Source organism: Psittacula echo, assembly GCF_963264785.1.
Source record: "Psittacula echo genome assembly, chromosome: 21".
NCBI lineage: Eukaryota > Metazoa > Chordata > Aves > Psittaciformes > Psittacidae > Psittacula > Psittacula echo.
The window spans coordinates 1,579,018-1,717,023 of NC_137757.1; the positions used below are offsets into that span (position 1 = coordinate 1,579,018).

Genomic DNA, 138,006 nt, shown 5'->3' on the forward strand with positions numbered 1-138,006 from the left:
AAAGCCGAGGTTCTCCTCTCCCTCCTCACCCAGCACCAATTCTCCCAGCCCATCCCGTCTCCCATGGATGGGAAGCACCTTCAGGGTGGTTTCTCCCCAGGCCAGGACAAAAACCCCGACGTGGAAAATCGCTGGGAGGAAGGAACCGAAGGCGGGGAGTGATAAATATTGAAAGGGTGGGATTTCGATGTAGGCTGCAACAGCTGTGCCGGTTCCAGTGTCACACTATCTCTCCACAGGTTTACTGACCCATTTCCATTCACACGGCTGCCAGTATCTTAGCAACTGCAACAGTCCCCCAAGAACAGGCATATTGCCTGCTATTAGTGACTGCTGCAACTGTGTCAAGGTTAGAGCTCTTCCCTCCGAGCCCCGCCGGGTTTGGGTTTGCGCCCAAAGCCGTGCACAGGCTGCTCGGTGACATCTCCCCACCCCTCAAGCAGTATTGGGTGTTAGGTGCGCATCCCTTCCATAGGACATGTTGATGGGGATGGGGTGGTTGGTGAGGTGATGGGTGGGATGTGGGGTTGGGTGATGGGATGGATGGGATGCAGGGTTTGGTGGTGGGATGGATGGGATGCAGGAGAACATGGGGTTAGGTGCGCCACAGGATGCTGCGGGGTGTTGGTAATGGTTGGGTAGGTGATAGGGATGCTGTCAGCAGGATGGGTGGCACCATCACCCCTCTGCAGCACTGGGGTGTCACAAGCAGGGCCAGACAAAGCTTGTGCCCTTGAGGGAGTGTGGAGCCATGGGCACGGTAAGAGAAGAGACTTGTGCTCCCTCGGTGTCCCTTAAAGCACAGTGATAGTCCTCAGAGCAGGGTGGTGGGATGCAGGAGAACGCGGCGATGGGTGCACCATGGGATGCTGCAGGGCGTTGGTAATGGTTGGGTAGGTGATAGGGATGCTGTCATCCGGATGGCTGTCACCATCACCCCTCTGCAGCACTGGAAAGGCATCTCAAGGTGGATGGGGCTGTGCTGATCCTGCCTGGGGCCAGGCAAAGCTTGTGCCTTGAGGGAGCGTGGAGCCATGGGCGTAGCAAGAGAAGGGACTTGTGCTCCCTTAAAGCACAGTGATACTGGGGGGGGCTGGACTTAGAGCAGGGAGAGGGCAAGCAGCCCATGCAGGGAGGGAAACTGAGGCATGGGCAGGCAGAGCACCCCATCACCTCTGTTGCTGGGCACAGGGCTGAGGAGCAGCCTGGCGGGTGCTGGGGTGGGCAGGATGAGGCCCCCCCGGGCAGTGCTGCAGACAGCAGGCTCCAGAGCAGTGTGACCATGGGGACGCTGCGAGGGAAGCCACAAACATGATTTAAGGGGCTGGAGGGATTGATTTATTAACAGCAATTAAAAGCACTAAATACGCTGAGCTCAGGCAGGGAGAGGGGGGGCAGACCTGGCTGCTGGCTCCGGAGGGCGAGCCTGGCAGCGGGGGGGGTCTGGGCTGGACTGGGGCGGCTGGGGAAGGAGATGGGTGCTAGGGATGAGGGGTGAGGTAATGGGGTGCAGCGCCCTGTGGCGGGGATTGCAGCCAGGGAGGGGGTTGTACCAGGGATGGGTTTGTGTCAGGGATGGGTTTGGATTCAGGAATGGGTTTGTACCAGGGATGGGTTTGCATCTGGGGATAGCTTTGCTACCAGGGATGCATTTGGATTCAGGGATGGGTTTGTGTCAGGGATGGGTTTGGATTCAGGGATGAGTTTGTACCAGGGTTGGGTTTGCATCCAGGGATGGCTTTGCATCCAGGAATGGCTTTGCTAGCAGGGATGGGTTTTGATTCAGGGATGGGTTTTGATTCAGGGATGGGTTTTCATCAGGGATGAGTTTGTACCAGGAATGGGTTTGCATCCAGAAATGGCTTTGCATCCGGGAATGGCTTTGCTAGCAGGGATGGGTTTTGATTCAGGGATGGGTTTGCACCCAGGGATGGGTTTGCATCAGAGATGGGTTTCTACCAGGGATGGGTTTGCATCAGGGATGGGTTTGGATTCAGGGAAGGGTTTGCATCCAGGGGTGGGTTTGTATCACAATGGTTTGAATCCAGGGATGGGTTTGGATTCAGGGAAGGGTTTGCATCCAGGGGTGGGTTTGTATCACAATGGTTTGAATCCAGGGATGGGTTTGGATTCAGGGAAGGGTTTGCATCCAGGGGTGGGTTTGTATCACAATGGTTTGGATTCAGGGATGGGTTTGCATCCCCAGACGGGTTTGCACCTGGGATGGGTTTTTGCATCCCTGGAGGGTGGATGGTGGGATGCTGGGGAACTGGAGGCCGCTCCCCATACCCTGGATGCTCTTCCAGGCCCCAGCATGTTGCTGGTGCTCACTGAGCGCTCAGCACAGGAAGGAGGCTGGTGGCTGATGGGCACCCTCAAGGCCAATGCGTGCATGGGCCTCAGGAGCTGCTGGAGCAGCAGGGATGGAGCCTTGCAACATCCAACACGGCTCCCGCTCGGCAAATCCCAGCTGAGAGCCCTTGGAGGCTGGGAGAGTCCCTGGCCTTGTACAGACCTGCCCAGCCCCAGCTCCCCCATGGGGACCTGCTGGGGTCTTCAGTGCTGTCACCCTGTGGGTGGCAGGTCTGTGTCCCCACCAGGGTGCTGGATGCTGGAATGGGGGCAGCGGGTTGTGCCCTGTATCCTCCCAGTCCCTGTGGCTCTCAGCACTGGGAGCACTGGTTCTGTTCCCATTCCCCAGTGCCGTGCAGCATCCATCCCCTCCCCTGGGCTGTGTGCTGGAGCTGGGGACCCACTGATGCTCAGAGACATGTGGGTGCTGCCTTTCTCCCCTCACCCTCTCCCTCCGCAGCATCCCAATGCTATCGGGGGGGTTCAGGTTGCAGTTCAGATCCCCCCATACAGAGCAGCAACCACACTGGGGAAGGATGCACCCACATCCCCATCCCTGCACGTTTCCCCTGTGCTGTGAGCTATGTTGGGCATCTCCTGCCTCATCTCACTCTACCTGGGGGGACTCCCCCCCCCATAGAGGAGCCCCTGGAGGCTGTGGGAGCTGAATGGGAACAAAAGGTCTGTGAGGGGCTGGCAGGGGCGAGTGGAGCCGAAGGCTTTGTGCTGACCCCGCTCCTGCTGCCCTGGCCCCGGCCTCCAGCTCCTGCAATGTCAGCGCTTCCCGGCAGCAATCCCAGGTACCGGAGCCGGCTGGGAGATGGGAAAGCCTCCAGCAGCCATGGCAAAGCCTCCTAGGGCAGGGTGGGTGCTTGTGTCTTGTCTCCAGCATTCAGCATGGGGCCACATGCTCTTGTCCTGTGGGGATGGAGCCGTGGGGAGGTGCAGAGCATGGCATGGGTTGGGTGGTGGCCATGGTGTGGGTGCTGGATCACCCTCTGCCTGCTGGTGGGGACAGTGGCTGGGGATGGAGGTGGCCGGGGATGGAGGTGACCAGGGATGGAGGTGGCCGGGGATGGAGGTGGCCGGGGATGGAGGTGGCCGGGGATGGAGGTGGCCGGGGATGGAGGTGGCCGGGGATGGAGGTGGCCAGGGATGGAGGTGGCCGGGGATGGAGGTGGCCGGGGATGGAGGTGGCCGGGGATGGAGGTGGCCAGGGATGGAGGTGACCAGGGATGGAGGTGACCAGGGATGGAGGTGGCCGGGGATGGAGGTGGCCGGGGATGGAGGTGACCGGGGATGGAGGTGGCCGGGGCCGGGGATGGAGGTGACCAGGGATGGAGGTGGCCAGAGATGGAGGTGACCAGAGATGGAGGTGGCCAGGGATGGAGGTGGCCAGGGATGGAGGTGGCCAGGGATGGAGGTGGCCGGGGATGGAGGTGACCGGGGATGGAGGTGACCGGGGATGGAGGTGGCCGGGGATGGAGGTGACCAGGGATGGAGGTGGCCGGGGATGGAGGTGACCGGGGATGGAGGTGGCCAGGGATGTAGGTGGCCAGGGATGGAGGTGGCCAGGGATGGAGGTGGCCAGGGATGGAGGTGGCCGGGGATGGAGGTGGCCAGGGATGGAGGTGGCAGAGATGGTCCCTGTGTCCCCAGCATCCTCATCCCCTTGCCCGCCGCCAGCTGCCCAAGGGTTAAGGAGAGTTTGCTGCTCCCGCAGACATCAGTGACATCTCTGCTGACAACACCACACTGAGCTGCTCTCCCCTCCCTGGCAGCACCAGCCTGGCCTCCCCCAGCCCTACGCAGCCCCCGCGCCACTGCGGCCCCGGCACCTCGCCCCGGCAGCTTTGGCACAATCGCAATCCCGAGCGGAGCAGCCGGCTCCCCTCCTGCCCTCTGACCCGCTGTTGCTGTGGAAACTGCATCCCACACGTAGGATTATGGAGCTGGAAGCCGCAGGCTCCAAACTCCCCTTGCAAATCCAGGCGGCTCCTGGGGTCTCGCAGTGGTGCTGGCCCTGGGGTGCCTGCCCCTGCTGGGTGCTCGGGGGGGTGGCAGCAGCACCGCTGGGCCCCCTGGTTTGCACCCACCGGCTGGTGGCACTGCCAAAAGTGCCCTGGTGTCACCACGAGGCCACCAGTGCCGCCCGGCACGTCTGCTCCACTGAGCATCTTTTCCCACTGTGCCTGCATCCCTGCATCCTGAAGGGCTTGGTTACCACCAGCACCCCCCCTTCACCAACCAGCACCCCAGGGAGGTGGGTCCATCCCAAGGACCCGTTCCCAATCGCATCCATGGGCACCCCCTACCAGCACCCCTGGCATCCCTAGGGACACGCAGCGTGGGTCCCCAGGCCCGGGTGGGTGCGGGGGAGAGCGGAGCCGGTTTGGGGAGCTCTGTGGGCTGGATCTGTGTCTCGGCATCTCCTCTCCCTGCCACCCGGGGAGGCAGGAGCTGAATTAATCACGATCAATTAATGCTGCTGCAATCCTCATCTTCCTCCCTGCACCAGCTTTGTGCCATCGCACCCGGCGAGGGGGGCCTGGTGTCCCCAGCTGCATCCCTCCAGAACCACACAGCTCCCCAGGATGGGGATCGGGGACAAGCAGGGTGCCCCCCAGCCCACGTGGGCACCCGTGCCCATGGTGAGCAGCCATGCCAGGCAATCAGATGAGTGGGGATAGGGAGGGGACATAGGAGCCCCTCGAAGTCCCTGTGTGCCAGGGCTGGAGTGGGATGGTGGGGGGTCTGGATCCTGCAGTATACTGCAGCAAATGCCCTGCAATCAGCATCCGAACGAATCCCACCTTCCTTCCTTCCCCCACAACGTGCTGCCCTGGGCTACAGCTAATCTATTGTGCGCTGGGCTGCAGCCAGCACAAGCTGCAATACAGTAAATCCTTCTGCAGTATCCTGCAAGGGGACCGAGCCCAGCCGCAGCCGCTCGCCGCCTGCCACACAAAGCTGGGGGGCTGCAGTGGGGATGGGGCGTAGGGGTTGGGGGCATGGGAGGGCAACAGACACCCAGGCTCTGTGCATGGAGCTCTGGACCAAGGTGGGAAGTTCCCCAGGGAGTTTCGGTGCCCTGTGGATCCCCCTTGCCCCCCAAATCCCCACCATGGGGCAAGGGGATGCTCCATCCTCTGTCCCACTGAGCTTGGGGTCGTCCTTAAGCACTGCCACCACCATGGTCCCCACAAAGGTCCTGGTGCAGGGGTCTGCATCCCCTCCTCTCCCTCCTCATGGTGCAACCTCCCTCGTGCCTCAGCTTCCCCACTGGTACCAGTCCCACCGATGCCTCCTCCCTGCTCCTGCAAGGCAACTCCAGCACATGTGAGCCCTGCTGCCCTTCGCTGAGGGATCCCGCTCAGATCTTGTTATTATCCCTATTATTACTATTATTACTCTTATTATTGGGATGCTTTGGGGGGGGGCTCTATGGCTCTGCCGGACCCGTCTTTGGAGAGCGAGGCATCCTTCAAAGGGAAGGCTCTCTGTCACCGCCCCACAGCAGCTGCGTTCTCCTCAATTAGAAGAGGTAATGAAGCAATTTATGGGCATCTCCAAAGTGATGTGTGAGTGACAGGCTGTGTATGAGCCGCGCCGGGCCTCTGCTGCCAACTTGTGTTCTTCCAATCTTAATGGGAAGGTCCCCGGTGAGGATGGATGGGGGGGAAAGGTGTGTCTATAGGTGTGTGTGCTCTGAGGTTCCTGCGTGGATCAGTGATGCTGGGAGAACTGCATGCCCTCATCCCCCCATTCCTGGAGCCTGGCCCCCCGGGATGTGCTGTGTCACATGGATGTAACCAGAGCCTGGAAGGCAGCTGGGTGGGAGCAGAGAGGGGGGCTGGATGCCTGCATCCATGGGGAGAGTTGGCTGCAGCTCCCTGTTTCCATCCACACCACAGGCACTGCCTGCCCTGCTCCCTGCCTCAGTTTCCCCACTCATCCCCACATCCACAGTGCTCCAACCTTTCAGCTCCTTGGGGGCCACCACAGCCCCAAAACAGAGAAAAGGGTGTTTTGGAGCCATCTCTTCTGAATGGGGCAGAATCCAATGAGCTGCCAATGGCCTTCTGTGTGTACCCATAGGATGGGGGTCCCCTGGCTGTTTTGGGGGCCTGTGAGTCCCTGGGTGCATGGCAGGGAGGGTGCAGGAGCATGGTGGTGTATTGTACCGTGTTGGTGTGATCCTGCTTGTGCACGTTGCACACTCGTGTGCGTGTACTTGTGCACATACGTGTGCACCCATCTGTGTGCACACCAGTGCCTGTGCATGTTCCTGTGGGGACACCCATGTAGGTATGCATGTACCTGTACCATGCACACACATGTGCACCCTCTGTGTGCATGCTGCATGTTCCAGTGGGTACCCCTGCACTCAGTAGGTGTGCGTGCACCTGTGCACACACGTGTATGCACCCATCTGTGTGCACGCTGCATGCTCCTATACCCATGGGTGCCTCTGCACCCAGGTAGATGCGCATGTACCTGTGTGCACACACATGTGCATCCTTTATGTGCATGCTGCATGCTCCTATACCCACGGGTGCCCCTGCACCCAGGTAGGTGCACACGTGCACATGTACCTGTGCTTGTCTGCACCCGTGTGTGCGCCATCCTTCCTCCATGCATGTACCTGTGCACACAACCCACACCAGTGGATGCATCCCCTCCATGCCCACCCCTACACGCAGGGTGCCAAGATGCTGCCCCTCCCCTTCTTCCCCACACCCCTACCCTGGCGCACCAGCGCTGGCACCATCCCCAGTGGCTCCCACACCTCAGCTCGGCCCCAGCCGGCCCTGCACCACGCTGCATCTCCCAGGAAACAGGATCTGCAGCCAGGAGTTTCCGCTCAACTCGTGTGTGCCTCCCACAAACGAAAAAAACAGGGAAAAAAGAGAGGAAAAAAGAAAAGGGAATAGAAAAAAACCCCATCCACCCAACCCCCCCGACACCAGTGAATCCTGCCCGGCCCCTTCTGCTCTTCTTGTCTAGCCAGTTGCTAAAATTGGCCAAGGGAGGCAACCGGCTGCTCTCCCCCCGCCCAGACCCCCCAGTCCCACCTCGCCACCAACGGGGTGCAGTGGGGATGCCGGCCCCCGCTGTGGTGGGGCTGCAAGCAAAGGGGTGCTGATGGGTGCAGGGTGGTCCGGGACCCCCGCTGGGCTCATGGTCGGCATTCCCGTATCCCGCCGGGAGCCCCTTTGCCGGCCCGGGCAGCCCCCCAGCCCCAGCGCCGGGGGAGCGTGGCTGTGCCTTCGGCATGGGCACGGATCCATCTGGCGCCTTCCAAATGTTACTGGCCTCGCAGGATCCCGGCCCCGCTTGGCGTTAACCCGCACCTCACCGCGGCCCTGCAGCGCCCGCAGGCAGCGGGACCCCAGCACCGCCTCCCGGGGGTCCCCACAGGGTGCCGGGGGGCTGCGGAGCCGCCCTGGGTGCCACAGGGCGCATAGCGGGTGGCGTTGGCAGCGGACGGAGCCCCATCCGCGGTGTTCCATGACCCGGCATGGGCAGGGACACACCGGGGCTGTGACTCATGCTGTGGCTATAACAGGGAGCGCGGAGAGGGGGGCCGCGGCCATCTGCGCAGCCTCAGGCCTGCGGCGCGTTGAGGGGGGGGCCTGGGGCGTGCTGGGACCCAGCCACCCTGTGGCAACAGCAGGGAGATGTGGGTGCAGGAGTACCGGGTACCCCGAAGAGCGCCTGGTACCCCAAAAGGGGGGTGCTGGGTGTCCCCCCACCCCTGGCAGGCACAGGGCAGGGGAGGGGGCCAGGCCGGCTGCTCGCCGGGGCGGGGGAACAAAGCTGGCACCGAGGGAAGCAGCTAAATTTAGCCCTGAACCGCGGCTCCGGGCTCCAGCCGGACGAGGTGCCACCATCTCTGCAGTCCATCTGTCATCCATTCCCCTCCCACAGGCACCCCCCGGGCCCCACAACCACCCCCAGCCACGGAGCGGGGTCACACCCCTGTGGGGTGAAGGGCAATGGGGTGGAGAGGGGCTGTGTGCGCGCTGGGTGGTGATGCTGGGGGGCATGGAGGGAAGCGCGGTCCCATTTACCCTGGTAGCTGCAGCCAGGCGGGTCTGTGAGGAGAAGGAGAGGGTCCTGGCACAGGGAGATGGCTTCTTGCAGAGGGAGGTGATTGCAGGGGAGAATTATCACTGCAGGGGAGATGCTTGTGGCAGGGGACGTGGATCTTGCAGGGGAGAGGCTTGTGGCAGGGGACATGGGCACTGCAGGGCAGATGTCTTCTTTGCAAGGGAGATGGTCCTTGCCCCAGGGATGATTCGTGCAGGGGATATGGTTCCACTGCATCCCTGCCCACCTCGAGGGCATCGTGACACATTAGAGGGCTGAGGGTTGGACCCATCCAGGGTCCCACCAGCTCCAGGACCACCAGGTCTGGAGGATGTCACCAGCATCCTGGTGACAGCAGCATCGTCCCCAGCAGCACGGGGGCATCAGCATTCCCAGGGATTTCGGAGCTGGTTTGGCACTGAGGTGACATCCCCCCCTTGTGGGATGCCAAAACCCACAGGTACCCCCGGCTTTATAACCCAGCAGTCCCAGGGCCCCGTCCTCAGTGCCAGGGTGGGTGCCTGAGCCTGACCCTGGGACATGGCACCCAGGGGTGATGTGGGAGGATGGATCCCAGCCCCAGCTCTCCCTTGGGGCCATGTTTCCAGATGTGTTCACCTTGAACCAGCTGAGCCCTTCCCAGCATCTCCATCTCCTCCCACAGCAGCGCCGCGTCCCGGCACTGCGCTGGGGGGTGGACGTGTTCCCACATCAGCTCCTTGCTGGGGATGAGGAACCCCAAAAAGCCGCTGCTCCGGTGACTGGTAGCCCCATGAAAGGAGCTGGCGGCCAAGCAGCAAGGCTGGACCTGTTACCTAAGATGAAACCCAGGCACCATCTGCTCTGTCTTCTAATGACAAGCACAGCACAGGAGGCAGCGGGGGGACATGGTGACACTTGGGGCGACAACCAAAGCAGGGGTCTGTGCCCACCCCTCTGTGCAAGGCAGTGGGTCCCCAAGGCAGGTGGGTGCCTTAGGTGGGATCCCAAATCACCCTGTTGCTGATGGGAGCCAGAGGAGGGCAGGGGATGCCCAGTGCATGGGGAGGAAGAGGAGGGAGCAGGACACGCATGCACTGATGCTGAGGGCAGGGTGGTGGGGATGAAGGCAGGAGGGGTCCTCCTGCTGCCCGACCCCCCGCACTGGCCCGGGGGGGTTGGGGGGCGGGCTGGCTGGGGAACACGGAAACCCTTGGAAACCTTGGGAAGCGGCTGCCAGGAAGCTGTCACTGGAGGGGATTTTCCATTGGTGTCAGCAGGACGGGGCCGGGAGGACTCGTGGGGGTGCGGGTGAGCAGGCGAGGGCACCGCGGGGACAGCGGCGGGCGGTGGGGACAAGGAACCTGCCCCACGGTGCACCCCTTGATATGCGTGTGCAAGGGGGGCAACCTCCACCGTGCCCCCGCTGTGTGCAAGGGAGAGGCACTGCCCAGCAGCAAGGGCACGCACAAGGCTGGGACACCCCCTGATGTGTGTGCGGGGGGGCACCTCCGCACCACCCCAGATGTGCTGTGCACACACAAGGGACCAGAACAGGGGTGATGGGGTGTCCAGAGCCCCACACACACCTACATGGGGGTGTTTAGGGCCACCCCAACCCCTCCAGCGAGCGCTGGGTGGGAGTGGGACCCCATCCCCGGTGCTGCGGGCGGGGTGGGAGGCAGCAAGCCAGCGTGTCCCCATCTGTGCGGCGTGTCCCCGCCGCCGGCCTGTCTCCCGATGGCATCTCCGGCTCCACCCCGACGTCTGGGTGGCCTCAGAGCCGGGCACCAAACCACGTCCGTGTCTTGCAGGGCTGTCCCTGCGCTGCGAGCTGCCGCCGCGCCGGTGCCAAGCCAGCCCGTCCATGTCCCCCCTCCTCCATCACCAGCCCTGAGGGGCGCGGGTGGGTGCGGGCAGCCTCGGGGGATACAGGGGGAGGGTTTTGGTGCCCCAAACCATCACGATGCCACCCAAGCAGGAGCCCTGTTGTGGATGGAAGGGGGGGGGGGGTTTGACCACGCTGCTCACCGCCATCAAGCCTGAAACCGTTCAACTAATTAAAGCTTTGCAGCAGTAGGATTAAGCCCGGGCAGGGGAGGGGGTGAGCCCAGGTAGTCGATTAGTTCACCAGGCGAGGATATTGGATTTCTGCGAGGCGAGTCAGCACTCTTTGGGGGCTGTTATCTTTGCAGGGCTGCGGGGTCAGGAGCTGGGAAGTGGAGGTGACTGCAATCTCACCAGCTTCCCCCCCGCTTATTCACCCCCCCAAAGCCCCGTTGCAGCGCCCATCTATCTCTCTCCTCCATCCCTCCTCGCTTGTGTGGTCTCGGCTGGTGTTTTGTAACCACGGAGGAGAGGGAGAAAAAAAGGGAAAAAAGAAAAAAAAAAAAAGGGAAAAAAAGAGAAGGGAAAAGGCCCTTCCCCTGGTGAACAAGCCAGGAATGGCGAGGGCCGGAGAGCCTAATGCGAAACATGTGGTGCCTGCCTGGGGCTGAGCAGGGAGGTGAAAGTGAGTGCCGTGGCATGGCCACCATCCTGCCCCCCCCTGCAGCCCCTATCCTGCATCCCATGGCTTGGGGCTGGGTGCTGGGGAGCATGGGGATGGTGGGTGCTGCCCATCCCCACGGTGAGGTGCAAGGTGGTCCACAGTGGTGGTGGTTTATGGGGAGGGAGGAGTGCCTTGGCACTGCACACGTGGTGGGGATGGCAGCAGAGATGGGGCAGGAGCTACTGTAGGGTAAGAGGTGGCTGGAGGGGCAGGGCAGGGGGGACTCGCCCACCGCCTCCAGCACCCGTGGGTGCATGCTGATGGGTGCCCACTGGAAACGCCATGGGCATCCCATAGGGTTTGCCAGTGCATCCACATGGGCACATGGGAGGACATCAGCGCAGGGATGCGCCCTACAACACCCCAGTCCTCCCCATGGAGCTGTGTGCAGCGTGTGCGGCAGGGACCAGCTCCCAACGGCTGTGCTGGAAAAGCTCCCGTTTGCTTCCTTCCTGCCTTGCCTCCCCTCCAACAGCTCTCCGGGCACATTGAGCAGCTCCATCAGAGACCAGACTGGTCTTTCGAGCACATATTTTCCTGCTCCACGTTGCCCTCGGTGTAACTCTACCCTGGCGGAGAGGTGCCCGCATCTCCTCGGTGCCAACGCTGTACCCAAGGGCTGGCGGGGAGGCGGGAAGGGGGGGGATGCGGATGGACTGACAGGTTTGAATTCTCTTTCCCTGCCTTGTTGATAAGTTGTCACGCTAATCCAGACACCGGGAAGAGCCTGGATCACGCCGAGCGGCTGCGTGTGTGTGTCTGCGGGTGTGTGCTGGGGGAGGGAGCCAACAGGCAGGCATTCACATGGCTCTGGGAGGGGGGAACAGACGGCTGTGCTGGCATGGGGAGAGCTGCGATGGGTTGGGGGGGCTCCACTGTGCGCCCCGGTTTTGGATGTGTGTGCCTGCGTGCCCAGAGCAGGCAGAGGTGCATGCACATGTATGCGTGCATGTGTATGGGGAGAAGCCCTGTCTTGGATGGGCAGGGAGGAAAGGGGTGTCCTGCCCCAAAACGCCACTCTGTGACTGGGCATCTCATGGTGGTCCCCAAACCATGGGGCTGAGGGGACAATATAGTCTTCAGGTCCTTTCCAAGCCTGGTTCTGTGTGGATCCCCATGGAGAGCCTTGCGGGCACCCACAGCAGCACGGGGCAGCGGGTGCCGGGCTGACCCCCGGGGCTCTCTGTGCTTTGCTCAGCAGATGGGAGCTCGGTCGCACTGGAGAACGGTGCCAGCCCGGCAGCAGAGTGGTTCTCGTGCACCCAGGGCTCGGGTCCCTGCCAGCCTGGCAGCGACGGCGACAGCAGGAGCTTCAGAGTGAACCTGCACTGCAAGCACCCGCGCACCAGGTACCCCGCAGGGATCCTGCCCCTGGGATCAGGGGCTATACTGGGGATGGAGGGGATTGGCACCAAACCCTGCTGCCCATCCCTGCCTTGATGGGAGTGGGGGGCTGCAGAGCATCCCTAGCGATGGGGGGGGGGGGGTGCGAATGCAAAGCCCGTGGCCCGCAGGGTGGGGCAGCCCGCTATAGTATGATGGGCCCTGTATTAGGTGCCAGGCATTGCTACCTACCCATAGGACCTCACTTGTCCTCCCATTGCCAGCAAGGGGAAACTGAGGCAGGGTATACTCGGGGGCTGCAGGCGCTGGGTTGGGTCCCCTCGGGGTTCGGAGGGTGTCCATGGGTGGGAGGGAAGGAGGGAACGGGGGGGAGGAACGTGTTGAGCCACCTCCATAGGCAAGGACCCGACCCCCCATCTCCCCATGTCCCTTGGCCGGGCAGGAGCGCGGCTCACCGGGGACATCTAGCGGCTGCGCGGCCGTAGGGCCCCCGCCTGTCCCCGCCTCCCGGGCCCCCGGAGGGGATCGTTGTGGTGGTGGTGGGGTGGGAAAGGGGATAAGGGGCTGGGTAAACCCGTCCTCTCTGTGTCCCACGTCGGAGGCAGCATTTCTCTCCCCCCCCCGGCCTCAACTCCCGTTTCCCCCGGCCCCGCCCCGACGCCACGGTGATGGGCGGGCACTGCCCTCTGGGCTGTGGGAATGTGGGAGGATCGGCCCCTTGCTATGTCCCTGTAGGAATGGGTGCTGAGAAGCCGTGGGCACCCAGAGGTGTTGTGCGTGTGTCCCCACCCCTGACACTCAGGGCTAACCCTCAGCACCCCTTCCTTTGCAGAGAGCTCAAGTGCAATAGGAGGAGCAGCAGCAAAGCTGAGGGTAAGTCCCAGCCCTGGACCCACAGTGATGCCCTTGGACCTCACAGCCCTGCCCCATAGGGCAGGATGGGGCAGCCCAGACCCCCACAGGCACTCCCACACCTTGGAGGTGGCTGAAGCTGGGGCTGGCAGGGGCGGTCCTGCTGCTGGGGATGGTCCAGACCCCATTTCCCAGTGTGGAAGGAGCCTGACAGGAGGATGGAGCCAGGAGGGGCTGGGCTCTGCTCCCAAGGAACAAGGGATGGGACAAGAGGAACTGGCCTCAAGCTGCACCAGGGCAGGTTTAGATGGAGCTGAGGAACAATTCCTGCCCCAGAGGGTGCTCAGGCATTGGAACAGGCTGCCCAGGGCAGGGCTGGAGGCACCGGCCCTGCAAGGGTTCACAGCCCGTGGAGACGAGGCCTCAGTGCCATGGGTTAGTGATGAGGAATGGTTGGACTGGATGATCTTAAAGGTCTTTTCCTCCCTATGATGAGCAGGGGGTGAATGAGGGTGGTGGGGACGGACCCTCACTGTCCCCCCTCTCTCTGCCCCACAACAGGTCCCAGTGCCACCATCCCTGACCCCCATGTCAGCAACTGCTCGGCCAAGCGTCCCGCGGGGGAGGAGGAGGTCAGGATGCGTGTGAAGCCCCCGGGCCCAGTGGTAACGACCAGCGTTGTCCGTGGCTCCCCAGACTACGTCCGAGAGCCCAAGTTCTACCCGCCCGGACACCCTGCGCAGCGGCCCCCGGCGTGCCCGGCGGAAAAGGCCTTATCCTGCAGCGTGCTGAGCTTCCCCGAGGGATCGTGCCGGGAGCACCAGACGGGCTCGCTGCTGCACGGCGACCCGGCCGACCGCTGCCAGGGCGTGCACGGAGGCACCAAGGCGGCAGAGGACTTGCTGGGCTGTGCCGGCGAGCCCCGGATCCTGGGCGGGAGCACGGAGGAAGCAGCTGCCCGGGACCAGGCGCCTAAAACCTTCCCCAACGTGACACTGGCCTCGGGCCGCTGCAACATTGACAGCATCCTCGCCTTGCTGCGGAGCAAGTGCGGCAACGGGCACATCAACCTCCACCCCGTGGTGCAGCTCATCGACATCATGAAGGACCTCAACCGCCTCTCCGAGGACCTCAAGAGCAGCGGGGTGCACCTCGCCTGCAGCAGCATCCGCGGTGGTGGTGGCAGTGGTGGTGGTGGCCATGAGGACAATCGCTTGCTGCCCACCGACCGTGATCTCCAGTACAGCTTCTTCTCCTCGCCCTCCCTGGCCAACAGCATCCGCAGCCCTGAGGAGCGGGGGGTGCTCTGCAAAGCGGAGCCGCCGCGGCACCCCCGGCCCCCGGCCCATGATGGAGACGCTGATGGTGGGGGGGGAAGCAGCTCGCAGCCCCCTGGTCACAGCGGAGCATCCAAAGCATCCACAGAGGAAGCCAGCTGCTCCCAGACTGATGCTGGCGATTACTCGGACCTGGCCGAGGCAGACATCCTCAATGAACTGGCTTCCCTGGCATGCCCGGGGACGCAGCTGCTGGAGGCGCAAGCGATGGAGCCACAGCCCCAGTTGCTGCCAGCCCAAGAGCTGGATTCCCAATCCCGGCTGCTGGATTCCCAGTCCCTGGAGTCGCAGCCGCAGCTGCTCGATTCGCAGAGCCTGGAGCCGCTGCCGGAGTCGCTGGAGCTGCAGAACCTGGAGCCGTTGGGGTTGCAGTCGCTAGAGCCGCTCTCCGAGTCACTGGAGCTGCAGTCACTGGAGCCTTTATCCGAGTCCCTGGAGCTGCAGTCACTGGAGCCGCTGGCGGAGCCGCTGGGGCTGCAGACGCTGGAGCCGCTGCCTGGGGCGCTGGAGCCGCCGCTGCTGGATGCTCGCGCGCCGCTGCTGCCCACGGAGCCCGCGCTGATGGAGACGCAGCCGCTGGGCTCCATGTCGGAGCTGCTGGAGGCGCAGCCGAGCGCCGGGGACCCGCTGCGGCTGCAGCCCCAGCTCGGGGGGTGCCCCCTGGGCAGCGTGGTGAAGCGGGGTCCCTGCGGGGGCCGGGGGGCCGGGCGCTGCGGTGAGGACCACCGCAAGTACGCCCTGCGCCGGACAGACAAGCCAAAGATGCTGTGCCGCCGGAGGAGGGCAGGGCGAGGGCGACGCGTGGACGTCACCCCTGAGAGCCGCGGCTTGTCCCCGCTCACCCTGCCCGCCGAGGTGCCTCCCGGTGCCGAGGAGCCCAGCGCCCCATTGCTGCCACCGCCACCGCCCCCCACCGCTCTGGACCCCGATGAGGTGCCCAAAGCCCCTGGGATGGGGAAGAAAACCAAATGCCGGGGGGTGAGGAAGATGGTGGTGAAGATGGCCAAGATCCCCGTGTCCTTGGGGAGGAGGAACAAGACTACCTACAAGGTGTCATCGCTCAGCAGCAACTTGAACCTGGAGGGCAAGGAGCTGGCGGCCAGCAGCTCCATGGAGCCCACGCCGCTGCTCAAGATGAAGAACAACGGGCGCAACGTGGTGGTGGTCTTCCCGCCGGGCGAAATGCCCATCATCTTGAAGCGCAAGCGGGGCAGGCCTCCGAAGAACCTGCTGCTGGGTCAAGCCAAGCCTAAGGAGCCCACCCCAGAGGTGAAGAAGAGGAGGAGGAGGAAGCAGAAGCTCGCCTCCCCCCAGCCCTCCTACATCGCCGACACCAACGACAGCAAAGCCGACTACTCGGATGTGCTGGCCAAGCTGGCATTCCTCAACCGGCAGAGCCAGTGCTCAGGGCGCTGCTCGCCGCCGCGCTGCTGGACCCCAAGCGAGCCCGAGTCCATCCACCAGGCCCCCGACACCCAGAGCATCTCCCACTTCTTGCACCGCGTGCAGGGCTTCCGCCGGCGCGGCGGCAAAGCGGGGGGCTTCGGCGGGCGCGGGGGGGGCCACGCTGCCCGTGCCGCCCGCTGCTCCTTCAGTGATTTCTTTGAGGGCATCGGGAAGAAGAAGAAAGCCCCCAGCGCCCTCCACGCCGACGCCGTGCACCCGCGCAAGCGGGGCCGCCCGGAGCCCGACCCTGTGGGCAAACCCAAGCGGAAGCGACGGGCTCGCAAGAACGGGGCTTTGTTCCCCGAGCCCAACCCTGGGCAGAGCTTTGGTGACGGCCCCGCCGAGTGGGGAGCCGGGGGGGACAAGGGCAGCCCATGGGCACCCCACCATGGGCACCCCAGCAGCCAGCCCGGCCGCAACGGTGGCTACCACGGGACTGAGGCGAGACCGTTCCACGGTGCCGGGCTGGAGTCAGGCTCCTCCGGCCGGGCTGGCTTCTATGGTGGGAGCGCGGTGTCCTCGCAGGCGGAGGCTGGTCCGGAGCGGCACAGCCTCTTCACCGGGTACTTCCGCTCCCTGCTGGACTCCGATGACTCCTCCGACCTCCTGGACTTTGCCCTCTCGGCTTCGCGCTCCGAGTCCCGCAAGTCAGCAGCTGCCTACACGTCTCCACCGGCGGCTCTGCCGGGGCAGCGGGCCCTGGCTGCGTACCCAGCGCGTGGTGGCAAAGTGGCCGCGGCGACCTCTGGTGCCGAGGCTGCCTTCCATGCGGCCATGCAGGGCCGGCCGGCATTCCCACCCGGCCGTGCCGCTGCCAGTGCCGGCTATGGCGTAGCCCAAGGGTCATCGGAATGCCGGGGAGCCGAGGCATTCCCAAAGCTGGCACCACCCTCAGCTGTATCCCGATCACCCACTACGCACCCAGCGGCCAGTGGCGCTCCAGGTTATTCCCCATACAGCAGCTATGGCACTGGGCAGAGCGTGGCACCGGCCAGCGTGTTCCCACCGGGGAAGCAGTACCCATCAGCGCAGGATTGCCCCAACAGCAAGGACTGCAGCTTCGCCTACGGCAGCGGCAGCAGCCTCCCGTCCTCGCCCAGCAGCGCCCATAGCGCCGGTTACGCGCCGCAGACAGCGGGTCCCAGCCTGCCGCTGGGCAAAGCCGCCTTCTTCAACAGCGCGGAGCAAGGGGGGCAGTTCTCGAGCGCGGCGCACACCCCACTGCGCTGTGACAGCCGCGCCAGCACCGTGTCCCCCGGCGGCTACATGGTGCCCAAGGGTTCTGCTTCCTTCCAGCCTTCCCCCGAGAACTGCCGGCAGTTCCCCAGCGCCGCGCCGTGGGCTTTCCGGCAGGGCTATGGCGGGTTGGATTGGAGCTCGGAGGCCTTCAGCCAGCTCTACAACCCGGGCTTTGAGTGTCACCTCAATGAGCCCAACGTCATCCTGGACATCTCCAACTACACCCCGCAGAAAGCCAAGCAGCAAACGGTCTCGGAGACCTTCTCCGAGTCCTCCTCTGACAGCACGCAGTTCAACCAACCGGCCAGCTACCGGCGCGCCAACAGCGAGGCGTCCTCCAGCGAGGGCCAGTCCAGCCTCTCCAGCCTGGAGAAGCTGATGATGGACTGGAATGAGGCATCTTCCGCCCCAGGCTACAACTGGAACCAGAGCGTCCTCTTCCAGAGCAACTCCAAGCCCGGGCGAGGCCGGCGGAAGAAGGTGGACATGTTCGACACTTCCCATCTCAGCTTCTCCTCCTCTTCCTCCTCCTCCTCCGTGTACCCCTCCAAGAGGAGCACAGGACCCCGGCAGCCCCGGGGCTCCCGGGGGGCTTGTGCCTCCAAGAAGGAGAGGGGAACGGGCAAAGCCAAGTTCCACACCAAGTCGCAAGCAGTGAACCCCCTCTTCCAGGAGAGCACGGACCTGGGCTTGGACTACTACAGCGGGGACAGCAGCATGTCCCCCCTGCCTTCCCAGTCCCGGGGCTTCGGGGTGGGAGAGCGGGACCCCTGCGACTACGCCGGCCCCTATTCCATGAACCCCTCCACTCCCTCGGATGGGACCTTTGTGCAGGGGTTCCAGAGCGACTCCCCCGGGCTGGGGCAGCCGGATTTGGAGAGCAAGCACTTCCCTGCCCTCCCGCCCCAGCTGGCGGCCCCGGGCCAGCAGACGGTGTTCGAGGCCGGCTTGCAGAAAGCCTTCTCGCCCAACTGCTCGCCAACGCTGGCCTTCAAGGAGGACCTGCGGGCGGGCGCCCTGCGCAAGCTGCCCGCCTGCGACTCGCTCAAGCACAGCATGCAGGGGGGGGCCCTGCCGCAGGCCCCGCACTTGGCTTGCCGCGATCTCCCCATGCCTCAAGCGCACTACGAGTCCCCCAGTTGTAAAAACCCCCCGTACTGGTATTCGCCCAACGCCAGCACCCGCAGCCCCTCGTACGACGGCAAAGCAGGGGCCGGGATGCTGGTAGACTTCATGGGCAGGACGGACCCCCCGTGCCTGAACCCCCACTTGAGCAGCCCCAGCAGCACCCACCCCTCCAAGGGCGAGAAGGAGCCCTTGGAGATGTCGCGGGCTCATCACCGGGGTCCCTACGCTTGTCCCTTGATCAATGACTTGAACATCTCCCCCGTACCGAGAGACTCAATGCTGCAGCTGCAGGACAACTACAGGTACCCCAGTTTTGCACCCCAAGGGCACCCCGTCATGGCCCCCACCCAGAAGAGCGGGTTTTTGGGACCCATGGTAGAGCAACAGCACCCCGAGGACACTTTTACAGTCACCTCATTGTAGTGTCTGCAGACGTGCCAACCGGACAACGAGGTTTTGTTACAGGGTAGGTGGGGGACAGCCTGGAGGTGAGGGTGGGAGGTGGTGCTGGGGGACACAGGGTCTCCTCATCGTGTGTCCCCCCCCTCCTCTCTCTGTGTTGTGTTTCTTTTGCAGAGGTAATTTAGCCAGCACTTTTTTTCTGGAACACTTTTCAAGTTCTGTATTTAACTGGGATTGGAACCGTTTGTTTGTTTTCTATAAAAAAACACCCCAAAAAACACCCAAAAAAATCTAAAAAAAGGAAAAAAAAAGAAAAAAAAAAAGAAAAATATTTAAAAATATCAAAAATAAGTGAAATGAAAGGATAAAAACACATTAATAACGGACGAAGAGCGAAACCCCCCCCATGTTCTCCCTGCTCTGCACTTAATCCCGCTCCGCCTGCCAACTGCCTGGCTCTGCTTCCCGGCCATGCCGCCCTCCTCCCGCCCCGCAGCAGGACAATCGCATGGATGGACGGACGGACGGACGGACGGATGGATGGACGGATGGCGCAGCCCCACTGAGCCCAGGGGCGCAGGCAGGGCGCAGGCAGGAGGTGGCCATGGGGGTCAGCAGTGGGTGCCCCCTGCCCGCAGCCTGGCCAGGGGACAAGGGCAGCCCCTTGGCTGCCCCCGGGAGGGCCGCTTTGGGGATCTTTTGCTTCTTGTTTTCCCTCCCCGTCCGCTCCCTCGCCGGGTGCTTTCCATGCCGGATGGATGCCAATGGGTGTTTGGGAGCGCTGACCCCCACCAGGCTCTGGCAGCTTCGCCAGCGGGGCTCAGAGGTGCCACCGTCACCCGGTAAGTGCCAACACATCTCTGTGCCCCCCCGGTGCTCAGCACCCACGGAAGGTGGGGTGGGGATGGGTGCTGGGTGCTCTGTGCTTTCCAATGGGGTTCCCAGTGAGGTTCACCCACTGGGTGCCCCCAGCCCCTTTAGGGCTGCAAGCACTTGATCCGGGTGTTGCCCCATGGCCAAACATCAGACTGGGGACCCTGAATACCCCAGTGTCTGTGGGTGGATGGAGCTGGGATACAGGCTGGTGGACCATGGGTTGTGGGGTGCCGGGTGCTAGAGCTGGGATGTGGGGTGCCCCAGAGCCCTGGATATATGGGTGCCAGACAGGGGTGGGCAGGACCCCAAAACTCTGCATATGTGGGTGCCCAATGAGGGGTGGGCAAGACCCCAAATCCCTGGGTACCGGATGGAGGGTGGGCAGAACCCCAGACCCTTCGGTACGTGGGTGCCAGACCCCTGGGTGCATGGATGCCAACCCCTGGGTATGTGGGTACTAAACCTTTGGGTATGTGGGTGCTGGATGGAGGGTGGGCAGAACCCCATGGGTACCTGGGTGCTAAACCCCTGGGTGCATGAATGGGCTCCCTTAACCCCCATTGTCCCCCATCCTCACTGAGCGGGTGCCCCATCACTGTGCCATCCCCCTGGCACCCAGGGGGGCACTGACCCATCTCTCTCCTCTCCCCCCCAGCCACAGCACCCATCCTGGCTGCCGGAGCAGAGAGGAGAGGAGGGCACTGCTGGGGGGGGTACCCCGGCCCCGTCGCCCCCCGCTTGGCCCCCGCCTCGGCCGTGGCGCCGGCGCCGCGTTCTCTCTCGGAGGGGACTCTTTTAACCGTTTCCTTTTGGGGTTTTTATCGGAGGGAATTTTCATTTTCTGCACAAAACCAGCAATTGTAAATACTTTTGAAGAAAAGCTTAAAAAAACCCACAAAAAAATAATGTTTAAGGAGAAAAAAAAATCCTAAAAAGCTGAAAATTCACATTAAATACTAAAAGACAGAGCCACGCACCGGAGGGAGAAGCAATGGAGCGGCCGAGAGGTGAATATGCAGGAGAGAAGAGCAAAAACCCACCCGTATGCACTGAGTAAAGATTTATTTACAGCTCAAATCGACCTAAAAAATGAGAAAGACAAAAAAAAAGAAGGAACAATAACCTATTTATTGTATATAATGTTTTATTATAAATCGTGTCTTGTATATTGCATTCTGTACCTCTGCTGTGGTTTTGTGGTGTGCAGCTCCCGCATGGGTCCCGTGGCTTTCCGTTGCCTTTTTTTAATGCCCAGGACTTGAGGTCTTATTTTTATGATGCTGATGCTGAAGAAGAAGGGGTTTGGGAGTGGGAGGGGGGGTTTTGGGGAGGGTTTTTTGGCAGGATGCACCCAAAGACCCAAATTTGTATGAAAAAAAGAGAAAAAAAAAAAAAAAAAAAAAGGAGTTTAACAAAAAAAAAAATCATCAGAAAATTAAAAAAAAAAAAAAAAAAAAAGGAGGAAAAATATCAGGAGAGAACTGGATTCCAGAGCCTTTGGTGGGGAGGTTGGGATGGGGCAATAGGGGGGGCACCGTGGTCCCCAATGCAGTGATGAGCTCAGGGTGTGGGGGTGTGTGGGTGCCAGTGGGGGCCTTTGGGCTCCTCTTTCCCCCCTATGTGTGATGCATGTGTGTCCCCACCAAGGGTTTGGCTCTATAGAGCTTTGTGGACTGTGCAAAACCAACCCAACATGGAAAACAGAGGGGCTAAAAATGGACAACAAACAGGGGGAAAGCACCCTAAATCTGGTCAAAAGAGCCCCTAAAACCCAAACCCAACCAAGAAGAGAGGAAAATGCCCTGAAATGGCTAAAAATTAACAAAAAACAGGGGTAAAACACCCTATATTTGGTCAAAACAGCCCCATGCTGCCCACCTCTAGCCAGAGAGAACCGCCCCGGTGCCCCCCCCCCCATTCCCCTCGCCTGGTTTTTGTGTTCTTTAGGAAGGAATTTTTAATAGGCACTTTTTTTATATTAAAAAGAATCCTCTATATTGAGCCATGGCCGCTGCCTTCTTGCTTTGGGGGAGGGAGGGGAGATGGCAGGAGGGGGCTGTTCCCACCTGGAATTGGGGGGGGAATGCCGGAATCCAGCCCAATTGCAGTGGAAGGGGGAGTCCCACTGTGGTTGACATCAATGGGGTGGCTCAGGGCTGTGTGTGAATCAGTTACTGCTTGGTTGGGTGGGATGGGTGCCCACCCCCTTTGGCACCCATAGGGCACCCAAGGTGGGGGGAAACAGTCTCCACCGTATGGAGGTGACGGATGGGAACTGTAAAGGTGCAAAAATGAGGAAAATAAGCCCCCCAAAAGAACACTCACAAATAAATCCAACTTCCAGGGCTGAGAAGATGAAGGCTGCAGCATCCTTTGGCAGAGGAGAGGGGGAGTTTGGAGGGAGGGACCAGCTACCTGTGGGTGGGAGAGGTTGGTGATCCCGGCGGGGTCAGGGCTGCTGCAGTGAAGTGCTTGTGCAGCAATGGGGGGGCCGGGGGGAGGCAGGAGGTTGCTATGGAGAGGAACACACAGTGCATACTGATGGCGGGGGGGGGGGGGGGAGCTGCCAGCGCTGCCGCAGCCCAGGGAGATGTCAATGTTGTGCAAGGAGAGCACTGGGGGGGGGACCCAATGTCACTGGTGGCCTTAGGGACCAGCAAAGAGAGCCTGGTCCTATGCATCCCCCCTAAGACCCACTCTCAATGCAGGATGGGGGGTGCGGTGCGTGTGCCGGTCCCTGTATCCCAGGTTAAGGTGGCTGGGAATGTGATGGAGGCTCTATTTCCACCCCACACACACACTCCCTCTAAGAGCTCTATAAGTGCATGATGACACAGAGGCTTGCAGGGGGGTACTTGCACCCCTAATGCCCCATGCTGGAGCTTCACCCAGTGAGCCCCATTGTTCCCATGGGCCATTCCCAGCATCCAGGCTGGGATGCTGCCCATGGGAGCAGATGCTGGAGCTGTCCCTGGGGATGCTGCTTATGTCTGGCACAAGTGCTGCCTCCCATCCTTTCCATCCTTTGAGGGGATCACCCCAATGTTGTGCTCTCATCCGGGTGGGCATCAAATACCAACCCCACCTTGACATTGCTTAGTGGGGAAACTGAGGCAGGAGATTATGGTCCCCATGCCATGGCTCTGCCCATCTTGCACCCATCCTAAAGGATAATGCTACTCCTGGGGGGGTCTTTAGGGGTTCATGCCCGTTCCCTCCTTGTCTCCAAAGCGATGCTTCCCACAACCATCAAATTTAGTCTTTTCCCCCCATTTAAGGTCACAAAAAGCAGCGCTAAAGGAGGACAAAACCCACTGCAGCTGCATTAACGCCCAGGTAAGGCGGGCACAAACAAGTACTGCACTGGGGTGAGCAGGGAAAGGAATCTCTCTGGGAGATAGGCAAATCCCACTGGGAGGCATGGCCTGGCATGGCCACAGCCTCACAGGGATGTCCAGTGTTTGGAGCACAGCTTGATTTCATTGACTTCATTTAGTTCTTATTCTTTAAGCTTCAATTCTCCCTCTCGAGCAGTGAGCGCTGCTTCAGAAGCTGAAAAGCCTCGTGATGGGGCTGATTGCTGGGTTTGACCAGCAAAAGTTGCTTGGGATAGCAGGAGAAAAGGAGAAAAGATGTCAAAATAAAGGGGGGAAATGGTTATTTGGCTATTTCTCTAGCAAAGTCCTCTAAGAGATGCTTATGGGGGCACCCAGGCATGGTGCCACACAGTGCCCAGGGGATATGGGATGAGCAGGACAAGGGAAGCCTGGTCCCCCACATGTGGCTGTACCTGTACGTCATGGAAATTATGATGTTAATGAAGCAGGGAGGAGGTTTCTGGACTCTCATGGTGGTAATGATGCTGGAGCAAGCGATGGTGCTGCTCGGAGCCCAGGAATGCTGCAAGGACAGTGAGAGGAGGGATGCTCCACATCCCAAGCAAGAGGAGTCCAGGGCTGACCCAAGAGCCATAGGGAGTGGAGCTGGAAGGAAGCTCATTGTGCTGCTGCCATGAGCAGGAAGGGCTGTGCCACCATTCCAGCTTTTTCCATCCCCTTGGAAACAAGGCAGGAATTTGCCTGCCCATGGCATGGAGACGGATCCAAGGGCACAAAGCTGGGAAAATGCCCCCTATCCCATGAGGAATGTGCCAGGGCAGGGGATGGTGCACATGAATGCACATTCAGACCTGGCTCCACCATCCCTTTGGCACATAGGATGTCAATGCCCATGCCAGGCTCACCCCCTTACCAGCACACAGCACCCAGCTCTGCTGCCACCCGCTGGTACCTGGAGCAGGATGAGGGCTGTGCCACCCACCCCAGCCCTGCAGTGGGAGCCGGGGTGGGGGGCAGCAGCAGGACCCTGCCTTCATCCCTCTGCTTGGATCTGACCAGAAGACTTGGCCACCCCCTTCCTCTTCAAATTAATGGCTGTGCCGTGAAGGAAATTGAAGCCATTATTCTTAGCTTGCATCCTTTATACCCACCAACTTCAACCACTTGACATGCTAATCACAAGCTAACAAGGAAGGGAGGCGATTTCCCACGTCAGACCTGCAATCCAGTGCATCTGGCAGCAGGAGTGGGGAGCACCCTGAGCCGAGGCCACCAGCACCTCAACACCAGCATCTCCAGCCCCTTCCACCCTGCTGTAGTCCCCCAAAGCTGCTGCCACCCCACGCTGTCCGCACCCAGGACCCTTGTGGAGGGATGTGGGGTGATGCCGTTGCTCCCCGGGGCCATCCCGCACATCCCTGCTGCACGAACAGCCTCAGCGCCAGCAGCGCGGATCCCGGTTGGAGGAACCAGACCACCCCTGCTGCTCCCAGAGGAAGGGCAAGGCCCTTGGAAGAGATTTCCACGTCCCCTCCGCTCGCAGCAGCTCCCCCTGAGCCCCGGCGCGCTCATCGCACCCGCCGCAGGGCTGCGTCTGCCCGGCCCCATCCATCCCAGCCTGGCCTGAGCCCAGCCGCCAGCCGTTCAGAGAGCTCTGGAGTCCATTAACATTCCCCCCCGAGCGATTTAATCCCCCCTCTCTGTGCCCTGGCTCTGGCTTTTAACTCGGGTTTAATCAAGCCCAGCCTGGCGCCTTCTAAATCACCGGGGCGGATGGCACCCAGCTCGCCGCATGGCACATGGGTGCTGTGGGTGCGCGCTGCAGCGGGAGGCGGGGGCAGCCCAGGGCAAAGCCATTCCAAGAGGTCTCCACTCTCCAGTGATTGGAAAAGGTGTTTTGGAGCCGGAGGAGCTGAGATCAGCAGAGCCGGGGCCAGCAAAGGCAGGGAATCAAAGCAAAGGCTATTGCAGGGGTTGCTGTTAATACTGGCTGGATGAGGATGGCCTCGGGGGGAGCTGGCATCAAGGGGGTGGGCTGTGTCCACAGGGCAGGCTGGGGTCCAAGGGAAGGAGGAGGGTTTGGCTGCTGGATGCTTGGATTCCTTCCCAGCACCCATTGATGGGGTGGGGGGCACAGGATCTGGGTCCCCACTAGAGTGGGAGGCAATGCTGCCTGCACCCATGTTCCTAAACCAAAGCACTAAAGTGTGTGGGGAGGACCAGAAGGATGCAGGGGGATACCCGCCCCCCCTCCGCCCCCGGGGCGCCACCACATCCCTGCTGTAGGGGGAGCAGAGCCCCTCTGGGGGGTGATGGTGGCTTTTTCCAGCCGTGTCCTGCGGGATGGAGACGGGGGCGATGCTGGCTGTGGGGCTGGGTGAGGGGTCTGGAGGTGATGTGGGGAAGCCAAGGGGCCGGACATGGCATTTTGGGGAGCAAAGCATGAGCCCAAATGGTTTTTGGGAGTCCCAGCTGTGTGGGTTATCAGCAGTGGCAGAAGTGCAGAGCTTTCCTGCTCTTGGGGGAGGGATTAAGGGGATTATATCATTATTTGTTATCACTGAGGGGGGAAGAAATAAGGAAGAAGCCTCCATCGTTGGGAACTGTGCCTAATCAGAGCTCTCTGCTTCCGCACAGACAGCCTGGGATGGATCCTTATGGACAGATGGATGCTGAGCATGTGCTGGGGCTGTGGGTGCCTGGGTGAGGGTCTTGCATCATGATGAAGGGGAGTGTCCCTATTGACACCCCAGCATCTCTGCAGGATGGGGACAAACGGGGCTGTGGTCCCCCCTGCTTGCTGGGGCTATGTGCCATGCGGTGACACGCTAAGGGACATCCCCAGAGGTGCAGGGGTTAAAGGCGTACTGGCATGTGGGGACATAAATGAGATCAACATGGGCTCTGGTAAGGGGAGCAGGAGGATGAGGAGGGTCCAGCTGAGCCAGGTACCCATGAACCCAGGTCTAGGGATGGAGATACCCAAGGACACCCATCACAGCTCTTCCTGCAGGGCCTGGGGAACCCAAGGACAACCTCACTCATTGCAGTGCCCCTTCCAAGCGCACACATTGAGTTTTGCCTTCAAAACCCCCTATTTCCAGCCAAGCCCTTTTCAAACATGGGGTGCAAGCGCAGGGCAGCTCCTCTCCAATCCCACCTAGTCCATAGCCAGGCTGAAGCCAGCAGCACCAGCACCAAAAGCTCATCATTAGAGCTGCTTCCCCACACCCTTCCTTTAGTCTTTTATTTAGGCTTTCTGGCTCTTGTTTTTGCACCGGCGAGCGCTGCTGGAGCGCACAGAAATCCTTCAGATCTCGGCTGGCAGCAGAGCTTTGCCTAATCATAGTCATTATCTGGAAGCAGGTAATGGGCATCTTTCCCATGTTAATGTGAAAACAGAAGCAGTGAGAGCAGGACACTGGGGAGGATGGAGCTCGCTCCCGCTCGCTGCTCCTGAGCATGAGCGTTGGGTGCTGGCGGCTTTCGGGTGGGTGCAGTGAGGGGTCCAATGGCTCGTGCTCAATGTATCAGGCAGGAAGGGGCTGTATCCTGCATGGGCAGAGCCCGTCCTTGCTGACACCGCAATACAAGCACCGGGCCTGTGTTTTGGGCAGCGATGGTGGCGTCTCCCTCCTCCCCGCGCCACCGTCAGAGCTTGCCCCCGTCTCTGCCCAGCGTGGCCGGGTCCTCCGCTAACAAGGACTCGTCCCTTTCATCGCCAGGGGCGGGAGGGGCCAGAGCTGGAGGTGAGAGGCGCGGGTGCCTGTCGGGGCCGGGAGGGGAAGGTTCCGTGGCGCTGGAGTTTCGTTTGCTGCGATACCATTAACGAGTGAGCAAAGGTTGCGGAGTCTCCATGGAGACAAGACAGCAAAGCGAGCCCGAGCGGCTCTGCGCCGGGGTTACAGCTGATTAGGAAATGTCAGCGCAACAGCAACTGCCCGGCGCCACGCTGGCCCGGGGACCTGTGCATCCCATCATCCCGGGGTCCCAGTGCATCCCATCATCCTGGGGGTCCAAGTGCATCCCATCATCGCAGGGGTCCCAGTGCATCCCGTCCATCCCGGGGATTCGAGTGTATCTCATCATCCTAGGGGTCCAAGTGCATGCCATCCATCCCGGGTGTCCCAGTGCATCCCATCCATCCCAGTGTGCCACTGCACCACTGCATCTTGTGTGCATCCCACCCATCCTGGGGGTCCCAGTGCATCCCAGGTACCTCATGTGCGTCCCACCCATCCCAGTGTCCCACTGCATCCCATCCATCCCAGTGTGCCACTGCATCCCAGGCACCTCATGCATCCTGTGCATCTCTTGTGTCCTGTGCTCCCTGCCCATCCCTGATGCCTTATGGCGTCCCAGCTACCTTGTGCATCCCATGCATGTATCCGGCATCCTGTACACCCTGTTCATCCCATGTGCCCTATTGCATCCCTTGTGTAAGGCTGGCACATGGGCTCTGATAAGGTACCATGGAGGATGACCCCTCTTCCCATCCCCAAAGGAGACTGAACAAGCTGGATCCCACCTCATTTCCCCAGGAGCAAAGCCCAGGCTGAGGGAAAGGAATTGGGATGAACCTGGAGGGGGGGGAAACAATTTGTGCCAGGGGGTTCTCAGGGGCTTGGATGTGGCTGGAGCCCACTTAGGAGGGAGGCAGGAGCAGCCCAACTGCCCTTCCCCATCCCCTAGAGCATCCTTTACCTCCAGCACGATGCAGAGAGGCACCAGGCAGGCGAGAGCGTCCCTCTTGTACAGACACAAGTGTCAAGGGGTACAGGGAGGGGGCTGGCTCCTGCAATTTACCAGGTATTATTTGGCAGCTATAAACAGAGCCTCTCGCACAGCCGGGGAGAGATAAAGGTTGCAGTGCAGATACAGATTAGGTGGTTCCCTTGAGGCTGTGACACCTTGAGATAGAAGCAGCTCTTCTTCAAGGGAACAGCTTGCTGGCAGCCTGGAAAACCTGGAGCTGAGCAGCCTCCAGCAGCACCTCACTCTTTGCTTTGCACCCATAGGATTGGGATGTGGAGTGTTGGGACAGGATGGGGAGCCCAGGGGTGCTGGGAGCAGCACGAGGTGCTGAGCATTGCACTGAAGGGGGATAATGCAAAATGGGCAAGAAATGGGTGTTTGCAGCACATGTGTGTGCCCAGGAGGGAACAAAGGGGATGGGAGCAGTGACAGAGAGACCCAGGATGACTGTGCCCATCGGTGATGCCTGTGGCAGTGATGACATGGATCTGTTGGCTTCTCAATGGGAGCAGCAGTGATTTAATCCCCATGGTTTGGTTTAATGCACTGTGAGCATCCAGAGCTTGGTGTCCTCGTACCCCTCACCCTGCTCTGCAGCCATGAGCATCACCCTGGCTCTGCTGAGGACCAGGCTGAGCTGCAGGATGCTGCCAAGGACCTGTCAGTGGCGCAGTGATGGGGGGACCAGGATGCATGGCCATGTGCAATGAGTGGGACCCATCCCCATGTCCCACTGCCAGCCTCAGTCTTTAAACCAGGCTCACTTTAGCCATGCCCCCCCCCCCCCCCCCCCGAACCCTGGTTTGGGGGCTGGAATCAGATGGGGTCTCGGGACCCCCTGCCCTGGTTTGAGGGCTGGAGGTGAATGGGGGCCTCCCATCCCTTCACCTTCCCTCCTCCTGCCCCCCATCCCCGTCCCTTAACCCCCACTCCACATTCCTGCCCCACAGCTCCCAGCCCTGACCCCCAACCTGCCACCCCCCCGCACCAGCTCCACTTGCCCCCTCCCGCTCTGGAGTGACTCCCCCGCTCCCCCAGGTGGAACTTTCCTCTCAGGACGTGAGACCATAGAGGCGAAAGGCAATACCAAACGCGAGCTCTCCCGGGGAGGGCAGAAGAGACAAACTCGTTTCCTCCAAAGCCACCTGGAAGGTTATTGAGCTGTGTCCCTCACAGAATTAGATGCATGTTTTAAAGATGTTGTGAGTTTGAGTGGTGAAAGTCCCCCTGGGATTTATCCCAAACCCGCCCGAGGCTCCCCCCGCCTACCTCTCCTAATGGTACGTTCCTCCCTGTTTACTCTCTTTGCGCCGCCGCCTTGGGTGGGGTTTTCCGCTGCTCCAGTTCCGTACGCAAGTAGCGTAGGGCGGTTTTGATGGACAGCCAGTGTAGCCAATAGTGTGGCAGCGTCCTTGGCGCGCTGGCCAATGGCGCGGCGATCCTGCGGCCGGGAGGAGGCGGAGCCAGGTGCAGGCAGGGCAGGGAGGGGGAGCTGTGGAATGGCGGACGGCCGGGCTGGCCCGCCCTGGTGGTAACGAGCCGAGCGGGCCGAAGGGGACAAGCCGCGGCGAGGGGTGAGTGCGAGCGGGGCGAGCGGGGACTTCCCGTGCCTTGCAGCCCGCCTCTTATTGCTGGGAGGTAGATAGAGGCGCTGGGGTGGGTTGATAGGCCTTTGCCAAATAGTGAGCCCTGGGCTGAGCCGGGCGGTGTTTCCTGCCACATAGTGAGCCCTGGAGGTGCGGGCCGCGGTGCTCCTGTGTGGGGCGGGCCGGGCCCCGGCATGGGGCCGGGAGCAAGAGCACGGCCTCAGCCGCGGGCTGACACCGGCCCGGCCTCTTCCGGAGCCATGGCTCAGGGCAGGGGGTGCTGCCTGCTCCTGAGGGGAGCAGAGCCTGGTGCTGGGGTAATGGCTTGTGTGAGCTGGGGAGAAAGGGGGGTGCTGCGGGGTACCGCTCTGCTGGGGAACGGGGGTCCCTCCCTGCCTTTGCTGTGTGATGGGTTTGACATCAATGTGTGAGCACAGGCTCGTGGAAGCACCTTCTCCCTCCTGTCTTTCTGCCCTACGCCCTTCAGGGTGCCTGGGTGCTCTAAAGAGTTGTGGAAGCCCCTTGGTTATCAACTAAAGCTCACAACTACTTGGGGTAAGGCTGTGTGGGATGCTCTGGAAAGTGTTTTCCTCATTAAATCCCTAGGCACTCTGAAAAGAAGCTTTGGAAGGCGTAATGGGTTAGGGTTGGGTGGTTTAGTCAAATTCACTGAGCTCCTGGTGTGCTCAAACCATAGTCATGGAGTGATTTGGGTTGGAAGGGACCTTAAAGATCATCTAGCGCCAACCCCCTGTCACAGCATATATAATAAGAAATAAGTTGTGAAGGAATATCCCTGGGATTGCACCTCATCAGTGATTAGGTTTATGTTGGGGTTACTCCTTTGAGATACAAATAGCTGATGTCCTATGAAGAAAGGTAAGGGATTACAGCTTCTCTGCGTTAGCTATTATTTGACCTTAAAGACCTTCCTGTTGGAGATGTATTCTTTGCCTGGCACAGTTTTCCCATTTGGCATCACTGGTTTACTTCCATGAGTAGCAACAACAGAATTGGGCACTTCTGCCTAGATCAGACCAGATGTGGTGGCCATGAGATGATGTTAATGATGAAGTACACCGTGGCACACAGTGGTCCCATAACTGATGGAACACTCCAGCCCTCACTTGTGTGTCCTTCCCCATGGCTTATGAGCTGGAAAAGTTGAAAGTGGAAGATGTGAGAAGCCAGCATCATGTGGGTGTGCTTCCCTGTGACAGAGGTGATGTTGCTTTATGGGAAGTACCCGAGTCTCCAAGCTTGGTCACGTGCGGAAGGGGAATAGTTCTGTTTCCCACCCATCTGCAAGATTGCAGCACTTTGCATTCTGATGTGCCCCTTAGTGACCTTGAGTGGGGTTTTGTCATGGGAACCCATACAGAGTTGAACCCAAAATTCAGTTATAACCAACCCAAACCTAAATTCTCCCCACTGATACCACCAGCAGCGTGCTGATAGAGTGCCCTTGGAAACCCACTGCATTCAGAGCCAAGGACAAGCTTTTTCCAGGAGGCTGGGGAGGAGCAGGCCTCTGCTTGCTTCTTCGTTTAAGGATTATGCTTGAAAACACCAAGTTTGAATGAGAGAACTTGACCCAAGCTTTAAAGCTCCACTTAATGCTGAGCTTTGCTCAAGCTACGGTTGTCACTATTGTCCCTAGGCGGGTTGGGGATCAAACCATGGGCCTCTACCTTCCAAAGCATGTCTTTCTGTTTGGTTAAAAGCCTTGTTCTGTGTGGGGTGAGGAGCAGTTTTACCAGCTCTTGGTAGCCCAGCTGAAGGTGAAGCTGGGAAGATCCACCCTTTCCAAGCTGGCTGCTCAGGCTTTTCCAAGCCTCACAAAGTAGCAGTGATGCCACTGCCTGAGCTTGGGCTCTGGGCTCACTCCCAGTTCCTCACTTGAGCTTCTCTCTGGTCTGCACTAGGAGTGCTCTGGTTTTACAAAGCTTTGTAACTAGGAAGATGCTGGTTCAGAGAATCCTAGAATGGTTTGGGTTGAAAGGGACCTTAAAGCTCACCCAGCTCCACAGACAGGGACACCTTCCACTAGAGCAGGTTGCTCCAAGCTCCATCCAACCTGGCCTTGAAGACTGCCATGGATGGAGCATCCAGACCTTCTCTGGGCACCCTGTGCCAGCACCTCAGCACCCTCTTCTGCCTAAGAGCTCATCTCAGTCTCTGGCAGGTTAAAACCATTCCCCCTTGTCCTGTCCCTACATCCTTTCTCCAAAGTCTCTCTCCAGGTTTCTTGTAGCCTCTTTAGGCACTGGAAGACTGTTATAAGCTCTCCCCTTGTTGTACAAAGTACTGTTTGAGTTGTGGAGTGGCTTAGTGAAGAAGAGTAGAGACTGGAACTGTAGCCCTAATGTCTTTAGAGTTATCACTCTGGGGTTTGGAGTAATGAGTTAATAGTAGAGTCCTCCTAAGCAGAGGATAAAACTGGTTTCCCGATGAATAATGTGACACGCTGAACAGAAACGAGTATTTTTAAGTTCCAGCTCAGAAGGTATCTGTGAGCAGTGATTCATTAAAAAGAATACTATGTTTCTGGGAACGACCAACCCAGTTTCTCAGCATACTTTGAATATATCTCATTCTTCAGGGCTGGTCTAGGAAAAGTTGATTTCATTCACAAAGGTTAGATAATCACGCAGTGTGGGTGGAGGGGTTAAAACTTCAGCGATTGCCTCATCTGCAATAGAGTTACAGCAGCAAATCCACCTCCTGGCTTGTGTATTTCAGTCTTTTCTGGTGCTGGAAGAACAAAGAAGGTTCTGAGGATTAATGTTTCCCCCAAATCAGGTTTGTTTCCTTTGACAGACTCTAATAAGGAAGATTTCAACAAATGGAAGGCTCAGGTTTAATCCTTCTAGGTAGTTTCTCTCTGTGGTCTCAGATCTTTCATGTAAGGTTTCTAGTTTGCCTCTGTAAGGTTTGATGATCATACTTAGCCTTTGGTCATTCAGCTGAGCAAAATACATTGCTGTGTGCCCTGCATGAGGCGATCCCAAAGCAGGCAAAGGATTGTGTTTGCATGCGTTGGGGCTAAAGTTCCTGCTGTCCCTGCCCACAATGGAACAGCAGCAGAGACACACACTGCCAAAAGCTGCTTCTGAGGGTGAAAGCAGCTCCTTTCTACAGTAACACTGTGCTGAATGTGCAGGAAGCAAAGCAAAAGGGACACTTTCACCTTGTAGAAAGTAAAACGTAACTCTTTTCCCAGCCTGTCTTATAGGGCATTACTGTTTGCAGCAGCGCTTTGGCTTCTAATGGGACCTGTAGTAAGAAATGGTGTGTTTTGAGTGTTTATTCTCAGAGTCAATATTAGTGAGATTGGTCCCTTACTTACCACAGATGAACGTGTATTGAAATCTGGGAGGTATTTATAAAGAGTGGTTGTAAAACAAGGCATGTGGAAGTGGCTTCTGGGTAATAAGCAAATGAGTGTGCAGAGCAGAACCACCCCGGTGACGTTCACTTCCTTTGGCTTTTTGCAACTCTGTGTAACAAAATGCCCTCTTTTTGAGGAGGGGAGGGACCAGCGCTGCCCATTGCCCTCAGAGGGAGTGTTTGCTAAGGGGAGCTTATACAGGAAGTGATCACATTCAGCCCAGTGCAGTGCTTTAATCACATTCTCCAGCCCGAGCTCACCCTCGCTGCAGTAATGGGCTGGGAAATAGTTCCTCTAGATCCTCCCTTAATTCCTGGGATCACAGGAAAGCTTTCCTGGTATTAGGTTGCTACTGGAGAAGTGGTAGAGTGAAGCCTTATCTCAAGTATGCATCTGGCAGAGACTTTGAGGAGAGAAAATTTAAAGGAGCAGCAATCTCAATTAGTCTCTCCCAACTGGGCTCAGTGGTGACATGCTCCATTCTCCCAATGCCTTCTGCGTCATCTCCTCTTCTAGAGCAGTATCCCAGACCCTTTTTGGGGTGAAGTGGTGCTTTAAAGGATGCTGTGATGCCGAGAGAAGAAGGGGTGGGAGATGCTTCTGATGCAGCAGCATTGAGCACTGCTTCTCAAGGGCTTACAGTTCTGCATGGGAGGCTCTTGCTGTGCCACCACTGCAGAGGAGCTGCTCTGAGCTTGGAAGTTGTGCTTCTGTGTTACTGTTGGAAGCAGTGAGCAGTCTGGGGCAGACAACACACAAAGAGCTGTCTGCTTCAAATGGTTTGTTCTTGCTGCCATCAATCAAACCTAAACCCTGAGTTTCTTAACTTTGGTTTCTGCTGCAAGTGCTCAATAAGAATTGAGAAGATCTCTTGTGTTGTGTGATGCAGCAAATAACCTTCTCAAGAGAGCCTTATTTAATATCAGTGGTGATGCATTTATTTGAACAACTCCTTTATGAAGCAAAGACACACATAGATTTGAAATGAAAATCTCCTAATTGTAAAGTGAGGGGTATAAAAGGTCTTTTCACTTCGTGTATGATAAATGGGGGACTTGCTGCCCTGGGATTTTATGGATGAAACTCCTTTAGGGAAGTGAAATCCAGAAAGGACAATGCTGGAGAGGTACTCTTCATCAGGGACTGTAGCCATAGGACAAGGGATGATGGATTCAAACTGAAACAGGGGAGGTTCAGGTTATATATGAGGAAGTTCTTTACTATGAGGGTGCTGAGGCGCTGGCACAGGGTGCCCAGAGAAGCTGTGGCTGCCCCATCCCTGGCAGTGTTCTAGTGACCCTAGACCATGTCACCCAAGGTTGGACAGAGCCTTGGGTGAGACGATCTAGGGTGAGTTACAGTATCACAGTATCACAGTATGTTAGAGATTGGAAGGGACCTCAAGAGATCATCTAGTCCAATCCCCCTGCCAGAGCAGGAACACCTAGATAAGGTTACACAGGAATGTGTCCAGGCGGGTTTTGAATGTCTCCAAAGAAGGAGACTCCACAACCTCCCTGGGCAGCCTGTTCCAGTGTTCTGTCACCCTCACTGAGAAGAAGTTTCTTCTCAAGTTTAAGTGGAACCTCTTGTGTTCCAGTTTATACCCATTACCCCTTGTCTTATCATAGTTTGCCATTGAGAATAGCCTGGCTCCATCCTCATGACACTCCCCCTTTATATATTTATATACACTAATAAGGTCCCCCCGCAGTCTCCTCTTCTCCAAACTATAGAGACCCAGCTCCCTCAGCCTTTCCTCATAAGGGAGATGCTCCACTCCCTTAATCATCTTTGTCGCCCTGCGCTGGACTCTCTCCAGCAGGTCCCTGTCCTTCTTGAACTGAGGGGCCCAGAACTGGACACAATATTCCAGATGCGGTCTCACCAGGGCAGAGTAGAGGGGAAGGAGGACCTCTCTCGACCTACTGACCACCCCCCTTCTAATACACCCCAGGATGCCATTGGCCTTCTTGGCCACAAGGGCACAGTGCTGGCTCATGGTCATCCTGCTGTCCACTAGGACCCCCAGGTCCCTCTCCCCTACACTACTCTCTAACAGGTCGTTCCCCAACCTATACTGGAACCTGGGGTTGTTCCTGCCCAGATGCAGGACTCTACACTTTCCCTTGTTATATTTCATCAAGTTCTCCCTGCCCAACTCTCCAGCCTGTCCAGGTCCCGCTGGATGGCAGCACAGCCTTCTGGCGTGTCAGCCACTCCTCCCAGCTTAGTGTCATCAGCAAACTTGCTGACAGTACACTCAATTCCCTCATCTAAATCATTGATGAATATATTAAATAATACTGGTCCCAATACTGACCCTTGAGGCACTCCACTAGATACAGGCCTCCAACTGGACTCCGCCCCATAGACTACAACTCTCTGGCTTCTGTCCTTCAGCCAGTTTGCAGTCCATCTCACTACCTGATCATCCAGGCCACACTTCCTCAATTTAGCTATGAGGATGCTGTGGGAGACTGTGTCAAATGCTTTGCTGAAGTCAAGGTAGACCACATCCACCGCTCTGCCATCATCCATCCACAATGTTATTTCCTCATAAAAGGCTAGGAGGTTGGTCAAGCATGACTTCCCCTTGGTAAAGCCATGTTGACTGCCCCTCATAACCCTCTTATCCTTGACATGCCTTAAGATGGCATCAAGGATAAGGTGTTCCATCACTTTCCCAGGGATGGAGGTGAGGCTGACCGGTCTATAGTTACCCGGGTCCTCCTTCTTGCCCTTTTTGAAGACTGGAGTGACATTTGCTTTCCTCCAGTTTTTCCTCCGAGTTGTCCCTGCTCGTGACAAGGGGTTGGAAATGGATGATCTTAAGGTCCTGTCCGACCCTAACTCTTCTATGGTTATGCTTGTTTCCATGTGGTCTTCAGGTGCAGTGGGATGCTGCAATGTGGAAAAGGACAGCAGGAATAACTGTTGCTCTGTGCTTACCTTGTTCTCATGCTCTTTCTGCATTGCTACCTGACTGCTAATGAATGGAAGCTGCTGGTTTATCTGGAGGCTGGATGACCCAGCATGGTTACTCTAAAGTCCTGTGGCATGGGTTTTCTTGTCTGGTTCATGTGCTGATGTTTTTGATGATGTTCCAGAGCATCTTGTGAGTCTCCCTTTCTCCCCACTCATAAAACTGGGCTAATGACTCTGACCTTTTGTTTGTAAAGCAAAAGGAAAAGGATCAGCAAAATACTGCAGCTTATTTACTATGATTACTGGAATGATGAGCAATGCCACTCTGTGGTACTTCAAAGCGCCTTCACTTATAAGATGCTGGAAATCCCTTGAGAGGGAAAATGTTTCAGATAGAAAAGGAGGACGGGGAATATTCCTCTGATTCTCACCTAAGTGTAGAGTCCTGCAAGGCAGAGAGGTGCTACCTCCAGCCATCTCCCCTCCTGGCTGGGGTATTTAAAGCAATCCTTGCTTTTCCCATAACAGCCAAAGGCTGGTGTCACTGATCACACTTGTGCAGAAGCTGTTCCCATGCTTGGGCTTTTGCAAAGTACTTTCTTGACCTATTGTATTACCATTAATAAGCTTGAATGTGGTTTTAATTTCTCATTTCCTCTTTCACTGGATGCCTTTTTCCTCCTTCTTAAGAGTCTGTCTTTGAGTCGCTCTATAGCAAAAGTCTCTTTCTGCTGCTCCAGGATTGAAGGATGCTTTGCTTTCAGGTGGCTCCATGGTGGAGGGCTTGAAATGACGTTTGGAGGAGTCCATCAGCCACAATATCTGGTGGATTTGTGTAGCTGCAGTTCATGCATGGATGGGATTTAACTGGAGGGAGGGGGATCTGCAGCCCTGCCGAATGAATGGGTGAAAGCTCCCCAACCACCCCTGAGCCCTGCAGTGAGCTGGCTCAGTGCTTGCCAGAGTGGAAGTGAGTTCCCTTTCAGGCACCCTGCTTTTGTGCACGTCAGAAAAAGCACAGACTCTCATGGCTTTGGCCTTGCAGCTGCAGAAAGCAACACCCAACCCAACAAAACAGGCAAGAGAGAACTGTGCACACACCCAGATCCTGTTCTTTCAATGCCAGCAGCTGCTCAGCCCGTCCTTTGCTGGAGGAAGGCATGAAGCTATAAACACAGCTTGTGTCAAACCTTTACCTTCTGGCTAGGGCAGCATGGGATAACTGGCTGCTTTCCTTTGGGAGGCTAAATTAAACCCCTGTGTAATTAACTTACACAAAATAGCCTTTTGGTTGCAATATGGTATTACGGAGGTTACATCTAGGGGCTGGCTTCACATGAGAGGGTTTCTGTAAAGCAGTTTATTCTAGACCTTGTGGTGAACTTTAATAGAAAGACCTGTATCTTCAGCATCCCTAATACAGCCTAATCCCTCTTCTCCCCAAAAGTTGGGTTCAATAAAGTGGTTGTTTCAAGCACTTGGACATAGTTTTGGATGGGCCAAACTCCAGAGCCTGGAGTTTGCACCGGGTATGACATAAGGTGAGATCACTGCTGGGCTCGAAACATGCAAAATGGCTTAAAAAGCCTCTTTTCCTGCCTGTCGCAAGGAAATTCCACAGGCATCTGTCACCACGTCCAAGCTGGAATCTGGCTCTGCTCTGGCAGACTGGGGGGGCTTTACTGGAGTCCTTGCCTAGAAGGTTGTTGGGTCCTGCTGGCTGCATGGATGGAGAAAGTGAGGCCAAGAACTGTCATGCTGTTGAGCAAAAGCAGGAAGCTGCTCCTTGCAGCTCCCTGCAGCTCTGCCTGCAAATCCCAGCTGGATCATGCACCATGCTCTGCACAGGTAGCTTGTGTGTGCACTCAAACCAGACTGTGTTGCTGGGGGCACTTTAAGGAAGAGCTGGGTAATCCCAGCCAGGGGCAAGGCCATCCTCTGCTTCCTCTTCCCACCCTTGGCCAGGCCAAGCCATAGGAGTGGGGAATAACTGCCTGGAAAACCCCAACCTGTGGCTTTTGGTGCCTGTTCTCCCAGCTGCATGGTAATACCCATCTCACTTGATTCCTGCGATCCAAAATCCATATTCAGGGTCTTATATATATATGTGTGTGTGTAGATATATATGTATTCAGGATCTTTTTTTTATATATATATATATATGTATGTATATATATGTTCTTTTCCCCCTCCACAATAGAAACCCCATGTTTTATTTTGACTTTATAAAGACCCTGTTCATAAACAGTTTTGATTCATATGTTCAAGGCTGTTCTCTTGGATTATTTTTTTTTTTTTGACAAATCCCAACATATAAAACACTTCTGGAAGATCTCAGGGACTCGGTGTCACTTCTTTTTTTCTACTCCTCATGTCAAAGGTTAACTTAAAATATTAATGCTGCAAAGATTCATTTGAAGATATGAAAGGCATTCGGGCAAGACTACATGTACATATTGTAATTACTTCCTTTTTCTTACAATTAAAGTAATTGGATTATATTTAATGAGCTATTTACATTTAATAATTAAGGCAAGACTTATCTTTCCAGTATTCCCCAAGTGCAGCAGAAGGGTGGGGGCACTCAGAGCTGTGATATAATTATCCAGGCGTGAGCTGAAACTGAAAGAGCAGTTGAGCTGTATAGAAAACACTTGGAACCGGTTTGTTCCTACTCTTTTCATTAATCAAAATAGTTCAATGTGTGTTTAAGGAGGGGAGGCTGAGCCGAGCTGCAAATGAGACAGAGTTTATCTGCTCAAAAGGAAGGTTAAAATCTGTTCAGGCTTCAGGAATAAGTCATTGAGAAAGAAACCTCCCCCCCCCCCCTTCCCTTTCATATTAATTACCCAGCGCTGCCCTAGAATGGCAATGTGCTGATGTATTGTGAGAGTTGGGCTTTGCACCCCTGATTTGTCAGTGCTAACGGCCACAGGCCCTGCCTCTTGCTGGAGGAGGCTGGTGTGAAGGGAGGCAGCAAACAGGCTCGCATTAGCAGGGATTCAGCAGGGTTTGCAGTAGCAGCCCTGCACCATTTGCGGGAGGGGGCCTGCGGTTCCATGCAGGATCCCTGCAGGATCCCTGCAGCGATGGCACGAGGCTTGGCTACCTGCAGTACCTCCAAAGGAAGCTGCTGAGAATAGTGCTGCTCCTCTTGCCTCCTAACACTGCCGCATCAAGACCTTTTGGAGTAGTAAATTCAGTGCTTTGAGGTTGTGCCCAGAGAAGCTGTGGCTGCCACATCCCTGGCAGTGTTCAAGGGGCTTCAGCAACCTGGTCTAGTGGAGGGTGGCCCTGCCCATGGAACTGGATCATCATTGGAACTGGAGGTCCCTTCCAGCCCAAACCAGGCTGGGATTCTATGATTCTCCGGAGCTCATTTTGCCTGGGCTGGAACAGAAACAATGGGATGACTTTGGCAATGAAAGCTCCTCCGCCTTGACCTCTAAGTGCTGTTTTTTGGGGGGCAGGGTGGCAATCCTGGTTTAGTAGGCATCTTTCTCTTGGGTTGCAGTTATTGCTCAGGGGCTTTGGCTCTGGGGACAGGCTGAGAGTGATGCTTTGTATAGTCTCATTCTCTTTAGACAGTGGTTTGGGCTCCAACCAAGTGTTATCAGAGACCTCCTGCTGATGGGCTGAGACCTGCCCAGGCCTCTCCTCTATGGTGGATTTGAGAATCCTGTAGCGATTTAGAGAACCTATAGTGGAATTTCGCTACCTGGGAACGTTTTAGGAACACCAAAGCAACCTGTTGATTGACGCTTATGCTACAAGGTCAGTGTCAACAGAGTAGCATGCATGCCAAAATTATTCATAGGTTGAAGAGAAAGCATTCTGCTCTCTTTGCTGCTCCTGTTTCCTTGGAAGCAACAAAGCCAGAGTGCTGAAGGAGCCCTGCGTCTCTCCTGATGTATATCCTCATGGCAAAGACCTTGAAACCTTTTTGTTCCGGAGCTTTAATTCCAGCGTAATCAATAGTTCTGTATTCTGAGAATCCAATCTCTGTGACAGCTCTCTTTAATTGAGCTAGACTGCCTTTCTCTTGTCACCTCTTCTAGAGTTGTATTGAAATGCATTTGTTCTGCCTGGCTCCTAGTCAGGCATTGATAGGAACACCAGGTGACCCTCTTTGTTTAACTTGTTTTACAGCTAAATGAATGGAAACATTAATTAGGGCAATGGAGTGGGGGGGTTTAGGCATAAAAACCCCTCTAGGTCAAAGTACTGGCTGTATTCGCACTCCAACAAGAGCTGGGAGGATCTGCCTGTTCCCTGTTGGTGACACCCCCATCCTTTCACCCCCAGCCTGGTTTATGCCAGCAGCAAGTCCCTCTCCAGGAGAGCTTGATTCCAGCAAGATCCTCTTCAGGAAAGCTGATAACCAAAGTCGGAAGGGAAGAGCCAAATTTCCAGTCACACCTGTGCAATCCCCTCGAGGGCAGTAAATGATGATGATAATGCAGGAGCCAGACACAAAAAACCAGCAGAAAATGGCTTTCTGAGCCTCTTTTGCATTTCTCAGAGCCAGCAGACTGGAGGGGAGGGGGGGGAACAGGAGGGGAAGGAAATGCAAGAGTACTTCTACTTGGGAACACAGCAGGCTGATGCTTGTTGTCTCAAGGACTCCACACTGTACAATGCGTCGTTATTCTCCTGGATCAGGGCTGGTCCCAGTGTCACAACATCGCTGCGGAAAGGGGCAGTGCTGCTCTTGCCCCATGCTAGTGCTGAAACACCTCTTTTGTAATGCAGATCGTACCTGACAGGTCTTGAGTTGATGATTGAAGCACAGAATGGTTTGGGTTGAAGGGACCTTAAAGCTCCTCCAGCTCCAACCCCTGCCACGGGCAGGTACCCCTTCCACTGGAGCAGCTTGCTCCAAGCCCCTGTGTCCAACCTGGCCTTGAACACTGCCAGGGATGGGGCAGCCACAGCTTCTCTGGGCAAAGAAGTGGGTTATTACTGCACAAAGGGGTTGTGTGTGTGTGTGTTCTCCTATATGGCTTTTAGTGGATTCTGCTTTGGGAAAGCTGCTCTGTGGTGCTGGATGAGAACACAGCGCTCTGTCTTAGCGCCTGGTGAGCAACACAGGGTGGGTTTTGCCCCATGGCTTTGGGGGAGACCCGTGCATTTGCCCCATGGCTTTGGGGCGAATAGAGCACTGTGCAAGGAAGGAGCCCTGCTGCTGCCCTTCACTGCTGACTCCTGCTCAGCTGCTGGCAGGTTGGGCTCTTAATGACAGATGAGCCCGTGACGTGGTTTTGGGAATGAATACTTGTTACAGCTGGCGGGCTGGAGTAGTTTAGGCATCACATGGCAGTTTGCTCTATAATTTCACTCCCTATTGCTCAGATGCAGCACTGATTGCTAGCTCGCTCCCCGAGCATGGAACTGTAGCATTTCTGATTGCTGCATCCCACTTTTCGGTGGCTGCATTGTGAGCTTGGATCGAGCCCTGAGCACTCAGCAGAGCCTTCCCCTCAGTTCTCCATGTGTGTGTGTCTGCTGTTTCCCTTCCTGCTAGTCTTTTGGGGTTACATAAAAGCCAGTCTCTTTCTGGCCGTTACAGCTACATGGGGGAGTAGTTACTGCTGAGAGAAGCTTGGAATTTGAAGCGGAGTTGTCAGACATTAGAAAGAACAGTCGGGCTGCATTGGCAAGCGACGGAGTTCACTCTTATTTCATCCTGATGGGAATTTCAGATCTGATTATCTCCTTTCTTCCTCATTCCCTAACCTGCTGCTGTGTCTTGTCCCCTTATGGGGATTCCAAAAGGCAGCTCTCCAAGCTGAGGGCTTGGTCTCCTTCACTGTGCTGCTTGTTTGTGGCCAGGCAGAGGGGTTGGTAAGCCCTGCTGAAGGCAGGGGGATTGGTCACCCTGATCAAGCTTAATTCCCATCTCCCTCCAAAATGTCCTCCTTAGGTGCTTTGTGCTGCACCAGACACGATGACAGATGATAGCACTGCTGGGGTTCAGCTTGATTTGCAGATGGTCCCTGATCTAAAAGGTTGTGTGTTACATTGAGTGGGGCATTACCCAGGTGACTCCCAGTAATGCTATGCTGGTCAACTACCAGTGAGAAGACCCTTGCCAGGTCTCTCCTCCAACTCACCTCTTATTTACAGCTCTTTGTGTGCGTCACATACACATCTCACCTTGTAGTGCTGCTTGCCTTCTCTGCACCACCGTGGTGACTGTGCTCTCTGCACACGAAATAAAGGCTGGTTCCTCTCTTGCTGTGCACTGCTGTTTGCTGCTCTGCTCCAAACTGCTTGGTAAGGAGTATTTGCTCCGAGTTGCTGCTTGCAGTTGACAGAGCTCGAGTTTGCCTCGTGCTTTGCTCCAAGTGCTGGATTTGAAAAGGCAGCCTAGAGAAGGCTTCTGAAGGGGAGGCCTTAGAGCAGCTCTAGTGCCTAAAGGGGCTACAGGAAACCTGGAGAGGGGCTTTGGACAAGGGCCTGTAGGAACAGGAACTGTATGAGCAACCCAAACCATTCCATGACTCTGCTGATTCCCTTTTCCTTGGAGAAATACAAGGTGTGTGTGATGGGAAAGCCCAGGAGTTGATAGGAGGGGTAATGGGGAGCCAAAGCATGGTGAATCCTGGAAACAAGGTGCTAGTTGTGGCTGGAAGATGGGTAGGAATGTAGGAGTGGTGAGCTTAGCTCCCAGGGATCAGCGTAAGCACTTTGGGAGAGGGGAAATGGTGAGGAATTCCGACAATGCCCAGCTGGAGGTGGGGGGGAAAGAGCTACAGGGCAGAAGCATGGTTTGGCTTTTAGTCACTGCCGCCATAACAGGGCTTGGAGCCTTCTCTGATTCAAGCCATGACTTGGAGACTGCAGAGGAAAAGCTTGCCGGGAGCAGGTAGGAAGGTTCTGCTTCAAGTGGGTGAGAAAAGGCATTTGTTACTTAACAAAAGCCCTTACTACTTGTTGATGAGGAGGTGTGAAGCATGGCAGTTGCACATCCATTGCTGCAGCAGTGCTTGGCTCTCCCAACCAGTGTTATCCTGCAACCAGCAAAGAGCACTCTTCTCTCACATGGTTCAATTCAATGCCTTTGTTTTCCATATTCATTAGGAATCTGTTGCAGGCAGTTTTCTGTTACTTAGAGGCGGTTTCCTTTTACCGTACTTAATCTCCTCTCCCGATGCAGTGGGATCAGGATCCTCTTGTGTCCGTGGTGTGCCACTTTTGCAGCTTTTTAAAACCAGCCTCTGCACCTCAAACCCTGCTATTCAGACAACCCCAATCTTCCCAATTAGTAAGCAAGTGGAAGCACTTCTCTTTGCCTGCAAGATAAGGATTTTGGGCCTGGCAGTTCATTTCACATGTTCCTGAATGGTAGGATTTAGTTCTAATATATGGTCTGCACTGGTTTCCTGACAGAGACTAATGCCTGCTGACCACTGTGGCTAGCTGGGGTGGAAAACTGCTGTGCTGTCATGCCCTGACACAGAAAGTAAAGCGGTTCTGGATGGCCCTTGCTTGGGAGCGTACTGTCAATCGCTTCCTTAATGGCTCTCTCTTAAAGCATAAAAGCAGGAGCCTGGAAAGCTTCTTTAGGTCTGTCCCTTCCTTGTTTCATTTACTGTGCCTCTTCCCTGTCCCCAGCTTTATGCCTTGTGCTGTCTGCACTGTTTTGCTTCCTCCTTCTCCCTCTGCTGCCATTGTCCCTTCCCCACACTCGATTTTCTGCCTCACCTGAGTGCTGCTTTCAAACTCCACCCCTTGGTTCCCAAGCCAGACTGTTAGTCTTTGTCCCACCTTCTCCGAGGCAGGAAGGTTTTACAGGAGCCCATTAGCTGGTATCTCTGTACAACTGAGATCTGACAGAGAAGTGCCTTCTTGGGGGAGCATCAACTGCTGATGTTGGCACCAGGCTCTGGTGTTTCCTATCTTGCCTCCACTCTGTCCAAACATCTGAAACCTTTAAGCTGCTTGTCCTTCTGCTCAGAGCTTCCTTTAAACCGCCTCTTACCCCTGAGGCTGCTGTGAGAGCAAAGGCTTCTTGTCCCCAGCCCATCCTATCCTTGCCCATCACCACGGGGTTAATGAGTTTGCTGCCTGCTGGATCCCGACTGGATTTGGGAGCGAGCTCTCTCTGTCGCCTTGGGAAGAAGCCACTGTCGGAGGCATCACGAGGGCGAAACTCTTGCTGCTGCAGTGGAGTGTGGCAGGGAGGGGGTGGCTGCCAGGATGAGCCAGGCTATAAAGGTTTTTCTTCTATAAAGGTTTTTCTTAGCCTTTAGCTCTGCTGGCTTGCACCGGTGCAGATTCACACTGTCCCTGTGCTGACATTGTTGTTCCTCTGCCCAAAAACAAAGCAAGTTCTCCACTCCTCCTTGGGTTTAGTTTCCAGACATGCTTTGAAGGCAAACACTGCACAGAGAGAACATATTCCAGGTCTTTGTTTCTTCATGGGCATTTGGGGCACTGCTCCATGTTCTGTTCCTCACAGATGAGTGCTACCTATGCCCGTCTCTTCTTCTGGGTGGGTCTCTCTTTCAACATCCATGCTCACATCTCACCCCCTTTCCTGGCTTCTTTCCCCTCATGCTGTTTTCCTTCTGTCTGTCCTGGTCCTTGGAAGGGATCCAGCCAGGCTTTGGTGAATGAGCTGTCTGTCCACTCCGGCTCTGCACATCCCACCGTGGCTGCTCCCTGCAGAAGCAAAGGGGGGAGAAAAGCTGGATGCAGGCAGCCTGCAAATGCCTGCCTTGTTGATGTGAGCTGCCTGGTGGTGCAGACTGCAGTCTGGGGGGAGCTGGGCAACTTTGTCTGGCATAAAGCACTGAAGCTGACAAAGGATTATAGGGCTGGGCTGTGATCGATAAAACACGTATTTGGAAGCGAAGGTCAGAGTCCTGCTTCCCTTCACCCTGTGCTTTAAATATCCCAGCAGTCACTGAGGGCTGCTGCAGTGCTTGGGCATGAAGAACAGCACAGACTTCACTGCTTTGTGTTTAGTTCGATGCAGATCTCACCCCTCTTTTCCACCAGGTGGATGGGTTTGGGACCCCAGATCCCTCCGAATTCCTCCTAGAAAGTCATTCAACCTGCATCTGTTGGTCTGGGAGCCAGCCCAGTGCTGTGGCTCTTGAACTCCTCTGCCTTAATGGGTCAGATTTAGCAATTCAGAATCTGGCTTGTGAGGTAATTAGGAGGGATAATGCCCACTTCTTCCTCTTAACACCCTGATAGAAAAGCAGCCAGGAAGGCCTCCTGGACCTCAAAGATAAGCTGCCAGCTGCCACCGAGCCTATCAAAGGGTGGCTCAAAGTCAAGAGCAACCAGCTGATTTTTCCTGGTCCTTGGGTTTTTGCTGCTGGTGACAGGAAGCCATGTTCCCCGAGCTCTTCGCTTCCTGCTTTATTTATACCCCCAGCCCCAGCATGCCCATCACATGGGCACTGCCTGCTTCGCTGGGGTTCTTCTTCCTCCTCTGACCTAGAAAAGGGATTCTTTCCCCTTCTCAGTTAATGAAGAGCTTGGGATGGAGTTGCTTTCATTTCAGGATTGCAGGAGTGCATCGTGCTCCTTGTTGGAGCTGCTCAGCCAAGTTTCCTCCTCTCTTTCAGAGGTGGATGATCCCAGAAGAAGCATCAATGTTTTGCCCTGTTAGTAGAGGAGATTTTCGTTAGTTCCTGCACATAAAAGCATTTTCTGCCTTCCGGACACTTGGGCTTTCTGCTTTATTTGATATTTGTTTTAAAGAGCTGGAACTTTGTCCTGCCCCTTGTCCAATCCATCTTGACTTCTCTCTGAGCTCCCTTTAGCCCTGCATCCTGATGAGAGCTCCCCCAACTGCTGCAGCAGGAAAACAATGGTCCAGTGTAAACCTCAGCCCCGGGGGATTTCCCAAGGGAAGAGGGGGAGCAGCCTGCAGGATAAGGAAAGTTTCCTGGTCAGCTGCAAGCGCTTCCTGTTGTTTCAGAAGAGCCCTGCCTGTGCTGCTGCAGGAGGGAGGCACCACGCATGCTTTGCTCAGCTAGAAGACACTGGTTGCTGTTCTTTTCCCCCTAACATCTCCCATCTCCTTCCTCTGGGGTTAAACAACTCTCTTGATTGCAGGTTGAAGAGAGTTGTGCTTGTGAGACACTCGTGCAGGAGGCAGGAGATGGCTCAGCGGCTGGGGAGGAAGGGAACAACGGCTGCGATGGTGCCAGCAGCACCCTGCATGGGGGTGAAGATGTGTAGTGATCTGTTCCTGCCTCTCCACCTGAGCTGCTGAGGCTCTGCTCTTGCTGCAACTCATAGAACAGCAGGATGTTTTATTTCTGATCAACCAGTTTTAGAGCGGATTGAGGGGAAAGAAGGCTTATAAATAAAGCCATTTGAGAGCAGGCAAACCGAACACCACGGCTCTGGTGTGCCTGGAATTTGTGGTTGAGTAATCCTTTCCTGTTTCTTTTTTGGGTTGTTTTTCATCTTGCAGAACAGTGCCTGAAGCAGGTCCACCATGCCGTTAGTAACGAGGAACATTGAGCCAAGGCACCTGTGCCGTCAGACGTTGCCTAGCGTTCGGAGCGAGCTGGAATGCATGACCAACATCACCCTGGCAAATGTCATTCGACAGCTGGGCAGCCTGAGTGAGTACCCTGGCGAGCCTGCGCGGTGCCCTCAGGAGTCGCTCGTGCTCTTTATTTAGCTCCCTTTCTACTCCAGCGTTCTTATTTCTCCCCCATCTGCCTTCCCTGGGTAACGCTAAAATGTTTTCCGAAAGGAATCTGATGCTAATTTCATATCCCCGGTCCCACTGCCTTCCTAGCTAAGAGAAAATGGGGAGGGGGGGTGTGGATATATGGGTGTGTGTGAGAGAGGTTGCAGGGAAACTGCAGATGGAAGGCTGGAGCACAACTCAGGCTTGTAAAATGGAAGGCTCTCCTAGCAGCCAGGATCTTGTGTCAGAGAATGTGCCTGTAATTGCACACGCTACTAAATGGAGCTTGACTGTGTTGGATCTACACTGTGTCAGTTGTCTTACTCTTAATGAAGCTGCCTCTTTGCCCCTGCTGGTGCTTGCCTTGCAAGACCCAAAGTCCGCACTCTGAGCCAAGTGTTGCCTCTGGGGTGTTTGGGGCTGCTCACTCAGATGGCAGCAGTGCCTGGCTCAGCTCTGCAGTGGGCTGACCAATGCTTTGTGAAGGCCAGAGGGAAAACAGAGGCTTCCATGCAGTAGGAGAAACTAAGAGTTAATTATGGTCCCTGGGGGATGACTCCTTCCTCTGTGGAATGCTCTGGATTCTGATGAGCCACCTTTGCCCTTGAAGCAAGACTTTTGATAATCAAATGAATGTATTGCTTGGCTTCTCTGTGGTGGTTGCAAATGCTTCTGCTTGCTCTGCAAAGCAAGCTCCTTCTGCCATAGCATGAATGTGACATGGAAAGTGTGGGTACAGGCTCTTTGCAGCAGTGAAAACCATGGCTGTCACTGACCTCTGGGCCTGTGTTTGCTGCCAGTCAGTGTCATGTCCCGTTGGGTTCTAGAAATGTCACTGCACAGGCAAGACCAGTCTCTCTGCTCACATTCAATTGGCCCTTGGTGCTCATTGTTAGGTCTGGTAGCCAAGATGGTTGCAGAGGGCAAGTAAAACCCATCTCATGCCTGTGAAATGCAGAGGAGGAAGGCAGTAAAGCTGTGCAAAGCTCAGCTGCAGAGAAGCTAATCCCAGTCCAAAAGCCTGCAGTGGGTTAAGCGTGACAGAGCTGCGGTGAGATCCTCTAGGTTTACACCTTTGCGCAGTTCAAAGCTTCTCCTCTTCTACCTTGTCAGAGAGTGGGTGAAGTGCTGGGAGCCAAATTCCAGCCTGGTTTATTGTGCAGGTGCTTTCCTGGGTGATGCGGGGAGTGAGGTGCGTGGTGCTGGACGCATCACAGGTACCTGGAGGAGAGCACTGGAGGGGTGGCTCTTGCTGACACTGTGTAAGGTGGGAAAGAAGTGCTGAGCACCATCTCTTAGCTGCTTCCCTGAGGTCAGCAGGATTGTAAATGAAGCATTATTTAGACTTAACTGCTCCAGAAAATTCACATCCAAATGGCCAAACTCCTGCCCCCTCCTCCTTTTCTCTCTCTTCAAAACCTAAAGCCACTCCTTCCCTATATGTTGAATATTGCAGGAACGGAGCACAGGTTCAGTAGGCTGTGACAGGCCTGTCAAGTGAATAATCAGCCATGCCTAGTGCAGCAAAGTCTCTTTACAAAGATGCAAACATAAATCTTGTCAAACTTTCATATTCCAGTGAGTTTACCCTTCGTTACTATCACAGCTGGTAGCACTTTGTCGAAGTCGGCTGTGCACCTCGGTGTGATGTTATAGAATCCACAAGCTAAAGATGGAGAGCCCTATTAAATCATGCCGTCTGTCTTCCTGCCAGTGCATGACAGAGAGAATTCGGATTGTAAGCTGCACTTCTGCAGTCAAAGGAATTAAACCAAAGAATTAATCCCTGCCTTACAACATTCACAGGTGTCCATGTTTGGGGTGCTGAGTGATAACCATACAGGTGAACTTATGCAGGGCAGGATTACAGACCAATCCCTTCTCCCTCCAGGGTTAAGACCAGTACATACAATGCTCTTTATGTATTATTTCCTGCTTGAAACAGACCACTTGACATTGCAAACCAAAGACTCTTTTTTCCCCTTGTGCTTGTTGCAGTTCCTTGTGAGACTCAACACTGAGTTTCAGTTCTCATTAAAGTAGAAACCAAATTACAACTGTTCTTTTGCTGTGCTGTTGCTGGGAGGTAGCAAATTAGACCATAGCTGAACATTGGCTCTCTTTGGTTAGAGAGATGTACACGGCGTCTGTATTGTCCAAAGCTTCCCACTGTATTATTGTCCAGTGAACCTCCAGCCTTTGCTTTCTACAAACACTTCAAGCATTGCCACCAAAAGGTGTGGAGGAGGTTGATTTTTAACCTGGCTGCTTCCCCATGCTTGGCAGTGTAAGGAGAACTGCATGGGAGTATGAACAAGTAGCTGATATGTCACTTTAGAGAGCTGAAAGTATTTGTGCAGCTGGGCTTTGGGGAATGTCCTCACGTTGCTTTGGGGAACGGGCTCTTGTCTCTCTGAAGTGACTCATTGCAGACAACCAGCTTTTCCCAAATTGCTGTTCAAGTCAGGCTTCCAACTGGTTATCCTTTCCTGAATGTCGGAGAGGATCTTTTGGAGTAACAGATTCCAGAACAAACTGTTGACCATATGATGATGCACTTCAAAACCAGACTGCTTATTGAGAGCAGCCTTGTACTCACCAGCCGTGGTTGGGAATGTTTCCCATCAGTGGGAACTCCATGGGCCTATGTCTGCTCTCAGTGCCAAGTCTCTACTGATCAACATTGTCCTCTCTGTGGTTTGGGCTCCCTGGCTTGGATTGTGCCTGAGAGCAGAACAAAGACACTACTCATTGGAAGCTCTTGGTTTCTTCCACTTCTCCGTTTCTGTCTACCTGTGATCACCTCTTGATGCACACGTAGCTTTGAAGCTCTTAAGGACAGGGCATAGCTTTTTGTTGTGCTTCTAAGTGATTCAGCAAGCTCCTGCTCCAAGCCCCTAGGCACTCTCACAGCCCAAGCGATGGATGATGTTTGTCAGAGCAGCCCACTGAGCAAGCCAAGCTGTTACAGAGAGAATATCCCTCTTTGAGAAGTTCCCCTTTGGGTTTGATGGAGAAGGAACGTGAATGCATCAATTTCTCAGACACTGCCACCTGAAGGAACAAAAGGGTCAATGCTGTCGGCTGTGGTTAGAGCTCAGGCTTGAAGGCTCAAGGTCTGGAGCTGCTCTCTCGTTGAGCTTGTAAATAGTGGCAGTTACCCTGGAGGCAGGCCTGCTGGAGACAGGGAGCCTTTGAGCTTCTCCAGAGCAATACAAATCCAACTGCATTGGCTTGTCTAATAAACAGAAGAACAGAGAATCTTAAAGGAGCTACAAGACTCATCCAGTTTCAGCCCTCTTTATTCAATTACTTTAATAATGACTTGGAAGTATGTCTTGGATTGTTTCTTTATTGCTTAAAGGTCCCTTGGAAATGTCAGGTTTTGGTGGAACAGGGAGTTTTCTGCCTGGATGTTATGGATTCAAACTGAAACAGGGGAAGTTTAGGTTAGATATAAGGAAGTTCTTTACTGTAAGGGTGGTGAGGCGCTGGAATGGATTGCCCAAGGAAGCTGTGAATGCTCCATCCCTGGCAATGTTCAAGGCCAGGTTGGATGGAGTTTTGGGTGACCTGGTTTAGTGTGAGGTTTCCCTGCCCATGGCAGGGGGGTTGGAACTGTATGATCTTAAGGTCCTTTCCAACCCAGGCCAGTCTATGATTCTGTGTTGAGCTCAACTCATGACAAACTTGAACAGAAGCATGGTTGGTTTGTTCTTGCTTCAAGAAAACAAGCTGGGAGACTGAATATGGTCTGATGTGGCTCCTGAGGGTAATGTGGACACTTTGCTCTTCCAGGTAAATTTGCAGAAGACATATTTGGAGAGTTGTTTACTCAAGCCAACACCTTTGCCTCTCGGATGAGCATTCTAGTCGAGAGAGTTGACCGCTTGCAAGTCAAAGTCACTCAGCTGGATCCCAAAGAGGAGGAAGGTAATAGAGTAGAGCACGGTCCTTGCAGGCCAAGCATGGTAAAGGTTCTTCTTGAATCAGCATGGTTGTTTCACAGCCATAAAATGATGCTGTGATGGCTGGTGGGATGTCTTCTCTTGGACTCAAGAAGGACTGTTCCCTCCCTTCCTGAACAACCACAGTGCTGCTGGTGTGGACAGCCTTTGTGGCCAAGCCTAGATTTGCTCTTTAGCAAGTGTCCATGTGGAAACTCGCTTTTCAGCAACATGATAGCAGTGTGGTGCTTGAGTCTTGATTGTGGGGGTTCAAAACCGCAGCAGCAGCTCTCAAGAGAGCCGTGTCGATACAGCTCAAGTAGCGGATCTTGGCACAGCATCATCTGAGGTTTGCTGGGTTTCCCAAGGGATCTTACACCTGGGTCGGAGCAATCCCAGGCACAGCTGCAGGTTGGGCAGAGAAGAGATTCAGAGCAGCCCTGCAGAGAAGGACTTGGGGGTGTTGGTAGATGAGAAAATGAACATGAGCCGGCTGCAGTGTGAGCTCGCAGCCCAGAAAGCAACCGTATCCTGGGCTGCATCAAAAGGAGCGTGACCAGCAGGTCGAAGGAGGTGATCCTGTCCCTCTACTCTGCTCTCGTGAGACCTCACTTGGAGCATTGTGTGCAGTTCTGGTGTCCTGAACATAAAAAGGACATGGAACTGTTGGAACAAGTCCAGAGGAGGCCACAAGGATGATCAGGGACTGGAGCACCTCCTGTATGAAGATAGGCTGAGAAAGTTGGGGCTGTTCAGCCTGGAGAAGAGAAGCTGCGTGGAGACCTCAGAGCAGCTTCCAGTGTCTGAAGGGGGCCTATAAGGATGCTGGAGAGGGGCTCTTCATCAGAGACTGTAGTGAGAGGACAAGGGGCAACGGGTTAAAACTTAAACGGGAAGTTTAGATTGGATCTAAGGAAGAAATTCTTTACTGTGAGGGTGGTGAGGCACTGGAATGGGTTGCCAGGGAGGTTGTGAATGCTCCATCCTTGGCGGTGTTCAAAGCCGGGTTGGATGAGGCCTTGGGTGGCATGGTTTAGTGTGGGGTGTCCCTGCCCATGGCAGGGGGGTTGGAACTGGATGATCTTAAGGTTCTTTCCAACCCTAACTATTCAATGATTCTATGATCTGTGGGAAAAGGAACCTGACCTTAAGGAGTGCAAAGCATGCCAAGAACTCCAGCTGAAATCACATGTTCACTGCTTGGTCTGCAGTGTCACTGGCCTGGGTCAAGCTGTTCTTCACTTGCTCTCTTCTCTTTCTTACAGTCTCCCTGCAAGGCATTAACACCAGGAAGGCCTTCAAAAGCTCCACTACTCAGGACCAGAAGCTCTTTGATAGGGATTCTCTCCCTGTGCCTGTCCTTGAAACCTATAGGACCTGCAATACTCCTCCACCTCTCAACATCCTCTCACCTTACAGGTATGGTTGCAACACCTGCTTAGCTCTTCGTTCCCTTGCAGAAAAGGAGCTTTTTGACCCAGTCTGTCAAGGAGGCTGTTTCTTATCCTGTCCTGTCCTGTCCTGAAGTAACCATTTCCAATGGGAAATTGAGTTGCTAAAGTGAGATCCACCAGGAAATCCCATTCTCTGGATTATGTGAAACCTTGCTTTTTGGGCTGTACAAATGAGCATAGCTAGAAAATGAGAGATTTGGTTACCTGCTGTCACATTTATGACTGCCTTGGGGCAAGGCTTGGCTGGCACTGCAGAAACATGCTAGGTGTTGTGCAGATGATGCATTTTCCTTGTGCTTCTCCATAGCCCTGTGGCTCCTTTCCAGAAAGTTGCAGTGCAAACTGAAGAGCATACATCTGTAAATGGCTCTCACCCAGGTGGGTGCAGCAGCCTCCTATAGATCTGGAGATGCTTTCTGTGTCTGGTCTGAGACATGGAATGTGACCTACACTGGCTGCGGAACCAGTTCTCTTGAGCACTCTCCCTCTGATTTCATCTTGTAGGTGGTAGAAGGAAAGGGGGTCAGAATGCAGAGGCTTAGCCCACATCCATAAATATCTTTGGAGCAGGTAAAAAGTAATTACAGATAGCTGGAGGCAGCTGTCTTCTGCCAGACATGGCTGCACTGCAAAGGAGGAGGAGAGTGTGTGTGTGTGCTCACTCCTGAGTTTCAAGGACACTGCTGGTCTGATTTAGGGTTCCCGAGCTGGAGAAGGGTTGGTTGATTGTTTTTCCACATCAGAAATACAACACAAACAAGTGGGAGTTGAAGTGAGAGACCTGCTGCTCTCTTGGTGATTGTTGAGAGCAGTTGAGCTCTTCAGGTGCTGCGTAATGGAGGTATGGTGTGAGGGTAAAAGCAAGGGGGAGAGCCAGGACAAGGGAAGCTGTGGGTCTGAGATGGGGGATGGAGGTGAGAGCAGTGTGTTTGACCTTCTAAACTTGCCCTCTGGGCTTGTGCCTTGTGTTTTCTTTGGGCTTCAAACAAATGCGTGACTTGGTCCTTATTTGTGTATGCTGGTTTTTCCCCACCTCCCTGTTCTAGGGACGATGGCAAGGAGGCACTTAAATTCTACACTGATCCTTCCTATTTCTTCGACCTTTGGAAAGAGAAAATGCTTCAGGACACGAAGGATATTATGAAAGAGAAGCGGAAACATAGGGTGAGGAAATGGGAGATCTCTGCCAACAGAGGTGTGTCAGGGAAGAACAGGAGGTGGGAACTGTTACTACAGCTTGGACTTCAAAGTTGCTATCCTGAAGTCAGGTTTGCTTCCTTAAAAACTTCCCTGAATTGAGTTTGTCTGGTTTGCTTTAAAGAACACAAAGATACCCTTCATCTGTTTTTCCAAATGCCCTCTCGTTGTATGGTTATAAGGGCTTAATCTGTAGTCCTCAAACATAGTGCAGGGGAGAAAGTTAGAGTCTTTTCTGCACTTCCCGTGTTGGAGAGGGGGTCTGTCCAGTGGTGAAGCTGTGCAAATCCCACTGCCCCAGCACTGCAGTGTGCTGACTGCTGTGATACATTCTGCTGTGAAAGAATAAAGAAAGGAGAGAATGTCCCTTCAGGAGCAGAAAACCAGGCCCTAATAATAAACGGGGGGTAAGTGGGAGGCTTAACAAAACCACTTCAGCTGCAAATGCCAGGTAGAAGCTTCTGTTTGGCTTGCCTGGGGATTTGAACCCATGTTTTACCAGCATGGAAAGACCATACAAGAACCAGTTTGAGCAACTGGAGTCTTAAGTATCAAAACAGATGATTTTTCAGTGGGAATAACAAAGGAAAGATGGAGGACATGGTAGAACACACAGAGTAAGGCTCACCGAAGCCCACTTCTTTGTGGGCAAGTGTCCGTATTGCATCCCAAAGCACGTAACACCAGCAAGGTGATGGTGAGATTCGGCAGGCTTGACCCAGAGGCCAAAAACTGAATTGCTGTGGGAAACTGAGCTTTCCCTCTGCCCTCAAGGTGGTGGTGCCAGGGAATAACGATGGCATCATGGCCCGGCTGCACTGGGGAAATCTGATGTTGTCTATCTCATTTTATGCTCCAACTTCTGTGTGTGGGAGATCTTTGGAGCTTGCAGCCATGGGGAAAGTAAATTAAAGATCCCATCCCTCTTTGAGCATATTCTCTTCTTGAAACTGCTGCAGGTTTGTCTTACTCTTCCCTCTTTCTAAGCTTCCGTTTGCTTCCTTCTACCTTAGAAGGAGAAAAAGGAGAATCCGAACCGAGGGAATGTGAATCCGCGAAAAATCAAAACCCGGAAGGAAGAGTGGGAAAAGCTGAAAATGGGACAAGAATTTGTTGAGTCAAAGGACAAACCTGGTCCTGCTGGGTAAGCAAGTGCGGGGCTCTCTGGTTCAGCTCCCTGCTGAGGTTGATTGTGATGCAGTTCACCCTGCTCTGCAGCTCCTCCAGATCGGCTGTGCGCTGCGGATCGATACTGCCACTAATCACATTCTCCAAAGTAAATGTGGCTGCTAATTTTAAGATTTGCTAAATAAATCAGGGAGCTGCAGGGTTTGAACAAGGTGGCAGGAACAGCTTTGGTAGCAAGTCTGCTCTCAGCTGCCTGTCTTGTGGGCACAGAAGTGTTGAGAGCTTTGGCTCCCTACCCCATCACCGTGCCCTGGGCCTTACGCTGGGGAGCGCGGTGGCATCATGGTGGCATTGTGTGATTGCTTTGTTACATTTCCCAAATGGCTCTTCACACCCTCAACTTGAAGCGGGGGCTGTCCCCATCCAAGTATTTCAAGCTCCAGATCTCTCTTTAGCACTTCTGGCTTGGGAATTCATTTAACTTTTGACACCAGCAAGGCTGGAAGCAGACCGAATTCCCCACAATGCACTGCTCACTTGCTCGCTCCTTGCAGCTTCCTTTCATAGAAGAGAAAAATCTCTCTTTAAATCACACTCTTCCAGCTAAAAATAAAACTTGCTTTTAGTTTAATAGGAGAACAGGTTTGGTTTCTAGCAGGGGAATGGAGCAGCACAACAGCACCATTTCCTTGCTCCTCTTTTCACATGGAAGCATGTTCATGCCTTTGAATTCACTTGAGGTCCAGAACCCCAGGAAACAGGATGGTTTCACCACCCCACAGTGAAATGAGCTCAGAGAAAGTTGAGCAGGAGAGTCATCTGAAACTGAAGGAAGAGCTTTGGATCCTTGCTTTTAATGGCATTGCTGTTTCTTGGGTTCTTGTTGATATTCTTTTCTGCAGCTTTCTTGTGTGGCATCTTTGAGTATCTCTTTTTGACACTAAGGATGCCCAGTGCCACTGGGAGTCCTTCAAGTCCAGGTTGTTAAGAATGTTAATAGAAATGGCTTTTATTTCAGTGTTCTCTTGCTCTCTGAACTATATCCTCATGCTGTTGCGCTGTGTGGTAGCAACAAACAAACGGGAGAGCATCTGGGCAAGCTCTAGCCAAAGAATTATGCAGAGCAAACCAATGCAGCATCACGTAGGATGCTTTGAGAAACAGAGGCTTTTTTCCCTTATGTTTCTTTAAGGATTTGTTTTGTGTGTCCTGTTGTGGTGGTTGTTAAGGTCCCACCTAAAGGCAGGTCCCACTGTGGTGGGAAAAGCTGTTCCTGCTGGAAAAGCTCATTTCTACATCTTGAAGGTTGAGCCATCCGTGTGGTTAATATCACTGTTGTTTGGTGGTTGAACTGCTGCATGGTTGGTTGTTGTATCCCTTCCAGGAGGCAAACCTCTTGTGAGTGAGGGGGAAAACAAGCTTTAGACATTGCCTTGAACTCTTCCAACACATTTGCTTGTCTTGCTTCCACTCAGGTACCCCTCTAACATGGTGTATCAGAACGGCAGCATCGGTTCCAATGAAAGCATGGACGTGAACTTCTACCCGCCACCGCCGCAGACTGACTCTATTGTGCCACCACCTCCTTCATTCCCAGATGACAGCCTGCCTCCACCCCCGGTGGAATTTAGGTAAGCCTACGGGATCCCTTCTGTCACCGAGGAGTAGTAGGTGGTGTAAAAGGATGACATGAGACAGGCTGAGATAGTTCAGCATAACTTCCTGACGGGTGTTGTATGGGAACCAGAATGCTCCTGTCTGAGGGGATGTGCAATTGCAGGCAGGGACAGAGGCACAGGCAGCACATCCATAAATCCCAACCACTCTCCTTGTTCCCATAGAGAAGGGGAGAATGGGCTTGGGGAGAGCTAGAGCAGACTTACTTCATGTTCTGTAAGACCAGGGTCCCAGTTGATCTGGCTCCATTGTGCTGGTTTTCCAGTGCAGTTGTTCCAGACCCTGTAGTTCCTGATAGAGCTTTGCAAATACGCCTTCTTTCATCTCTGTGTGTTGTTACTGTTTGCCTTGCGATCTTTGACGTGAGCACTGAAGATGTAGATGTAGTTAAATGTAACGAAGTCGAGCACACAGCTGACTTCTTCCCAGAGACTTTGGTGCAAGTTCAGGGCAGCTGCTTTGTGTCAGATGAAATGGTGACTTCCAGTCACCTCCAGAGAGGGGAATCATGGTCCAGCAGTGGCTCAGGACACAAAAGGTGGAACAAGAGTAAATCTAAGGCAGTAAAACAGTCAAGAGTAGCAGGAGGGGCTATATCAGGTAGACAGGACTGTTTTAGCTTGTCTCCATCTTATCCAAAGGCAGCAGTGCTGCAGCAAAGGCTCTTCTGATGTGTCAGAGAGACCAAGCAGTGTGTTCCTCTAGGGCAGAGCAGAAATGAGCTTTCAGATGCTGCCTTATGCAGTTGCTTAGATCTCTGCCTAGCCACAGAGCTCTCCCTTCCCTGGTTTTGTTTTGGTGCTTGTTTATAAAGAACTCCAGGAGTGAGGTTTGATCCCCTGTAGTCAGTCTCAGATCAGCACTGTTACTGTCTTACTGCAGAAGGAGATGTCAGTTTAGGACTTCCTTTACACATCCATGGGATATTATAGTGTCTTATGGGCAGTAGTGTTCTCTGGTACTTCCCTAAATGAGAGATTCAGTCACTCCTGCATCGCTTAAGAGCATGTTGGGTTTCCACGTCTTCACTCCCCACAGCAAGCTCAGAGTCATGGCTGCCGCACTCGAGCTCTGAGCCATGGAATCCGGTGCGGAGATCTGTTCCCAGCAGGTGCTCAGAGCATATGCTTTCCTGGCATTCCCACCAGGATATTTTGTATGATTTATCGTGGTAGACATCCCTGCTTGGGGTGTCAGGAGGCTGACCTCAGCTTTGAGGGGTAGTGTCTTGCACTGCTACAGGAGCTCTTAGGCCAGGAGGCTGCTCTGAGCTCAGCCCTGATGCCTGGCCTTTGGCAGGAAGGTGAGATGGCTCCTGTTCTTGCCTGCATGGGAGGTGGGATGGGTGATAGCATTCCTGCCAGTCCGCAGAAGCCTTCCTTTGTTCTGGTGGTGTAGGCCAAGAGGAACACTGCAAGGGAATTAAAACCAAGGAGTGAGGTCTCCTGGAAACACCACTTAAAGCTGGAACTTGGGATATTTTTGTCTGCACTGCAACAAACACACATGATTTGCATTAGCATTGACATTGTACAGTCTACATAACTAATAGCCTTCTTTCTCTCTGCTCCAACAGCTATCCTGTAGACAACCAAAGAGGTTCTGGTTCTGGAGGGACCAAACGTTCCAGCCTGGTCAGCCCCAGTCACCCACCACCAGCTCCTCCTATTGGATCCCCCTCAACCACCAGGCCGGGCTTTGCTCCCCCTCCGGCGCCACCGCCGCCGCCACCACTGATGGGCAGCGCGCCCCCTCCACCACCTCCCATGGGATTCCCATCACCGGGAACACCACCACCCCCCTCACCCCCTTCTTTCCCTCCTCACCCCGAGTTTGCTGCCCCACCACCACCATCTCCCCCTCCAGCAGTCGAGTATGCCAGTGTGCTCCCACCTCCGCTGCCGCAGGCGGGCAGTGGGAGTGCGCCGCCTCCCCCTCCACCACCACCGCCTCCTGGCCCACCTCCTCTATCTTCTGGTGGCCTGGATGGCCCCCCACCTCCCCCTCCACCCTCAGACACCTCCACCTCCAAGCCCAAGTCATCCTTGCCTGCAGTTAGTGATGCCAGGAGTGATCTGCTTTCGGCTATTCGCCAGGGTAAGGTTTTGTTTCAGTGCTTTCTCCTTTGCCTCTGGAAAACCTCACATACCCAAGTGAAGAGCCCTTGGGAGCCATCTCGTGAGCAGTGGTGTGAGTGCCTCGCTGCTTGAGGCCTGTCCCTTGTCGTCCCTCCTTGTCTGACCACCTCGCTAGGTTTTATAACTCCACCTGCACCTTTGGAGGCAGCAGGGCTGGAATTGGTGTGGTCCAGTTTTGTGTGTGGATTGGGTAGAGTTAGTGGTGATAACCCCTCAGAGAGCATGGAAATAATTCCCACCTGCCCACCCAGCCTGTCTTGCCTGTCGTTCACCATCAGTGTTATCCCACAGCGTGTCCAAGACAGGCTGCCTTGCCCGGAGGATTGTGTCGCAGGAATGGCTGCTTTGCAGATCTCTGTGTGACCAAAGCCTTTGCATGATCCCCTCTGTTGCCTTCTTTCCCAACAGGCTTCCAGCTTCGTAAGGTGGAGGAGCAGCGAGAGCAGGAGAAGCGGGACGTTGTGGGCAATGATGTGGCCACGATCCTGTCGCGCCGCATCGCTGTGGAGTACAGCGACTCTGAGGACGACTCTTCTGAGTTCGATGAGGACGAATGGTCGGATTAACCACAGCCCAGTCCCCTCCTTCCCCTTCTCTCCTGAGTTAACCTCTTCTTAAAGAATCAGGTGGCCAAACCTTCTACCACCTCCCTTTTCAGCCCGTAACCAAAGATGTGCCAAGGGTTTTCAGAGAACCAGCAGCATATCTCCCCTCTCCCTCCCCCTCCGGCTTCGGCAGTGCTTTGTGCTCTGCCTTTTCCAAAGGTCTCCTCACAGACACTGCCAAGGTGGTGTTGGGATTTAGCTGGAGGGGGTGTAACGGTTGCTTATTTAAAAGAGAGCTAAACCTCCAGCTTCTCGATGCCACCAGGCAGAGCACATCTAAACCCTCCATCCGGAGGGATTTTGAAAGTAAAGATGGATGATCCTGGTGTGGCCGGATGGCCTTTCAGATGAAGGACATTTTCAGCTAGTTTTCTCATGGCAACAGCAGACAGTTGATCTGATGGCTTTCCCTTTCCAGTGAACGCTGGTAGTGCTGCAAGAAAATGGGCTTGAAATGTCAGTTCTCTGCTGCATCCCACTGTCAAATCATCAGGTTTTGGCAATAGCGCACAATTTTTTCCCCTCTGATCCCCTAGTATTAATTCCAGACTGCCCTGCTTGGGGTGTGCTTCCTGGCTCCAGGGCTGAGGAACGCTTTGGGTGCAATGTGAGGAGGGACTTCTTTAATGGCAAAAGCTGCCTTTACCTTCCTCCAGCTTCCTGGACTGCTTGGCCAAAGGAGACCTGCCCAAAGGGATGCAAAGCTGGGACAGAATGGTTCCTCAACTTCCCACCTGTGGGAGAGCAGAGCCACTGTCCCTGTGGGACACGTGTGGTGAAACTGCTCTGTTGATGCCTCCAATTCACACTGAGTGTTTAAAAAGGTGCCTCGAGCAGGGTAATGGTGTGGGGAGGAGTTCTCTGAGCACCAGACACTTGGGCCATCTTTGGCAATGCTGCAGGCAGTTTGGAGAGGTGCTTTCTAATGGGGTGACCATGTACACAGGGACTTGAGGAGCTTAAAACGCTGGTATTCCATTGGCTTCCTCTTCCCTTACTCCAAAGGAGGGGGATTTCTGTGCCTAAAAACATCTTGTGTGGGAACTAAGTTGCCCATCAGACCTAACCCACTTCGTTTCCTTTAGTTTTGTGATTCTAATTCCTTAGTTAATTTTAAGAAGACATTTCTCCTCCTCACTAACCCTGTGAGTTCCCAGGCTGCTCACTACAGATCCAGGACTGGCAAGGGGAGAAAATGGTGGACTTGACCTAGGTTTTGTTCCTGGTTTATATTCCCTTCCATAACATATAAGCCTATCCTGGAAATGTAGAAACAAATACCCCTGATGCCACAGATGTGTATTGTAATCTGAACATGACTCTTTTCAGTCGGGTTCATGCCAGAAAGCAATTCCAAAGCCTTTTGAGATCACGGGTCCAGCTGTGGTGAGGTGGGACCAGCTGCATGTCCCTCCAACCTCTTTGCCTTTCCTACTGTCAAGTATCTTGCCAGCCTGTGCCTGTTCCTTCTCTGATTTAATGATGTTGCTCATACCTGGAATGCTAGGCCCAGCCGGAGGCTGCCAGCTTGCTGCAAATCCGTCTTGGGCTTTGATTGATGCCTTCAGTTCGTGCCGTTGTGTTCTTACTGATGCCTTGGGTGCGTGTCTTTGCCAGAGCAGGGGATGGGCTTTTCTGGGGTGTGGATCAAGCCGAGATCCAGTGTGACCCTGGGAGATTTACGGGACTGCTAAAGCAGGAGCTTGTGCCTGTAAAGCCAGGCAGGATGCGAAGGGCGTAGGCTCCGAGGCATCCCCATGGGCTGGGAACATGTGAGCAGCACCAGTTCCAGGTTCTGGAAGAGGGAACAAACCCCTCGGGTGCTGGTGAGAGAGACTTGGCAATGCAAAGTGCTGATTGCTGCAAGCTGGGTGAGGGGGGGTGTGAGGAGAACTGCTGCCTCTTATTTTCCTGCTCTTTCCGTAAGCAGCATCCTCTGGCTTCCCTTGGAGACAGGTTCCTGGGAAAAACAGACCTTTGAGCTAACCCAGGCTGACAGCATTAGCACACAGGGAAGCAAGGAACTTCCCGATGCCAAACCTGGCTTCAGTTTAAATTGCCTTAACTAGAGCCTTGATCCCTGTGGAGAAAGGGGGAGTGAGTATTCCTGTCGTGGGAAATCCAGGCAAGTGCCATACTCTCCATGACCCAGATGGATGGTCTGTGAGGCAGGGCCGTGCCTCGGGGTGGTAGGGACATGGTTCCTGTTGCACAAGGCTGCTGTGTGGGCGATCCAGTGGGGAGTTGGCTTCTCTGCCTGCTTCTCTCGCTTGCAGGGCTCTCCTGGCAGCAGGAGGGACACTGCTTTGTCCGTGCAAGCCTGCTGGTAACCACCCTCTGCTTTTGGACTGGCAGAATCAGACCTGCTGGAGCTTAGCTGGGTTGTGGACAGGTAGGGAAGGCTGGTTGTTGGGTTTTAAATCTCCTTTGATTGCACAAGGAGCCTGATGTGGTGATCCCTGAGAAACAACTGCTTTAAAGCAACTGCCTTTGAGGAGCATTGCAAAATGGGCCACCAAGTAAGCTGAATAGTTCTGAAAGCAGTAGGGGAAGAGGAGAGGTGCCAGAAACAACCTTTGCAAGACACAGCAGCTGTGCTGGAACTGCAGGGCTGCTGCCCCATGTCGACCAAGGGGCTGTGCTGGGCTCCCTTGCAATCGATGTCATTCCATGTGAACTTCCTCCTTCCTTTCCCTGTGGCAGGCAAGCCTCAAGCATTTCACAAAGCCAAAAGTGAGAGCTGGCAGTTGGAATCCTCCCTCCTCTCTGCCTCCTCAGGAAGACCCCCCCCTTTCCCATGTCATCCCGACCTGTATCCACATGGATATGCAGAGCCGGAGCAGCCGTGCCCTCCATCCTGGTTGCTCAGGGTGTGCAGGTTGGGGCAGGCTGCTGCTGCCTTCCTCTTCCCGGCTCCATGCTCCTGGTTAAACATTCTCCCGGTGTCCTCGCCCGCAGTGCTTGGCTGCTGCTCCCAGCAGCCTCTTCCCCCGCCACCCCCCTTCCCAGGGAAAACCTCATCCCTGTTCCGCGGGCTCAGCCTGGAGCCTCCTCCGCAGCCGGTGACCTTCACTGCGTTCTCCTCTCCTTATCAGGCTCCAAGCTCCAGAGCAGAGCCAGGAAAGGGGCTCCTGGAGGTCCCGCATGGCCCAGAAACCGGGGAATGTTGTTTCAGGGAAAGGATGTGGTGTTCACTGTTATTATTCAATCCATGGACTTACTGAAGGTGCCTCTTTGGGAATTACCTGTCCTTGACGGGAGCTGCCTGGCAGGGCTCAGTGGGGGGCAGAGGCCAGCTTTTATTGCTGTTGGATTTCGGGGGGGGGGGGGGGAAGGGTGTGCTTTCTCCTCTTGCTTTTGAAACAAAGCCTTGAAGTGGGAAGTGGATCTGATGTGTTTATTCCTGTATTAACATTCATTTTAATTCATTTCAGAAACTAACCCCTTTTTCCTTCCCGGTTAGAATGCCATAGACTTAGACATAGAGCTGTAACCCTCCTCAAGTGCCTTATTTTCCTACATGATATAAATATATTTATAAGAGTTAATTATTCCACTTGTATCTTAGGGGTTGATCGCTGAGCAGGAGCTAAGGCAGGAGAAGAGCTGGGAAGTGCCCTTGGAGGGCCCAGCCAGGCTGGGGGTTGGATGCGGTGAGGGATGCTCTCAGGGTGCAGGGGGTTCCTCGCATCGCACCAAAGGAGTTTCAACCCTAAGCTCTGCTCGGAGAAAACAATCTCCTGAGCAGAACTGTTGGGTTTTCCTACCCCTGCAGACAAACACTGATGCCTGGGCTCTGCTGCCTCATGTGCACAGATGCAGCTGAAAGCTGCTGCGGGAGCAGAGCCCAGCCTGTGTCCATATCCGTATCCTCACTGCCTCCTGGCTTCCCCTGCGCTGTCTGTGCTTCTCCCTGTCGGTTGCTGGGTAAGCCAGGCTTTTCCTGCTGCTTTGGTGTTTATAATCAGCTCAGAAACCCCTGAATGAAGATTCCTGATTGCAGATTTTTGTAATGTACATGTAAAAAAAAAAATTTTTTTTGATCCTTTTTTAAAAACTATAAAATTGATAAAACCTTTCGATCCAACCAGTGCCTGGTGTGTTACTGCGGGCACATGGTGAGGACCCTGCTGTGGTCTTGGGCATGTGGATAGGGGCAGATCCTTTACTGAGGGGCTGCTGCAATTCCATAGACTCCCAGCCTGGTTTGGGTTGGAAGGGACCTTAAAGCTCATCCAGGGACACCTTCCGTGGGAGCAGGTTGGACAGGCCCTTGTCCCAAGCCCCTCTCCAGGTTTCCTGCAGCCCCTTTAGGCACTGGAGCTGCTCTAAGGTCTCCCCTTCAGGAGCCTTCTCCAGGCTGCCCCAGCCCAGCTCTCTCAGCCTGGCTCCAGAGCAGAGCTGCTCCAGCCCTCGAGCAGCTCCGTGGCATCACCTGGGGAGCCCGGCTGCAATCAGTGTTCCATCAAGCACCCAGCCTGCATCCTGACCGCAGGTGCCTGGGCACAGGGATGAAGGACACCAGCAGGTCCCAGAGCTGTGCTGCAAACACCATCCCCGCTGGAGCCTCTTCCTGCACTGTGCCAAGGTGGATTGAGGATTATGGCTGGGCATACTTAGTGCTGCCTGCGGTGGGCAGCAGTGCCAAGGCAGGAGGTCCCAGTTTCCCGGGGGTGCTCCCTGCCATAGGAATGAGCCTGGGCCTCAGCCACTGCAGCTGGGGTGGGAGGGAGCTGCTGTTGCTGCTTTCCTGCTTCCCTTTCAGCCTCCCAGGGTCCCTTTGCAGTGAAGCTGCCTGGCCCCAGCCGCAGCAGCGATGGCTCCGGGCCCTGTGTTCAGGTGCCACGTCTGGGCTTGGGTTTGCTTTGCCAGTTGGTGCAGAGCAACAAAAGGCTCCATCCCTGCTGCTCCTCATCCCTGCCTGTGCAGAGCTCTGCTCTGCCAAATTCCCTTGGCTTCCAGGAGCCACCCGTGCGCTCGCTCTGCAGCGCTCTGCCTTTCTTGGCTGACAATAGTCCCTGGCTGCAAAACCTCATTAGATTAATTGGCCTTGCCAGCTCCTGAACAAGCAAGCCCTTTAGTCTTGCTGGGGCACCGAGGGCAGGGGAAGGAGGGATCTCTTGGGCTTCTATGCGCCCTAATGCTGCGTATTGCAGCTCTTGGATCCATCTGGAATTGGGGCAGCAGCCGGCACCCCGGCTCCCTTGCCTTCATGGTTGTGGCCAGGGCTAAATCAGTGCTTTTGGGTACCAGCCTTTGAGACTGGGGGGGGATTGGGGGGTGTTGAGCTGGTTTATTCCCCTAAAAGGGAAATCCCAGTCCCAGATCCACCTTCCTTAGTAGCCCATCTGCCCCCAGGTGATGGGGAGAGCTCTCTCCTGCTGCTGCTACTCCCTGGGTTCAGCTTGGCGCAGGGAGGAGAAGCCCAGCAGGGATGCACTGAGATGAATCCTGAGCCCAGCAGATCCCTATGAAGGAGCTGCTGCAGCTGGGGGAGCCTCAGGTCTCTGCTGCACCTTGGTGCCCGGGCCTTGTCCCTGGCACAGGGCTCAGCTCCAGCCCCACAGCAGCCCTGTTTCCCCAGCCCTATTTAATGCTCTCCATCAAGGTGGTGTCAGCCTCGGCCGGGTGGGCTGCGTGTCCTTTCCACTACTGACGTCAGCTCCTCTCCCTTCATCCCCCCTCTGGGACCCGCGTGAGCGCAGCGCTGCCAGCTCGGATCAGCGTTTCCAGCCCGCGCTCCCGGCGTGCCAATGTCACCCTGCTTGCCGCTGCCAGCACAGGCTCCCTGCTCCCCGCGTGTAGGTGTGCGGAGATGGCAGCTCAGCCCCTGGAAGAAATGGCTGACTCCTTCTTTCTCGCTCTTTCTGCCTTTCCCCCCTCCTTTCCTTTCCTTTCCTCTCTTCCCTCCTCCCTGCCTTTGCTGGTGCCTACGCGGCTGTGTGGGGAAGGCAGCCGGCTCCCGTGCTGCGGATGGCTTTATCTAGAACTCTTCCATCTGCTCACAGCAGCTCACAAATAACCACGGGGTGCCAGAGGAATTATGGATTTGAAGCTCGAGCTGCTACAGGCTGGCAGGGCAGCGGCTCCGCAAAGGCTGGGGATTGCATGGAGACGGCTTAAGGCAGCCAGCACGGGAATGGGCCCGCAGCCAGTCAAAGCACGCTCCCCACCAGCATCTCCTGCCCTGCTGCGGTCAGACAGAGCCCCAGCGCTGTGCCTGTGTGGTGCCCATCCTTCCCTGCCCCTGCCGGCAGAGCCAGCCTTGGAGCCCTGCACCCGTAAGCTTGTGGCACCTTCTCCATCACGTGTTGCTGCAGGGTGCTGGAGGGCGACCTGCTTCCCACCCAGGACAGGCTTTCATTCCGGGGAGCGCCGGTGATGCCTCCTGGAGCCCCGGTGGGGGCCGGGAATGATGCTCCACAGCTCGCACCAGGAAATGCCTCCCGCTGCCTTCGGCATTTGGTAAAGCCCTTCAGAGCGGGGCCGCCTTCCCTTCGTTTCCTGCCTGCTCATGCTTCCAAGGAAACCAAATTCCCCAAAGCCAGGGCTGAGGTTGCTCATTTCAATGGAACCCAGAACCAGAGCTCCCGGCCCGGCATTCCCAGCCTGGCCGTGGGGCTTAACTCTGCCCCACATCGCTGCTCCTAACAGGGGGGCAAAGTGCTGTGACCAAGGAGGCAAGGGCTGCCCAGAGCCCCCAGCTTGGAGGCAAGAGGCTCCTATGGCTTACAGCATGTGCTGGGCAGGGCTGCCAGATGTGTCTCACAGCTGGGTGATGGCTTTCAGCATCTTTCTCCACCCAAGAGCAGAGCAGGCTGAGCCCTGCTGTGGGCTGTTATCCCTGCTGCATTCCCCAAAGGCCTGGAGCAGCCGGGAATGGCTCTGGATTCACTGCTGTAACAGGAGAGCATTCAGCACTGTGGTGGGGTCCCGGCTTCATCCAGACTTGGCTTTCTTCATCCATGCTGACAGGAGGGACCTGGACACAGGCAGGAGCTGAAGGATGCATTCTCCAGCCAGGATGTGGCCCACAATGGCTGTTGGCAGCAGGGAGCCAAGTGGATGGGTATGAGGGGCCCTGGCCCTTTGATCTGATGTGACATGGGGCTGGGTTTTGGTGGGGCTTTTGATGCTGGGCTGTCCCCCAAGTGAATTTGGGGACCCCATCCCAACACCGACCCCATCCCATCCCACCAACAGCCCTGCGTGGTGCTGCTTTCACCCCCATACCTGCAGCCAACACTGGTGTCACCAAGTCCTCAGAGGAGGTGACAAGTACCAGCTGCCTATGACTAAAGCAGGGCTGGGAATCAATCACAGCACCTCTCACTGGTGAGAGAGGGATGAGGGATGGATGGGTTCATGGATGGATGGATGAGCCTCATCTCAGCCCCAGGACATGGGGGGCTTCAACCCCTTGAGCTTTTCCTCTTTCTCCTGGACTCAACCTCAGTGGGGACTAAGGAACCCCCAAATTCCCTGTTCCCATCTCCCCATCTTGATGCTTTGCTGCCATAACCCCATCACAGCACTCAGTTCTGCTTCCTGACAGGGTGGGCAGGGGCATGGGGGGCTGTGGGGCACAGAGAGGCTGAGCTGCCCTAATTAGCTTTGCCATCGTTAACCTTGTGGCATGGGCAGCAGTGATGGGCATCTCACATCTCATCTGAGCTCTGTCTCCTGCAGCATAAGCCGTGGGGTCCTGGGTAGAGCCCCTGCACCAGGAGCAGGGCTGGGGTGTGATGGAGGCAGCACTAACAGCCCCAGGCTGGATGCGGCCCCTCTGCCTGCTGGATGCCATGAGGATGAGGATGGTGAAGGCTCCCCAGGGGCCGGCTCCTGCTAACAGGATGTGATGGGAGGGGGAAGTGCTGTCGCTTGGGATTTCTGAACCAGGAGCAAGGAAAACAAGCGGGACGTGGAGCTGTTGGAGCCAGGAGCTGCCGTGAGGGCTGGAGCAGCTCTGCTCTGGAGCCAGGCTGACTGGGCTGGGGCAGCCTGGAGAAGAGAAGGCTCCTGAAGGGGAGACCTTAGAGCAGCTCCAGTGCCTAAAGGGGCTGCAGGAAACCTTTAAGTTCCCTTCATCCCAAACCTATGGCTCTATGTGAAGACTTCCTGGATGAGGGGTGACAACATAGGACATGCCCCCCTCCCCCCAGGAAGCCACCCCCACGCCATCACCACCAGCAGCTCCTCGTATCACAAAGCACTTTTATTCCCGCCGTCACCAATGGCTGTAAACAAGAAGCACCCCCCCCATTGTGAGCACCCACCGCAGGGTCCCCTTCACCCCCCATATGCGAATGCAGCCCCAGTGCAAAAGGCTTTGGCAGGGGAGCGCTACGAGGGGGGGACCCAAAGGCAGCGAGCACTAGAGGGCAGCAGCCCTCAGCGCTGAGCCTGCCGGAGGGAGGTGTTAAAATCACATTGGATGCTAATTAAAGCTAATAAATAAGCGGATGGATGGGAGAAGGGGTGGGTTTGAGACACCCCCCCCGAGTGCGTCCCCCACCTCCCCTAATGTACAAAATAGATTCATTGTCTGATGTAAAGAACGAGGCTGTAAAACAAGAGGTCAATGAACGTCCCCCCTTAGAAAAATAAACCATCATCAATAGATGTAAAGAAAATATGAGGATCCCCCCACCCCATATATATATATCATGGCTAGAAAATATGCTTTTCTCTCTTGTCAACTCAAAAAGTGGAGAAGCCCAAAAGGACAGGGTTGAGAAGAGCTGCCTGATTCCAAGGGGGCTGACAGGGTCAGGCTGTGTCAAACGTCACTGGGGGAGCAGGAGCGGAACGGCGCGGTGGAGGACAAGCGCCCGCAGCACACGGCCCACAGCACTCTCTGGATCTCCTGGTTCCTGAAGGCGTAGATGATGGGGTTGATCATGGAGTTGTAGGTGGCGGGGAGGAGGGTGGCGTAGGTGTAGAGGGCCGGGTAGCTGTGATCCCCCAGCAGGCAGTAGATGGCAAAGGGCAGCCAGCACGAGGCGAAAGTGCCCAGGATGATGGCCAAGGTGGAGATGCCCTTCCTGGTGGTGACATAGTGGGAAGTGGCCAGGAAGTGTGTCTGGACGGCAATCTGGTGGGCATGGTGGTGGATGAGCCTACAGATCTGCACGTAGAGCTGCAGCATCACCGCAAACACCATGAAGAAGGAGACCGAGAGGATGATGAGGTGGTTCTTCGTCAAGGGCTTGACGATGCTGCAGGCAGAGGGCTCCTTCAGGCAGTTCCAGCCCATGATGGGCAGGAGGCCATAGCAAATGGAGGCTCCCCAGGTGAGTATCAACATGAGGTAAGTCCTGGTCACTGTCCTCTCCGAGTAGTAGGTCAGGGCATTGTAGAGTGACAGGTAGCGGTCAATGGTGATGGCCAGCAAGCTGCTGACGCTGGCAATGAAGGAGGTGACCAGGAGCCCCATGGTGAGCAGGCTGATCACCTCCGATGGGATGAAGTAGACAAAGGCAAAGTGCAGGATCAAGCCCAACCCTGCCAGAAGGTCTGCAGTGGCCAAGCTGCCGATGAGGAGGAACATGGGAGCCCGGAAAGCCGGACTGTAGAAGATCACCACCACCACAACGGCATTCTCACAGGAGATGATGGTCCCAGAGACACAGAGAACAACATCCCATGGGTTCAAGGCAAGGGGTTGCACCACGGACTCCAAGTCCAAGGAGCTGCTGCTGCTGTTCCTGGCTGCCAACCAGCCTCGGTGGCCCTCACTGGAGTTGGGGGGCTTTTCCCCCATCATGCTGGTGGAGAACAAGGGCAGCCCCTCAGTGCCCACCACCCACACCAGGACCCACTGGGTCCCCATGTTGTCACCCCACATCCAGGCAGAGTCTTTTCATAGAGCCACCCACTGGTCTGGGTTGGAAGGGAGCTTAAAGCTCATCTGGTTCCAACTTCTGAGGGGACACCAGACCCAGGGTGCCCCCCCCAGGTTGTCCCCAGGAGAGGGGCACAGAGCTGTGTGTTGAGGGGTGTTCACTCCCGGAGGGGGCGTTTGGTTGGTTTTAATTCATTTGCAAGCAAATAAAACCAACGTATGAATAAAGGGGGGGGGGGGGGACACAACACATCCACCTACCCCCTAGCGCTCTGCCTGCGGGGGCTTGTGCACTGCATGGTTTGGGTTGATAAACACAGGACCTACATCCCACCACTGCCCATCCCCGGGGCTTCGGGACCCAGCCGATGGAAACCCAAACAACAGGTGGATGAGATCGGCCCCATCCCAGTCCCACCGTCAGCCCCCCAACAGGAGGAATCCCCCTTTACTCCCTCCCTGGACGCATCCAGGTGCCCCCCACATCCGGGTGCCCCCCACATCCCGGTGCCGGTCACTCACCTGCCGGGATGCTCAGCCCGGCCCGGGGCGCCCCTGCCATGGGCGCTGCCGATTTATAGTGACCAAGCCCCGCCGGGGGGGGCGAATTGGGGGTGACGGGGAGGGGGAGAGGGTTGACTCACCGCCTCCCCCCTCCCCGTTCTCCCTCTGTGACGTCAATGGCGCGCCGGAGCCAATCAGCGCCCTGTGAGGCGCGCCGCATAGTAATCGCATCGGGGCTGGAGCAGCCCATTCATAAAAACAGAGCCCCCCTGCCCCCCCGCCGCCCCCGCGTCCCTCCTACGTCCACCCTTGTCCCCCACCGGCCCAGGCGGAGCCCCCCCGCCAGGTCCGTGCAGAGGAGGGGTCGTCCCTTGTGCCTCCCCCCACGCTGCAGAGGTTTGGGGGTTCCACGGGGTGTGAAGGGGGTGGCCCGGGTAGAAACGGGGGTTCCCCCGCCCCAGCACAAAGGGGGGTTCAGCATCTCCCCCCCCCCCCCCCTTCCCCGACGGCTTTCCCATGCGGGGATGAATAATTCATGGACGGGAGAAGCGGGAAGGGCTGGAGCGGGGGGGGTGGGGGGGGGTGGTGGTGCGGGAAGGCGGCTGGCAGCGAGGAGGAGGAGGAGGAGGAAGAGGCGTCCTCACCCCCGGGACGCTGCCGGGACGCTTCCCCCTTCTTCAGTTCCTCGAAGCCCGGCGCTGTGCATCTCCTGGGGGGGGCGGGTTTAGCTCTGCCCCGCTGCCAAAGCGGGATGGGACCGGTGCGGGACCCTGCTGGGGTCGGGAGCCCTCGGGAGAGGGACGGGGCCCGGCTCGGCCCGGCTCGGCTCGGCCCGGCCCGGCGGGAGCTGTTCGCGGTGCTGAACGCGCCCGGTTCCCACCCGCAGCTCGGCGGCCTAGCCGCGGGTGGGACCTGCGGAGGGACCCTCTGGGAGGGTCGCGGTGTGCGGGTTCACAGGGAGATGGAGCGGCTCTGGGGTACGTGTGCGGTGAGTGCAGTGCTCGGTCACTGCACTGTGAGCGCAGCCTGCAGGCAGTGCGTGCAGTGCGTGCAGGGTGTGCAGTGCACAGGCAGTGTGCAAGGCGTGCAGTGAGTGCAGTGAACACAGTGCAGTGCACAGGCAGTGCGCAGGGCGCGCAGTGAGTGCAGTGAACACAGTGTACAGGCAGTGCGCAGTGTGTGTAGGGCACACACCACGTGCGGTGAGGGCAGCGCACACACAGTGTGCAGTGTGTGCGGAGCATCCAGTGCAGTGCGTGATGAGGGTGCAGCCCTCCCGGGACAGGGGCTTCCCCACAGCCACGGCAGCGCGCACACGATGGGACGATGATGGGAGGATAGCGGGGGATAAGGGGGGGAAGCACCGCCGGAGCCCCTCTCGCCGTGCCCGGGCCTCCCGGGGCGGAGCGGGGCGGGACGAGGCGGGACGGGGCCGCCCCTTCCCGGGCCCCCCCCCTCCTCGGGGCCACCTCCCGCGGGCGCGCATCTGCCCGCGGCTCCGCTTCGCCTTCCCTGCGCTCCGCACCCGACACCTCCCGCTGGGCCCGGGCTGAGCCGCGCCGGGCCATGGCCTCGCCGTTGCGCTGCGCGCTGCTGTGCGCCCTGCTATGGGCGCAGCGCCCGGCGCCCTCCCGCGCAGGTACGGCCGGGGCGGGGGGGGTGAGCGGGAGGAGTTGGCAGCTTTGGGACAGGTGAACTTTTCTGGGGGGGTCTTTTTTGCTCCCCTCGATCCTCAACCCCACGGGACCTCCTCCCATCCGCGATGGGGAGCCCCTTTCTATCGGTTGGTTCCGGGTTTGGGGAGAGGGAACAAGGCTTGGAGGGGTCCCCCCCAATGCTGGACAAGAGGGGTGCGGGGGGCTTCGTGGCTGGGGGGCAGGTTGGGAGCCGGCACCCTCCGGCCGCTGGTGCGGGTAACTCCGGGTGGGAATTGTCTTTGTCCCCTCCTCCTGCTCCGTCCTCCTGCTGCTCGGGGGGAGCATTTCCACCGTGACGTGTGCAGCGCACCCTAGGGCCGGGGCTGCCCTCGGCTGCCCCCTGTTTCGCTCCGCTCCCTCCCCACACCTGAGGGCAGGAGCGGGAGCTGCCAGCGTCGGGCTCCAACGTCTGCTCCTGCGCCTGCCACGATAAAAATAACTTCAATCCCAAACCTGCCTGAAACCCTGGTGAACAAAGTCCCACTTCCCTATTGGCTCCCGGCAATGCTGGGGGGGGGGACACGACACCCGCGCTGTGCCCTCCACCATGCCCTGGGTCCACGGCATCCTGCTCTGTGCCTTATGCCACCAGTGACCCCTTTTGCTTTGGGAGAAGGCAAAGGCTGCTATCAGTGGGCATGGCCCTACCGGCTGGGGGGGGCTGACCTGTGCACCCCAAAGGAGTGGTGTGGTGGGAAACTCACTGCATGGAGGGGATGGGGGGGGAAGCAAGCACAGGGTTCGATGTTCCCAGCGCAGCAAAAGACCTCTTGGGATGGGGTGCAAGGCCTGGGCGGGCGGAACATGTCCAGGGTGGGGATGGATCTCAGCTGACTCCCAGGATGGTGCCAGCGCAGGCGTGGGATGCAGCGAGGTGCAGGCAGGGCCCAGGCACAGCTCCTCACTGCAGCCTCCCTGTGACAGCGCTGTAAATTAATGATGAGCTCAAGGCAGGGCGCCTCAGAGCACCCAAGTTACTCATGGCTGGGGCGATGGGGTGAGCCCTGTGTGGCCGTGGGTGCTGTGGGGTGCATGGTACTCCCTCTATAGAGATGCTCCAAATGCATCTTCATCCTGTTATGAGTTTAATGGGGTTGGTGCTGAGAGAGGTGTCCTCATCCCTCCTGCTGCATCCTAAGGAGTCTTCCTTCATGGAGCAGAGGGTCCAGCCCCATCCTGGCTGAGGGGGGACGGATGCTGGCCCTGCCTCACTCCTCCCCTTGGCCTTGGCAGGAGGGTGCAGCGAGCTGGAGCTCTGTGAGACCTGCACAAGCAGCCCCATCTCACACAATAGCACCGGCTGTGCCTGGGTGCACTGTGGGACCCCCGAGGAGCCAGGTGAGATCTCCTCCTTGGAGATGCTTGTGAAGCAGCAACAAGTGATGGAGATGGGGTAAAAGAGCTGTTTACAGAGCCATTCTATGAGGCTTTTCCCTATGGGAGGTGACCCCCAGATGGGTGCCCACCCCTGGGAATGAGCTCTCCCCATCCCAAACCCTCACTGGAGGGTTCCTTAGGAAAACCCTGCTCCTCTTCCCGCAGAGAAGGGGAGCTGTGTGCGGAGAGGGGTAGCCGCAAGGGAAACCTGTGTGCTCTACAACACCAGCACCCAGTGCCGAGGTAACCCCAGCAGCACCCCCAGACCCAGCAGCACCCTGCTGCTGGGGGGTGCCAGGGCTTTGGGGATGAGATCCCACCCTGGCACAGGGAAATGGGATGTAGCGATATCCCCTGACATCCTTTTCCCTCTGTTCCATCCCCTGGCAGCGCTGAAGTCCCCCACTGAAGAGCCTCCACGGTCCCATGGCAAGGAGCCGACAACGACACATGCACCAAGTGAGTGGGTCTGGGGGGGTGCTGGGATGGGATGGAGGGTCCGGGTGCCCCAGGGGACAGTGGGATGGGACAAGCTGCTTCCCTCCATGTATGAGCAGAGCCACCCTTGGAGCTGCATCCATGGAGCTTCAAGGTACCAGCACTGTCCCCATGTCACAGCACTGTCCCTGTGCTCCCCTCTGCCATAAGCAGTGCTGCAGTGATGGCAGGATGGGGCCAGGGGTGTCGTACCCTGCAGCCCACCAAGAACCAGCCCTGCTGCCATCCCTGCTGGAAAGAGCCATGTCTGGAGCAGGGGCTGGGCATGGAGCAGGAGCCTCTTCCAGGAAGTGGGAACTGGAGAGCGCTGGGCTCATTACAGCCGGTAACCGGAGCCCAGAGCCCTCTGAATTATTGATCCCACCGGGATCCTTTTGCCTCTGGCTCCTCTCCCATGTGCTGCTACAGCATGGGAAGGGGCTGAGCCTGTCCCTGCACCCGTGTGCTGCTGGGGACATCCAACCATCCCTCCCCATGGAGCCACTGGGGTCCATGTGGGCCTCGAATCCCCCCTTCTTGGCAGGAGCATGGCTACCCACGGATGCCAGCAGCACCCGTAACCCCCATCCCTGATGTCCGTTAGGGACCACCAGCACCAGCGCCCCGTTGACGGGCAGCCCTGAGTTCCACCCTCCTGGCTTCGACACGGCCAGCTTCATCGGTGGCATCGTGCTGGTGCTCAGCATCCAGGCTGTGGTCTTCTTCATCATCAAGTTCATCAAGTCCAAGGACAGCACCTACCAAACGCTGTAAGGGCCCCGGGGATGGAGGAGGGGTCCCACATGGCCCAAAGTGGGGGTCAGCTGGGGGGGGCTCTGTGGCCGTGTCCTCAGTGGTGTCTCCTGTGGCTGTTTGTGCCCATCCCCATTGTGCTGGGGGGGGATTTTGGGGGTGGAGGGGCTCCATCCCCCCTTGCCTGTCCCCTCCATGGTGTCCTCAGTTTGTTGCTACCTGGCCACATCCTGCCTCTGAGCCCCATAGGGAGTGTGGGGACCTTGGCTGAGCCAAGGTGAGGGGCTCACCCCTGTGCCATGGGGCTCACTGTGTCTAACAGTGGGGGGGGGGGCCGTGCCCCATCTCTCTTTCCTTGCACGCTGCCAGAGAGGACAACCAGTAGGTCCTGGGTGCTGGTGGCAATGGGGACCTGCACTCTCAGAGCTTCACCCTCACCCCTACCTGGAGGGAAGTAGGGGGGTGTCATGATCCCTCCCCTGGTTTGCATGGGGGGTGTTTCCCAACTTGTTTGCTATTTTCCTGGGAGTTGTTAGTGCAGGAAGGAAAAGGGGGTCCCCCCTTGTCCCCCTCGTATGGAGCCCCTGGATGGAGCCAATGCACAGCCCCTTGGCACATCTGTGTCCCCTCCCCACCCTGGGCATCCCCTGCCCCATTGCCTCCCCTCAGCCATGGGGCTCACCACAGAGGGGTCTTGCTGTGTGCTTTTGCTGTGCTTCTGTCTTGCTGTGAGGTGTTTGGGGGGTCCCCCCGTGTCTCTGTGTTGTCTGGGGGGTGCATGCTGTGTGCTGTGGGGCGACACCTGTAGCTGGGACTGCCCCAATTAAACTCTGTGAGGTGGTGTCTGTCTCATGCCCGGGCGGGTGTAGCTGGGGGGGTTACAGTAAGTGTCCCCATCCCTCCTCTTCGGTGCAGGACCAGCCCTTCCCCATGGCTTTGCCACCGCACTTGGGTACCCTCCCTGCATCCCACTCCCCAGGGGGGCTGCAAAAGGGCCCTTGCCCCGCACCACCCCCCCCCCGGGCAAATCCACCCGGGCCCTTTCTGCTGCCTGCTCTTTGTCCACTGCACCAGGATCTGAGGCCATCGGGCTGGGGAGGTGCTGCCCTCTTCCTCCATGGGGCAGGGAGAGAAGAGACTGGTGCATCCCTGCCTGCATCCCTGCCGGCTGCAGGACTGTCCTCCTCCGTGGGCACAGGGCCCCACAGGGCTCCACATCACAACTATGCAACTGGCTCTGCCCTGGGGGCACCAGGGTGGGACTTGTCACCCAGTGAGTGCTCCAGGCTTGTTGCACCCGATGTGGTAGAGGGGTGCAGCCAGGCACAGGGGGGCCCATCCAGCCCTAAATCCAAGCCTCGGGGGCATCAGAGGGCACGCGGCCGCAGCTGGCAGCAGAGGAACTCTGGCACAGAAAGGACAGAGACCCAATAAAGGATTTTGCTCCTATTCCTGGTGTCTGTGTCCTTGTCACCCACTGTCACCCCCAAGCCTGTACCTGCACCGGGGACATTGGTGGGTGGCTGCTCTGCATGTGCTGTCCCAGCGTGTTCCCTGCATCTCACCACAGACCGAGCCCTTCCCTTCAGAACCATGGGTCACAGCTCCATGTCCAGCTCCCGTGTTCCCCGCTGGTCCCACCGGCCACTTCCATCCCTGTCCCTGTCGCCTGAGACCCTTCCCAGCCACTCACCGTGCCCAGGGGGATGCCAGGGGGGTACGGGGGTGCTGCCTGGCCCTTCACCCCGCCGAGAAGCTGGGACATGCCCCGGGTCCCACCGCTTCCCCTTCCCCTCGCTCCTGTTTCACAATCGGCCCTTTGCAACCGGTGCCTTTGGGGCGCAGGATGCGGTGAGGCCGGACCCAAGCCCGGCCGTGGGGAAATGGAGCCCGCTGAGAGGGACGGATCCTCTTGGTGCGAACCGGCCCCGGTAGGGAGCAATCCGGGAGGGAACGGGGCAGCCCGGTGCGGGGTCTCCCCACAAGGAATGGGGCAGCCCAGTGCAGGGCACCGCCTCTCCCGGACCTCAGCACCATTGCGGGGGGGACACACAGGGGCAGTGATGGAGGGGACAGCCCCACACCGGCAGCAGTGGGGTGAAGAGGGGGGGTGTCTCCAGCCCCATACTGGAGGGAGAAGTCAGGGTCCGGTGCCCATTGCAATAAACAGCCACCACATGAGCCCTCCGGTGCCACTTCATTGCTGCTGCTGAGACACAGAGCCCAGCCCTGCAGTGATGCTCCGGGCTCAGCTCTGCCCCCGCCGTGGGGCTGGAGGCTATGCCCTGGGGACAAGGTTGGTCCGGAGTGGTAGGAGAGCTTCGACCCATTGCCCGGGCTGCTGGAGCAGGCGGCCCCACACCCCCCGCTCCTCTGCTGTGGAGTCCATCCAGCCCACTGGTAGCCCATAGCTGCTCCCTATGGAGAAATCTCCGTGTCACCCTCTGTCACAGCACGGGGGGCACCCAGAGCTATTCCCTGCTCACCAGTGCCCAGGCTGAGCCGGATGCCACCAAGCTGGCGCTTGGAAAAGGCTTCATGGTGCCAAAGGGTGAACTCGGCGCACGCCTCGGCCAGGTCCTTGGCTTGGAAGCCGTCGTATACCATGGTGTGGTTAAAGAGCGGGTTGAGGCTCCGCTTCACCACCCGTGTCTTCTGCCGGCTCGCCTTGGAGTCATCTGGCAGCACGTAGCTGGAGTGACAGCAGGGTGAGGGACACACGCACCCCGCCAGCACCTATGGGTGCCCCCAAGTGCGCCTTCATCCTCTTACCACTGCACAAAGGCATCCACGGTGCCGCTCTGCAGGGGGATGAGGCTCTGAGCGTCCTTCACCCAGATGTGCAGCTCACCTGTGGGTGGCAGCCCCCCGCCTGCGGGCGAGAGCAGTCAGGGATCCCCGGCTGTGCCCGACCGCCCCAAGCGCCCAGGGGCACCTCTCACCTTCCAAGCCGGCAGGGATGAACTTCAGTGCCAAGTTGAGGCTGCCCCGGCTGGCGAGGCCATCCGAGGGGATGGGTGTCTGGGGAGGATGGGGCTGTTACAGGGCGCTGTGGATGGCGGTGCTGGGCTGGGTCTGGGTGCTGGGGGTGCTGGGCTGAGGGTCTGGGGGCTCACCCGTGGCTGGAGGCTGAACCACTCAGGGCCGGTGTTGTCCCAGTCCCAGGTGCCCAAAGCGATTTCCACCTCTCCCAGGAAGAGGTTCCTGCCCAGGCTGTCGTGGTGCCACACCGAGAGGTTCAGGGTCCGGCCCTGCAGCTCCCTCTTCTCCAGCTTGTACTGGTGTGGGGGGACACAGGCAGGATGAGGTCACCCCCCCACAGCCATGCACCCACCCTCAAACCAGGGACACCCCAAACCTTGAGGGTCTCATTGAAGATGGGGTCCAAGCTCCTCTTGCGCACCGTGGTCTTGCGCTTGCTGCGGTTGGACTTGTCCGGCAGCAGGTACGTCTTGATGTACCTGGAGCCAAGGGACGAGATGAGGATGCACCAGGTACCCCCACGGGCATCCCTGCTGGGGGCTGCTGCAGCACTCACGGGTCCGACCGCTGCTTCTTGGCCTCAGCCAGCTCCCGGCACCGCAGCACATGGACCTGCAGCTCCTTCCTGGCAGGGTCGTAGCGGAGGGAGAACTGGACACAGCCTCTCACGGGCACCCTGCCCAGCTCACCCTCACTGTACAGGCTCATCAGGCTGCTGCTGAGCTGCGGGGGGGACAGGGTGAGGGGGGCTGGAGAGGTGACACCCCCCCATACACATACACATGCACATGCATGGACACATACGTACACGTGCTCATACACATACACGTACACATACACGTAAACATACCCATACACGTACACATACCCATACCCATACACCCCCACCTCCAGCCCCGTACCGTGGAGGAGCTGAGGCTGGACACAGAAGAGCTGGTGCTCAGGAGGCTGTTTGGGGGTGCGTGGCCATTCTGTGGGGACACCATCGGGGGGGTCCCCAGCCCCTGGCAATGCAAAGCAAGGAGGGGTGAGGACCCCCCTGCAGCTCATCCTCAGTGTGGGCTCCTGAGGGCACCCAGCACGCACTGCCATGCTGACTTTGCACCCCCAGACAGCCTCCTCAGCCCCATAGAGACCTATATAGCCCCATAGACATCTCCCCCCCGGTCCCACCATCCCACCTCCCCAGCATCAAGGCCATAGCATGCAGAGTAGGGGTCCTCCTCATCTTCCTCTGTGCTGGATGTGCCCAAGGGTCTCCCATTGACTGTGTCACCTGCAAGGGAGGGATGTGGATCGGGGCTCCCCCATGGATAGGAGAAGGGGTCCCCTCTTTTGGCAAGAGGGGAGGGAAGAGATGATGTGGGGCTGGGAGGGGGTAGGGGGCTACTGAGCAGTGCTGAAGGGCTCCAACCCTCCCGGAGCCCAGCACTGGTGCCCCCATCACAGGTACCTGTCTGGGCCGGGATGTGCTGCTCCCTCACGGGGCTGTCACCCTGCTGCAGCAGCACTGGGGTCCCCTCCAGAGCTGGAGCTGTGGGGCTGGGCTGCAGGATGGCACAGACATGGTGACAACGGGCACACCTCTCCCCACCTTGCTCCCCTCTGGGTCCCTGAGGACATCACATGAGGGACACCCCATGGGACACCCAAACAGCAGCACCCTCCTGGGTGATGCTGCAGCCTCAGGGCTATGGCATCAGAGTGACCCGGACACTGATCGAGCCCATCACCAGGGCATCAGGTACCCCCTGCCCCCCAGCCACCAACCTGGGGCGCTGCTGCTGCCTGCACCTCTGTAAGGGGCCTGTGAGGAAAGACCATCATTAGCTTGTCTCATTAAGGCATGAGGCTAAAGAGCTCCCCCCCTCCATCCATTTATAGGGGCCAGCAGGGCCACAGACACCCCCCTCCCACGTGGTGAACAGACAGACACCAGGACAGTGAGCAGACACCAGAGCCACCCCCTTCACTGTGGGCTCTGCTCCCACCTCCAGCCCCCCCAGGCACTCCAGGGTACCCAAAGGAGCTCTCACTCTCACCTCTCCTCCAGCTCCCCCACACCATCGTCGTCCTCCTTATCCTCCACCAGTGGCTCGGCAATGGCCTCCAGGCTGGAGCCAAGCCCCGGCTCCCCTGCTCCTGGTGACATCGGGGACCTCAGAGGGATGGACACGGCCCCAGTGTCCCCCCATCCTGTCCCATCCCATCCCACCCCATTTCATCCCATTCCACCCCATCCCCCTATTTCATCCCATTCTCATTTCTCATTTTCTCATTTCATCCCTCTCATCTCATCCCATCTCAGCCCACCCCATCCCATCCCACCCCATCCCATCCCACCCCATCTCATCCCACCCCATCCCATCTCATCCAACCCCATCTCACCCCATCCCATCCCACCCCATCCCATCTCATTCCATCCCACCCTATCCTATCCCATCCCATCCCCTTCCATTCCATCCCATCCCATGCCACCCCATCCCATCCCATCCATCACTGACCTTGTGGCCGCCTCCTGCGCCGAATGGAGGCACGGACGAGGTCGGAGCCCAGGTGATGGTGCCGGTGGCGCTGGGCACGGGCATCACAGAACCAGTCCCCAGTGAGGGTCCACAACTGTGCCAGGTCTGACACCGACTTGCGGAGTTCACTGGTGGCAGAGGCAGCGCTGGGTCCCCCCGCCTGCTGCCACGGACCCCATCCCTACCATCCCCATCACCTGATGGAGCCCCTAGGACTGGTCCAGGGTTGGGACCTCCATTAGCCTCACCCAGCAGGATGCTTCACCCTGGGCTCAATGGGTGCCTCCATCCCCAGCCTGGCTGCTCCAGGGGGGGTTCATGGTGTCCCCAAGGGTGACACAGCACAGGGAACCCCCCCTCACCTGATGCGCCCCTCCTCGCGCTGGCGCAGCACCCAGTCCCGCCGCAGCACCTCGGCGATGGCGCAGCGCTCCTCCTCCGTTAGGAAGCTCAGGTCCAGCAGCACCTCAGCACCCAGCTCCATGGTGGGGATGGGGGCGCCCCGGGATGCTGGCCTCAGTGGGTGCTGGGATGTGGGGCACTCAGTGCCCTGGGCGTGCACCAGCGATGCCAACATCTGGAGAGAGACCTTGGGGATGCTTTGGGGTGGAAATCATCCTGACCCTCTGCAGAGAGATGGGGAGAGCTTGGCATGAACACACTCACATTGCACCCCAAAACACCCCCAGTGGGGACAAACTGAGGGTGCCAAGAGCAGAAGCAATCCCATGGGAAAGCTCAGGGAGCTCCTCCTACTGCCAGGCCCCGTGCCAGGATCTGCCCATGTTTGCCAAGGGTGTTTGCTCCGGCCCTGCTGCTTTCCCACGGGTCCCCTCAGATGCCGCAACGAGTGGTGAAAGGGTGCTGGGGCCGAACCAGGCTGAGACCGGACTCAGCTCATGACAGCTCTCAGGGTGCCGGGTGCCAGGGGGACTCATGCATCACCCCACTGCTGTCCTTCCTGTCCTCAGCGTTGGGGAAGTGCTGCCCAATGAGGGCAGGATATTGCAGCAGCAGTGGGGCAGGATCAGTCCTGCCTCCCCCCCCCCCCAGCCCCACACCACCCTGGGGACCCTCCAAGCTCCCACTGTCACCATGGGGCTTGGACGCCAGCGGCCCCAGCCCTACAGAGAGTCCTGTCCCAGCCTCACGGGTGCCCTCATTGAGCCTTGTGGGTCCCCAGCCCCATGGGTGCGTCTCTCCCAGCCCTGGGGGGAAGGACTGGAGTGTCTCTACAGGGACAGGTAGAGACCCTCTAGACCCTTACCGTGGTCTTCCCACCCCAACCCATGCCTCCCAAGGAGCACCCCCATGTCCCTGTCCACCAAGAGACACTCCAATCCCACCCCACCACACCTCATTGTGCTGCCAAGGACACCCCAATCCCCCTCCTCACATCCCTGTGTGCCCCCCATGACCTCCTTCCCCATCCCAGTGTGCCCACAGTACCCGTGTCCCCTTCCAGGAGCACCGCGCCGTGAACCTACCCGCATCCTGCACCCTGCACCGGAGCAGGGGGGGGTCGGACACACACGCACGTTACCGGTGTCACCGGAGCGGGGGGGGGTCGGACACACACGCACGTTACCGGTGTCACTGGGACGATGCCGCCGCCGGTCTCCGGTCACCGGCCCCGCTCGGGGGTGTTCCCCCCCCCGGAACTGAGCGGCACCAGCAGTGGGTGCAGGCGGCAGCACCGGCAGAGGGTGCTGCATCCGGCCCCCCCGCACCAGTCAAACCAGTCCAACCTCCCCTGAGCCGCGGGGGGGAGGGGGAGACCGTCCTGCTTTGCAACAGCGAGCCGCGATGGGGGGGATGGACCAGCGCAGCCCCCCCACAGGGAGGGTGAGAGGAGCCAGACCCCCAACTCCCCCCCCCAGCCCCACCACGGTGCACTGGGCTGCACTGGGCTGGAATGGGCTGCACTGGGCTGCCCCATGGCTACCCCCAGCCCCACTCCCTGTGCTGAAGCAGCCCCAGCCCACAGGAGCAGGGGGGTTGATCACGCTGCACCGTCGCATGCGGAGGGCACGAGGCTCCGTCACACTGATCTGCTTCCCTGTGGCACATCGGGATGGATCCCACTTCCCGGCCTCCTCCCCGGCTCCCAGCAGTGTCCTCCCAGTCTGGGCTGTAGGAGAGGGAATGAGGAGCGGGATCTCACGTCCCAGCCTCCGGGCACAACCAGGTGCTGAGTGTGACTACCCCGGCTGCTTCCATGTAACCCGCAGCGTGGTTCGGATGGAGGGAGGGGCTGAGCAGGATTGGATCCAGGTGGTGGTTGTGACATGGCTGCTCCGTTCCATCCCTGAGCCTTCTCCACAACCCCATTCCCGGCTGCTCTTCCCACTCCGCACAGCTTTGTCTTCTGGCTATGGAATGGAACAGACACGCGGCTGCAGCAGCATCAGCAACCAGTGCAGTGCTCCAAGGCCCAGCTCCCACGATCCCAGGCCAGGCAGTGGTACCCTGTTGGGAGCAGGGAACACAGGGCTGGATCCGCACACCCCGCTTGGCTCCGGCTCCTGTGCTGCCAGGGAACAGAACAGGGAGGCCAGTGCAGAGCCCCTGCTCCTCCCAACCCAGCCACAGTGGCACATCCCTAGCTCCAAGAGATGCTCCCTGCACTGTGGCACTTGGGCCCCTCCTGTCCCCAGACTCCATTCCTTGGGGCAGGAGAGGAATGGGAAAGGGGGAACCTCAACGCTGCTACTGGCTGAGTGCTGGGAGGAGAAAGAGTCTTGGAAGCACTTGGAGACATCACAGAAACGAGTTTATTCCCCCCCTCAGGATGCTGAAAGCACAGAAGCAGTTTCAATATTGACAGAGGGACCCAGCGCCCCGCAGGGAGCAGGAGAACAGAGGAGGGAACGACTGGAGAGCAACGCCAGAGCTCTGCCCCACAACTACGGGCAGAGGGAAGGTGAGAGACAGAGTGAAGCTTTAACGTGGCTTGTGCAGGGAGGCACTGTAAGGAGCCAGCGGTGAGATGAGGGGAGCTGCAAGGAGAGGATGCTGCTCATCCACCTCCCGCACCAGAGGAAGCAGCACACTCCCCACACAGTCACAGCGACAGGAAGAACCCAACCAGCCCAAAGCCTTTGTGGTACCGCAGCTCTGGGCTTTGGTGTTCCCTTTGGATGCCATTCCTTCCATCTCCGCTGGTGGAAGCGGGATGGCTGCAGAGCCAGGACATGGGTGAAGCACTGCCCTTCTCCCCAGCAGCCTCCGTCCTGCTCTGAGCCCATCTCCTGCTGCTCGAGCAGTCGCCATTGGAACCCAGTTCTGGTTCAAGCATGAGGAGCAAAGGAGGAGGTGGGGAATGGCACTGAACGTGGCTTTGGGAGTGCCAGGAGCAGGGAATGTGGCTGCAGCCCCGTCTCAGCTTCAGGTCTCAGCTTTGGCAACGCTCGCACTGATATCACACTGATCCCACGTGTGAGACACTGAGACTCGAGGTTATTGCTATGGTGTAAGAGGCTCCAGCCCTGGGGCCAGGGGCTCTGAGCACATCCTTGGCAGGTCACTGAGGAATCAGACTCGCATCAGGAGCAGAGGCAAAGGACCAACCCCTCCTGTTCAACTGGCTCGTCCTGGGGTGCTTTACCAGACAGCGAGGAGGGGAGCTGGGAGACACCTCCAGACACCACCCTTGCATCATAAGGTTCTCTTTGATCAAGAGCTTGGCTTCCTCATCAGTGCCAGGCCCAGTGCCCTCAGGCTTGCTCTCCACACAGGCTTGGAATGACTGCACAGAGCAGGCACCAACCTAGGTCCATGCAGTGAGGTCTGTGCATCTTCACCCACTCCACAACAGCCAGTACCAGGTGACACACAGCAGGATGCTGAGGGGAAGGGGTATGTGAAGTGACTGAGGGAAAGGAGGAAATGCAGGTATGGAGCAGTCAAAGAGGGGTTCCCATCCTTCCCATAGGGCTGGAGGAGTTGGGAAAGCTGTCTCCTTCCCTCTGCAGTCTGGGAGCCCTGCTCAACTGCACATCACCCTTTAGCCACACGTCTGTAACAGGCTGCCTGGCTCAGAGCCCCCAAAAAGCAGCATCTGAGGCCAGAAAGTCCCCATAGGAGATCCGGAGCTAACCCCCTACTACCTGTCCTGTCCCATCCAGGGCTTCAAAGGGCCACCAGCCCCTTGATGCTGCCAGAGCAGCATCTCTCACATCAAAGCCAGTCCTGCAAAGCACTTCAGAGCTCGTGCACCACCCTGGAACCAGCCATAAGGAACCCAGGGGCCAGTTTAATGCTGCAAAACCCAACCAGAATCACATCATCTTCCAGTCCCTTCACCTCTTCTGTTAAGCTCTCATGGCCCCGGGTCTCAGATGCTTTCCAACCCCTACACTGAGCCTCCCAGAGACCTGTACCTGCTGCTCCAGCTGCCTCTGCAGGCTCAGTAACGCTGCAACACACAAAGGGCATGGGAGCAAAGGCAAGGAAAGTGGCTGGTGAGCAGTGTAACGACAACCCGAGCTGCTCCAAGCACAGGCAGAAGCAGGGATGCTCTGCGTTCTCTGGCACAAGCTAAAAGGGACTCAGCAGTAGGCTCCCAGCTCTGCAAGAGGCCATTGGAAGCGTGCGGCCTGCCCTGCACCCTACCAAGCTGGTGGATGGACTTTGGTGCCTTCCTGGGCTCCCCAGCAGGACGGCATGAACTGGCCCTGCCGCAGAGCGCTCCTCAGAGGAGCATCAACACCTTCCTGTCACCAATGGGGTGCTGCGGCACCTGACGTCCCCAGGAGGAACCCCACACCTCCACCTGGAACCGTGCTACAGGAGAGACAACAGCCCCTTGGTGGAGACTGAGGAAGCAGCTGATGACCTCTGCCCAGAGGAAGCAACCAGAGAGAACCTCACAAGGGGCATCTTGTGCTCCTGAACCAGGAGGCAGGGTTTGCCTTGTGGCTGTATGTGGTGACGAAAGGAAGGTGCCCACACCTCCCTCTGCTCTCCTGGCTGCATTCCTATCTACCAGATTGCAGCAAGACAGAGATTAGGCAGCTGTGGAAGCCCTGCCGCTGGGAGATGCCACCAACAACAAAAACAGGAGGGAAAGAAGCTTCAAGAGGAGCTGTTTACAATGGAGTGGAGCTGCCACCTTCCCTGGAAAACTCCTCCCAGAGTGCCAGGCCTCCACCTTGATGCATCAGTCACAGTCTCTTCCTTTGCATGCCCATGGAATGGGGAGTTCAGAGCTGCCATCACCGCAAATGAAGAGTGAGAACCACGGTCACAATCACCCCCAAGAAGAGGACAAAGGGCAGCCAGGTCTTCACAAATCCCCCTATGCTGCAAAACAGGACAGAGGAGAAGTGTTTAAACATGGGAAATTAGTAGAGAAAGCCAAAAGGGAGCTTCCAGCTTCAATTCAGGCAGAGACCAGCACCTTTTGAACCTGCAGAGAGGAGCGGGGATGGAAGAGCACCAAACATGAAGCCCTGTTACAAGGGCTGACTGCTGCTGTATTTAACCAAGACAACAGGGGAGAGAAACCAGTAACCCTTGCAGACAAGCTATGCTGTGACCTTATGTTCTGACCTACCCCAGCCAAGAGACAACACAAGGGGGGGATCTGCTGTAGTGAGCATTTCCCAAATCCCAAGTGCCATAAAGGAGCTGCCAGATACAGTATTTTGGGAGGAGCATCTGGTGCACTCTTGGTTCTCCTCCTAAGTACTGGAAGTGACAGCATCACCTACCAGCAACACCCCCACATGTTGTGGGGGAGAGATGGTTCTCCCTTCTCCCCAGGACAGGCTCAAGCTATAGAAGGCTTGGAAGAAGGAAAGAAATAACTCCTGTGACTGCTGAATTAGGCTGTTCCTCCACTCACCTCACATACTTCCCATAGAGCAGGGAGAAGAAGCAGAGTTTCACCATGTTCCAGGAGGTGCTGTTATCGTATCTCATCAGGTTTAATGCCAGAGCTACGTGAGAATGGCAGTTATCACAACAGAGGTTGTGCTGCAACACAGAAAAGGGCACAGCATTAGAAACCCTGTTCTTGAGGCTTCCCTCCACACACAGCCAGGACATCATCACTAGAACCATACCATTCGGTGCTTGTACTCCTCTGAGGCATCGTGGACAGCCGTGTCCCAGGCATTGGAACCGGTGGAGTATACTTTGCTGGGATCCAGTTTCCAGTACCTGGAAGCATGAGAACAGATCCCTTCGCATCACTGCTGCACCTTCACAACTTCCTGCTCTTCCCAGCAGGAAGATGCTCAATGAACTTAAGAGAAATCCACAGCCTCAAGAGTCATCAAATCCCAGCCTGGTTTGTGTTAAAGGGACCTTAAAGCTCCTCCAGCTCCAACCCCTGCCACAGGCAGGGACCCCTTCCACTGGAGCAGCTTGCTCCAAGCCCCTGTGTCCAACCTGGCCTTGAACACTGCCAGGGATGGGGCAGCCACAGCTTCTCTGGGCACCCTGGGCCAGCGCCTCAGCACCCTCACAGGGAAGAGCTTCTGCCTAAGAGCTCATCTCAGTCTCCCCTCAGGCAGGTTCAAGCCATTCCCCTTGGCCTGTCCCTACAGGCCCTTGTCCAAAGCCCCTCTCCAAGTTTCCTGCAGCCCCTTTAGGCACTGGAGCTGCTCTCAGGTCTCCCCTTAAGGAGCCTTCTCTTCTCCAGGCTGACCCAGCCCAGCTCTCTCTCTCTCTCCAAGCCATTGGAGCATCTTTGTAGCCAAGAGAACATTCAGAGCCCTGGGGCACAGATAAAGCTCTGGACTGCTTTCACATCCCAGCACACGAAACATGGCCATTCAAAGTGTAAAACTGCTGTGACTGGCACACAAAACCCAGGCACCTCTCCTCCTCCCCCCAAACCCCATTAAATTCTGCAGGTTAGTTGGTTAGTTGGATAAGAACTAACAGGATCACTTACTTCACTGGCTTCCCAAATGCCATGTTGTCTTCCTAGAAAAGAGGAAAACCGTCTCAAGAGGACAGAAGGCAGCACAAAATCTATGACATGCCTCTTGCTGGAAGTCCATGTCCCAGCTCACCACCACTTAGTGAGGAAGCTGCCACATTGCCTCAGCAGCCTCTCATTTGTGTGTCTGGGTTTAGGTTTCAATTGCTTTCATACTCCCAGGCACACTCTAGACATGGTGACACCATCTACCTTTGTGGTAGAAATGCTTTGTTCCCTAGCTTTTCCTTGTTTTCAACTGTTAATACTTTGTTAAATGTCCCAAATTATTCAGAGCATTAATTATCCCAAATTAAAACTCCCTCACTTTTAAAAATTCTTTAAAATTTTTAACTTTTAAAATCCACTGAACTATAACCTTACTGTTAAAGTCCACTGGACTATAAAGCAGCTTCGAGGATTAGCACATACCTGGTGCCAAGCAGCACGATTGTTACTATGCTGAGGAATTTGGAAGGCAGCTTCTACTCCTCACCTTACTGTAATTACACCAGTGAAGGTGAGGAGCTGCTCAAGCGCCTGCATCCTTTACCCACTGAGCATCCATCATCTACTCACGGAGACAAAGTACGGCCCCGCGAAGTCCCGAATGACTCCGGTTGATGTGCAGATCCCCATGTGGCCGATGATTGGGAAGAGCCACCTGTGGAGGCAAGAAACAACCATCACCTGAGGTGTGTGCCCCCCGATCACACCGAGGGCATGCAACTGCTGCCAAGAGCACACCCAACCGCACGGCATGGCAGAGACAGGCACAGTTAACACATTATACGTGGCTGAGAGCTTGCACAGCAAACCAGATGTAAGCACCCCAGGCAGAAAGCAGGGATCCTGGCTCCAGGAAGAGCATTCCCTCCCCTAAATGATCCCATTGTTTCAAAGACTTTCTCCTCCCCACCTGTGCAAGGGTTTACCAGCCAGAAGGTATGGCTGGATATAACACTGTTACAGCACTTCAGAGGGGACACTTCTTCCTTCTCCTAATTCTCCTCTCAACACTCTTTCAATTCTCCAAGGATGCCAGGAAGTGTCAGAGGGAGAAAACAGAGCTGTTACTGAGTATAACACTGACATTCCTGCTGCAAAACCATATCAAGAGGAAGATGTCCCTATTCATCAGGGAATGACCCCACAGATACGATGCCATGTGAATGACAGCAGGACAGGTCTCTTCACCAGTCCCAGCAGGAAATAAGGATAAAAGCTTTGGAAAAGAAGACCAAGGTGGGAATCTTAAGCCACTGAAAAGAGGTAAAACCAAAGCTGGTTTGTGGCCGGATGGGAAAAATCAACAGGGAAGCTGCAGCTTCCCCTCACAGGAAGGTTTAACAGTGCCATTCCCAATCTTGGCACCCACACACCCTGTCTTGTACCTGACTTTCCACTCTGGCTCAGCCAACACCATCCCCTCATTGGCACCGGAGGGGAAGAGGAAGGACAAAACCGAGCCTCCTCGTTCCCAAAGCCGCGTTTTACACCTGATTTATCCCACAACCGGAGGGAAACTGGGAAGCTCTCCTGGAGCTCCACAAGGCGCATCGCCTCCTGACCCATCACGAGTGAAGCGCACAGACGCCGCTCAAGCCATAGGGACGGCCCCAGCAGCCAGACCCCGTTCGCCCTCGCTCCCCACCCGCACCCAGGTTACCGGTTACCCCGGTGACGGCCCCACACTCACGTGAGGACGGGGATCGGGGTCCACACCACGCAGTACGGGAAGCGGCCGCGCTCCGCCTCCAGCCCGGCCCCGCCGCCGCCGAACTGCTTCATCTTGGCCTCCGCTTCCGCCATCCCCGGGCGCGGCCCTGCCCGCCGCGGGCCGTCACTTCCTGGAGACCGCGCTCGCTGCCGGGCACGGCCGGTAACCAGGAAGTGCTCGGCCCTGTCCGTGGGGGGCAGCACCGGGAGGGGGGCCGGGAACCCCCCTGCCCCTCGGTGCGGCTCCTCCATAGAGCCAAAGGGGGAGGAAAGGGATGAACCCCCTCAGAGTAGGGACCGCAAAGGGCAGGAAGAGCGTTTACAACGGGAGAAGCGGTTAGGAAAATAACCATTGCTTTATTGGTTGGATTCAAACTGCACGGGGAGCGGAGGGAGAAATGGGTTTGTTGCAGGCTTCACCCACCAGGGATAACGTGCTGCAGGAGGGGGAAGAAGGGGGAGGACGATTCCTGCTCTCATCGTGTCCTTCCGTGCGGTCCTTGGCTCATGCCCTCCGCACACAGAGCCCTGGGGCTGCAGTGCCCATCTCCATCCTGGTCGTGGTGCTCCACCGCACCCAGTCAAGGGGTTCTGCTCATCGGCGCCTTGGCTTGCACATGGCCGGGATCTCCTCCCATGCGGCTCCTTCAGTCAAGAATTCCCTCTGCTTTCCCATACCTGCCCTTGCCCAATGATGAAACCAAGTCCACCCTTCCCCATTCATCAATGCACTTGCTGTTCTGAGGCTGCATTATATACCAGTGAAGCGTCCAGCTTGAAAGCCTCAGAGGGGTGCCAATGCGGGGCTGTGGAATGGCAGTAGGAAGGGCTGGCTAACAGTCCAGAGGTGGCCTGCACACCCTCAATACATACTATGTATGTTGTAGGAGTACTCAGGCTTCAACCCAACTGGCTTAGTAACGCACTGCAGAATACATTTCCTAACATCCCACCTTATTTCCTAGTCTAGCCCACATTTTAGGACAGCCCTTCCAAGAGGGAAGGAGCTGCTGGGTGGAAGCAGAGCCCTGAGTGCCCCAGGTCCAGCTGCAGCACGGGCATCATCGCAGCAGGACCTGTCACTGCATGAAGAATCAATCAGGAGCCTGAGATTGTGCTCCTGGGAATGGGAGCATGAGGGAATGCACAAACCAGTCCAGTTCCAAACTTCCATGCTGGCACTTCGGCTCCTCATGGACACTTCCCATTGTGGCACTTGGGCTGGAAGATGCATACAGAAGTTGTTTGTATTTCAAGTGAACACTTTCTGTTCGATGAGGAAAAATCCTTACATTGATTTGCTTGGGGCTAACATAAATATCAGAGACTGTTAAAAACCCATGTTCACATCAGCTCATGTGGGCCTGGCACGGTCCTTGGATCAGGCAATGGATTTGCTCTTCCTGCTTGTGTTTCGGAGGCTGCTCAGCAGCCTATCACCAGGGAGCAGCTCCCTTGGCAAAGCCATGCAGCAAGGACAATGCCAACAGCCACGGCAGCACACGTCTCCCTGCAGTGCAGCCTCACTGCACGGGCAGGGGCAGTTCAGCTCATTCCCTCCTCACCCAAGGGCCGGAAGGCAAAGGCAGCTGCTGGAGCATGGGGAGAACACTGCCTTAGGCTTGAGTGACAGGAAACCATACTAATAGCAATAACACAAATCACTGCAGCACTCCTGTACTGCACAGCTTTGTGTTTGTCAGGCGAGCAGAAGGGCTCTCCATCCCCAGCACCGCACTGGCACAAAAAAGAGGTGAGCTGTAGCTGCCAGTAGGGTCTTCCTAGTGACAACTGGGAAGCTGCCGCTGCTCTGTGCCTATTGATCGAAGCAGAATACAAAACACCTGAAGTCAGCAGGGAAAAATAGCTGCAGTTGGGAAAGGAACTGCGGGGGGGGGGGGGGGTAGTGGTGGGGGAGTGGACACGACAGGGAGGGGAGAGCAGGTAAGAAGTTCTCCATGCATAAAATGAAAGGTCGGGCTTTTGATTGCAGCTCTCCCGCCCGCCGCCAAGGCTGGATCGATGGAGGGAGCAGGAATGCTGCCATCATTGCCTCTGCAATCTCTCATGTGAGAAATAAAAGGTTTCACTCCCATTTCTGCCAGCAACTTGCCACCGTTGTCTGCCAGGACGCGGCTCTACCTCCTGTCAGGCCAGAGCATCCTCAGGACACAGAAGACGTTTGACTGCTCAGTGCAGGTGCCAGCACACCAGAGTCTTTCTGAAGGGGAGTCCATCCACTGCTGCCCAGACCAAGCACTCATGTGGGTCTGTGGAAGCCCAGCACCACCGTGGCTGGAGCTGAGCTTGCCAGGGGATGCAGTTTCCTCCCTTTCCCACCTCAGCTCATCGTGGAGCCTGCAAGCAGCAGGCACCCAGCCAGCTCCTGTTCAGAGAGCGGCTTCCTTGGGAGCCTTCCCTGTTGTGACAGCTCAAACATTGCAGGACTGCCAGAACCAAACCACTCAAGGAAGAGATCCCCTCCCCCTGCTGACATTGTCAGCAGAGGCAGCAGCACCACAGTACAGGAGCCTAGTGAGGATGTCACCACCGAGGCGTCCTTCCCTGCGCTGGAGGTGATGCTGGGGTGGGCTGCTGTTCTGTTGTTCCCTCCCTGTGGTCTGTGCCTGCTGCAATCTGACAGCTCCAAATTGCTCAGCAGGAACCAGGAAAGTCACTCGCATCTGTGTTGATGGTGCTGCTCCTCACCAGTGCCAGAACAGTCGCAAGCTCAGCCGCCCACCCCAAAAGCATGCCCCTAAGCCATTGCAGCCCCCAGCTCTAACCTGCAGGGCTTTGCTGCTTCCCTGGCACTTGAAAGCTGCATCTCCTCTCCCTCTCCAAGTGACACAGCCCACCCACAGGGCAACTTCTCTGGTTAAAGGAAAAACCACCAGTTTCTCAGGGACAAAGTGGAAGGGCTCAAAGAGCCAAGTGCAGTTCACAAGGATTCCTTAGCTACCACATCCAGCTAAAGGCCCATCTTTTCTCCTTGCTGGCCCCAGAAGGGGTCTTGACCAGCCTCACCTCCTGCAGCAGCAAGGCCTGAATCAGCTCCAAGGAGCAGAACAAGCAGAGGCCTGAATTCCTCAATGCAGCAGCAGCAGGCAGCTTCCCGACATCCTGCTCCCATTTTGCTCAGACAGGAGCCATCTCAAGCCCTTTGCAGATGTGTTCCTGGCACTGGGAAGTGTTACATCAGAGAAAAGTGACCTCATCAGCAGGGCTGGGACTGCTCCTCTCCCCACATCCCAGCACATGTCCCTCCTCAACCCAATTCCTTTACCTAAATCACAACCAAAAGTCATTTGCTGGGTCCTTCTACCCATTTCCACCCACAAATTAACCACTTGGCTTTCCCTTCCCCACTTCCCTTGTCCAACCATTCACTCCACTATCTGACCCAATTAGCTGATTGCCAATTCCAGCTGTGGATGCACATTGCTTTCTTAGAAGCAGAGCTGCCTTTTAAACCCATCATTTCATTCAGACAGGATTGGGAATGAAGAGGCCTCCAAAGACCTACAGCTGAAAGATATCCAATGGGAATCTTTAAAGAGAAGAGTTCCAAGGGATGCTGAAAATAGCAAAGTGGGTTTTGAACTCTTACTTACGTGGTGATTCAGGCCAGTGACCCACAGCCTAAGTCCCCAGGGCTCTGCTTCTCAGGGCACAAGGCTATTTAAGATGAGCTAGCAGGCAAGACTGGACCATTTTCCCTCCTTGGCTCTCTACCTCCCCCTTGCTCACCTCTAACTCTTGGGTTCCGCAGGGACTCCATGAGGATTTGATCAGATGTATCCCCCACCCTGACAAGACATGACTCAGAGAAACCGGCCCCATCTCACACCACTCCTCTCCCTGTCAGACACGTGTGTCACTTCTCTCTCCCCAGCAAGCCCCAGCTTGTTTCTCCTCACCCCAACATCCGCAGCTCTGGCTCTGAACCAAGCCAGAGGTGGGTTCTGTTCCTGAACACAGCCCCAGCCTCGCTGCACTGACAGAGCCAAGCTCCCACACCTGATAAACCAGTATCAGCACTAACCCAGCAACCACCACAGCTTCCAAACCAGCTCTGGGGCTCCCCATGAAACACTGTTGAGTAGACAACACCCAGCCCCACCAGGCCTCCCTCCTCCCTCCCCATCCACTTCCAGAGAGCAGAAAGGTAGAACAAAGGTAGATCAATCCCCGAAACAAAATGACACCAAGAAAAAACTAGAAGAAAGAATTGTTTAATCTCTTTAACCCTTTCTCTTCCAGGACCAGAGAAACAAGTGTTCTGCTCCTTCTAACAAGGGCAGTAAGGCTTGTGTGTTACTTCTACAACTGCAGGGGCAAGGTTTACGAGATGACTGACCACCTTTAGTACTTGGAAAAGCGAGAAGCAATGGTCATTGCACCACTAAAGAGAATCCTGGGCTCTCCTCACAGACAGCCCGCTGCTAGAGTACAAAAATAGAGGAGGCATCCCTGCATATCCCAGCCTAGAAAGAGTTAACCAGATGGAGCAGGAAGAAGCTTTCCCAAAGAGGGGGTTGAAGTAAACAGCAGAGGTCAATAAAGCAACATCTTCTCCCTACTTCCCCAGCATGGGTTTTATTTCTTCACCAATAAATACAAAGCCCTCATTAGCAAGTGACAGAGCAGGTAATCTGCCCAGGACAAGGGGCCAGAGGCAGAAAGGTTGTTCTCTCCCCTTCTCTCCCATTATTATTCCTCATCTTTTAACCAAAGCAGCCATTAACAACAAGCAACCCACTGCAGAGGCAGGGAATCTTCCAGCTCTCCCACAGCACTGTCTCACAAGGGGAAACCCAACAAGAAATAGCTGCCACAGCACAAGGTGAATGGGGAGGGAGAGGCCTGTTCTCTTCAGAGCTTTCCAATCTTGGTGTCTCCGGTTAGAAATCAAAGTGTGCAGACGCTGTCTCCTGAAAGCTGGGAAAACAAAGTTTGAGTGGGAGGAGAAGAGGAGAAAAAAAGAGGCTGCATTGAAGAGGGAAGCCTGAAGCAAGGAAAGAAAAGGCCAGACCACGGCAAAGAGCCACCCAAGTGAGAAGAGATTTTTTGCTGTCTCTGGGTGGGGAAGAGCACCGAGTGTTGGCATACACCTGGGACAGCTTGTGAACCCCACACAGGTACATGGAGCGAGCAGGCACATCTACACCATGGCCTCAGAGCCAAGTGAGGATCTGGATCTGTCCCAGGAGAGCTCTGATCCAGCAAAGGATGGCTGGCTCAGCCTTTCTCACAGCTCAGCAGTGCCCAGGTGGTAAGGAGCATGCTCCCACAAGGCTGGGGGTCACTAGGGCTCAGTGCCACCCGGGACAGAGCAGATGGGCACCTTTGCCTAAGGGGTAGAGACCTGGTCCTGGTTGACTCCACCACGGGATTTCTCTGTGCATGGAGCAGTGTCCTTGGAGAGATGCTGCAGCTACGAGGCTCTGTGGCCTCTTTCCCTCCTGTACAAGGCTCGCTTATGTCCAAGACTGTTCTGGAAGGGAGAGGAAGCAGTTACCTCGATCAGCCAGAACTGTGCAGTCTCTCTCATCAGTGCCTGGCAGCCAGAGGAAGAAAGGGAGGCCTCTCATCCACAGCAGCAACAGGAAGACCAGGGATTGCACCACATGGAAGAACAGCTCTAATGCAGCACACACACATGTGCACACACTCCCAGGCACACATCTCACACCCCTGGGACCAAGGCTAGCATGTTCAGACCTTCAGCAGGAAGAGATACGAGACAGCACAGAGCAGTGAAGATCTCCAGGGGCTCTTTGGTCTTAGTTGATAGTCCTAGAAAAAACAACCTCTTCGGATCTGGTTGTAAGCACAGCTGTGGAAGATCTATTTGATAGTTAGTGCTTGGCAACTGCAGGAGGGAAGACCAGGGCTGCATGTGACACGACAGAGGAAAGGATGGAAGTAGAGCGCTGCATTTCTAGGTGCACTCCTGGCTTTGCAGCCACGTGGGGAGAGAAGGAAGAAGGAGGAGGGTTCCTGAGAGAACCACTAACCCATCAGATATCAGCCCAATGAGGCCCACCTTGGCCAAGATAGAACAGGTGACTGCACACAAATGCTGATGACTAAAAGCTTGACACTTTAGATACATGTACACGGTGGCAAGGTTCTCAGCTCCAGCATGGGCGATGTGGAGAGGAGGTGAAACAGGTACACGTTTTAGGCAATGGAGAGACCAGCCCCTTTCCTCAGTAGCTTCAGTTACATGAGTCCTAAGCCTCTGCTCCAACCTGCTCTCATTGCTGTCACCCTTCTCCATGGCAAGCACCCCCTGCTCTGCTGAGCTGGACATACTCAGTGCCTTCACTGATCCATCAACTAAGACAGATGCCTAGGGACAACACGGGCAACACCCAGTCCTTAACACAACACAGCTACATCTGGTGACAACATGTTAAGAGACAGAAGCCAGAAGAAAGTTGTTATGGGACATAAGAGGTGTTTTATGGCCAACAATCCTAAACCAGGGGCCTCTAGACAGGCTGGTAGCACAAAAGCAGAGTCAAGCTTTCAAGATCAAGCTCACTGCAGTGAGTTCATTCCATAAGCCCTGCCCTAGGTTTGTTTTTTATTCAGGAATTTCACATTCCCTCTGCAAATGCATGAATGCAGCCAACCCTGTACCAGAACATACAGCAACTCTGGAAAACAACATCACCAGCTTACACTGCTTACAGACAACTCAAAGACCCCTGTTGGGACTAAATTCCACTAAAGGCAAACCCTGGACTGCACTGCCATGCTGCTCAGTAGCATGAGGGGAGGAGGAGGAGGTGGTGGTGATGGTTTAGAGACGGCCACTCCTGCCCCTGCCAGCTTGTCCTACTCTGTGCATAGTGCGAAACAGTGCAGTCATTCATCAGAGGAAGTCCAGGACCAAGGAAACTAGGTTCCCTTTCAGCCAGACAGTTAGAGGGAGGAGAGGCAGTTCTGTTTTAGCTGGGCCGGCACTGGACTTGCCCCTCTGAGCTGTCTTCATCATCTGAGCCTCCAGCCCCACCACTGGTCAGTCCTGTAATCCGGTACCCCATGTTCAGCAGCATCACCTCCAGCGGGTCTGCATTCATGCGCCTCTGGTTAGCCTGGGAAGCACCTTCCATGTCCACCACCACACGGCCATTCAGGGTTTCACTCTGTGAGACAAGAAGTGAGAGAACTCAGCAAGGCAATGCCATCACCAAAGAGGGACTAAAGAGGTTACTACTGCTGCAACTCCTAAGAGATCCCAGTGAGAAAACCCAGTATGTGTTACATCTCACACCAAGACAGCCTTACCTTACCAAGCACAGCTCTTACCTCTGGCCTGGGGTTCCACAGTCGCACAACTGGGTCAATGCCGCTGGTAGCCAGGAAGCAGTAACTGGGGTGAGGCTGGAGACAGTTCACGATGGACTCATCTCCCTGCAGCACTCTAACAAGGTTGGTGGTTTCTTTCTCCCAGATGAAGAAGGAGCCGTCATCTGACCCACTGACTATGTACTGTGCATTGCTAGGGTGAGAGGAGCAGAGGCTGGAAATCACAGCTTAGAGCCACAGCTAGTCTCTAGCAGACATGAGAATCTCAGTTGGTTTCTATAATCAGCAGGCTGCCACCCCTCACGCTCACAGATCCACATAAACTTCCTGTGTTGGTTCCCTCCATCCCCAGGATTCATGTTTTCAATCCCAAATGGACTGCCTGAAATGCTAGCCCAACTGGGTCCTCTATGGGTCTGCTACAGAACCTGCTATTCATGCAACCACACAAAGAAGAGGGTTTCTGTCATCTTTCTCAACCCTGCAAACCAGTGTCTGCATCACTTTATGAACAGTCACATGGGGCTACATGATGCTTTATCCGATGGAAGGGAGCATTCTCATTCTGCTGCTGCATCCCTCTTACACTGTGCCACATACCTGCCAAAGAAATTGGCCTCTTTGATGTCTGTAGTAGTGTTACAGTGGCCACAGTATCGGAACTTGTAGTCGTAGCTGCGCTCCCTCAGCACCATCTCATCCTCTGAGATGGAATCCTTGCGGCCTGTGGCTCGCAGCCGGATGGGGCCACCCCCTTTCTTGTCTTCAGCTGGAAGGACAACAGATTTACCTCATCACAACTGGGGGAGGAACATGTTCAAAGCAAACAGCACTCCAGGAGACCCCAAGAGCTTTAGAGGAGAGTTAAGGACAACTCCAGCAGGAAGCAGGGCGTAGAGCACAAGCTTCCTTCCACATTATCTCCTGGGTACATCAGATTCCTTTTATCACAGTCTTGCTCAAGAGCAAACCAGGCCCAGGCACAAGGAAAGAACAGGCTCAGGCCAGTTTTTGAGCACAAGAACAATCAATCACTCTCTCCAATTGGAGTTTTACTTCAGAAGGACAGTTTAAGGAGAACATTCCTTGTCCCATCATTAGATTGCAGTATAACCTTGAAGCACCACAGCAGGCACTGGCACTCACCGTTATCGCTCTTGGAGAAGAGGGCTGCATTGATGTCCCTGTCTAGAGCATCACAGGCACTGCTGTGTGCTTGTTCTGGGAACTTCCCTTTAAAGTCATCCAGACACTCCAGTGCTTCTGCCACATACTTGAGTTCAAAGAGACAACGGGCAAGGCGGAAATGGGCCTTCAGGTGGCACGGATTCAAGGATATGGCCTTCAGGCAGTCTCTTAAAGCATCGTAATGGTCCCCATCCCTGAAAAAAAGGGAGCATGGATTAGACAGCCCAAGCATTCCCAGCACACATTTTCCACCATTGCTCCCAGCCCTCATTTCACTTCAAGGCTTGTTGTTTCCAGCTCTCTCTATGCACTCAAACACCTCCAAGCTCTGATGCTAATACCATTTACTGCTTCTCAGGGGCCCCATCTGACCAAGCCCCGATCCTTGACTGCAGTGTGAGCACACAGGGAAGCCCAGCAAGTCCTGACCTGCCATTTTAGAACCGACTGTGCAGAGCTGACGGATAGAACACATTTCGGGAAGTCCTTTGAAGATGGAGGATGCTCCAGCCCTCTGGCCAAGCAGACACAAGGCCTCTCTGCAAGGAGAGCAGGGCCTCCCTGGAACACGGCAGCTCACGCGTGCCCCTTTGTGGACGCACAGTGTGGTAGCATCTTTTGCTGCCCACACTCCCAATCACTTGTAGGCTTCAAGAAGAGGAGGTACAGAAGCACACTTCAGCACCCTGATGGAGAAATCTCTATTGCAGCAGTTTTTTCTCACCTTTAGAGGAAAAAGCTTTAAGTTTTGGAAGTAAGTGTTACAGCAGACTGGGATCATAATGGATATTTATATCCTGGGTACAGTTCCTGGAGGCTATGCTTGATTCCCCTAAGCTCTAGAGCTGTGGGAATAAGAACGCCTCTGCTTGTGCTCTGGAAGCAGGAGAGACTTGCTGAGTTTTGCATGCTGGCATTCCCTTCAGCTTGACAGAGGCTGAAAAGTCAGGCAGGGCTGCATGCCTGCACCAGCACTGAGCCTCAACTGTCCAGAGGCATCACAAAGAAGACCTTCTCTTAAGAGAATACCAGGTCTCCACAGGATCTGTTATTGCTGACCAGTGATCACCACTGCTGATGGAATGCTGTTATTCTTAGCCGTCATAAGACTGAGATGAGTTCTTAGGCAGAAGAGGGTGCTGAGGCAGTAGCATAGGGTGCCCAGAGAAGCTGTGGCTGCCCCATCCCTGGCAGTGTTCAAGGCCAGGTTGGACGGGGTTTGGAGCAACCTGCTCTAGTGGAAGGTGTCCCTGACTGTAGCAGGGGTTTGGAACTGGATGACACAGATGGGTGTCTCATCAGTCCAGAACAGAATGGGCTATTAGCTACTTTGCCACCCCCAAAACCCTTCCAACCTCGAATCCCAGTGTCAGCCAGCCCAAGAGATTGGTGTTGAAACACTGAGATGTAAAGCAGGACCTGACTTCTCCCACTGTTACAGCTTTGAATCAGTTAAGTACTGTCAACACGGATGGCTAAAAGCAGGGCTGGAGACTGATGGAGCTGGCTCTTAGGAGCAGATTTTAAGAGGACAGCTTTAGAAGTGCTGCAGCTACCAGGAGCATCTTAGGGGAGATTTGCAAGAGGAGAGATCTGTCTCTGTGTTATTCAGAGAATGAGGCCAAAGCAAGACCTGCAGCATCCTGCACAGCTCCTGCTGCGAACACAAAGCACATCTCAGAGACACAGAGGAGTTCAGCATGGGTCACTGTCCAGCTACTCAGTGACATCCCATCACCTTCTGCCATCCAGCAGCAGGAAACTGTCCAGTCTTTCCTGTACCTGAGCAGATTCCAGCTCAGGACTATTTAAATTCTAATCATTGCCCACCACAGAAACCCATCATGCACACATTTTCACATCTTCCTGCTACTGAAAGCTGTAGGAAAGCAGGAGCTGACACACAGAAAGGTTCAGATCTGCCAACATCCTTTGGGAAAAATGATTCCTACAAGGAAGACGTCATTCATGAGCTCAGCACTCAGCTTCTGCCTTCCATTCCTTAATCCCAACCTATTGTTCTTCTCTCTCTAAACACCGAGGTCTTTTTGAGGCAGCTCCCAAATCTCTGCTATTGCAAAACAGCGAGTAGGCCAGTTACCAACAGTCACAACAACTGCTGGCTGCTCTTTATCTTGGCAAGAAGAGAGAATTCATCCTGGGGATTTCAGCAGGGAGAGGAGGATATCCTCACAAAGCAAATGGAGATGAAGGACCACAGCTATTTTAACTATGTTCATAGCAAGTCATTCTGCTCAGTCTTCCTCTGCTCAAGGGGACAGATAGTAAAATAAGTCAGGTGTACCTTGCAGATGCAGCTCTGGCTGTTGGTCAGAGAAGACATTACCTACTGCAGAGGCTAACTGTGTGTTTTGCAACAGTGAAGACAGAATCTCCCCCAGACTCTGAGGCACCAGTTGCCACCTCCCCACATCCCTCAGAGAGGTCTGCTTTCAGTCAAGGGGAAGGTGGGTTAGCTGGGCTAACACAGGAACCACCAGGTCATGCCTGATCATCTGCAGTATTAGTCACCTGGATAAAGCAGCAAGCAAAGCGACTCCAGACAGCTCTACAACAACCTTCTATCATGTGAGATGAAGTCAGAAAACACTGTAACCATTACCTCATCTGTTGCCAGCAGATTTTGAGCCATACTCTAATGCAGATCAGAACTATCCAAAGAAATGCAAACACCCTTGCAGACACATAATGCTGTTACTCAAAAGTGGATTTTGGGTTTCTTTTGAAACAGGAAAGGAACAGAACATTACTCAGCATGCCAGTAGGCAAAATGAGGAGCTACTACCAGCTGTGCTTGCTTGTGCAGTATCTGTGGCTGTGCAATCCTCTTGTTCTACGCCAGAGGTGACCCACTTGATCCAAAAACCCCAACCCTGCTCTGCACAAAGGTTCTGTACAGTGGATAAGGCATCAGTGCCATCCAGATCCCAGTCACCTCTGACACCCTTTGCTTCCTTACCACTTGCGTTTCATGTAGGCAGCAGCTCTGTTTCCATACAGCATGGCGTTGTTGGGGGCTTTCTGGACTGCTTTGCTGTAGAGCTGGATGGCTTGAGTCCACAGCTGGCAAGCGAAGGCCTCGTTGGCTTGCTGCTTGATTCTCTCCAGATATGGAGGTAACTCCACTTGGGGACTGAAGAGAAAGAAGGAAGGACCACAGGTAAGTCTCACATGCTCTGTGAATTCCAGTTAACTGTCTGCAATGCTTTGTTCTAGCTTAGTAAGTCCCAGCAAGCATTAGCTAATACCAGAAATGTCAGACAAAGGCAGAAGATACCCTGTACCTGAATAAACTGGACTTAGGAGGAAGGTTTCTTCTTAACCATCATTTATATGACAGACATATACCCAACAACTGAACAGTGGGTATTATAAGCATCTAATCCCTCAGACTTCACCATGACAGTTTTGCATTGACTGGATAAACAACATCGCCAATCCCAGAACACCAGTTCAGCAGGAAACCAGGCATCCCAAGCTGCACAAGGCCCATGCTCAGCAACCCACCATTCCAGCCACATCTCTGCTGCTGTGCTGGAGGGGCCATCTAGAGGAAACAAGCTGAAAACATCGAACAAAGTGACTTTGTAGAACCCAGACTACCCATATATGGTATCAAGCAACTGTGGCTTGACTTTTAACCGTGGCTCATCAGCCAAAGGAAAAGCAGGCAGCAAGATGTGCTTCCAGTCTGCTGCTGCTTCACCCAGCTGCATTCTGCTCTTAAAAGAGAGCCCTAGGAACAACAGAGGAAGGCTCTCCACCCGTTCCTAGCTCCCATGCAGACTGCAGGAGTAATGACTCCAGTGGCACTGGCGTAAAGCAATTCTGGCTGCTTCAGTTCAGTTTGCAGCAGGCAGATGCCCCTAAACAATGGCAAATAGAAGCAAGGCTCTTTGGACCTGACAGCCTCTCCCATTTACCAAGACAGTTTCTGCATGTCAGAACAACCAAGAACACTCTGCTTCCAGGCCTGAAAAGTCATTTCTTCACTTTGTCCACAGTAATTCATTATAAAGAGGGGAAAAATCCTCATGGATAGCATTTCTCCTAGGCCACTCTTGGCTGACCTGACTCTTGTTCACACCAGAAGCAAATACAGCTCCTAGGACAGAGGCAACTTAACAATCAAGTCAACACACCAAGTGAATCTGCACTTCGCACCTTGTTTAGCAGCACCTAACCATGGCAAGAGGAAGAACCATAGAATCAAATAGCTCCTTCCAGTACAGGGGGACAAGAACAACCAGTAGGGGCTTTCATGCGGGTAGAGCTGTCCCCTTACCTCACATGTGCTCTTCCTTCAGCCAAGCGGAAGCCGTTGCTGTGGAGGTGGATGCCGTTGGACACTCCGTTGGCAGAGGTTTTGCCATTCTGCACTTCTGAAGGTTAGGAAAGACACCAAAAATACACAGCCATGCTAAGCATCAGTGGGGATTATACAAGCTAATGCTTGAAAATAGATGCACATAGAACAAAGTACACGCACAGAGGGCAGCTTGATCTGAACTGCCTTCAGACTGAGTCTCTGGTAAGTAATCACCAAGAGCCTGATATTTAACACTGCAGAAGTGTTTATTAACATCAGTAACTTTCTAGTTTAGATTCACTCAGATAAAGAATCACAGAGCTACGTTTAATAGAACAAGGAGGAGTAGAATGACTGGAGGAATCCAGGAAAGGAATTCTACATGCTTGCTTCCTTCCATTCTTTCCTTACCCCACTGCTCCAGGAGCTGTTACAAGCTGAAGTAACCCTCTGAAGGTCATGCAGCTACATCATCTGTCATTTCTACCAAAAATACTCAGCTTAAATGGCTACAACCTGCACTTCTGTTGCAGCCTGGGAAACTGGGGCCACTCTCCAAGCCACACACTGCACTGCTCAGCTACTGCAGTGTGCACAGACATGCATGCACATGAAGCTCAGCCTTTGTACTCACACTGCCTTTACCTGAACTTTCTGTGCCCAACAGGGAGGAGCATTTGCTGCACCCCTGTGAGCCTGTTCAAACACTGTCCTACCAGTGGAAGCGTGACCTCACCAGATACCACAGTCCAGATCACCCACACACATTCAAGACATAAGAGAAAGGCAGGGCATGTGTTTGCTACCAGGATGTGAGGGTTAGATTAAGGCCTAAAGCACACTGAGTACACAGATCAAACTGTGCCAGAGTGCTCTGAGCACTGCAGTATCTGTGTGTACAAACAGGCCCTGGAAGAAACAGGGCCAAGAATAAGTAGGCTTTTGGATACACTTACTCATCAAATAAATGACTTTTTGATTCAACTATCTCAGCATCAGAACGGATGCTGGTGCCAGGCCTGATTCAGAGAGTCAAAGAATGGTTTGGGTTAGAAGGGACCTTACAGATCACACATTCCAACCCCCAATTCTTAGACTAGGGAAGAAATTGTTCTGTCTCCTTCCTAATGGGTGAAGGAGGAGATAGCAGACATGAGGGGATAACATTTTACTAGTAAGTAAAATAACCTGTCCACAAAGCTTCCCCCTGATCTGAAGGCAGGATACCAGGTCTTCAACCCCTCTATGAAGTCTACTTTATTCTTTGTGCACAGCTTTAAGCATTCTCCTTAGTTCACACATGCAACAGCTCACTTCTCCCCTCAAGACACACATTTTGTCACTCTCTAGAAGGGGTTTAGAACTCAGGGTATGAACTGCACTGCAGAAACAACCACCCAGCAACAGCCAACCCCTGCTTCATTTTCCTTGTTCCTGCTCAGACTGGGCTGCCCCCTGAAGAGAGTTGTATAGTACATGATTTCCCTCTGCCTTCCACTCACTTCCACGCTAGCATCATACTCACCCCCTGAAGTGTGGCACTTCTTTGGGAGGAGAAAAGTGTACGGTCGCTGTTTGTATGTTAAATCAAACAAATAGACCTAAGGAATGAAGAAAGAGAATGAGACGGAAGTGAGTGACACATAGCTGCTGAAGTCACAGAAACACACAGCTGGCTGGGTATTCACTTCCACACCTGCATTCTACTATTTCCAGTTTTCTAACTGGGAATCTTGGTTAAAGATGGGTACACAGAGGCTGACAGCAGCACCAGTGGTGTGTCCCACTCCAGCATTGGCTTCAGAAAGTAGAACATTGAAAAACAGGAGCCTTGTCTTACTGAAGAGGTGAGAAAACCCTAAACCAAGGCAAAAGTCTCTCTAAGACGAAACCAGGATTTCCTGAGAAGCTTGGAAAGCAGCCCTGCAAAGCCCTAATGTAATACTGGGATAGGAATTGAGAGCTCAGCTCAGAGCTGCAAGTCATCTAACCCAGCACCTTCTCTCAAAGAGAATGAGTGCACATGTGAGAAAGATCTGTCGAGGACAAGCGAAGGTCCTGCTTCATCCATGCAGATGAACGCTAGCAGGAGGATTTTCTCATTTCACAGATAGACTTTACAAAGATCCATGAATATCACTTCTAATTAAAGCAATCAAGATTCCAGGTGAAGGCCTTTGCTTCTGTAAGTTCCTTAATTCACTACATCCTATTACAGAAGCAGTCTGTTGTTTCAGGAATGAGTTATGAAATCTTTTCTAGGTCTGCACAGGACAGTTCCAGAACTGGGTTTTTTCTCCTCTTTCAGAAGATGAAATGGGAATTGGGAAACCAGAAGAGAAAGTGGTTCAAGTCTGATCAGTGGCAGCACAACAAATCAATCCCTAACACCAGGCATTTAGGCTGAATGAATCAGAAAGCAGGTAAAACAATCAATCATAGGACCCACAGAGAAGTGGCTGCACCCCTTTTTAAACGCACAACAACATGTGGTGACCCAAAACACACAGCCCCACATGAAGCTTTCTGCTATACTTGAGCTGCCTCCTTACCTGCTCCCCTCCCATGTTGACCAAAAGCTCAGTGCCATCAGGACTGAAGGTGACGTATGTGGCCACCAGAACTCTCAGCCTGTTGTTGTAGTCTGGAAGCTTCACTGGAAGGTGCCCTGGGGAAAGAAATGGTCCATACACATCAGCTTCACTTGCAACTGTTGTCTTTGTCCCACCCCAACTGCTCCCTTCTACAGGGGGTTGATAGGAGAGCAATGTATGAAGTGATTTTCCATTTCGTCCTGATATTTATTGAATCCTTCCATCAGCCACCATATTTAGATCTTCAGAAGAAATCCTTTGCCATGAAGTGGTGGGACACTGGCACAGGGTGCCCAGAGAAGCTGTGGCTGCCACATCTCTGGCAGTGTTCAAGGCCAGGTTGGAGAAACCTAGTCTAGTAGGTGTTCCTGCCTATGGCAGGAGGTTGGAACTGGATGAGCTTTAAGGTCCCTTGAGCCCAAACCATTCCATGATTCTATGAAAACACACAGATGTGCATAGCTGCCTTTTCACAAGCTCTAGATATCAATTCTGCAAGGCCATCTCCATATGAAGACTGGGTTACAACCAGCTTGCTAGCAACAAAGCCTGCAGAACCCAGTAAATCTCAGTTTTAGGGATTCATTTTGGATTTGGCCTCTGTGATTCATGGCCATCTGCAAGCAAATACCTCCATCCTCAACCCTCTCATCAGACTCCCTTCACAGAGCCCTTAGCACAACCAACCCAAGGCTCCTAAATATTCAGCTCACACACACAGGTTCTTTTGCTTCAGACAGCAGATGTGTTGCATGACCAATTCAGAAGACCTAAGAAATCCTCTAGCGGGGCTCAGCAGCAGCAAGACTGTCAGAACTGGTCTGCTGAACATGCTGGTTTAAGAGTTTGATAAAAACCAAATATTTTGGGGAAAAAAAGATAGTAAATAACAAGCACTGGAGAGAATGTCACCTTTGTTGCCCCGATACTGCAGCACTGATGCTTCAGCTGCAGAATGAGGACAAGCCACTTCTTTTCTGTGCCAGAAAGACAGTGATGACAATGAACAGCAGCATTGCTGGGACCAGTTCCAGGAAGAAACCTATAGCCCCCCAGTTATCCAAGAAGTAAGGCCAGCTCACCACCACACACCACTGCCAAATCAGAGTATTATGCAGGTAACATATGCAGGTAACCTGTTATGCAGGTACCATAAGCAAGAATTCACAGCATAGAAGTGAAATAAACTACTATTCCATGGACCATCCCTATATCAGAGAACTGTTCCAAGCAGTGGTTGCTTCTGTCATGGGTAGAACTCCACTTCTTCAGGCATTAAGTCCCATCAGTGTCCCCCTAGCATAGGTGCCAGTACCTGCCACATAGTACTGCGCTGCGCCATCTGGGAGGGGTTTCTGTCGGTCACAGAACGTGTGTACTCCAGCTGAAGGGCTCTGCTTCATGCTTTTCCTAGCCAGAAAGAAGAACAGCCTTATAACCACAGCATTCAACTGCTGGAAGCCTGGTCTAGACTGACACTTCTTGCTCATGCACAAGGGCAAGGCCTCCTGCTTATACAGCTGTGCGCTCACCAGCCTGCTCCACACCACACAGATGGACTGGGCAAAACTTCACAGTGAGCCCCAGACATTGCTCCCTGTCTTTCCCCTTCCCACCAGAGCCTTGAACAGATCCCTGGACCACTCCTGTCTGCCCAGAAGACCCATTACCTGTGGTTGTGGATCATGCGTATGTCGTAAAGCCGCACAAAGGGGCCACTTGCCCCCACTGCCAAGTAGTTGTTATCCTGGGGGTTGACCGTCAGGCACTTGGCCTCCACCAGCTGCCCACAGTACTCTGTGAGGTCTATGAGGACCTCTGAACGTTTGCTGTTCTCCCGCAGGTCGTACTGTCTGCAAAGGGAAGAGAGGGTCAATCCGTGCCATCAGGTAACAGAATCAGCACTAAGAGAGGGCTTAGCTTGCCTATTGAGTATGGGGAGGCATAGCTTCCTGTGAACATGCAGTTCTCCATGTGTGTCCTTCAGGGCATTTGGTGTATGCTTGTATGAAAAGTGGAACAGAGTCTCATAGTAACTTTACTCATTGAAGAGTCTCAATGACTGTGGAGAAAAACATTGCTCAGTGTTGTATCGCCCTTCCACTCAATGCGGCTGCTCCTTTCTTGGCCTCCCTTTGCAGTGGAGGAAAACAGAGGAGCTGAGGAGAGTCTTTATCAGAGGAGTCTACATTTCGAGATGAATCCTTCCAGTCCCAGGAAAGGGAGAAATGAGCTTAAGCTCTTCAGAGAGAGACAGATGTGTGCATAACATATACAGCAATGGAGCCTAATCCAGTTCATTCTGGGGCAAAACAACTAGAGTTTTGTACCTGATGAGCCCATCTTCTGCTGCACTCCAGAAGGTGTTAGGCCACATGGGAGCTGTGGCGATCCGCTTAACTCTGTTGGTGTGATCTCCAAACATGTGGATGGTCTCCTTGACAGTCAAGTCATGGACATGCACCTTGGAATCTGCAGCTCCCGTGATGAGGATCCGATCCCCTGAATGTGGCAAGAACTGTTGGGAGACACATTTGACATTCAAGCCTGAAGTGCTGAGCCTGTTCCCACAGGTTTAGGAACACAGGATGACCTGGTTCTTACCTACATCGCACGCACCCACACTTAGGAGGCACCAGCTACAGCAGCACACAAAATAGTCTCTTTATCACACATCCTAATCTGCTACAATCATTCCCTTTGACTTTATAGGGAGCATGAGATAAACGTGGGAGCTGCACAACCTAAGAAGTGCAGGTATTTTTTCCTAGCATTAGCAATACTGAATCCTATTTTTTTTTGGGGGGGGAGGGGGCGGGGGAAATTTGCTTGCAGGCAAATGTTTCCCAGCAAGGATCTGTTGTCTTGCTGCTCAGGTTGCTCATTTTGATAGTTGTTCATTCTATCTAATGATATACCTTGACAGAAAAGATGTTTGCAGTATGTCCTGTGTGCATAGAAAGGAGCTTCTTGTGGTGCAGAGGATCCCAGACAATGGTATGCTGGTCATCAGACCCAGAGGCCAACAAGCTAAAAGAAGCAGAAGAGAAATATGCATCATGTATTCTTCTGTTCTAAGCTGTGACCAATTTCTTGCAGTGCTTTGACCACAGGCACCCAGTAAGTTAATTCAGATCTAAGAAGCCCACTTCCCCTCTCTGCTCTCAGCTGTGTGTTCTTGCTGCTCCCCATGCACCCATCCATTGAGCCAGTTTACGGAGCTAAACCAGCCAAACAGCAACTCCATGGACAATAAAGCGAGTGGGTTTTGTTGGTTCAGCACAGACTCCAGTGGCACAGGGGAAGACAATAGGAGCATTTGGTCAACAACAAAATGCAGAGCCTCCTTTTTGCTTATTAGCCTGGCTGCATGAATTGCTCCTCATCATCCCCAAGCCCAAGCCAAAGCATTCATTCCTGGACTTCAGATGGGCCCAAGCAGTCCCAAGCCAGGGCTCATGTAGTGATTCACTAAGTGCAGGGTGTGGCAGTGACATTGCAAGGCGCTGTTTGCCTTTTACATCTATGTCAATGAAGCAAATTCGTTTGACATCCCCAACCATCAGCTTGTTTAAACTTTCTTCCCTGTAGCCAGATCTCTTTCAGGAACACAACATTTTTACTGGGAAGTCATTCTAAAGAGCAACGGACTTGGGATCTTGTGAGAGGCATGGCAAGAAATACATGCTCTTCCTTCCACCTAGTCATTTCTCATGCAAATAATGCTCTTGTATTTAGTTTCCCTCTAGAACTGCAGAGGAGTAAGTGCTCTACCTCACTCCCCTATGTATTTGTCTCCCAGTAGAAGCTTTTAAGAGCATTGGGAACGGGGTGGGATTACCACCAGCTGGGCAAAGCCTTAAGTTCCATTCTAATCCGTAATACCATTTAAGAGAAGAGAAGCAGGCTTCAATCTCCACTTCTTAGGCTGACCATTTCCCTTCTGAACTCACCAAAGGGGCATTTCTAATAATATACAGATCTATTTAACAAAATAAAACTGCTTTTGAAGTGTGAGTTCTACTATAGTTCAAAACTTGGAACTGGAGCTTTACTAGGAATGGGAAGCATCTTATTCTTGGGAGAATCTGCGGTTATCAGTTGGTTGATCCCCTGAGTCATGCCACATACTTACTCTCCTTTTTCATTCCATTCTAGGCAGTTGACACACCCAGAGTGACCCTGAGGAAGAAAATATAATGGGAAGAGAGGATTACACAAACTTCAGACTTCTCAAACAGAGCTGCTCCAAGACAAGGACGCAGAGAACTCCCCACACATAACAGCTTCTTCCAATGTGGAAAACCCCACCCACATAGCAGATAAGCACCTCCAGCCATGCAGTTGGGTTAGAACAGGCAAAATGAAATAAATTAGCCAAAAATAGGTAGTGTCAAATAAAATGGCGGTTGAATCTCAGAGGCTACAGAGGAATTCCTGCTGCACACATGGAAAGGTGACTTTGCTTCCAAAGCCCTTGGCTAGGCTGACAAACTACATGTACAGGTTCTCTGGGAACGCACGGGAAATGCATTTCTGATAACTCCTTTAGAAGCACCTCGCTGCTGGGTGACTGTGTCACCCATCTCCATCCAAATGAACTAACAACTGTCCCAGGGAAGACTAGGGGAGCATTGAGCAGTGTTTAATACAGGAGATGCAACTGAAAAGGGGAACAAAACAATCCATTCTCCCCCAAACCAAGAGAATCTTAAGATCTTTTTAAGCCGTGTCAGACTGCAATACAACAACCTATTCTTTAGGCAACACATTACCCTCTTCAACATTCCAGCTGAGTATCTTGAACAGTTGACAGTTGCCTTCTTCAGGCACCACTATTGGGATTAGCTGCTACACACTTGTTAAAGGCTCTTGTAGGTGTGTGTTAGGTAATGCAGAAAGCTCACACAAGCTCTCAACTGAGCTATTCCTGACTCTAATGCAGTCTAGGGGACTAAGAAATCAGCATCTATCCCATACAAGAGAGAATTTCATATACTCCTGCTGTACAAGTAGCCCTGATTGCTCTTTAAGCACAACCCGCTTACCTGCAGCTCTGCTTCTAGGCCCAGGCGTCGAATGAAAGGGTCGGTGACATGATAGTGTCGCTCGAAGCCCAGCGCACCCCTCTCCTAGGAGGCAAACAAGCAGCACACTCACTAGAGAAAACAAAACACTCCTTTTGCCCTTTAAAAGAAGGTTCAAAACTCAAGGTGGGATCTTGCCAAGTATTGGGGTGTTCATAGCATCAAGTACCTGTCCAGTAGGAAGGAGACGTCATTTGCATCATCTCCAGGTAGGTAGTGTGCAATCCTTGCCCCTGGATTGGTTTAAAATGGTATTTTTCTCATTGCTAAGCTCCAGCTGGGTGGCCAAGACAAGGTTTGATGCACACTAGGCCAGAATATGTGGCCTACTTCAGGCCATAACCAAGAGCTTGGGAATGCCTGCCATTATCTCTTGGCAAGGATTTCAGCAGCCACTGCAGTACCAGAGCACAGCTGCTCAGGAGACATCTGTCATTGCACAGATCCTGCCCTGAAGCACCACCACCACAGGGCAAATACTGGGGCACATCACTGGACAGCATCCTTTAGAGATGGCTTCTTTCAGCAGGACTGGAGTGGGAGCACGTAGCTGCAGTGCCACAGCACAGCCTGTTCTACAGAGAGGAGAGCAGCTGCCACAGGACTGCGTCAGCACAAATGAAGGTGAAGAAAAGCAGGGCAGTTGTTTCCCCTGTGATCTCACAGGCTTTGCAGATGCATGAGCAGATGGCTTCAATGAAAAAAGGCCAACTGCAGAGGCAGGCCTGAGGAACAGGGAATGCAAGTCATACTCTGAATGGAACATATAATGTCCAAGGAGGTTCATTCCTTGGTCTCATCTCATGCCACACTACAAGTCAGGTGAAGATAACTTAAGTCTTCATTAGCACCATTTAGAGATGGGAACACCGGTATTAAACATTAGATTAGGTACTAGGAGCATGTTAGCAGTCACAGAGAACTGGCACACCACATTACAGCTCTGCAGTCTTATATGAAGTAATGAACTCCACACAGCAAAAGCTACTGGAAAACAAAATGGAGACAGAAAGAAAGGGAGAAAGGAGAAGCAAAACAGGCTTTTTGTAGGACAAATCACTTTTTATAGAAGAACATTCCCAAAACACTCCTAGGCACAGTGCAAGGTGCAGCAGTTCTTAATTGCCTTGTTACAGCAACCCCAGTGGCTTTGAGGTCTGTGGGATACTGCTTTTCCTGCAAGGAAGTGTCAGACTTAGAAATCTTCCCAAGGTCAGGCATCAAAGTCTAAGAGAGCAGAGAGTGTGAAAGAGTGCCAGGCTAATGCTCTAAGCACAGACCCATCCCTTCCTTGTTAGAGCAGCAAAACAAATCTATGTGCATGGATTAAATCACAAGTTTATATGACAAAGTGTGGTACCAAACTGCAAAGTGGAGAGAGCATTCAAGCTCCTAGTTCCTTATTCTGGCCACTACCAGCCCACTTGCATGAATGCTGATTACCAGCAAAGCTGCAAGTGATTTAAGGCTTCCGAGTCCAAGTAATAATTGCCTATTGTGTCTGCTGTAGCTGGTCCTTTCACGTTAAGAGATTTTTCACCAAATGCAGCTATCAGATGACTGATGCGACCACAGGACAAGTTTTTCTCTATACAAAGGAAGCAACACAGCACTTTGTAAAGAAAGAGAGCCAGAAGACTGAGACAGAGATCATTAGCTTTACTGCAGTCAGAAAATACCTCTGATGGCAAGATCACACAAAGAGAACATAGAAAGCAGCAGATAGAAAGCTCATGCGGGGAGCTAGCTAAGGGTCCTTTCTGGTGCTCAAACACAAATAGCTGTATTTCTCTCTTCATCCTTGTATTCAAAAGGAACAGACCTGCTGATGTCAAACTAGCATAGGGAGCTCCTGCTAGGGAGAAGAGCTGTATTCCTGTTCTGCCATACTTCAGCCCACCTCTTCATTAAGGATAGTAACAGGTCCTATGTATTTGTTCTCTTCAGCTTCTTACACAGCTTATCAATATGTAAGGAGCAGAGGTCTTTTCAGAAGTAAAGACAACATCACAAGTATTTCCCAGGGCATGAACACCAATCCTCTATGTGCTGTCCCGCCACCAGGAGCAACACTTGGCTAACACATACCTTGATCTGTCTGTGGATGATGTCTCTGGTAATGTTTGCTTTTGCCATCTTCTTGTGATGGGGCAGACAAAAAGAAGCTATCGGAAGAGCTGCTGTACATCCAAGCATGCCACCAGAGCAAAGATCCACACAGAGGGCATTTAATTACCTGCAGGACAGAATAGGAAGAAAGGCAGGCATACAAACCTTAGGCCAGTCATATACAATGTCAAATACTTCATCTTCAATAGCAGTGGCTAAGTGAAAAGCTTTGTATAAAGGCTCATTGAAGAAACTCGAGGATGAGAAGGAGCAATGCAAGACTGAAGAACATCCTGAGTTTGCAGAGGAATTCTCAGCAAGCAGAACTCCAGGATTACCCAGCCTAGAGAAGCCATGTTTCTGTGTCAAAGACCCTGCCAGTCCAGGGCAGCATCTGGTTCACAGCTTGCCTCCAACCATTCTGTGTCCACTCATAGAATCCCAGCCTGGTTTGGGTTGGAAGGGACCTTAAAGCTCATCCAGTTCCAACCCCCTGCCATGGGCAGGGACACCTTCCACTGGAGCAGCTTGCTCCAACCCCCGTCCAGCCTGTGCCAGTGCCTCATCACCTCTTGCACCATGAGTAAAGAAGGCATCAATATTCGTGGCCACCTCTCCCTCTCTCGTTTACTACTTTTGATTAGCAGCCAAAAACCAACCCCCAACAAAATGACATTAAGTGTTTCTTTGGAATCAGCCACTCATTGAGTGCCACCATCACTTGGACACCCAACTACGTTAGCACTAGGAGAGGGGTGATTATTGAAAGTTGTATTTCCAGGATGAATGAGAGTTTGCCACCCTCCTAATAGAATTCCATATTTAGTGCACTAAGCTAAATAATTTAAAGCCTGTAGAATGAGATAGACCTGCTGTGCACAGCGAAACCATGAGGTTCCTGCACCCCAGGAGCTCCAAAGCCCCAGGCTTCAGCTTCCATGTGCTTCCCAAAACGTGGTAGTGTGCATACACAGGCATCTCCCCAAGTACCAGGAATTCATTCTTCCTGACACCAGAGTTTGTTCCAAGTGGAAGTTTCAATTGCTTTCCTAACACAGCTGGCTTCTCCATGAACACAGAAACCTTGTTAGACCTATAGATAGCAAGAACCACCATCCAAACAAACAGAAGAGCTAGGTTTCTTGCAGTGGGCTCCCAAGCAGGACTTTCAGGGTAGCCATAGGATCAATCTAACGTAACACAGACAAAATGCACACTCCCCTAGAATTCCCCAGCTCAGCCTGAAACTGAGCTACTCCCTACATATTAGTTCATGACAAGTGTATTTAATCCATATTCCTTTTACTCCAGAAGTAGCTCCAGGAAAGACACCAGGAAGACACCTCATGTTTTAAGCACCTCTAACTTCACTCACTCTTGTGTTAAGCAAGAGTTGCTTCCTTCCCAGGGTTAACAGCAAGAGGCAGCACCATGACTGTGTTTGATCATTGGTATTACATGCTAATTCTTGTAGCAAGATGATGAAGTGATCCAATTTTGATACTTGGCCTCTGGTTTTCCACAGGTATTGTTCTGTTTCTTTATGGAGTCTACAAGGGGACACCACCAACTGCCCTCTGAAGAGTTCACAAGCATGGGAGGGAGAAGAAGCAGCAAAGCACCTCAGCACAAGGGCAGGTGAATCCTCTGGACTGTGCAGCACAGAGGTAAGCACAGGAAACCAGGGGAGACCCCTTGCTGCTTGTGTCCAAGGCCAGATCTACATACACATGCCAGGTGGGCTGGATAAGCTCCATTGCTGGAGACATCCATGAGGGTGTGCTTTCCAGGAACACTTCTCTGCCAAGTTCTCCAAGACAGAGAACTGCTAATTCAAAAAGCAGCTTCAGGTTTGGATAGACCAAGCATGCAGGGATGTGTCCTGGGTTCAGCAGTAGCAGTCATTTTTCTCCTTCTTAGTAGCTGGTGCAGTGCTGTGTTTTTGACTTTCAACCAGGGAACAGCACTGATAACACCGATGGTTTTAGTTGCTGCTCAGTAATGTTTCCTCTGACCAAGGACTTTTCTGAGTTTCATGCTCTGCCAGGGAGGAGAGGAAGCCGGGAGGAAGCAGAGACAGGACACCTGACTCTAACCAAAGAGGTGTTCCATACCACAGCATGTCATGCCCAGTATATAAACTGGGGGCAGCTACCCGGGAGGCCCAGCTCGCTGCTCGGGTCAGGCTGGGTATCGGTTGGCGGGTGGTGAGCGGCTGTATTCTCTTCCCTTGTTCTTTCTCTTATCATTATTATTATTGGTGGTAGCAGTAGTGGTTTGTGTTATACCTTAGTTACTGGACTGTTCTTATCTCAACCCATGGGAGTTACATTCTTTCGATTGTCCTCCCCATCCCTCTGGGAGCAGGGGAAGGAAGAAGGGGTAGAGTGAGCAAGTGGCTGCATGGTTCTGAGTTACTGGCTGGGTTTAAAATCATGACAGTATGAATCCAGACATCCTTCCCAGCAAGCCTCTACCTGCCCTTCTCCTGGGCTGGATCCCCACAGACTGCCCTCCTTACCAAACCCTCCAGTGCACATAGATGCTCTCTCCATCCATAGCTACAACAAGGCAGAGAGACCCTCCATCACTGTGACACCTCAATAGTTCAGCCCTCAGGCCAGGGACTCTAAGATCTTCTTACCTCTAAGCTGATATCCCAAGGCTCCCCTCCTCTTTGTAGCCCTATTAAACACACCAGCCACCCAACCTCACTGCTTGTGACCAGTGACTAGTGACACTTAATCAACTTTTTCCAGAGAAGTGAATGATCCATTAATACAAAGTACACTGCCAAGAGACACGAGGGACAATATTCCAGCAGATCTCAATGTCTCACTTTTCTTAGAGCTTCCCTACAACACTCCCAACCACCATCTGCAGTCCCCCTCTCCAGGCAGCATCCAGTTGACTTCTTCCCTGCCAGGGCCTGCTTGTCTTCGTCTGTAAGAGCAGTTTGGGTTTCTTTTGCTCTTTAGACCCCAAAGAGACTTCAAACATTCACCCCCTCAAAACCTATCACATCTGAAGAGAGACTCAAATTCTCTTGCTTGTCAACCAAGTCTCCTCTGCCATAGCATTAGATACCTTCTCCCACTGGCCAGTGGAGTGCAGCAAAGCACATATGAGTGGTTTTAGGGTTATAGATGTGTTGTTGAGCTTCTCAACTCTCTGGACAGGTCATTGTCAGTTACTCAGAGGTGTTCATCAACACATCTTAACTTTATTTCTTAAAAGATATAGATCAAGAAGATCATCCACGAAATCAACCCTGTGCTTGACAAAGTGGAATAAGCCAGAGTTTAAACCAAAACTGACTTTAAAGATGCCAATACCAGCATCCAAGGCTGTGCTGTATATGCTTGGCTGAGAAGGCTCTAAGAGCCTTTCTTGCCTTCACGGAGCTGGGGCGTTTTGTTGCTCTACAGGTATTCCACCGCTGCAAAGGCTTTGGCAACCTGAAATGATCATGGAATCACAGACAAAAAGTCCCAAATTGTCTCTTTCCACATCAGACATTGTCCATTAGCTACAAGTGGTTGCAATCCCAGACTCACACACACCATGAATATGACAGTTACTTAGTTCTTGAGTTAATACATGTAGAGATCCTACTATGAAACAAGCATTATAGAATCCCAGAGTGGTTTGGGCTGAAGGGATCTTAAAGCTCATCCAGTTCCAACCCTCAGCCACAAGCAGGGACACCTTCCACTAGAGCAGCTTGCTCCAAGCCCCTGTGTCCAACCTGGCCTTGAGCACTGCCAGGGATGGGGCAGCCACAGCTTCTCTGGGCAGCCTGTGCCAGCGCCTCAGCACCCTCACAGGGAAGAGCTTCTGCCTAAGAGCTCATCTCAATCTCCCCTCTGGCAGGTTAAAGCCATTCCCCTTGGCCTGTTCCTACAGGCCCTTGTCCAAAGCCCCTCTCCAGGTTTCCTGTAGCCCCTTTAGGCACTGGAGTTGCTCTAAGGCCTCCCCTTCTCTTCTCCAGGCTGACCCCACCTCTCTCAGCCTGGCTCCAGAGCAGAGCTGCCCCAGTCCTCGCAGCATCTCCGTGGCCTCCTCTGCACTCGCTCCAGCAGCTCCACGTTCCTTTTGTGCTGCTGCCCCAGAGCTGGATCAGGACCGCAGGGGGGGTCTCCCCAGAGCGCAGCAGAGGGGCAGGATCCCCTCCCTGAACTCCTGCTCACACTCTGGGGGTGCAGCCCAGCACATGGGGGGGTTCTGGGCTCATGCCACACTGATGGGTCCTGGGGAGCTTCTCATACACCAACACCCCCAAGTCCTTCTCCCAGGGTTGCTCTTAATGCTAAAGACTATATTGACCACACCACTGTACACGTAGAACAAGTTTCTAATTACATCATAACTTGACCAAGGCATAAAGCATAAAATGCCCCAAGATTTGTAGGTCTTCTGGAAAACACACATCAATATTTAAACAAGAATCAACTGCGACTCCGATTTCTCAGCCACCTATAGGCTTCACAAAGCCCCTTTGAAACCTCTGGCCATTTGTTGTCACTAAAGGCATGTAAATTGGTATAGGATACTCCTCTTTCAGCAAAACCCCTAACTTTTAGACATACTGTTTCCTAACCCATTCATGCAGCTCTCTGTCGTTGAACAAAACTTGCCCAACCAACTCATGCTGAAATGACAGGATTAAGTCCCAGTGACAAGGAACAATTTTGGATCAATCTGCACTATTGCTACCAGTGATGACCCCACAAGGAGCTTCACTTTGACTACACATAAGAGATGATGACCCTTATCTGACACTGGAGCACAGTTCTCTCTCCCCCTTCAAGGGCATCTCTGCACTCAGTTCCAAGGCAGGACAACCTTCTGTCATCCCTCACTGTTCCCAACCTGCCTGGAACACCCAGGCAGGACTCAAAACCTGGGCTCTAGTTCCAGCTGTCACCTCAGCCACAGTGACAGTCTCTTCTCACACTGCACGCAGAAGCACAGAGAGGTGCAGGCACCTGCAGGTCACTCCTGGCCTCTTCTGCTCCTGTAACGCAAAGCTCCAGAGGCAGAAGAACTTTCGCAACACTCAGCCTTTAAACCTGCAGTCAAAAATTAACAAGGCAGAGATCTCTGCAGGCTCCAGGTCTGGGCTGACACTATCAGTACCTTCCGAGCCTTTTCAGCTCCTGGAAAAGTCCACTTCAAAACGGAGTTCTGGAGATCATTCTTGAATGAGCGACACTAAATGAGCAAACCAACTCCTCGCTGTTTGATGCACCCAAGTTTCCCAGTCTCCAAACTGAAGGTCATTGAAGAAAAAAGCAGCACTCTGCACGCTCCAAGCCTTGCAGATACACAGCTCATCCCAAAGGAAGCTTGCTCTGACCCTGCCCTGAAGCATCTACAAATGACATCACCCATCCAAACACCACCTAGGCCCCAGCTTTAGCCTCACCGCTTATTTACCCTTTCCTCTTTACCTTCATTTTCCAAGAGGTCACAGATCAAATGAAGAGAGATACATAGAGATTGGTTTTAACAAACCTCGAGAAACAAGAGGCAAGGACCTGGTGAGCAGCAGACAACTCAGAACAAGGTTTTGCTACCGCTGAAGGAGTCACCAGGAGCAGCAGTCGCTCCCCAGGACAGGTGGAGCCAGCCAACAAAAGAGGAAGCAGTTGCTTACAACAGAGGTGGGCAGGAGAAGAGGTAGAATCCAAGACCTGACAGAGCCAGCACAAGAGGACAGCCGTGTCCAGACAACTCTGCTATGCTCACAGGGTGGTTATAGCTCAGGCATCCTCCAGCCACCCTTCACCAGCCCAGCACAAGTAACAGGCCAATGGCAAGACCCACATGGTCCAGGAGCTGCAGGAAGGAGTTCAGGCAGCAGACGCTGGCAGAGGAGAAAAGGCTCATCTGCTTCCCAAGGGAAAGGGCTGCAGGACACTCACTGAAAGCTCCACGGGAAGACTTTAGCCATGGAAAAGGCAAGCAGGGCAGAGTCAGCCTTTAGTAAAGGGGAGGAGAAAGTGAGGACAGGGCAGCACCCGATGCAGAAGGAGGAAAGAGGAGTGAGGAAGTAGAGGCTGAACCTGGCAAGGGGGTAGGACCAGCCAGAAGATGCAGGTATCATCACAGCTGAAGGGGAAAGAGGTGCTTGTTAGCAGGGGGAGAGGCTAGATAAAGGGGGAGGCTGCATAAAGGGGAGGATAAAGGGGGAGAGAGATAAAGAGGGAATGGATAAGGGAGGGGATGGGTAAAGAGGGAATGGGTAAAGAGGGAATGGATAAAGGAAGGGAGGGGTAAAGAGGGAATGGATAAATGGAGGGATAAAGGGGAGGATAAAGGGAGGAATGGATAAAGGGGAGGCTTCTCAATTGGGATGGGGTCAGGCATCCAGAAAGAGGTGTGGGGAGTGCCCGGGATGGGAGCTGGGGTGGGGGTAACCGCCAGGAAAGAGAGGGATAGCAGCAGGGCACCGTCAGGAAAGGGACATAAGGGACGCGGGGCCGGTGACCGGCCTGCCCAGGGCACGGGGGCCGCTGACAGGGCGGGGGGGCTGCGCGGGCTCGGGCCGGCCCTGGGACCGTTACCTGTCAGGCCTCCCGGGCGCCGCGGGCACTGGAAGTTGCGAGGCTCCATCCATGCAGGGGGCAGCGCAGGACACTCGGAAGGAGCAGCCGGAGGAGCCCCACGGGCCCCAGACCTCGTCCCTCGGAACCCCCGACACAGGCCCCACCGTACCCCGATCCGGCCCCTGTTTACCCCCTCAGCTGTCCGGGGCTCAGCAGCACCCCCCGTCGCCGCTCGCCCCGCTCCGCTCTGCGCATGCGCCACGCCAACTGCGCCACCACCCCCCTCTCATCCGCAGCTAACCCGACTCCGCGCAAATGGCGTAATTCGCGTTTGAGAATACGTCCTCCGGCCTGCTCTCCCGGCGGCCGGCCGCCTCGTGACTGACAGCTTTCGGAGCCAATGGGAAAGGGCACAAAGCCTCGCTGCGGGCTCAACCAGTCAGCACGGAGGGGAGGCGGGAGCGCAGCGCCGCGAAGGGCCTGCTGGGAGTTGTAGTCGGAGGAGGAGCTATGGCGGATGGCGGGCAGGCCGCAGTGCTCCGGGCCTCCAGTAGAGTGCGGAAAAGCCGATCCCTGCCCGCTCGCGGTGGGTTTCGCAATGGAATTCGGGGATGTGGGGTGCAGCACAGATGGGTGTGGGGGGGATGTAAAGGAGAGCCAGGGGGTGGCAGTGTTTGCAAGGCTTCCCTTCCCATTGACATTCCAGTCGCCTGGACACGGATGGTGGCCATGTTGTTTGTCCAAGGCAAGTGGCATCTCCAGCAGTCCCCGTTATCCCAACGCACGCCCCCGAAAACGGGGTGTGTGAAATAAATATAGTTTAAATATAACTTATTTCCACAATTAAACATTCCGAAGTCTATTAATAAAGTGTAATGAATGAAGTTGAATGTAGAGCTTCATTCCATGGCTCCTTCGTGACAGAAGGAAACTGCTGCTTGTCTGCTCTGTGTTAATGGAAAGAGCAAAAAGCCCCTTCAAGCTGACATTGCATGGACTCTGTAGTCCTTATGTGGTGCACATTCCGGTCTGTGAATCATTACTTCCATATACCCCAGGCTCATAAATGACAGCCCAACCATTAGCTGTAATAATTCGTCTGCCTCTCATAAGCCATTAACTCATTCAGCTCTTGTCAAAGTTCTATAAGGGCCATAATTATTGCCTCTGCATCTGTCTGGACTTCTTTAATTGAACAATTAATAACGGAGATCTATCACTATCAACCTTACAGCAGGGTTTATCTTCTTTCCTCAGATGCTGTCCTCATGGGAATCTAAAGCTCCCCACAGAACATCAGGCAGGCTTCGGATGCCCTTGACATGGAAGCTTTACGTGCTAATGGAAAGAAAACTGGGGCACAGGAGCTTGGTCTTTTCTGAGCTGGTGACAGACAGACAGAACAGAGACAGAACAGTGTCTGAAGTTAAGGAGGTACCTGCTGGTTCTGCCTGTCAGGCTCAAAGGGAACTTGGAGGGTGTAAACAGCCTTTACTTGCCACTTTGCTGTGCTGTTTGTTGAAGCAGAGCAGAGAAAAAGACTATCATTTGACTGAGAGAGAAAGCCAGACTTGCACCCAGTTTGCACAGGCAAAATGGGGATGGGGGAACCACAGCAACGTGGAAGCAGAGAGAGGGAAGTAGTGGCGCTGAGTTCATCTTTAGCAAATAAATGCAGAAAGAAAGAGCTGGGTGTCATATAGAAATGGACTATAAATGTATAGAAACATTCCTGGAGCCAGCAAAGTCTGCAGTCCATTCTTCTTTGAGCCAATCTGTTGCATGACTCTAGAAAACACTTCCCTTTTGGTCTCTGTGACATGGCTTTGACTCTGTGTGCCATGTGCATGATGTTCTCCTTCTGATGATTAACTGTTGGAGAATATTTAGAGCCTCTGACCAAAGCTGCTATAGAATATCAAAGCTTCCTGGAGGATTCTCACAGTACAAGGGCTGAATTCTGTGGGATTTATATGGAAACACAGCTGTGGGCCTGGAGGAACAGCACTGTATGAGCTAGAGAAGGTGGCCCACTGCAGAGCCACTCAGAGACAGGTGTGAAGTATTTCCAGGAGCCAAGGAAAGCAATTCCAAACTCAGGTATGAACAGTGTCTGGTTTTGCACCCCAAGATACAACAGGATAAGCTCTGGTGGATTAGAACTTAAGTAATTTGCTTGATGGCATGTTTTTAAAGCTCCCTCTGCCCATTCATGCAGTTATCCTGTTCTCCCTTTGCTAAGAAGCTTAATCCTAATTATGCTCCCTCCCAGTGTGAGGATGGTGCAACTTCCACGGATCACAGGGGGAATCTCAGCAGGGCCATGAGAAGCTGGAGGTAACTGGAGCCTAACACAGGAGACACAAATAACTAAAGATGCAAGGCAGCTCAAGCCCCAAGATCCTGGTGGGGATATTTCCACCACCAGAGAGCTGCAGTGCTGGTGGATTAACTCAGGAACACAGACAGTGCTCAGTCAAGTGAGTTGGGAACGGATGGTATCAAAGGAGCAAGAAATTCATCTGATGCTGCATCCACCACTGGCAAACATCCAGCAGTGAGCTCCTGCCCAGCTCAGACCTACCAAAGCTGCCAACTGATCCAGGCACGAGGAGGTAAGAAAACTTGACCTGATTATTTCATAAAATGCCAGCCTGGTTTGGGTTGGAAGAGACCTTAAAGCTCCTCCAGCTCCAACCCCTGCCACGGGCAGGGACCCCTTCCACTGGAGCAGCTTGCTCCAAGCCCCTGTGTCCAACCTGGCCTTGAACACTGCCAGGGATGGGGCAGCCACAGCTTCTCTGGGCACCCTGTGCCAGCGCCTCAGCACCCTCACAGGGAAGAGCTTCTGCCTAAGAGCTCAGCTCAGTCTCCCCTCTGGCAGGTTAAAGCCATTCCCCCTTGTCCTTTCCCTACAGGCCCTTGTCCAAAGCCCCTCTCCAGGTTTCCTGTAGGCCACTGTTAGGTACAGGAGCATTGTATCCATCTTCTCCTGAGTCTTTAGCATCTCCCACAGCATGGTCCTGCTTCAGCTGAAGCCGTCAGCCAGGATCAGCTTCTCACCCAGATATGACTAAGCTGTTTCAAAGCCAGAAACACTCAGGATTTCTTACTTGATTGCTAAACCAGCTCAATTTGAGTGTGCAGAACATAACCAAGAGAGGAACTGACACACCTACCTGCTCTCTGCTCAGCCTGATGACTTGCTTTAATGGATGGCTCACGACGGTGGATGATTTCCACCAAGCAGCAAGGCTGCTGTGCCCCTTGCCTGTAGCAGGGGAGGCAAGGGGCCATGTTCCCTGCAGCCCTCCCCTGGCCCAGTCCAACCACCCGTGCTTTAGGAGGTGATACCATCTTAAACCAATAACATAGCTGCTGCAAACCAGCAAGTGTAACCTCCAAAGTTCCAGTTTTATCTGCAATGTGGCATGTCAAGGGCTCATGTCCTCCCCGCACCCTGTGCCCCCACGGATTAAGGGCTGCATCTTTACCAAAAGGGTCCTTTGCCCCTCAAGTTGAGCAGATCAGTCAGTTCAGAACTGGTTTTGATCGCTCTGGTCACACACGTGAGGATGGAGCAGAGCCAAGAAATGAGGGTGGCTGATCCCTGCTGCACAGTGTGAGCAAACCCCCCCCTCCCTACTCCAGTGATTTTATTGGAGCCTCATCAGATTTCCTGGTGACTCACACTTCGCCGGTGACTGGGACGAAGGGCACAGCGGTACCAACAAGCACCATGCCTATGCCCCTGGAAGTCATCCCTTTGCACCTCCCACCACCCAGAGCTCTCCCCTCTGTGTTGAGGCTCTGCAGCCCATGGCTGGCCCTCTCGAAGCAGCAAACACGGTGGCTTCGCTTCTCCCCAGTGGCCCAGGGTACCTGCGCCATGCACCCACCATCTCCTTGCCAGGCCCACACTGCTGGGCATGGTGTCACCCCAGTGCACCCTCCCAGCAGCCAGCACCCACAAGGCCAGTCCACACATCCTGCAGATCCCATTTTCCTCCCTTTCTTTAGGGTTCCTTTGGCTCCTTGCACCCCACTCATCTCCATGCCTGGAATTACCTCCTTGTAATTCCCCCCAGGGCCTTGTTTCATCCAGCCTTGCATCAGCAGCTTCTGCCTCCATGCACATCCGCTTTGTGTTGCACCCCCTTGTCTCCCTGTACCCCACCTTGCACTGCGTCGCCCTCTGAGGCTTGCACCCTCACCCACTGCTTGCCTCTCCTCTGTGCACCCACTTTCCAGTTGCATCTCACCTTGCCTGAGCACCCTCCTGCTTCTCTGATCCCCTTTGTGCTGTACCCCCTTTGCAGGAGCACCCACCTTATGTTGTACCTTCCTCCCCTCCTTGCATCACATCCTCCTCCTCCATACACCCCCTTTGCCCTGCACTCCTTCTTCCATTAGTACCCACCGCTCCGTGTTCCCCTTTTCTGCTCCAGCCTCACTTTGCAGTTGCACCTCGCCTTGCTCTGCACCCCATCTTCCACAGGAACTCCTCCTCACCACTTTGTACCCCACCTTGTATCAGCACCTCAAGGTCGTGTCCCCCGTCCCCCTCCCCCCCCGTTTCTCTGCAGGACAGAGCACCCCACCGTCTCCCTTGCTCTTCACTTTGCATTACATCCAATCCACCGCACTCCTCTTGTGTCAGCACCTCAAGGTCCCGCATGCCCCATTCCTACCCCTCTGTTCCTCTGCAGGACACCTGGCTTTCTAGAGCAGCGCATCTCCTCCCATGCATCCCCTTTGCATTGCACTCTCCCTCCATTGCACGCCTCTTGTGTCAGCACCCCCAGGTGCAGCAGCCCCCGTTCCCAAGCAGGACACCCGGCTTTGTAGAGCACCCCATCTTCACCCTTGCATCCCCTTTGCATCCCTCCCCTCCTGTATCAGGGCTCCCGCTCCCCCTGTTCCTCTGCAGGACACCCAGCTTTACAGAGCACCCCCTCCACCGCACCCCTCTTGTACCAATCCCCGTTCCTGCTCCCCTTACCCCTCCTCTCCCGCCTCCATCCCGCTCCCCCCGCTCTCCCCTCCCCGCCGCCCTGCACCCGCCCTGCCGCAGGCTCTGCGCCCGCCCCCCGCCGCCGGTGGGATGTGCCCAGCGCCGCGGCCGCCCCAGCTCGCTCCGGCGCTCGGCGGGGCGGCTCCAGCCCCAGCCGCCGGCGGGCCCAGCGCCCCGCCGCCCCCCGCGCCCGCCGCCATGGGCGCCGCGGCCCTGCGCGCCCTGCCCTGGGCCCTGCTGCTGCTGGGGCCGCTGCTGCCCGGCCAGGGCTTGCAGGCCAATTCCGAGCCCCCGCAGCGGCACCCGGCGCCTCTGCCCGCGGGCGAGAGCGGCGGCTTCACCACGGCGCCGCCCGGCTCTGCCCAGGAGATCATGCCGCTGCACCGGCAGCCGGCCAACGCCTCGGCAGAGGAGCACGCCAAGCCCCGCAAAGCCTTCCCGGTCCTGGGCATCGACTACACCCACGTCCGCATCCCCTTCGAGATCTCCCTCTGGATCCTCCTGGCCTGCCTCATGAAGCTGGGTAGGTTGGAAAGGCGCCGGGGAGGGAGCCTCCAGCACCCCAGGAGCGGGCACCCTGAGCATCCCCTGAAGCATCCCAGGGTGGGACCCCCCAAGCATCCTAAGGAGGGCTTCCCTGGAGCCTCCCAGGGTGGCGGACACTGGCCGAGCAGCACAGACACCGCAGGGTGAGACTGCGAGAGCATGCCAGGGAGGGACCTGCTGGAGCATACCCTGCATCCCCCCTAGGCACCCTGGGGCAGGGGTGGGCACTGCTCTCCCCACGACCTTGGGTCTGTCAAGGCCTGGTAGACAGGGCAGCAGCATCCCGGCCTTGCTCAACACAGCCTTGTGCACTTCACTGGCTGGGAACAGGGCTGGAGATGCTCCCCAACCCTTGAGCATTCCCCTGCTCGGTTTCATATCCTCCCTTCGGCACTCTGGAGGAAGCATCCGGTTTGTTTCCTGCCTTTCTCAGCCAGAGATGCATTTTGTAACCTTGGAGAAGTCACTTCAAAACCTCCCGGTGCTTCAGCCTCCCCTTCCTCCCCCTCCATAGCAAATCAGGGGTGCAGCTGCCCCGGCTGCAGAGCATCCAGAGGATTCCTGCCTCAAAGCTGAGGAGCATCAGGTGCCAGAGGGCTGGAAAAGTCACCCTCTGCAATGCCCCTCTCTGGGCAAGCATCCGACTGCCGGGGAAGGGGGGGTTGTTAACAAAGTGTTTTCCAAACTTGTGCAGCTGAATCGATAGCAACCAAAATATCGCAAAGTGATGTAACTTTGGGATACAGCTCAAATCTCAGCCAGGAAGCTGGGCTGGCCCCGTTCCCTTCAGTGGTCATACAAAGCCAGGAGAGGTGAAGGGTTTGCCCGTTCTGCCGTAGCGCAGTGCTGGGAGGGGAGGCAGCTCTGCCTTCGTTTTGCCTCTCAATCACCACCAGCCATCTAAGAATGCTAAGGGCAGTTCTGCCCATTGAAATCTTGCTTTGGGAGCTCTTCAGAAGCTGGTGCTTGTTGGAAGCCGTGCCCTGGCCTGGCCTAGAGGGGTACGAGAGACCCCCAGGAGCTTAGTTCTCTCTGCTCAGCTTTGCCTCATCCCCTTCCCAGCTCCCTGGGGATGCAGAGGCAGCAAAGCCCTATTTCCACATCTCTCCTGGGTGGTTTATTTACATGCAGGAGTGCGAACACTTCAGACCCGGAGGCTTCCTGCCTGTCTGGGAGACGAGGCAGGGGCAGATCCAGGTGGGATCCGTGGGGTTTCTCCCTTCTCAGCTTTGCCTACAACGATTTAAGGTGCATTTAACTGGAAGGTGCCTCGCGGGAAACGCAGCCGCCAAATCTCCTTTCCAAGGGCTCTCCCAGCGCAGATCAAGCGACCTCTGGTAGCTGCTCGGGGCTATTGCACTGCGCTTGCAGTCCTCCTGCCTCGCAGAGCGGCGAGTGATGAAAGCAGAAGGATCAGTGCGGAAGCTGGTGGAGAAAGGAGGGGCCAACAGCACTGGCCTGCGCCCTGCTCCGAGGAATCGCGGCTGGAAAGCGCCAGAATGGGCAGCAGAAAGCGGCTCCGCGGGGGGGGACACGGGGGACATCGCTGCCCGCTGCCTGTCCCCCTCCTGCGGGGACCCTCTGTCACTGGGGCTGCCTGAAGCTGCTTCTTGCCTGAAGTTAGGGCTCGGGTGTGCTGCAGAAGTTATTTCTGGTGGTGAGCTGAGCCCCGCTGGTTCTTCCGTGCTATGAGCATTACGCAAGGCTGGGGATGAGGGGTATATTTTAGGAGGAGCTGCCTTGCAAACTTGGCAAGGGGCCTTTGGAGATGGCAGGTGCTCTGCAGCGCTCCAGGGATGTGGATTATGCCACAATCCATACCCTGGGTTACCTGCCCCTTTCACAGGGGCTTCAGCAGCTGCTTGGCCTCTTCTCCAGGGTTCTGAAGGGAAGAGTGCTGCTTGTTCACCTTGTCTTGGTATGGAGTTCCCAAGCTGCTGGTGCAGCTGAACTGTCAGCCTCGCTCTGCTTGCGTTGCTCACTGTCTAAATACTGGCTCCATCAGTGCCACCTTGGATCAGAGGATGTTGTTTGAGAGCAGCAAAATGGCCTTTTTTCCACCCAGGGATAGCTCTTCTTGTTCCTGTGCAGTACAAACTGTGAGGGCAGGATGAGATACACAAGTCTCCAGGCTCCCTAAACCAGGCAGGGTTTGGAGCATCCAGTTTCCATATAGAAAGGAAGGGGGATGATGAGCAGAAGCAGTGCTTCCTCTCCCCCCTGTCCTGTTAATGTGTGTCCATTGATGCAAAGCAGGAACAGCTTTACTCCAAGAGGGGCAGGTGTGCAGCATGGGCTGTGCATGACAGCTTGCCACCTGCCCCAGCTTCTCACCAACCTCCAGACACCCCTTTACTGGGTTAGTGCTGGTCACTGAGCCTCATGTTGCTGCAAAAGTGAGTCTTCACCCCTGTGAATGGCTTTGGGGTGTCACCCACACAGTGCACACAGTGCAGGGTGACCACTTGGAGCCCAGAAGTCTACAGGACTCTTCTCTGGGCTAGGGGATACAGCCTGACCCTTGTCCTGTTGCTCAGTTTCCCCTCATCACTCTTGACACTTTAGACAGTCCCTTCCAGAGGATTTATCCTGTCTCCAGCAGCCCTGACTGTTAGGTTGGGGAATCAAAGGTGTGAGTGGAGCCCTTCCCTTCTTGACATAGTCTTTGTTGATTCCTGGAGGATTCACACGTGAGAGGGGCTGGCTTTCTGGAACAGTGGGACTGGTTACCCCAGTGTGTCCTACAGGCATGGGCTCTTTCTGCTTTGCTAATCCCAGATGAGAAGGGGAATGCTGGTGCCAGCTGCTTCACTTCATACTCACACGGTATTTTAAGACTGTGTAGGAGAAGAGGGGGTGAGGGATAGCTACAACCGTGCCTCTACAAAGCCATGTGCAGACCACTGGTGGTGGCTTGACTTGGCCAGTAAAAGTGGAGAAGCCTTCCTGGCTGAGGGTTGCAACTGGACATTGTCTTAACCTGTTGCATTGCTGCACAAGGTCAGAAAACATAAAACATAAACCATCCAGGCCAGAAGCCCTCTGTGTCTGTCTGCAAGGGTTTGCAAGGATATTGTAAGGGTTTCCTTCCCTCTGTGCCCAAGGTGTGGTAGGAAAGGGCCAGGGCTCAAGAACCTGGTTTCCTGGCACTGAGGAGCTGACGTGGCTCCAGGAGATGTTCGGGGGAATTCAAATCTCTCCATTTCTGGGGGAAGGGAAGGAGTGAGTCAGGAATGTAAATAACAGACTGTGGTTAGCACGCCTTTGGCTGTGGCCTGCTGGTCAGAGCACCAGCTCTTGGAGAAGAATTGGGGTTACTTTGTCTCCAAAGGACATCTTCCAAAGCAGCAAAGCATAGCAGTCATATTCCATAGTGCATTAGGAGCTGCCTTCCCGTTGTCTGTCTGCACCAATTGACTCTTCAGCCTTGTCCCAAGGGTTCTCAGAGAATCCTGGCCATTCCACTTTGCTGCTCAAGTGTGTAGTGAGATGTGATGGCTTGGCCTTGGATGGACACCATGTGCCAACCAAGCTGCTCTGTCCCTTTCCCTCCTCGCAGGAGAGGGTGGGGAGAAAATGAGATGGAAGAAACTCTTAAAGGCAGATAAGTAAGGAAAAAGGAAAGGCCACACATGGAACAAAGGAAAACACAGAAGATTCATTCTCTACTTCCCATCAGCAGGCCATGTCCAGTCACTTCCCAGGAAGCAGTAGTGGTTGCTCTGAAAGACAAGCGTTGTAATAAGGAACGTCCCCCGTCCTCCTCCTTTCTCTTTACTTCTGTTGCTGAGCAGATATCCTATGGTGTGGAATGTCCCTTTGGTCAGTTGGGGTCTGCTGTCCTGGCTGTGTCCCCTCCCAAGATCTTGACCAGCTCCAGCCTCTGGCTAAGGGAGGAATGTTTGAAACAGCCTTGCTGCTGTGGAGTGCTGCTCAGCAGTGGCCAAGTTGGATTGTTCTCCTCCTGGCCACCAACGCACAGCACCGTGGGGAAAACTAATACATAGAGGACAGCTATGGAGAAAACGAATGCCGTCTCATCACGGTACATGGGGACATGATGTCCTACGTGCCCATGCTGGCTGTTACTGCAGAGGGTCCTCATGAGGCCCTGCCTTAGAGCTGAGCTCTTACCCTACTTTTGCTCACTGGTGCGCTAGACGCGAGCTCGCTGCCTGATGCAGTGCTCCACTTGGGCTTGGAGCCTGTAGCAAGAACTGAGTCATTGCTGTCTCTCCCCCCTTCACAGCACTCAGCGTGTGTCTTGGTCAGGCTGTTGTCAGGGGTGTTCCCTCTCCTTCCCTCCCTTCCAACCAGCACCAAACTGGTACTTGCAGACTGGTTGTTGTGTGTGATTGTTAGGCTGGGAGAGGCTGTGCTGAGCAAGCGGAAAGGGGGCCCAGAGCTGCAGGGAGCACTGTGGTATGTGGGGATGTGCTGCTGCTTTAGGCGTGTTTGGTGACAGATCTCAGGCATGGGGCATCCCAGTGTCAGGCTCTGGCAGTGGCAGTTGCCTTTGGCCTCACCAACTGTCCCCAGTGCTGCTGTCTGGGGAGGAAGAAGATGAAGGAAGTTCCCAGTGCCTGTGGGCTGGTGATAGGAGCTGGGAAAAGAAGAGTGAAACATGATGGGTACAAGTGGGGTTGTGGAGCCTCATGGAGGAGCAGGAACGATTTCAAGCTAGAGAAGCGTGTAGAGGCTGGCAGTGAGATTTGGCTGCTAAAACACTCGGGTGCTTTCCAGATGCTTTTAGCAGCCCACATCCCTGAAACCCTGGATTTTGGAAGGGCCAACCCATAGGTCTCACAGGGACCTGTTGATGGACTCGAGGGTTGGTTTGGCTGGGGGGATGATAAGCAGGGCAGGAAACATGGCACAGGATGTAGGAGTTGGATCTGGGAGACTGGATGTGGAGCAAAGCCACTGGTGTGGGGTGTGGGGACATGGCTGCTGGTGCCACCTCCAAGGGTTGGGAAGGGGACAGCAAAGAAACTTCCCAAGATGTACACTGCCCCAGCACTGTCCTCATGTTGGAATTATGTGTCTGATGGATGGGATGAGCGCACTGGGGGTTCTCTTCTGCCACCACAAGATTGGCTTCTTCTGGGCTGTAATGGGGATGGCCATCAGCAAAGCCTGGCTGGTGGGAAGGGCTGGAGGTGTCGGGGTTGTTGCTGGATCCGTGGGACTGGTTGATGTGGGAAATGTTTGTTTTAAAGCCATGGCTGATTTCACATGTGGGTGCAGATACCAAGGTGCTGTGTGGTGAGATCACCCCACATGCTTCCCGGTTTGTTTTGGTGAGCTTGTGCCTGTTCTGCAGAGAATTGAGGCTCGATGAATAGATGTTAGGAAAGGATTTTGAAATACCCATGCAGCTGGTGCTACAGAAGTGTAAATTGTGATGATAATGAAGTTAAACAGCCTCTTCTAATGCAGACTTGTTGCATTCCCACTTCCTTATTGGGGAATGATCCAAACACATGCTGTGGTTTCCCTTTCTCTCTGCTTTGCCATCTCAGAAAGAGCAGCCATGCTGTTCTCTGCTCTGCCCATTGTTGATGCCGGAGCAAAACCCCTCCAAACTGTTCCCTTTACGGATCTGAGAAAGCCATTACATTAATTAGGGCTGGAAGAGTGAAAGATTCCTGCTGTGAAGTACAGGATGGCGATGGAGTGGGAAAAGCTGAAGACGTCTGTAATCACTGCCCCTACCTCCCCAGTGAGCCCTAGTGTCCATTAAAGCACGATTACGCTGGGTTGCAGCCCTGGCTTTGCACCCCACAGGAACCCTCAGCCTGCAGTGATGCCTGGATCTGCTTTTTGCACCTTGAGGCCACTCAGGAGCTGAAGCTGTTGTTTCATCCCATTTATTAAGGAAGGCTTGGACACCCAGGGCAGGGGCAGGGTGCGGGTGCTGACTTGCAGGTCCAGCAATGGCCAGAGCCCACATGGGTGCTGGTCTGGCTTTCAGGGAGATGCTGTGAAGTTCTCCCTCCCCTGAGTCCTCCAACAGAGCCGGGCTGGTTTGTGGGGTAGGAGCAGAACACACCACTACTTGGCTCATGTCCTCCATCCCACACTGCCCAGGCACCCAACCATGGCTTATCCATGATAGCCAGAGGTGCTGGAGCTCCCTTGGGATGCTGGAGCTCCCTTGGGAATAAGTGGGATGGAGAACCAGTCTACCAGTCTTTTGTCTGTAATTAGTGTGGCTAAATAGGGATTGAGAATCACATGTGGGAGAAGGGAAAGCCGCACAGTGGTGGAGGGAAGGGGAGAGGGTGGTTCTAGAAGTGACAAACCTGTGGCACCGAAGGACTGGAGCCCTTCTGCAGACGTGACAGACATCTCAGTGGCTCCTGTATAAACCAGAAGCTCATTAGGCTTCCAAAAGAGTATTTAATTAACATAATCCCTTCCCTTTTCCCTCTTGCAAGTCCTGGGGTTTGGCTGTACACTGCAAAGATGATGGGGCTGTAGGAGTCATGCAGGAGTGAGGCCTTTACTAGAGCAGCATTTGAGTTGTGGGTATGAGAGGAAACTTTAAGCAATAATGAGGATGAGTTACTGCAGCTGCCTTGTAAACATTTGATTTTCTTCGTTATTTCTCTCTTTTGGCTCCCCAAGGCTTCGTTTGTTCAAATAAAAGCTGAAATCCATCAGGAATGCTCTGTGAAAACACAGATGGAGCTGCGTTACACCTTTCCCATGTGCTGGCTTCCTTGCCTTGCCTGGCTTGTCAGCAGTTTCTTCTCACCCATTGGGACTCAAAGCTGCTGGGGTAGGTTTGAGAACAGCCTCAGTGGTTTGAAATCTGGGCTGGCTGCCTTCAAAGGGAAGAGAGGTTATGGCAAGGGTTGACTTGAACTAAGTATCCGTGCTTGGTCCTCTCGTTTCATGGTTCAAGGCCAGGTTGGATGGGGCTTGGAGCAAGCTGCTCTAGTGGAAGGTGTCCCTGGCCGCGGCAGGGGTTGGAGCTGGAGGAGCTTTAAAGTCCTTCGAACTCAAACCAGTCTGGGATTATATGACTCTGTGATAAAGAGGCAAGCGCTGCATTTGCCATCTCTTCTACATGGCACTTGATGTTTTGCTTTTCTCTCTAATTTCCCAACACCCTCCAGTTGTGTGTTAATGGAGGGATGCCTATCTGGGCATGCTTTGTTCTACTGCTCTTTCCTGGGGCAGAACACGTTTGTGCTTGGGAAGGAAGACCTGAAATGCAAAGCTCTGCAGGCGGGCGTGCACACACACGTTGCTGTGTGTTTGGCACAAAAGGTGTGATCAAAGATTGATCAGTGCTTGGAGGGGAGTATTGAGAATATATCTGGTGCTGTGATGCCTTTTGGTGATGAATTTGAGATGGGCACAACTGACCAAAGGCTTGTTTGAAGCTGGGGTGATGTTTTGAGTGGAATGTTGGAGAATGCAAAGTACTTCCTGTAATGGGAAGAGAACAAATGCGTTTCCTTGGGTTGCCCAGGAGTGACTCATAAACGTCGTAGCATCGATGCTCTTTGTCTCCAGAAAGTCACAATACATCAACCTTGAGGGACAGCTTTTAAATTCACTTGCTAGTGAGTGCTGGCAGGGGAGCCATTCCCCTCCCTTTAGCAAGGCTGCAAGATGCAGATCTGCAGAAGCAGACTCCCTTTCCCAGTGCCTGGAATTACGCTGCAGTTTGGAGTCATGACACGCAAATTCTTACTGATGGATATGGAGAGAAGGCAGCTTCCCATCCTGCTGATGGAGTACAAATGCCATAGGTGCAGACTTAGGCATGCACAGGCCTTTAAAGAGAAGAGCTGGTGTATCCAGCCCTGCTAGTGCCTCAGTTTCCCTTGGGAGCACTTTTCCCACTGCAGCTTTGGTCCCTGGGGGGTGCATTTTGCAAGGTATAGGCTCTTCTCTCTGTGAAGTGCTGCCGAGAGGGGACAGCATCTGCTCCCAGGAGCACTTCTGTTCTCTTGGCTGGGTGTGAAACAGCATTGCTTGCATCCCAATGCAGAGGGGATGCTGGAAATGGCATCTGATGGGGATGCTTGTCCAGCTCCTGGTCTCACCAGGGTGCCTCAGGTGATGGGATCTCTGCGTGCTTGGCAGCTCCTGCCAAGAGCTGGGGAAGAGAAGGTGACTGGGTGCTGCTGTTGGCTCTCAACCGGGTGCTGGCGTGTGCTGCGAGCGGTGTTGCTTTGTCTGGGTTTGCAAAGCCCGGTAGTAATCAGTGCTAATTGCAATTACCTCCTCCCTCGTGGTGGAGGGGGGAGCAACAGGTTGTTTCCTGAAAAGCTTTTGTTTGTCCTTCCTGCCCCTGTTCCCGGTAGGAAATCTGCCCTTCCTGGGAAGGGCGATTGACACTGCTCTGCCTGGGGAGCTTGACCCTGCTCATCTTGGCCTGGCTCAGCTTTAACTCTTCCCGAGGCTCTAAGGGCCAGCAGGAACCGTGTGTGCTGCTCCATGTGCTTGAGGTCAGGGAGCTGGGGGAACAATAGTGCCTTACTCTGGGTGAGCAGGGACCATCTCTTCACAAGGCCTGGAGTCATATCTGCTCCAGAGCAGTTCAATATTCAATTAAACAGTGCGCAGTCTTGCTTTGCATCATGCAGAAAGTAACTGGGAGGATCCTGTTCTAGGAGACCCCCAGCTCAAGGCAGATGTGTTGCATTGACCCCTCCTAGCCCAGCTATTCACGGCATCCAGATGAAGCAGCCTGGGAAGAGTTGTGTTTAGCTCCTGACCCCTTTCCCTTGAGCTGGAGCAGTGTTTCCAGACACTCTTTTATTAGCTCCAAGTGCTCAAGTTGTCGCTGTTCTGATATTTCTGAAGGATATAAAACAGGATGGGGATGCTAGTGCGCCATAGAGAGCTGGGTTTTCTGGGGTAAATGAGCTATGGCAGGAAGAACCCAGGCTTGCTGGCTTGGCTCGGGATGGGAGATGGTGGAAAAAAGGTTAAAATGAGCCTTGGAGCCCCAGCAGCAGGACATTTGCGTGGCAGTTTGTCCCTGTTCGCCTCCATACCTATGTGCCCGGTTCCTGCTGCGTGACTGCCAAAGGCTTGTAAGGATCCATATGGTCCCACCTTACAAAACCTGCGTGTGGAGCATGCCTGAGGGCTTCCAACAGGTTTGCTAATCTCAGCCTGTGGCTTGGGAGCAGCCTTGTACCATGCCCGTTAGAGGAATGCAGTCAGCAGGGAGTGTGGTTACCAGAGCACCCAGGAATCACTGCAGGTTGTTAATGGCCACGTAGTGCCAAACCCTTGACGGGTTTCTCATTGCTCCTCCAGAGGAGAATGTTGGGGTTTGCAGCATCTCATTATGGAGCTGGAGAGAGGTGGAGGGTGGAGGGGAGCTGCTGTGCTCAGCACAGCTGGATCTGCAAGAAGTTTCTTCACAATGTGATGGGACCAAACCTTGAAGCCTCCCAAGCCACCAGCGCTTGCTACAGCAGCATCTCCAGTTGGCTCCAGTTCCTCCTTACTTAATATGGTGTAGCTGTTGGATGAAACTGTACATTTCTCAGTCTTTAATAGGTCTTTCTCAATATCTCCTTCTCTTGCAGCGTGTCCTTGGCTTTTCTTCTGGTTTGAAGGAGAAGCATTCTCTAAACATAGGGCTGGAAAGGGGGGAGCCGCTGGGTTCTCATGCCAGCTCTCGCGCCGCTCACTTGGGGACTTGGGCAAATCCATTTAATGCCTTTTGTCTCTCATTTCCTTTTACAGCTGGGAGGAAATTAATACCAGCTCTGTAAAAGACTCCCAATTGATCTGTTAATTTCTTATGAGTGCTTTGGAGGTAAAATGAGGGTGTGTGCTTTGCTGCATTGCTTCTGCCTGCTCTTGGAATGAAAGAGAGTATTCAAGTGTTTCTACTACACCTCTGTCCATGGATTGCAACCACAGTGTGTTATGGGAGTGTACAGGCGCCTTCTCCTGGGAGGCTGAGCTCTCTCAACCCAGCCTGGGCTGTTCCAAGCTGGGTGCCTGGGAGAAGAAAGGGACAGCCCCTTTGCATGGGGGAGAAGCTGAGTGGGCAAACAGCTTTGTGCTGGGGGGTGAGCTGGTGCTGTGCTTGCCCTGGGCCCCAAGAAGGGCTCTCTCTCTCCTTGTGGTCACCGAAGTTCTGTGGCTCTGTGTAAACAGCCTGTTCGTAAGTGCAGCTCCCTGTAGGGGGCCGCCCATCCTGGCAGGCTGATAGCCAGGGTGCCTGCGGATGATTGACAGCTCTCCTGTTGCATCCTCCTCCCGCTATGCAGCACTGCCACCGAGGGCCCCCAGCCCCTGAAGCGCAGCAGCCTCCTTCCCTGCCACCTTCTAGCAGGGCTCTGGGCAGAGCAAATGGGTTTTCCCTCTCTAAGGAGAGTGTTTGGCTCCTGGGGGGTGTGAGAGCTGGGCTCATCTGCATGCAGCTCATCATTCCATCTGCTGCAGCATGCAGCAGTGCCTTCAGTTGTGTTCCCCAGGCTGCTTCTCTTTCTGAGACCTTTCTGCATCTCCACATCCAGCCTTACCCGAAAGGAACAACCCCGTGGTTTCCAGGTAGTGCCATCGCCATCACTGAGTGATGTTGCTTATGCCTGGGAGGGGGCTGCAGTGATGGGGTGTCATGTTTGACATCCCTGCATCCCTCTGGAGCCAGGCACTGACTGCTCTTGGCAGAGCTGGCAGCCCTTGGGGTGCAGGGAGGTGCTCCCAGGGGAAGGCGAGGTTCTGGCACAGTGGTGAGGATGAGAGGCACTTTCCTACATGATGCTGCTGCAGACACTGAGTTACCAGAAGAGTCTTTGACCTGCTTTACATTGCTCTGCCCCCCTGCTCACCTCCTCTCTGAAAGGTTCCAGGCATGGAACAACAAGGCCTTGCATCCCAGACCAGCTCTGAGCTGTCCTCTCCTTAGCCCTGGATCCTGCAGAGAGCCAGACCAGCATCACTCCTGCTTGTGCCCTGTGTGCACAGGGAGCCTTTAGCATTCCCCTGAGGAGGAAGGCTCTGGCTGCAGCTTATTCTCTGCTCATCCTATCCTGGGTCATGGGCTTTGCTCCCCAAAGATCCCTAGGGGACAGTGGGAAAGCAAAGTACCTGCCTGCTCTATCCAGCTGCCTTGGGGTTGTCTGGATTTGGCTCCCCTTCCATCAGAGAGTTTATTCAGGGCCTGCCAGTGGGAACAGGCTGGAAATGGCTGCTGCAGGAGGATGGTGCAGCTGGGAAGGGATCAGACATCGCAGCCCTGCTGCAAACCCTGCCGGCTCCTGGCAGGGATACAGGGTAGGGATGCAGGGATGCTGTCTGCCCTTTGCTTGGGATGGAGGGCTCTTCCGTTATGGTGCTGCCCAGCAGGCTGCCTGCTTTTGCTAACGTGGCTGTACTTCAAGAGCTTGGCCAGGCTGGTTTGCAGGAGTGCTTGCCAGGTCTGCAGGGGTCAGGCCAATGCACGCTATCAGTGCTGTGGCTGAGTGGCTCAGCTGCGTGCTCGTACCTGACAGTGTCTGCTGCTTGTTCTGTAGCTGTTAGGTTTTGACTCACTCGTGGGCTGGCCCCATGCTATCAGTGTTGTTCTCCTCTGGAAAGCAGGCAGGGTGCGGGCAGGTCACTTTCCCATGCACGTTCGCCTCGCCACAGGCATTGGGGTTGAGTGCATGAGATTGAGGAGCTGGAGGCTGTACCAGGTGGCTCTGGGTCTCCTATCGCAGGGAACTCTTTCCCTTTGCTTCTGGTTTGTTTGCACAATGGTAGGAAGAGAGGGAAAACAAGGGCTAGTTCAGTACCTCTGAGGTGGGACCCACTGTTTGAGCAAAGGGGGATGGTGCACCAAGGAAAACAAAGCTGTACCTTTAGCAACGGGTGTTAATGGCTGTTGACTGCAGCATCCAGCTCAGCACTGAGGTGTGGCTGGGCACCAGCTGAGCCAGGCTGTGCTGGGCAGTTTGCATCAGGGTGCACAGACCCTGTGGCTTCATCTCCCTCCCTGCCTACATCCCTGCTCGTGGGAGGCTGGGATCCCCCAAATTAGGGCTGGATGTCTTGCTTTTCCCTTCTCTCCTTGTGCTTGCTTTTCAGCAAGGTCTGGGTGGGTGCTGGCTGCATGGCCCGTGTGGTATCTACATTAACTCAGTGAGTCACAAAAAACAGTTGTAATTAATTCCCTTCCTGCTCCTTGGCTTTGCTTTGTAATTAGTGACAAGAAAATAATGAGGCTTGAATGAAGCATTTGGGTTGATCTGGAGGAAATGGTTGTGCGTAGGAGCTTGTTCTGTACCTGTCTTTGAACCAAACAACAAAACAAGTCAACTTCTAACCAGGAAATGTCACTTTTGAGGTGGAAAATCAAAGTTATTCCCTTCTGGACATAGATGCCATCTGATGTGTCTCTAAGACACTGCCCCAACCAAGCCACATTGCTGACACCGGCCCAAAGAGAGCTGCAGGAGAGCACTTGGGAGACTGGGACTTGCTCCATGGTGAAGCTGAAGAGGGCTTGGCAAAGCCAAAGCTGCTGCAGGGTCTCACACGTACCATCCCTGGCTGCCTTGGTGCTCAGTGGCAGGAGGTGACGTTGAAGCTCCTTGTTGTGAGCATTGTGAGCGTTGTGAAATGCAATGGATGTAATTTAAGTATCTTGGGTTTACCACCTTCCCTTGCAGGGTGATAGGAGCCTGGCCTCACTTTGGTTTTAGGTGTAAATCACCAGCTATTTAGTTCCTCCCCTTCCCTGGAGATGTGCCCATTACATCTGTGCTGGTGCTGGGCTCACACTGCTTCCTTTCTGTGCCCTTCCCCAGGCTCCTGGCCCCCTGCCTTTGCAGGCAGGTCGATGGACCCAGCTCCATTTTACAAGGGAGGGTGCACAGCAGGGCTGAGACACACTCCCAGCCCCCTGCCAGGGGCTTAGCCCCACATCCTCAACCTCCCCAAAACACAGGGCATGAAAGTCAGGCCGTGGTGGTCTCTGTGCTCTGCAGACCCCAGAGCTCATTCCCAGCCCTTCTCCCTGCCTGCTGCTTCTCACTGGAGAAAGAGGAAGGGATGAAGGAGGGGGATGCTTTGCAAATGACTCGTCCCCATGGCTGGTGGCACCTCAGTGACTCTGGGGCTCATCCATCAAAGCACCGCCGTGTCTGGGCTCTCCATGTGTCCCACAGTGTCCCACAGGAGCGTGGAAGGTGTCCATACCCACCTGCATCCCTTACCAAGGGGGTGATGGCTTTGCTGATGGCACAGAGCATCTCTATATAGCCTTTGGACCCTGCTAGCCTGGTGTCCTGAAGGGTTAAAGTGGCCTTTGGAGGGGCCCTGGTGCTGCTGAGCCACGTGTGCCTCCTCCAGCCCTGCTCTCTGCAGTGTCCTTCAGAAGGGCAGCTGTCTGAGCATGCCTGCTCCCCCTTCCTGGACTCCGTGCCTTCTCCCAGGGCTTTTCCAGCACCACAGCACTCTCTGTACCTAAGCCATGTGGCTGCTCAGTCTCACCCTGCAGCCTAGACGGGCACCCATGGGTGCCTGGGGCTGCAGAGAACATCACCTGGGGGCCTTCCCTTTCCAGGGGTGGAGAAGCTCTAATCCACTTGACTGTGAATGTGCCAAGTCTCTCCAGCTGTGCCACATGCTCCTTCCCTCCTTCCTCCCCCTCTTCACCCAGCTCCAACTCAAACACTGGGTGGGTTTTCGTCCCTCCTCCATCACATTCCTTTTCCTCCTGTGACAGGAGGGGACGTTAATCCCAGCCAAATTCAACCTGCAGCTCTAAGGAGGATGTGATGCTGATCCAAGTGGTGGGTGCTGGCCCTGGGGGGGAACCCGGTAGTCCCCAAGGCTGGGCCACTGTCTCATGGTTCAGGCTGCCTCCAGCAGCAGCAAGTTATCCCCTCTGCGCAGCAGTGTTTCTCATGGGCATTGCAGGGGCTCTCACAGTTCCAGCTCCAGCCCTGAGGAGAAGGACTTGGGGGTGTTGGTTGACGAGAAGCTCCCCATGACCTGGCCTTGAGCAGGGCAGTGTGTGAAGGCTTTGCCTCCTTCCTTTCATCGTAAGTGTTTGATTAAACTGTTCTTTCTGTGCTGCTTTGGGAGAGGTCTTTAAAACCAGGGGAGCACTGCTAGAGCTCTGACTAAGCCTGACCTTGGGTCTCATGCCATATGGAGCTGTATTGCAGCAGCCAGTGTGATGGGGGGGAGGAGTTCTGCATGGCTGGGACAGAGAAATGCTGTGGGATGGAGAGGGCAGAGACCTTGCAGATGCTGTAGGACATGGTGCTTGTTGCCCTTGGGGCTGTCTGTTGTGGGATGAGGCTGGGCTGAGCAAAGGGGGGTGCTCCCTGCTCTGTGTGGAGTAGGTTCCCTGCACCTTGAGAGCTGCTGTTGGGTTGAGAGCTGGAAATCTTCCTCTTCTGGCCTTCAGAGCAGCTCAGAGCATGGGGCCACTGCAAGAACATCACCGCAGGCAAACGCTTGTGTGGGACCCTGCTCTTCCTGACAGCAGGGTGGGGATGCTGCGGCTGGGTGCCCAGCACCCTTCCCTCTGCCTCTCTTACCTCCGTATCCCTTCAGGCTCTTCCTGCGCAGGCTGAGGATGAAAGCAGATCAGATATGGTGGGTTTGCAGTCATGAGGCAGCGAAGGAGCAGCTGCTGGATGGAGCTTATGTAAAAGCCAGGCACTGCATCGGAGCCATGCTTTGGGACTGCAGTGACCCACATACAGCTGAGAAAGGAGAAAAACCACACGTAGGTCAGAGGCTTTCCCAAGCTGCTTGCTTGGGAGTAAAAGTTTACATGGCACAGCATCTGCCTTGGGAAGAGCAGCCCGGCTCCCCCTTGGCAGGGAACCTTTCTGCCCTAGCTGAGGATGAGCAGAGCACCAGCAGAGAGTGATTCCCCTGTTGGGCACATGCATGATGAGGACAAGGAACCATCTTAATAGGAACTATTCACTTCTGAATTCCCTTTTCCTTGTTTGCTCAAGCTCTTGGTGCTGATGTTTACTCAACTGGTCTTGCTTTTAATAGTCTGGGAGCTGTGTCATGCTGTTGATGGGGAACTGCTCCCATGGAGTTTGTTTTCCAGAGGAAGAAACTTGGGTGCCTGTGCTGGTGATCTGGGGGTTCGGGGGGCCCTCATGGAAATGAGGTCTCATGGGACATCTCTGCCATGAGAAATCAGCCAAGTGAGTGCTTCTCCCAGTTTGCAGCAGGGCCCCCATGAGATTTAACCTTCAACCAAAGCAGCCGGCACAGGAGCCTGGGGGTTATTATGGCTTAGGAGTATTAGTAAGGCTATTACCTACTCTGCTGTCATGAGACCCCCCCTGCAGACCTGATCCAGCTCCCCCACCCCAAAGCAGGATGTTGGCCCAGCACTCAGAGCAGGATCCCAGCAGGATCCCAGCAACAGCTTGGTACCGATCAGCTTCCGAGTGCTCTAAAAATACTGAGCAGAGCAAGCAAGGAGCAAAACATGGATGAGATTCAACTAAATCAAAGGCATAGTTAAAATGCAGCCCATGTGAGTGTATTTTTAGGGCTCTACAAGAAGGTCCTAAGCCACTGAATTCACATCAGCACACAAATGTTCCAATGGAATAGGATCCTGGGGCCTGTGGGGAAGGAGTGAGAGCTGCTTAATTGGCACTGTTTGTGTTCTAGTCATGATTGAACATACTTAGCAAGCAAGAACTGGTTTGCGGGCTTCTCGCTGCTTGTGTGACTTTCAGTCTTATTGTGGCCCAAGCTGGTGTGTGCTGGGATGGGTAATTGCCCCAGGGTGCTGGAAGGGGACACTTGTTCCTGGTGTTTGCATGCGCTGTGCTTGGAAAAGGGATTTTCACTCCCCTCCCATAGAGAGCTCCCTGCCAGGGCTGCCCTGGGGTGCTCAGCGCTTGTGTGAGCTCCTGAGGGGTCAGAGACAGGAACGATCAGGAATCATTTCCAGCCCAAGAGATCCCTGAATGCTGGTGGCCAGGCACTGGGAGAGAGCTTGAATGCTTCCCATCTCCCATGGGCTTCATCTCACGCCCAGACCCGAAGGCCACCGAGCAGTTTGCTCGGAGATCGGTGCTGAA

General features: G+C 54.8%; 8 protein-coding genes and 1 long non-coding RNA gene across 12 annotated transcripts in view; 5 read left to right on the forward strand and 4 right to left on the reverse strand.

The window, feature by feature from the left end:
- Window positions 1–13,791: 13,791 nt before the first annotated feature.
- On the forward strand, window positions 13,792–19,431 carry AHDC1 (AT-hook DNA binding motif containing 1). Its single transcript, XM_080632512.1, has one exon. The coding sequence runs from the start codon at window positions 13,810–13,812 to the stop codon at window positions 18,742–18,744; it is 4,935 nt and encodes a 1,644-aa protein (XP_080488638.1). The 5' UTR covers window positions 13,792–13,809; the 3' UTR covers window positions 18,745–19,431.
- A 9,714-nt stretch (window positions 19,432–29,145) lies between these two features.
- Window positions 29,146–62,496, forward strand: WASF2 (WASP family member 2). Of its 2 annotated transcripts, XM_080632241.1 has the most exons (9): window positions 29,146–29,266; window positions 46,039–46,192; window positions 50,062–50,196; window positions 51,476–51,629; window positions 52,711–52,828; window positions 53,875–54,005; window positions 55,465–55,620; window positions 57,243–57,763; window positions 58,213–62,496. In XM_080632241.1, exons 2-9 carry the CDS (start codon window positions 46,063–46,065, stop codon window positions 58,368–58,370), a joined length of 1,503 nt encoding a protein of 500 aa, XP_080488367.1. In that variant the 5' UTR covers window positions 29,146–29,266; window positions 46,039–46,062; the 3' UTR covers window positions 58,371–62,496. The 2 variants fall into 2 exon arrangements, with proteins under 2 accessions (XP_080488367.1, XP_080488368.1); XM_080632242.1 differs by lacking the exon at window positions 50,062–50,196.
- Window positions 62,497–67,188: 4,692 nt separating this feature from the next.
- On the reverse strand, window positions 67,189–68,175 carry GPR3 (G protein-coupled receptor 3; the record flags this gene model as incomplete). The annotated part of the gene is made up of 1 exon (XM_080632563.1): window positions 67,189–68,175. The coding sequence occupies one exon, from the start codon at window positions 68,173–68,175 to the stop codon at window positions 67,189–67,191; it is 987 nt and encodes a 328-aa protein (XP_080488689.1).
- Window positions 68,176–70,323: 2,148 nt separating this feature from the next.
- CD164L2 (CD164 molecule like 2) lies at window positions 70,324–73,082 on the forward strand (the record flags this gene model as incomplete). The annotated part of the gene is made up of 5 exons (XM_080632348.1): window positions 70,324–70,396; window positions 71,688–71,792; window positions 71,997–72,074; window positions 72,222–72,290; window positions 72,913–73,082. The coding sequence occupies 5 exons, from the start codon at window positions 70,324–70,326 to the stop codon at window positions 73,080–73,082; spliced, it is 495 nt and encodes a 164-aa protein (XP_080488474.1).
- Window positions 73,083–75,339: 2,257 nt separating this feature from the next.
- On the reverse strand, window positions 75,340–79,052 carry SYTL1 (synaptotagmin like 1; the record flags this gene model as incomplete). Its single annotated transcript, XM_080632349.1, has 14 exons — window positions 75,340–75,479; window positions 75,548–75,753; window positions 75,834–75,933; window positions 76,004–76,082; window positions 76,178–76,339; window positions 76,420–76,522; window positions 76,600–76,766; window positions 76,946–77,047; window positions 77,225–77,319; window positions 77,497–77,590; window positions 77,814–77,850; window positions 78,086–78,185; window positions 78,548–78,696; window positions 78,931–79,052. The coding sequence occupies 14 exons, from the start codon at window positions 79,050–79,052 to the stop codon at window positions 75,340–75,342; spliced, it is 1,656 nt and encodes a 551-aa protein (XP_080488475.1).
- A 2,272-nt stretch (window positions 79,053–81,324) lies between these two features.
- On the reverse strand, window positions 81,325–87,314 carry TMEM222 (transmembrane protein 222). Its single transcript, XM_080632321.1, has 6 exons — window positions 87,199–87,314; window positions 86,079–86,163; window positions 85,473–85,504; window positions 84,637–84,733; window positions 84,417–84,547; window positions 81,325–83,872 (listed from the first exon to the last, which is right to left on the reverse strand). Exons 1-6 carry the CDS (start codon window positions 87,309–87,311, stop codon window positions 83,785–83,787), a joined length of 546 nt encoding a protein of 181 aa, XP_080488447.1. The 5' UTR covers window positions 87,312–87,314; the 3' UTR covers window positions 81,325–83,784.
- Window positions 87,315–91,443: 4,129 nt separating this feature from the next.
- Window positions 91,444–116,657, reverse strand: WDTC1 (WD and tetratricopeptide repeats 1). Of its 2 annotated transcripts, none has more exons than XM_080632572.1 (16): window positions 116,419–116,657; window positions 109,829–109,976; window positions 107,702–107,785; window positions 106,789–106,835; window positions 105,572–105,683; window positions 104,984–105,171; window positions 104,324–104,506; window positions 103,969–104,063; window positions 102,612–102,727; window positions 101,585–101,660; window positions 100,036–100,132; window positions 98,710–98,883; window positions 95,688–95,923; window positions 95,142–95,310; window positions 94,542–94,734; window positions 91,444–94,378 (listed from the first exon to the last, which is right to left on the reverse strand). In XM_080632572.1, the coding sequence occupies exons 2-16, from the start codon at window positions 109,934–109,936 to the stop codon at window positions 94,181–94,183; spliced, it is 2,076 nt and encodes a 691-aa protein (XP_080488698.1). In that variant the 5' UTR covers window positions 109,937–109,976; window positions 116,419–116,657; the 3' UTR covers window positions 91,444–94,180. The 2 variants fall into 2 exon arrangements, with proteins under 2 accessions (XP_080488698.1, XP_080488699.1); XM_080632573.1 differs by lacking the exon at window positions 116,419–116,657 and adding an exon at window positions 107,910–108,465 and having other exon boundaries at window positions 109,829–109,897.
- A 254-nt stretch (window positions 116,658–116,911) lies between these two features.
- Window positions 116,912–119,199, forward strand: LOC308228903. Its single transcript, XR_013958283.1, has 3 exons — window positions 116,912–116,986; window positions 117,658–117,834; window positions 118,673–119,199. It is a non-coding gene; the product is annotated as an uncharacterized lncRNA (long non-coding RNA).
- Window positions 119,200–120,948: 1,749 nt separating this feature from the next.
- Window positions 120,949–138,006, forward strand: part of SLC9A1 (solute carrier family 9 member A1) — a 26,056-nt gene continuing 8,998 nt past the window's right edge. For both annotated transcript variants that reach the window (XM_080632525.1, XM_080632526.1), the window contains exon 1: window positions 120,949–121,937. In XM_080632525.1, the coding sequence (XP_080488651.1) occupies window positions 121,145–121,937 (793 nt within the window). In that variant the 5' untranslated portion in view covers window positions 120,949–121,144. The remainder of the gene's footprint in view (window positions 121,938–138,006) is intronic.

Coding starts and splice junctions, on each gene's coding strand:
- WASF2 (XM_080632241.1), top strand. CDS start 46,063: ATGCCGTTAGTAACGAGGAACATTGAGCCAAGGCACCTGTGCCGTCAG. Junction 50,197..51,475: donor GGATCCCAAAGAGGAGGAAG/GTAATAGAGTAG, acceptor TCTTTCTTACAG/TCTCCCTGCAAGGCATTAAC. Junction 55,621..57,242: donor CCACCCCCGGTGGAATTTAG/GTAAGCCTACGG, acceptor CTGCTCCAACAG/CTATCCTGTAGACAACCAAA.
- AHDC1 (XM_080632512.1), top strand. CDS start 13,810: ATGCGTGTGAAGCCCCCGGGCCCAGTGGTAACGACCAGCGTTGTCCGT.
- TMEM222 (XM_080632321.1), bottom strand. CDS start 87,311: ATGGCGGAAGCGGAGGCCAAGATGAAGCAGTTCGGCGGCGGCGGGGCC. Junction 86,164..87,198: donor ACCCCGATCCCCGTCCTCAC/GTGAGTGTGGGG, acceptor TTGCCTCCACAG/GTGGCTCTTCCCAATCATCG. Junction 84,734..85,472: donor GCATTTGGGAAGCCAGTGAA/GTAAGTGATCCT, acceptor TCATGCTTCCAG/GTACTGGAAACTGGATCCCA.
- WDTC1 (XM_080632572.1), bottom strand. CDS start 109,936: ATGCTTGGATGTACAGCAGCTCTTCCGATAGCTTCTTTTTGTCTGCCC. Junction 98,884..100,035: donor GAAGGAAGAGCACATGTGAG/GTAAGGGGACAG, acceptor CTTTCTCTTCAG/TCCCCAAGTGGAGTTACCTC. Junction 94,379..94,541: donor TGTGGAACCCCAGGCCAGAG/GTAAGAGCTGTG, acceptor CTTGTCTCACAG/AGTGAAACCCTGAATGGCCG.